General features: G+C 44.6%; 2 protein-coding genes across 4 annotated transcripts; one reads left to right on the top strand and one right to left on the bottom strand.

Annotated features, from left to right (window-relative positions):
• Nucleotides 1-24,460: 24,460 nt before the first annotated feature.
• Cnnm1 (cyclin and CBS domain divalent metal cation transport mediator 1) lies at nt 24,461-83,887 on the top strand. 3 transcript variants are annotated; one of them, XM_057777612.1, is made up of 12 exons: nt 24,461-26,069; nt 49,103-49,246; nt 51,956-52,096; nt 53,364-53,533; nt 55,449-55,548; nt 56,011-56,058; nt 60,074-60,136; nt 67,880-68,043; nt 77,874-78,057; nt 78,208-78,357; nt 80,324-80,419; nt 81,542-83,887. In XM_057777612.1, exons 1-12 carry the CDS (start codon nt 24,497-24,499, stop codon nt 81,619-81,621), a joined length of 2,913 nt encoding a protein of 970 aa, XP_057633595.1. In that variant the 5' UTR covers nt 24,461-24,496; the 3' UTR covers nt 81,622-83,887. The 3 variants fall into 3 exon arrangements, 2 of the variants coding, with proteins under 2 accessions (XP_057633595.1, XP_057633596.1); XR_009057563.1 differs by lacking the exon at nt 81,542-83,887 and having other exon boundaries at nt 78,212-78,357; nt 80,324-80,418; XM_057777613.1 differs by lacking the exon at nt 60,074-60,136.
• Nucleotides 83,888-86,853: 2,966 nt separating this feature from the next.
• Nucleotides 86,854-107,658, bottom strand: Got1 (glutamic-oxaloacetic transaminase 1). Its single transcript, XM_057778896.1, has 9 exons — nt 107,440-107,658; nt 99,704-99,885; nt 93,890-94,013; nt 93,356-93,468; nt 92,963-93,067; nt 91,166-91,316; nt 90,914-91,079; nt 89,673-89,815; nt 86,854-87,656 (listed from the first exon to the last, which is right to left on the bottom strand). Exons 1-9 carry the CDS (start codon nt 107,555-107,557, stop codon nt 87,517-87,519), a joined length of 1,242 nt encoding a protein of 413 aa, XP_057634879.1. The 5' UTR covers nt 107,558-107,658; the 3' UTR covers nt 86,854-87,516.
• Nucleotides 107,659-144,179: the final 36,521 nt, after the last annotated feature.

Here is a 144,179-nt window from a genome sequence, read left to right as displayed (position 1 = left end):
ATCCCAAACAATGTCAAAGGTCTCATCTAACCCAAACATTCTCTAGCCCTGGGCAATACAGTTAAATTTGAAATATCAGACATATGACCAGATGTCCTAAAGTTTTTCTAGCTCCTAGCTCAACAGACCTGGAGATTTCTAATGCCTAATTAGGAAAAGTTGAGACCTCAGGGTGTTGTAGAAATGGTCCAACAGTTATGAGCACATACTGCTCTTGCAGAAGAACCAAGTTTGGTTCCCAGTGCTCACATCAGACAGCTTACAACTGCTTGTAACTCCAGATCAGGTGACATGATGCCCCTTTCTGTCTTCCAATGGCACCAGCAATCAAGTGCACATACCTCAATATGGACACACACAAGTACAAATAATTTAAAAATAAAACAAGACTAGGTGTGTTGGTGCACTTCTAATCCCAGCAGAAGTCGATGTATCTCTCTCAATATGAGTCTGGTCTAAATAGCAACTTCCAGGACAGCCAATATTGCCTAATAGAGAGACCCTATCCCAAAACCCAAAGTAAAATAAAATTAAACAAATCACTTTAAAAAGGAAATTGATCCTGAGAACACTTACTTTTAGCAATCATTCAAAGTGAAGTTTTGGTCTGATTTAAGTAGAAAAGGCTAAAAGTAATTATTAAAAGAGAACAAAAGTAACTAGAGCTAGGTGAACCCTAAGTAAGCCCCCTTTCTTGAGTACTCTGTTCCCAGAAAGAATACTGTGAAGGAAATAATATTAAATAGGGTTAAAGAGTAAGAAAGTTCACAAGGTCAGTGTTAGAATAGAATAATATGAATGTGGGGTCACAGAGGATGGCTCAAAACCCATAAATTTCCCAACCTGATTCACAGCAGCCTGATACCCATTTCTTCCTTCTCTCACTAATGGTTGGAGAAGCACTGGATGTTGTTGCCAGGAAGAGCCACAGAGATCATCTGGGGTTCTGTTCCTTTGTTTCCTTTAAGACCTCGAGATATTTTCCAAAAAAAAAATCACATTCTTAAGGCTGATTTTCAAACTGTCTGTGAGTCTGTAGCCTTTACTATCATGGCTTGCATTCTTACTCTTGTTCTCAGTATGTAATATTTAGTCATAAAAGATAATAGCCTGTAGGGGGTTCCAATCTGTCAAGTATATCATATACTATAGTAAGGCCCACTGAAAAAGACCTACACAGGTGTCTGAGCAGAGAAAGGAAACCTAGATTTTTCCACTCAGCCATTGGCAAATTCCATTCTTCTTCAGTGGGATTTAGTTGAAATTATAAGGAATAACAAAAACCTAGAAGTCAAAAATGCTTTTGAAAAAGTAAAAGGTTTCCAGAGTATATATACCATTGTCGGTTTGAAGAAGTCTAAGAAACAAAAGAGTTTAGCAGGAAAAGGAGTAGAAAGGAGAAAGGGAAAAGAAGAGAGAAAGAAAGAAAAGAAGCAAATAGCCAGCCATATCACACTGGAAATACCTGAAAGTCAGCCAGGGACTGACTAAGCACAGAGGAAGTAGATAGTTTGGAAGTTGGTTGGAAATTTCCATGAGAAGGCATTTTATTTTATTCAGTCATCTAATAAATATGGTCCTTTGTTTTGTTTTTAAAAATTAACTTGTTTTTTTAAAAAAAAAAAACTATCTTTTCTCATTTTACATACCAATCCCAGTTCCCACTCCCTCCCCTCCTCCCGCTCCCTCCAGCTTCCTTCCCCCTCCCCATCCACTCCTCAGAGAGGGTAAGGTTTCCCATGGGAAGTCAACAAAGTCTAGCATACTGCTTTGAGACAGTACCAAAGCCCTCCCCACTATATCTAGGCTGAGCAAGGTATAGCTCCAAAGAAAATGAGTTCCAAAAAACCAGTACAAGCAGTAGAGATAAATCCTGGTCTCACTGCCAGTGGCCCCACAGTCTGCAAAGCCACACAACTGTCACCCACATTCAGAGGGCCTAGTTTGGTTCTATGCTGGTTCCCTTTGGTTTGAGTTTTTGGTTTTTTGAAACAGGGTTTCTCTGTATAACAGCTCTAACTATCCTGGAACTTGCTTTGTAGACTAGTTGGTCTTGAACTCACAGAGATCTGCCTGCCTCTGTGTCCCGAGTGCTGGAACTAAAAAGACTTGCACCATGCCTGGCTGCAATATATGTTTTGACTGCCTACTGTATGTGTTTGTCACTCTACTAAACCTATAAGAAAATACTCAAAACACTAAAATTCAGTCCCAAGTCATTAAAAGCTTATAATCTAGTTGGAGGTGTAAAGGCATGATTAAACAAACATTCAGGGAATGCTTACTACATGCTTGACATGTGAATATTCAGAAACAAATGAGATAGTCCCTGCTTTCATGAAATAAAAATTTTAGACCAAAGTTAACAAAAATAAACATGAGTGCCACAAATAAAAAGTCACATAGTAATTCTAAATTCTCTACTAGCCATTCTTCTCAGTTTGTCATTCAATAGAGTTTGGTCATATTTCCTCTCTTCCAAGTACTCCCAGATCTTCCCCACATCCTAAATCTTCATGTTCTCTACCTATCTATAGAAAGATAGATAGATAGATAGATAGATAGATAGATAGATAGATAGATAGATAGATGATAGGATTGATAGATAAACAGGTAGATAGATAAGACAGATAATAGATATAGAAAAAGACAAAAAGACCAAAAACGTCAAACCATAACAAAAAAAAAAAAAACAGAATTCATTTTGTGTTGATCAATTACTCCTAAGCATGAGGTCTGCCCTGGAGTTTCATTGATATACCCAGAAAACGGATTTTCCCTCTACCAGCAGGTATTGATTACAAATAACATCTTAGTTAGGGGTGAAACTTTGTTCCCATTCCCCTTCTCCATAGCAGCCATGTTAAAAATAATAATTAATTTTAGTAATATGTTTTATTATACATAATATGGCCAAAGTATTATTTCAACATGTAGTTAATCCAAACATAAAACTAATTTATGTTTCTTATTCTTTTTTCTATTTTTTAAACCTAATTGTTACCCTGACTGCCCTGAAGCTCACTCTGTAGACCAGGCTAGACTTGAACTCATAGCGATCTGCATGCCTCTGCCTCCCAAGTGTTGGGATTAAAGGTGTGCATCACCACAGCTTGGCCCATTCTTTTTTCTTATAAATCCGAAATCCAATGTAGTTGCATATCCCAATTCACTCAAGACACATTTTAATTGTTCAAAATTAACTATATTGTTGGAAAGAACAAATTTGAACCCATACCTTTTAAACTTCTATTTTGGGTTTGTTTGTTCTTTAGACAGGGTCTTATAGTAACACAAGCTAGCCTAGAACTCACTCTGTAACCCAGGCTAGCCTCCCACTCAAGGTGATTCTCCTATATCGGTCTCCCAAATGTTTCGATTATGGGTGTGAGCCACCACACTCAGTTCAAACTTCATTGATAAGACTAAATGTTATTACTCATTTCTAAGGTTTCTGATGTATATTTCTTCTGCCCCTGAAAGCCTTTAAACTTTGTTCAAGAAGAAATTCTTCTCTATTGTCACTTATCCTTTCTATGACCCAACCCAAATCTGTAATTTACTGACGAGATAGTCTATGCTTTTCCAAGATGCATGTGACCTTCCTCTCCTATGATATCTGATGCGGCCACCTACTCTCCATCACCATTATTTACATACTCAATATGTATTTACGAATTGTCATTAAATATAAAGGTGAATCAAATAAAAAATAAAATAGTAATATATGAAGGGAGTAGTTAAAAGAAGAGGTTACCTCTGTGGGCAGTCATGATCATATACCAAATGCTCAAAGTTAGAACTGAAAAACACTGTGTAAGTCAGAACTATACAGGGAATTGGGGGAGCCTTTATCGAGACAGTGAGACTTCAACTACAGCTTAAAAGATGAGGATGAACAGTGAAATAAATTTTAAAATGCTTTGTGTTTGTCCTATAAAATCTGGATAAACCATGGTTTAAATTACATTTTAAACATTTTTCTGAAATTGAAGCTGGGGACATGGCTCAGGGAACTTAGTACCCAGTACCACCCAAAACTATTGAGGTTGTGTACCCACTCCTAAAATAAATCTCAGAGAAAGAAATAGAAGGATTTGAACTTTTTATAAAAAGTGACAACTGAGGTCAATTAAAAGTTATGTTCATGCCGGGCGGTGGTGGCGCACGCCTTTAATCCCAGCACTTGGGAGGCAGAGGCAGGCAGATCTCTGGGAGTTCGAGACCAGCCTGGTCTACAAGAGCTAGTTCCAGGACAGGCTCCAAAAAACCACAGAGAAACCCTGTCTCGAAAAAGCAAAAAAAAAAAAAAAAAAAAAAAAAAGTTATGTTCACATGAAAACAACTTTTTTACAGCATCAATTTTAAAATAAAATATAGACAACGAAAAAATGTGACTTTTTAAATATTAAAACAACTTTTAACAGTATATAGCCACAGAAAAATTACTAAAAATCACAAAAACAGAACATTACATTTTAATCAGTAAATAATCCCATATTATAACCAACTAGGAGCAAAGAGAAGAAAATATGTACAAGGTAGGACCAACAGATGAAGGCATAAATGACATTAGGTCCACCAGCCAAAATGCTTTTATAAATTTGTAGGAAAATGCTTGTACTGGTTTGACACTAATTTGTACATAAATACAAAACAGGATCAGGTTTGCTCCTCATCTACACATCCTGGCAAACTACTTAGGACAAAAATATTCCTTCCTTTGGAACAGTTATCTCATGGAAATACAACAGTATTACCTGAGAAGAGAACTATGTTCTAAAAATCATATTAAATACAACTTCACATTAAGCCAGGAATCAAGCTGTGTGCCTATAATACCAGCACTTGGGAAGTGTAGGCTGGAAAATCATTCTCAGGTATATGAAGTCATTGTGAACTATATGCAGCCATCCAGAGCTACAACCGACCAGCCTAAGCTACAGGAGAACTTGTTTTAGCCTATTCCCCCTACAAAACAAAACAAAACAAACAAACAAGACTATACATATATACATTAACTAACAACTTTCAAGACTTTCATTGGGGTAGTAATGAAGTTAGCAGATTACAGCATTAGATTGCCCTAACTGATTCTCAATTTGATGAAGAAAAATTATGTGTGTGTTATATTAAACCAAGACCTTCAAGTATGTTAAGTACATGCTTTGTCATGATATACCCCTAATCCAAAAGTTTTTATTTTTAAATATATATATATGTATATCACATATATCATCGATATTTATTATACCTCACCAACAACACACACAAAAGGAGAGTAACTACTCTAACACATTGTAACTAGGAAAGTAAATTGTAAATCAGCCACATTTAAAAAACAGAGAGGTGCTTTAAACTCTTGTTTAAAACATGTATTTCTATTCCTAGAAGTCTAATTAGGTAATATGTTAGTTTATTTTTCTGTTGCTTATGATAAAATACCCCAATAAAAGAAGCTTAAGGAGGTTCATAGAACATTGGGAAACAGGAAGCCAAAAAGTTTTAAGAGTCAAAGGACAAGGAAATCTGCTGTGAGGTTATATTTCCTAGAAATGACAAGGAAGCTAACCCCACACACAACATCACAATATGGTTGCCTAAACAAGACCAAACAGTGACAGCCCTAACATACATGCTAAAGTGAAAGGAAGAGACACCAAGGGGCACATACTTAGACAAAGAACAGCAACTAATGACTGTTGAGACAAGAGTTAGTATTTCCCAGGATGAGGCCCCTAATTGTTTATATACTATCAGTGGCCAGTCCTGAAAACACTGACTGGAGTCAGCATGTTGTATTTATATATTTAAGTGTGTGTATGTGTGTATGCATGTAAAACAATAATAAAGAAAATGTTCCAGCTCAGGGACCTCTGAAGTACACAGTGTCTTTAGCAATAGGGATTTAGCATCCATCTCTGAAGATAAACCAAAGGCAATAGCAATAGCTTGTAATAGGAGTTTTTTTTTTTTTTTAATAGGAGTTTTGATTGAACAACCCTGACCAACAACTCGAAAGAGGGCTTCTCAAGCTCGGTGTTAGGCTTTGTTGAATGATCTTTGTCTCTTGGAAGGAGCCCAGACAAAAAATTTTCATTTAAACTATAAATTTAAACACCAACTTACATGTATTGTAGGGATTTTTAGGCAGATACTTAAGACTTTTTCAGACATTCTTAATGTTATTTTACCCTTTCTCTTCCCTAATTAGAGCTCCCACCCCCATTTGTCCTTCTCTATCAGATCGCTTAAACACAGATGTTTCCCTTTCTATTGCTCATGTATCCTGAACCCTGGCAACAGTCCCTTTTTGCTTTTCTAGTTTTTGCATTTACTCCAGGATATAGACTCACATCTGAAGATTTGGAGCTAGGAGAGTTAGAAGAGAGAGAAGAGAAGAACATTTGTCTTTCTGAGTCTGATTACCTCATTCACTATGATCTTCCTAGTTCCATTCACTTACTGTAAATTTCATCATTTCACTTTCTTTACAGCTGAATAGTATTCCATAGTGCACATGTACCACATTTTCATTATCTATTCATTGTTTAAAGAACATTGAGGCTACTTTGACTTTGTAGCTATTGTAGAAGGTGTCATGCAAGCTTACCATAGTCCTACCCAGTATGACATCTATGAACTACAGTGATAACCAGAATGGCACTGTAACCCTGATGGTACAGTACTGGCACACACACCTTGGTGATAATCAACAGCTTTCTAATTGGACTTAAAGCCCTAGCAATAAGAGTGAAGTCATTCCTGGTATTAGAAACCTAACCAACTACCCACAACTAAAGAAACCATGAATCTTGGAGGAGAGCCTAAAACCACTACTTTACTAAATCAGCATAATCCCTAACTGCATTCTATATATTTGCCCTTATACCCACAGATGAGTAAGTGTAGTCCTTGCCCCCATCAAGGAAACTTTTTTTCTTTGCAACAGAAAGAGACCATTAGATAAAACCACAACCAATCAAAATGGAGAGTTGTAGAGCCCAGTCCCAACGGATGCATCTACAATACAACCTCCCACACCTAAGGCTCAGGGATCATTAGTGGAAAGAGGGTTAAGATTCAGAGGGTCAGGAAGTTTGCTGTGAGTTATGTCTCAAATCATTGTCAAAAACCATACCAATAAAGTCTGTCTCGCCAACATGACTGCCTAAACATGAGCTGAACAAGGACAACAGACATGATAACATAGAAAGCCCAGGAGCCCTCAATCCTATACAAATAATCACAACAACTAAGGAATGCTAAGCATTGGAGCTAGAGAGATAGCTCAGTGGTTGAGAGCACTAGCTGCTCTTCCAAAGGTCACTCATGGCAGCTCACAACTGTCTGTGACTCCAGTCCCAAGGGATCTGACACCTTCACACAGACATACATGCAGGTAAAACATCAATGCATATAATATTAAAATAATAATTAAATTATTATTTATATAAAATACATAATATAAATATAAAATAATAATTTAATTTTAACATTAAAATAACTTCTATTTTTTAAAAAAAGAAATGCTAAGAGCAGAAAAAATAGTATTCCCTAGAGAAAAGCACACTATTTGGTTACCCAATGCCAAATGGTCTTCTCTGAAAACATAAATAGAAGTAACATTATACAGACTGAACAGGTTGTATTTATGTATTTAGGAATATACATATATCTAGATATATATGTAACAACAATTAATGAAAAAAGAGGCCACGAATGAAAACAAACAAGGAAGGGTATATGCGAAGGTTTTGACAGAGGAAAGGGACAATGATGTAATTATAATTTCAAAAAAGAAAAAAATTAAAGAACGGAAAAGAAGCCAAGAATTTGAAAAGCAGTAAGGGAGAGGACATGGGAGAGGTTAGAGGGAAGAAAGAAAATGGGGAAATTAAGTAATTATATTTTAGTTAAAATTTTTAAATTATTAAGAAAAAAACAACTTAAGAAAGAAAGAGTTTACTTTTTGGGCTCACAGTCCAAGGGTACCATGGGAAATCACTACACTACAGTGGGAAATGCTTTTACTCAAATAGCAGCTATTTTCTATTAGGCAATATTCCTTTGTCAACCCTTTCAATCCTCTCATCACACAAGAACTGTCTTCTGCATTTAAAAATGGAGACATTGGAGCTAAGGAGATCCCTCAATTTGCAAACTACTTGCTACTCAAGTTCCCCAGGACAAACGTAAAAAGTCCTAGCACTGCAGCATGTGTCTGTAACCCATGCAGGCTGAAGAGGGATTAGAGCTAGGCAGCTCCTTAGAGCTCATTGATCAGCTGTAACTCTCGTACCAGGGGATCCGACTGCCCTCTTCTGGACTTTGTGGGTGCTGCATGAACATGGAGCATTTACATACAGTCAAAACACTCACATAGATAGATAGATGATGATGGATGATGATGATGATGAAGATAGATAGATAGATAGATAGATAGATAGATAGATAGATAGATAGATAGATTTTAAAATATATTCCTTTTTTTAAGAAATAAGGGGATGGTAGAGGGGCTGGAGAGATGCTCAACTGGCTCAAAGTTCAGAGTTCAGTTCCCAGTCAGGGCACTCATAATTCCAGCTTCAGGAGATCTGGCTTTATCTTCTTGTATCAGAAGATCAGAATAATGGCACAGTTTATCTATACAATAAATTATTAATATATTAAGTTATGTTTATGGATACTACACTAAAACTAAAAATATCTCTTATAAAAACCTGAACAAAACTTCGTCACCTCAAGGAAGATCTGCTCTCATCTATAAATAGGGTTATAAATTAATCCTATAATTAATGTGAAGATAAATAAGACGGCTGAAGTAAAAAATAATTTGGAAAGCAACTTGATACAATTTCCATTGGTAAAAATAGCATTTATGTTATCATCTTAAAAAACACTGCCTCCAAAAAGAGCCCCCCAACTCTCCAAATCTAGCTTCTTTAACCTTGGCTTAGTCTTTGCAGCCCCTAGACATGACCCACTTCTCCTACTGCAATAGTCTATTTCATTACTTTCTTTTGGAAGAAGAGCTTCAAAATTTTCCTTCAGTGTCTTCCAAAAGACTTTTTCTAAAGGCATAAACCTATAAACACTTGCCTTCCCGTGCAGAATTAAATAATCTGAAGTAGACAAGCATCACTTCCAACTAAAGCTAGATAAATGCCACACAATATTTAAAGCCACCAGAAAACTGCAAACACAATAAGGAATGTAAAGCAAAAAATCCAGAGAACAGAGGTGTTTTTTTTTTTTTTTTTTTTTTTTTTTTTTTTTTGGTTTTTCGAGACAGGGTTTCTCTGTGGCTTTGGAGCCTGTCCTGGAACTAGCTCTGTAGACCAGGCTGGTCTCGAACTCACAGAGATCCGCCTGCCTCTGCCTCCCAAGTGCTGGGATTAAAGGCGTGCGCCACCACCGCCCGGCGAACAGAGGTGTTTTTAAGAGCACTCGCCAGTTCTGAACACAAGCCAGTTGGTGAGAACTGTAATTGGAATGAGAGAAACAAACAGAACTTTTTAGAGTTACCTTGCAGAAATGACAGAATGGAGATATGGAAAACCTCAAAGAGAAATTTTCCCCATGAAGTATTTTCTGAAATCTGAAATAAAAACTTTATTTAAAAAAAAAAGTAGAAGTTTTTAGAACCTATTGATACTTGGTATACAAGCTCCTGGTGGGATCAAGAACCTTGAGTAAGATAAGCGAGATGACACTAACATCTACTACGTTCTACTTCATCACATTTGCCGCCACGGGCACCTGAAGCTAAGAATCCAGACTTGCCAGGAGGAAAATAAAGAAACCAGTAGAGTTGTACCAGCTCAACCCACACCATTTCCTCCTCAAGACATCTGTGGGAAGATGAGCACCGTGCCAAGAGTTTCACATACTCTTGGGTTTTAAACTGGAGAATCTTTTGATCTTAGAAATTCAAAGACATCCAGCACTTGGGAGGCAAAGGCAGGCAGATCTCTGTGAGTTCGAGGCCAACCTGGTCTACAAGAGCTAGTTCCAGAACAGGCTCCAAAGCTACAGAGAAACCTTGTCTCGAAAAGCAAAAAACAAAAAAAGAAATTCAAAGACACACAACAAGACCCCATCTCAATATATTTTTAATTAGCAATATAGTATTAAATATGTTATTTATGCCCAACCTAGCTCACAGATCACCGCAATTCTAATGTTAAGAATTCCTGGTTTAGGACCAGCAAGATGGTAAAGGCATCCTGCCAACAAACTCTGGTGACCCGAGTTACACACACACACACACACACACACACACATACACACACACAGGACCCACATGGTGGAAGGAAAGAACTGGAGCCTTCAAGCTGTTCTCTACTCTCCAGACCACAGTGAGACACCAAGCACCCACAAGTACATAAAATAAAAAAGAAAAGGAGGATTCCCGGAGTGAGAGAGGAGAAGCAGCTGGAGGAAGGCGATTTTGAGGAGACAGAAAGAAGGAACAGAATGGGGAAGGCGAGCAAACACGGAACTAACCTGTCTGGGCTCAGGCACAGGAAAAGGCTAAAAGTGGTGATCAGGTTGTTGCGTGGGGTCCTGCTCCTGCATCTACCCTCAGTTCCGCAAGTCGCCTGGCTGGAGCTACTGAGGGGCGGGAGGGGGTAGTACTCACCTACCCGCTGGGACCTGCTGCTGTCTGTCCGTGACCCCGCAGGGGAGAACGACACCACCACCACCGTCGGTGCCCTGTGCCCGAGGGCTCTCCTCGCTTGGAGATGCAGTTTTCTCACTCTGGGTGCTGGGCCTGGGTGTCCTCCTCAGAGGCCCCAGCATGGCACAGCCGGAGCCGGCACGTGGCAGGGCCTCTCTCCTCAGGGCCTTCGGTCAGGTGACCCCAGTCCAGCTCCAGCTTCGTCAGCTGTCAAGGCCGCCAGCTCCAGTGCCGGAAAGTCAGGGCGAAGGCGGGACGCGTGGTTCCAGAAGCGCACTTCGGAGTGGGCAGCCGACGACGACCTGTGAGGAAACTCCCGGCGTGCTTTGCGGCTCCGGAAGTCGAACGTGGGGGGCGGGCAGGGGGCGCTGTGGGAAGATTCCCCCAGGTGCTGGTTGAGCCAGCCCTGCCTTCTCCGCGACAGTGTCTCTACCCTCTGACCTCATGGCCTCCACAGAGTCAAAGAGGAAGAGACAAGATTCCCCCCACCCCAATTTTGTTCCTGAAGACTCCCTGGAGTAGCAGAAAAGTCGGAAGTTTTAAGTCTCTTTGTTCATGCAACACTCATATGCTTGTCGCCTGGCTCTGCAGATATGATGGTGGGACCCTGAAGGGGCAGAATTCAAAGCCTCGTCAGGAAAGTGGAAAAATAAACTGATATTTATAATTCAGAGCTGCCCCAATGACAATGAGGTTATATCTGTATTAACCCATGTAAATTTAAAATTCTGTATGCTGACATGTATTCAATATACTTAATCTGTGGAATATCAGTTTAGCAACATAGTCCAGCTATGGTGGAGAGTCATGCGGTCACCACTAGCAAGAAATACAACTCAGTAACCCCTGAGGTCCATCTTGCCTCGTAAACCTCAGAGCCTTTGGTGGCCTCCACGGAAAAGAGTTTCAGGAGGGTCAGGATGTGATTTCAATGAGATGTCCCTGACGGTCTCAGTCATTTGAATACTTGGTTCCTAGTCGGTAGCACTTTTTGGGTAGGTTTGAGAGGCATGACCTTACTATTGAAGTATATCACTAGAGGAAGGCTTTGAGGTTTCAAAGCTATGCACCATTCCCAACATCCTCTCTTTGATTTATACTTGCTGTTCAAATGCAAGCCTTCAGCTTCCTGGCCCTACTCACATGCCTTCACCCCATAATTATGGACTCTAAGCCTCTGAAACCATTAAATAATTCTCTATAAGTTGCCTTGGAAATGGTGTTTTATCAAACAATAGAAAAGTAGCCAATGCACAAAGTGAGACAATGAGTTGACTGGTTAAGCAGAAATACAAGGCAGTTGAAGAGAGTCAAGCTGAAGTAGGAGGTGGGAGAGAAAAGCACAGAAAGGCCTCAACTGTAGCTAGATATGTGATTCGGGGGCTTTGAAGCTACCTAACCTGCCACTAATTTTGGATATTATAAAGTATGTGTTGTTAGATTCTTTTTTCATATCAACAAAATTCAGTACTTGATGAAGAAACACTTAAGTTCATTGTGCAGGCTGACAGAGGCAGACAGGAGCACCAGGAGAGACGAAGCTGCTCGGAGAGTTGCTTACAAGCACATAGACTATGAAGAGGTTTATAACATAGTTCATATGGACTTAAGACATAGTTCGCTATCCGTTTTCAGTCTTGTTTATGTTTCTCAGAAATGGAAGTGCTATAATTTTGCAGGTGGTCTGCTTAGTTATGTTAAAATTTCTGTGTGTCTGCCAACCAAAAAATAAATAAATAAATAAATAAATAAATAAATAAATGAAAATCAGAACCTTTCTACATCCCCTAGCCAATTAAAATTCAAAGTGTACTAAACAAACATGATGATTGTGTTCCTCCAATGCCAGCACTTGACAAACTGAGGCAGAGGGATGAGTTCAAGGTCAGCATGGGCAACAGAGAAAGACGCGTCTCAAAAAAATTCAATCTTATGTGTGCCACTTTTCACCACCATAAAGTCAAAACGCTATAAACTGAGCTGACATAAGTTGGAAGTATTTATATAATAATTGATAGATGCCAGGAGATGGAGAATCTGTTGTAGCATCAAGCACAGGATTTCAACATCAACGTGAAGTAAGTCCCTGAAAACATCGTGATGAAGCTACCAGGATGCAATCTGAACATGGAAGGGTGTTGCTCGATAGTAAAAACCCAGAGTCAGATATTGGGGTTCAAGCTGAAGATCAGAAAAACAAAGCAGCCAAACCACTAGAGAGGTCTTACCTCTACCAAGGCCCAGATAAAGGGACAGTCCTGCAATGCTCTCCACCAACCTCAGATTCCCCATTCCACTGAGTTCCTGTCTCTTCCCCTTTATGTTCCTCTCTCCACCCAACCATACGTTCCTGTCTCCACCTCCCTAGTGCTGGGATTAAAGGCATGTGATCCCAAGTGCTGAGATCACCTTTGTATGAGTTCTGCTTCTCTATTTAGAGTCAATCTTGTGTAGCCCAGGGTAGCCTTAAACTCACAGAGATCCTCTGTCTCCCAAATCCTGGAATTTAAGTGTGCCACCATTCCCTGGCCTATATTGCTTAGTGTATGGCTGTTTTGCTCTCTGATCTTCAGACAAACTTTATTTTTAAAAACACAAATAGCATGCCACTAGAAAAGTGCTTTTTGCTTTTATTTTTTGGAAAGCTTGCTTTTTTAACATGAGTTTTATGGGTAAGTACAAGAAACAAATTGCCATGTTTAGAGAGAAACACAAGTCAGCTTACCTGTCACACCTTCAAAACAAATGGAGTACATTTTTAAAAGAAGAATCGTGTAGAATAAAGTTCCTAGAAAAGCTGTCTGTTAATATCCAAGTTTGGGGAGGTGGTTCTTAAGCAGGAGAGTGACCAACAGAGAAAAATGCAATCAGAGACAGCAAGATGTAGCAAAATTTAAAAACAAGAGAACATGTAATTCATAGAAAAAAATCTGGAAAAATGGTTCAAGATGAATGACTCCTGAGGCAAGGCAGTTAAAATTATCGGCAGGAGTTGATGGTGGTTCACACCTTTAATCCCAGCACTTCCTAGGCAGAGGCAGTCAGATCTCTATGAATTCAAAGTCAGCCTGGCCTACAGAGCTAGATCCAGAACAGCCAGGGCTACACAGGGAAATCCTGTCTCGGGAGGGGAAGAGTTGCTCTGGGGCTAGAGCGACGGCTCAGTGGATAAGAGAATTGACTGCTCCAGCAGAAGATCGGGACTCAGATCCCAGCACATACATGGTGGCTCATAACCATCTATAACTCCGGACCCAGGAAATCTGACTTCCATGTGCATGCAGGCAGCACACTCACACACATAAAATAAAAATCTTTTTTAAAAAATAATATTGGCTCTGGATTTAGCTTTTTCTCGGATCAAGTCTCAGCTCTGCCACTTCCTACCAAACAAACAAAGCAAAAGGCTAGAGGACACAATTTGTGAAGGACTTTGGCCTGGTAAGCGGTTTATGTTTCATCCTATGAACAATAGAAACCCAGTGGACAGCCCAAATCAGAACACAGGGTCTGTATTTTATAAATATTACTCTGGAAATTGATGATGATGATGATGATGATGATGATGATGATGATGATGATAATCAGAAAGAAATACAGGGAAATTAAATTTTGAAAAAGCCAAGGCCACTATTAGTGAACTAACAAAATTCCTTATAAATGTTTTTATTCCTGCTAATCCAAAGAAAAAGGTTATTAGTGATAATATTCATCTACACAAATAACAGTAGTTTGTACAAATAATTTTAGTATATCATCAAGTCTTCCTTGCTGAAATCCTTTTAGTTTTGACAGAGTATCTAGAAACTTGTTCTGCACAGCAGCAGACAGCATGCAAACTGAGATTTTATCCCTGCTGGCTCCTTCACCAAAATAAAACTTTCTGGTTTATAACAGGCTGTCCTTGACTCCCATACCCTTGCTTCCACAGATAATAGACACAAAGTCACTTGAATGTTCAATAAAGAAAGACCTTGGAAAGACCAAGGCTGAAATTTAGTGGCAACTCACATTTGTAGCATGCTCAAAATTTGGGTGCAATTTCCAGAATTTTTTTTTAATATCTCAATTTTAGAAACACTGTAGTCTGTTTTTCCTAGTTAAACAAGTCTTTCTCAGTACTCATTCAAAAATAGGTATAAGGTCATATTTTGGCCTCTGATAAATAAGCTCATATAAGGGGCCTGCTACCAAACCCTTTATACCAGTCCACCACCACTTGTTAACAAACCAGGAAACACAACCCTTTGTTTTGTTTTGTTTTGTTTTTTACCTCCCCACAGTTGTAGCACACAAAGCACAACTCATTCCTTCAGAACTTCTACATCCTGATCTGGCCCCCATTGCTCTTTCCCCAGCTATGTTCTCCCTAAATTTTCCCATTTTCACCAGTAGGAGTGACTGATGAATTCTCAAATATGGAGGGGGATTCTTTCCCTGAATTCTTCCCCAGGGAAAAGATAGCATATAGCTTTGGACCCTGGGCAACTCATTCTGTCTAGACTTAATCCTAGCTCTACCTCCTATTTCTATATATTGTGGCTAGTTATGGTGGAGCTAACGATGGTGCTACTGCATAGGATTTCTGTGAGTATAAATGACTTATGAGAAACAATGAATAAAGTCAGGAATATTTATAAGAATAGAATATCAACTAATGCCCCATGCTAAGCCCTGGAATCAGAAATCACTGAGAGAGACAGGAAAGGTCTTTCTGCTTCTGAGTTTTATACTCTACTAGAGAAATGGTAAGAAAGAAATAAAAGTGAAAATTACACATCATGTTGATATTATAAACAGGATTATGGATCAGGAATGGAGACTGGAAATAAGATGTTCACTGCAGGGAGAAAGATGGAAAAGAACCCACAATGCAAGAGCTAGGAAGAAGAACTTGGAGCATTCTAGAAACAGTAAGAAACCAGCTGTGGTTAAAGATTGGAGCACTTGGGGTGGAGTGGTAGAAGCTAAAATTGAGATTAGGGTAAAAAACACATTCAGCAGAACCTTCTGAGTCCCTGGTAGATGGATGAATTTATTCAAGTGCCATAGAAAAGTTTCAAAGTTTTTAAACAGATAAATATTAATGTGATCAAATCTATGTTTTAAGAAACTTTCTAGATGTCTTTTCAATGCGTAACACAAGAGCAACATACCCTATTAACAGAATTTTAGTCACGAAACTCATCTCCGAAGTCCCTCTCCCTTTCAACAACTAGTGATTCTATGCTAAATTTAAAATGAAGAGACTTCGGTTTTTCAGCCATACATGCTAAGCACAGAGGTATATTCCTTTATCCCCCTGCATCATTGGGTTTGAAAGGGTGAGTCAAGTCTAGTAAATACTTTTAATGGTTCTTGTTTCGTGCCTCCAAATTCCCAAATGCTAATCAACACTTTTCTCCTAATGAAGTGTCCAAAACTAAAAGCAGCATCCCAGGCGCTGTCACCACCGTCAGACGGAAAGAGCCCTTACTTCCCTGATTCACGACAAGCAGCCAGCGTCACATTTTTCTCACAATATTATAAAGCAACTGTGTGTCTGATTTGCTGCTCAGCATCACCCTTGGGTCTCTGCAACCATTACTATTTTGCAGGTGTTACCCTCCCTGTAAAAGATTTTGTTTGCAGTTCCCCAAGTACCTGTATTTGACATTTTTCCAAGTTGAGTGTCATTCTCTTTGCCATATTGCTAATGTTTATATTTCTTTGGCTTGTCCTAGGTTCTGCAGCATGGCTTCTTTTAAAGTCATCTGAGAATTTCATTAATTTAGTTGTGAACAGGATGTAGCTAGAGAAGAATTGTTTATTTATTAGTTAGGTACTGTTTCTAGATATGTTGAATAAGAAGAAAGGATGAGAAGAAAAATGGAAGGAGTAAAGAGGGAAGGAAGAAAGAAAAGAAAGAGGGAACACTAAAATTATAGGAACTTTGTAAGTAAAACTATGCAAAACTTTATATGTCACTGAACAAAAATATAGTAGGTAGTTGTAACATAGTATAAAATACTGGGTGTGATAGACAAATGTTGAACAACCAAATATTTAACCACTCTGTAGTTGAATGTCCTCTGCTACAAATGGAAATGGTAATGATATCTACCTCCAAAGATTTTTCTGGAAATTAAATAAGTTACTTTATACCTAATACATAATATTCTGTCAAAGTTGCCTGGAATTACCATACCATATTCCTAACTTTAATTTTTATTTGCATTTATTTATTCATTCATTTATTTATTACCTCCTTCTCTGCTTTTTGTATGTGCCTCGTGTGTGTGTGTGTGTGTGTCTGTGGGGGGTGTCTCTGTGTGTGGTCTGTGTGTGTCTCCCTATGTGTGTTTGTGTGTGTGTGCCTCGTATGTGTGTGTGTCTGTGAATGTGTGTGTGTGTCTCTGTGGGGGGATGTCTCTGTGTGGGGGTCTGTATGTGTCTTCCTGTGTGTGGGGGTCTGTGTGTGTTTCCCTGTGTGTAGGTGGGGGGGGCTCTGTGTGGGTCTGTGAGTATGTGTGTGTATGTGCCTCGTGTGTGTGTGTCTCTTTGGGTGGTGTCTATGTGTGTGGGTCTCCCTGTGTGTGGGTGTGTGCCTCGTGTGTGTGTGTGTCTGTGAGTGTGTGTGTATGTGTGTGTCGTGTGTGTGTGCGCGTGTCTCTGTGGGAGAGATGTCTCTGGGTGTGGGTCTGTGTGTCTGTCTCCCTATGTGTGGGTGTGTGTGGGTGTGTGCCTCATGTGTGTGTCTGTGTGTGTCTCTGTGGGTGGTGTCTATGTGAGGGTCTGTGTAGGTCTCCCTGTGTGTGGGTGTGTATGGGTGTGTGCCTCATGTGTGTGTCCATGAGTGTGTGTGTGTGTGTGTACTCAAGAAACAGCTTGCAGGTGTGTTCAGAGGACAACTGCCAGGAGTCAAACCGCTCCTTCCACCATGCTGATTCCAGAGTTTGAACTTGGGTCTTCATACTTGACACTTGACAGCAGGCAGCCTTGCTGCTGAGTCATCTTGCCAGCTCTGTCTTCATAACTTTTTACATTGTAGGCTCTGCACCAGGGAAATACATATCAAACGTACATTAAGGTTGCATCTCAGCCCTGTCAGAATGGCAGTCATCAAGAAAAGAGGAGACAAATGGTGGTGAGGACACTTGGAGAGAGGAGTAGGGGTGTAGTTGGTTGTTTGACTCTTTTACTCTTTACTCTCTATTCTTTCCTCCCAAATAAATCACACATGGAGTCTTATTCTTACTTAAGAATGCCCAGCCTTAACTTGGCTTATTTTAGCCAGATTTTCTTAAATTATCCCATCTACCTTTTGCCTCTGGGCTTTTACCTTTCTCTATTTCTGTATGTCTTTTCTTTCCTTTTTATTCCATGGCTGGCTGGGTGGCTGGGTGGTTGGCTACCTTTTTTCTCACTCCTTCCTTTTCTCCTTCCTTGATCTTCTCTTTCTTCCCAGATTTCTCATATTCATTCTCTCTGCCTGCCAGTCCCACCTATCCTTTCTCCTACCTCACTATTGGCCGTTCAATTCTTGATTAGACCAATCAGATGTTTTAGACAGGAAAAGTAACACAGCTTCACAGAGTTAAACAAATGCAATATAAAAGAAAATAACACATCTTTGCATCTTTAAACAAATGTTCCACAGCATAAACAAATGTAACACAACTAGTATTCTACAACAAGGGGATATGCATCATTGGTGGGAATGGAAATCTGGATATATACCCAAAGGAATTTAAGTTAGCATATCACAGAAATGCCTGAAAATCCATGGGGTTTTGTGTGTGTCTGTGTGTGTGTCACTGTTCACAATAGCAAAGATATAAAATCAGCCTAGACACCCACTAGTTGGTGAATAAGTAAATAAAATGTGCTGTATGTATGTACATAATGGAGTATTATTGACCCATAAAGAAGAAAATGATCTTGGAATAAAATGCATGTGAAATAAAGTAAACTAGACACAGAAAGAAAAAGATCACATTTGTCTTACATGTAGAATAGAAATTTAAATATACAAGCATATATGACATGAAACAGGAAGAAAAACTATTAGGGGTCAAGAAGAGGAAAATGGAAGAAGTGGCCAGAAAGGTTAATGTGAAGGTTAAATCTGAGCCATACCTGATAATATACATGTATGGAAACATAAAAATAAAATTCATTATCCGTATGCTGATTTTTTAAAAATCAGATGAAGAGAGGGCACCGTGGGCACATACATCTCTTGCAGAGGATCTGAGTCTTATTTCCAGTGCCCATCTCAGGTGGCTCATAACCACCTCTAAGTCCAGTCTCAGGGAATCCAATATTCTTCTGCTTCCACAGACACCTGCACTCAGGTGCGCAGGCTTCCCACACAGAAACACATGCATGACACAATTGAAATCAATTTAAACATAAAGAACAAAAAACTGTAGGCTTTGTGGGTGGAGGAACTGGAAAGGTGGCTCAGCAGGTAGAGGTGGTTGCCACCGAGTCTGACAACTGGAGTTTGATCTAAGGAGCCCTCACACTGCAAGTCGTCCCCTAACGTCCACATGAACACCATGGCATATACATCCACATACATATGAACAGACAAAAGTCTCAATGCAGACTCATTAGCGTTGTGATTCACAGAATCACCCAATCAAATAGTTTTTCCAGTTGCTATGAAGGTCGTAAGGATAAAGTGCTTGGTACAGAGCAACACGTGTTAACGGATTGTCATGCGGAATGTCATTAATCTAATCTCACAGTTGTAAAAGTACTATAAAAAACGAGATGTATAAACTTCTATTTTCTCTACACCTCATTTTGAGACATCATTTTCCAGACGCTTTTCTCTAAAAGGGCTGGAAATTACACAGCCTCCTGTACTTTGAAGGCTCCTTAATTCAGTGAGTAATCAGTTTCCATTTGTGCCCATCTTCCTAGTCGAATCTAAGCTTCAGTGTAGCAAGGGTGTGTTAACATCGAGCCCAGAACCTGACGCTTTGCCAATTAACACGTTTTCGCCTAGATGAACAAGTAAAGGCATAAAACAAAGCATTCTGGTAAGAGTATTCTGAAACAGAACTTTTATGGCTTTGGAAGTTAATGTGATTTCCTTCCTCTCTCGAAGTGGGGGACTATTATCTTCTAAACTAGGAAGAGAGTGAACGTTTGGATTCTGGAAGCTATTTCTGACAGCTCTTCCTTTGGACAATCATGCTAGCTGAACCTGTCCCCAGGAATCCTTGTAGTTACAACAGAGCTCTGGAAACCCAGTATTTTTCCAGGAGCTCGTGTTCAGCAAAAGGAAAAGTACTCAGTCTCTCTAGATTATCTTCACCTGGGGCTCATTAGCCCTTACACTCTGACTCATGGAAGGATGGAAATCTGAAAACTCATTTCACAGATGAGGCCCTGGGCTCAGAAAACTAATTGATTTTCTAAGCCGACCACTTGTTTATAAATCTGGTGCAACTGAGAACATGAAGATTCTTATCCCCTCCCCCTTTATTCTCATTATAAACTTACTTTTACAAGGGGCTAAGATGTATCTGGGTAGAAAACTCACCCGTTGTATGCCTGAGGCATTGGTGGGGTACTTGAGAACGGGGCAGGGGGCGGGTAAGAGAAATATTATTAATTTTGGAAGAATTTTCTGTTACATCAGAGGAAAAGATCTTGATATGTTAAGCAGCAGAAGCAGAGTTGAATTTTGTAAATGACTAGAAAATATAGAAAACACAGGGAGCTCAAGTACGTGTGTTTATCTTATTTATGTATGTAGTAATTTTTTAAAAATATGCCAAAAGATTGCACATTTATCTCTGGTTGTTTTATAGCTTATTTTATTTGTGTTTGTGTTACATTTTTTCTTAGCATGAATGTATGATCCCTTTTTAAATTCTTTACCTAATATTCTGGGAAGAATTTATTTTTTTACTGCTTCATTCTGCAAGGTGGAAGAAGCATCATTATAGAGTTCCAAAAATGTCCTACTAGCCACTTAATCTTCCCTGCAAAATGGATGTAATTATTTCTACTTCATAGGACTCTCGTGTTTCACATCCACAGCTTGATAACGGGTGTTAGGTGAGACTCTCGTGATGATCAAGTTCTTGGCCTAATAGAGGTGCAAGGGCCCTTATGATAAACTAGTGTCTTTGTGTTAGAAGTTTTGATTAAGAAGGAAAGAAATTTGCCAGGAGATTTGCATAAGAGATTATAGTAAGGTTGTGTAACTCTGGGACCACATAGAAAGCTTGGGAAGTAGAAATCCCTCCCCCCAAAAAAACCAAGATGAAAATAGAAGAGTTTATAAATTTAAAGAACTGGGAAAATATTTTGTCTTCTATTTCTTTTCATATTATTTTATTTTTAATTTCATATATGTGGACCGTATTTACATTTCCCCCTCCCTTCTTCCACCAACCCCTCCTGTGGCCATCCCCACGGCCAGGTTGCTCCCTCTCAAGTTCATGGCCTCATTTTCTTTAGTTATTATTATTACATATACAAACAAATAAATACATAAATACAACTTGCTGCATTTGTTTAAAGTTACTCATGTGTTTATGTGTTTACAATAGACAGGGACTGGCTGACCCACCGACTCAATCCTGGAGAACATTGATTCATTTTTACTGACCCACCAACTCAATCCTGGAGAACATTGATTCATTTTTACTCTTCATCTAAGGGTAGAGCCTTGGGAGATTTCCCCCATATACATTCACATGTCAGTTGATGCTGTCATTTTCCAGGTTTTGTTTGGACGGCCATATCGCCAAGATGTAATGGGAACAGCCTCCCTGTCGTATATAGAATACACTAACTTGCAGCAGGCTCCTGGTTCTTTGGCTGTTAGGATCTTTCCTTCCCCTCTTCTATGATCTTCCCTGAACCTTAGACTGGTGTATGGGTTTTGCTGTAAATGGGCACTCCATGCATCTTGACCGTTTTTTTTTTTAACTCCTTTTTAAACTACAAAAAAGTATTACTATTCCTCATAACAAAATTTGTTATTATGTGTTGGGGAGCTTAGGCTGTACCAAGTACATTATCCCTGTAGTCTTCATCATAGTTGAAAATGATTCTCCAGTGGAATTATTTTAAACAGTCCCATGATTAAGGGGTAGCAGAGCCCAATTCGAAGAGGGAAGTGAGGAGCTGGAGAGATGGCTCAGCAGTTAAGAGCACTCATTACTCTTGCAGAGGACCAGAGTGCAGCTCCCAACACCCACAAGGAGCAGCTCACGACTGTCTGTAACACCAGCTCCAGAACATCTAACACCATTGTCTGGCCTCCATCTACACCATTGTCTGGCCTCCATCTACCCCACATGCATATACACAGACAAATACACAAATAGGGTCGTACAGAATCTAAAAACACACGTCATCTAAAGAAAAAGTCAAACTCCTGGGAGATGGGGAGAGTGGTGTTGATCAGTAGCTACTGAGGAGGCTGGCCTAGAAAGGAAGACACTGTTTGTTCAGTGGCTACAAAGCGACAGCTAGATGGGAAGAGCTAGCCTGGTGCCCGGCTGTACAGCTAGCCCGGTGCTTCACTGTCCAGCTAGCCCGGTGCCCCACTGTCCAGCTAGTCTGGTACTTGGCTGTCCAGCTAACTCATTACAGTTAACATTCTGACCACCTCAGAATCGCTAAGAGGAGGTTCTACTAAGATATTGGAGGTGGCAGATGTCAGTGACCTTAATGGGATCATTCCATATCCATACGTGTGCCAAGTATACCCTCTAAATAATTATGATTTGTCAACTGGAAATAAAAGCAGAGCTGTAGCAGACTGGCTGCTTAGCACTCAAGAGCCCCCTAGTTTAATCCTCAGCATCAAAACAAATAACGTAAAAATGAAACCTTAAAAATGTAACTTCAGGAGATAGAAAGATAATTTTGTTAGAAAGGTACTTGTCACACAACATGAGGGATTGAATAAAATCTCCAGAACACAGATTAAAAAAACAAACAAACAAACAAAACAAAGCCTGGTGATATTTGCTTGGTCTCCCAGTGCTGGGGAAATGGAGACATGCTGGAACCCTGCCTCAAAAACAAACCAAAAACCAAAGCAAGGTGAATAGTGCATGCAAACCCACACATGTACACATGTGTACACACATACACACACAAAATGTGACTTCAGAAGAAATGATTATTTGACTAAATGTTGCACAGACCTATGGTACAGTCACTTAAGGAATGAAAAATGCTAACAAATGCCTATGGTTCTTTATTAGAATTGCCAAAAAGGGAACTAAATCAAGTGTTCTTTAAGCAGATGGACAAACTGTGACTTACCCACATAATGGATTCTACTCATCTACAAGTGGATGGGCTATTGATACGTGAAACTTGGATGGAATTTAAGTATGCAGCATAAGCAGTGGCTGCTCCCAAACAGTGCATACTTGCTATTCATATGACATTCTGGAAAAGGAAGCTACAGAGGAAAAGGAAGACGGTGGAACCACCCACTCCCAGTGCAGGTGGAGGTGGGGCCCAGGGTCTACAACTTACTAGGCAAACTAGCTACATCGCCAGTTTAAAGGTGGAACTAATGTTTACAGTGGTTGGATCATAAATATGCATCCATCGGAGCATATATACAGCATTGCATAGTGTAGCGGTGCACACGTATAATCCTGGAATCCAGAGTTCAAGGTTATTTTCGGCAGTTCAATGTGTTCGGTCTGTGCTACATGAGACCCAGTCTCAAAATGCAATGAAACTTATATAGCAATATAACAAGAAAGTGGATTTTGATGCATACATTTAAGAAGTGAGGCATAAAAATAAAGCAATACTAGCTAGCAGATGGTGGATACAAATGCCATGAGCGATTCAGTGGAAAAATCTCCCAGATCTTGTTGGGGAAAGAGGAAGATGTAAATGATATGAGTTTAACACCAATGTCAGCTTCCTGCTTTTCATGTAAACCGTGGAAGGAACTGAGTGAAAAGTAAAGATACTTCTGTGTATTATTTTTTGTAACTTCTTGTTAACCTATACATTAAGAAACTAATCCTGTTGTTACATTTTTTGGGCATCATTCCCCGTTGAAACCTGATACTGGCATACACGAACATGTACATAAAACTTATTCATGAATATCTTTTTAACTAAAGGCTGGTATATTACACCCTTGTTCTGAACCTTACATATACACTGGATCCCGCACAGCCTTTTTCCTGGATGTATAGTACTCTGTTTAATAATCGTACCATAATGCTTTCCAATTCACTGATGAACATTGGCATCTTAACAAGGAGTTGAACTTAAATTTAATTTGGAAATTTTTACAATATGAAAGACCAAAATTTTTCACAGATTCAGGACCAGAATATCTTTTAATTAGAAGAAAGAAGACAAGTGGCAGAGGAGAAACGCTGGGAATTTTTCTGGGTCGAATGGATAGCAGAAGGCCTGCCGTTCAGATTTGCTGCCGGGTAGAAGTTCGCATAAGGGCAGTGAGCAGAATGCAGGGAGGTTGAAGGGGAGAAACTACTGAAGTAGGAGGCCTTGCTGCAAACCAGCCTTCCCAGGGCCACAGCACAGATACACTTAAGTGCGTCCAGGCTAGGCACTGTGTCAGTGCGTGCCCATCTCCAGCCTCCCGCAGGGGACCCCTCCCAGGCGGATTCCGATCACCCCCTTCTCTCCCCCTCAAACGCACACTCCCCACCCCCGCCTCCAGCCCACGCGCTCAAGGGGAGCACACGTGGTGACCTGCCTGGGGCCGGATTCCCGGCTCCAGCTCCTCCTCCTCCCTCCAGCTCGCACTCGGCTTGCTGCAGTATCACGTGCAATCGCGCCGGGTGCAGGATGGCGGCGGCGGCCGCGGCGGCAGCAGCGCTGGGTGTCAGGCTCCGGGACTGCTGCAGCCGGGGCGCCGTGCTCCTGCTCTTCTTCTCCCTGTCACCTCGGCCCCCAACCGCTGCTGCCTGGCTGCTGGGTCTGCGGCCCGAAGACACAGCTGGAGGCCGTGTATCCCTGGAGGGGGGCACCCTGCGCGCGGCCGAAGGCACCAGCTTCCTCCTGCGGGTCTACTTCCAGCCTGGGCCGGCGGTCCCCTCCGCGCCTGTGCCTGCACCCTCCCTGGCCCCGGGGGAGAACGGCACAGGCGATTGGGCCCCGCGGCTCGTGTTCATCGAGGAACCCCCCGGTGCGAGCGGCGTGGCGCCCAGCGCGGTCCCCACGCGTCCCCCGGGACCACAGCGCTGCCGCGAGCAGAGCGACTGGGCGTCGGATGTGGAGGTCCTGGGGCCCTTGCGCCCCGGGGGCGTGGCGGGCTCGGCCCTGGTCCAGGTGCGGGTGCGGGAGCTGCGTAAGGGCGAGGCGGAGCGCGGTGGCGCGGGCGGCGGCGGGAAGCTCTTTTCGCTGTGCGCCTGGGACGGGCGCGCTTGGCACCACCACGGCGCCGCCGGCGGCTTCCTGCTGCGCGTCCGCCCGCGGCTCTACGGCCCGGGTGGGGACCTGCTGCCGCCCGCGTGGCTGCGAGCGCTCGGGGCGCTCCTGCTGCTGGCCCTGTCCGCCCTGTTCAGCGGCCTGCGCCTGAGCCTGCTCTCGCTGGACCCGGTGGAGTTACGGGTGCTGCGGAACAGTGGCTCGGCCGCCGAGCAGGAGCAGGCGCGCCGCGTGCAGGCCGTGCGCGGCAGGGGGACCCATCTGCTCTGCACCCTGCTCCTGGGCCAAGCCGGTGCCAATGCCGCGCTGGCCGGCTGGCTGTATGCCTCGCTGCCGCCGGGCGTCGGGGGTACCGGGGAGGACTATGGCGAGGCGGGGGTTCACTTCCCGTGGCTGCCAGCGCTCGTGTGCACCGGCGCGGTGTTCCTGGGAGCCGAGATCTGTCCCTACTCGGTGTGTTCACGGCATGGGTTGGCCATCGCCTCGCACAGTGTGTGCCTGACCCGGCTCCTCATGGCTGCTGCTTTTCCGGTGTGCTACCCGCTGGGCCGCCTCTTGGACTGGGCGCTACGCCAGGAGATCAGCACCTTCTACACTAGGGAGAAACTGCTGGAGACTCTGCGGGCCGCTGACCCTTACAGCGACCTGGTGAAGGAAGAGCTCAACATTATCCAGGGCGCCCTGGAGCTGCGCACTAAGGTGGTAGAGGAAGTGCTGACCCCCCTTGGGGACTGCTTCATGCTGCGCTCCGACGCTGTGCTTGACTTCGCCACAGTATCCGAGATCCTCCGCAGTGGCTACACTCGCATCCCTGTGTATGAGGGCGACCAGAGGCACAATATTGTGGACATTCTGTTCGTTAAAGACTTGGCCTTTGTGGACCCGGACGACTGTACCCCGCTGCTCACAGTCACCCGCTTCTACAACCGGCCCCTACACTGCGTCTTCAATGATACCCGGCTGGACACGGTGCTGGAGGAGTTTAAGAAGGGTGAGCAGTGGTCTTTATCCTTCCCCAGCTCCTATCCCCTTTCAAAGATATTGCCTTTCATAACCATGAGAGACTTCAGGTACCCAAAGCAAAGCCTCTGATCTATGGAGCCAGAAACTCCAGGAAGGCCTGCTATTGGCTCCCTAGATATCACATGCTTCTCGACCTTCCTTGCAGCTGGCTGAGCCCCAGGCCTCTTCCACTCTTCTTGGCTCACCAACTAAACCATATTCCTCATCCATTGTCTCCCAACTATAATTCTTTCTGCGGTCTACTAAGCACCAGGTACTGTGAGATTGAGCCCAGGTGAGCCGTGGGAGTTTATTGCAACCTCCCCACCCACTACAGGGTTCCCTCTATAGAATCCCATAGCCTTTGCCTCAGACTCCTAAAACTGGAAGTTCCCAGTTTCCAAAGAGAATGAACTCCATTGCTGGACAGCTCCAGCTCTGACAGTGTCTGCCATACAGGGAGCAGAAGCGCTGGTCTCTTTCAAAAGCCTCCCAGTTCTGCCCTTTGAGTAAGGGAGAATAAACACCAGGCTCCTTAGACGTTCTTCTCCCTCTTTAACTCACTAGCAGCCTGACACACAGAATGACCAGGTTAGGGACTGAGAGTTAGTTAGGTCTTGGCACTTCCAGGAGCTCTACCTCTTCATAGTAGCGGGGTAGGTAAGGACTTAAGGAAGTATTTATTCGGAGGGAAGACCCGAGAAAATTTTCACCCAAATTAATGGGTTTCTTTCAACACCATCAGTATCTTCCCCATACCTCCTAACCTCAAACTGTGGTGTTATAGCAAGCTATATGACCGTTGACTTCATGTGTGGGTTTGTCTTTGGAGATTGCCTTCTGGGCCTGAGTACAAATTCACTCAAGAAAAATCAACCTGGATACTTTAGAGTTAGCCCTCTTGGCCTTGTGTTTGCCCTTCCCCTTGTTTACCAGATCTGACCCAGAACTACCCCTAGTTTTTGTTTGTAATCAAGTCTACTTTGAGGGGTCACCATTGAGAATATTCAAAACACAGTCTCATGTTTCCCTGTCTCCCTCACCATTGGCTGAGCCCCAGGCCTTTTCCACTCCGCTCAGTTCACTGGTTGCCATATTCTGATTCATTGTCTCCTAATTGTGGTTTTTCCCTGAGGCTTACCAAGGCTTAAATTTCTGCTGAGAGCAACTCCAGTTCGTTTGAGAAAGTGTCTCATTGTCATTTAGTGCCAGAAGTATTTTTATTATTTTTTTCCGATTATTTTATATAATGCATTATGATCATCATTCTTCCTCGTGACTCCCTCTGGATCCACCCCACCTACCTACTCTCCCAGCATCTTGTTCTCCTTTTCCCCATATCCACAAGACTATGGTCAACCTACACCCTGAAAGAACACTGCTACTTTCTGCCCCCAAAACATCAACTGCCTGTAGCTCCTCAGGTAAAGGTGGGGACTTTGATGAGCCCCTCCCCATCTAAGCTTAAGTATTGATTGGCTTGATCTTATGCAGATCTTACGCAGGCAACCACAGCTGCTAGGAGCTCATGAGTGCAGAGGTCCTGTCGTGTCCAGAAGACAGTTTGGCTCTGGTCCTCCCAAACTCCTAGGTTTTACAGTGTGTCTGCCCCCTCTTCTGTGATGGTCCTTGCACTTTAGGGCAGGTAATACAGATGTCCCATTTATGGCTGAGCACTCCACTAATATTTACTCTCTGTGCTTTGACCAGTTGTAAGTTTCTGTATTAACCACCATCTATAGTACAAAGAGACTTCTCTGATAAGGTCTGAGAACTACGCTAATCTATGGGTAGAGATACAAATTTAGAGGGAAATTTGATACTAAGTCTATTTAGCAGAAGAATTGAATTCATGGTAGGTTTTCTCTCCCCCACTGGGGCCTGCAAGCTCTCCAACCATGGGTTCTTGAACAGATTTACAGTACCAGGCATGTTTCCTCCTGTGAAACAGGCCTTAAATCCAATCATAAAGCAATGGTTACCCCCATTAACATCCATGCCACTATTGCGGCCATGGGTCTATCTTGACACATGAATCATTATTTTGGTTCAGAGGGCTCATAGCTGGGTAAGACTGTTGATGACTTCCCCCCAGCGATCTGCATAGCACCTTCCTCCAGTACTCTGAAAAAAACATACCCGCTTGATTCCTCTGTAACTTGTGAGCAAAGTATATGGTGTTTTCAACAATAGGGTCATACCATCAAATTCTAATACACTACAATAGCCTGTAGTGTTTGGGGGAGGGGGTCTCCAGGACAGCTCTAAATGAAGTTTCAAGGGGTGGTATCCCACTGGATGTACTGAAATTTTTGGTTCAGAAAACATTTTTACTGAGACTGTGATTTCTTTCATTCATCCACTCAGTATCTATTGATACACAGTTTTGGGTAACAGTGGAGGCTAACAGTCGATGAAGTATCTAAGGTTAATAACAGCTGTCTTTAGGAGCAAACTTTGTGTTCCAGGAAGAGTTGTTCAGAACAGCTGATATTGATTTAGAATGAGTCCATATGCAGAATTTCCAAGTCCAGTCTGAAACAAGCTTGCTCATATTCTATTAACAGTCTATTATTAGATCGTTAAAGTAGGCCATGACAGTAAGCACTAGGCCAACAAAGGCATTTCTCTATCTTCTCAGAGCCCTGTTACTTCCGTGGAATGCCATCCTTGAACCCAAAGCATGGGGCTCGCGTGGGAGCTTATTGGCAATGCAAAATTTCATGCCCTACTATAAATTTCCTGGATGAAAATCTGCATTTTTAATAAGTCCTTGTGTGACTTGAGTTTATATTAAAGTTGGAAAGGAATTAAACATCCTCAGAGAACCCTTAGTAACAGCTTGGTAGACCTGCTTTGGGTAGGAGACGAGGAATCGTTAACAAGGAGGTTATATCAGGCTCTAAGCCACAGAACAGTGGCCAACTTACGACTTACGCTTGCACCACATGTTAGGAGAAGCAAGCCAAGTTAAACTGCTTTTCTCTAAATTTAAAAATAACTTTTTTTAAAGCTAGTCTTTAATAGCTCTTCCATTTCCCTCACTTCCTCGAATCTCAAGTAACTTAACTATCTAAACAAATCCCTTAGGAGGTGAAAGAGGAAAACGATTATATTAATAAAAGCAACAGTTGCCATTGATTGAGTGACAATTCTGCCAGGCACCACGCCAAGTCATTTTTATATTCAGAACAGCCCTCCTGGGTAGGTCTTTAACTCCATTTTGTAGATGAAACAACTAAAGCTAAGATCGATAGCATGACTTACTCAACTGCTCGTAGGCGATCACTGAACTGTTATTGAACTAGGGCTGTAGATGCCCAACACCTGTTTGTCGGCCACCCTGACTCTGGCTACTCTAATCTTGTCCCCAGAAAACCTGGAATTTCTGCTGTCAAGCATAGTGGTGAAACTGGACTTTTTTCCTGACTTGCTACCCATAGCTTTAGTCTCTTTGGGTTGAGAATGTAGCTTTAATAATTGTAATAACCGCTACCGTGAATATTCCACTTTAGGGTTCTGTCTACCTTATCTGATTCTACAGTTACAAAGACTGACCCTAAGACCCAGATAGTTATTCTTAGATTACCACTGAGCCTATGTAACCCAAATTCAAATACGGATCATATGACCCAAAGCTCTTAGTCTATGTAGGATGCTACCCCTGTACTTATCAGTTGTAAGTCTTTAGGGGTGGAGAAAGGGAAAATGGTCTTTCCAGTTGGCATGCTTGCTTCACAAAAAGGGAATGGTATTTCTTCCCACATGACTAAGTTCCTTGATAGCAGAGAATGAATCTTATCCCTTGTCTCAGAACAAGCACAGGGACTACCGTGTAATCATAAGTAAACATTGACTGAGTAAGTAGTCATAGGCAAATTTCATATTTCTGTGTTTGAGTGAAGGTGAATGAATACAAAATAATCGGGGCTGTCTACTGACCACTGCAAATGTCTCTTCCTTTTCCTACAGTACAGACAGCACGGTCCCTCCAGTGTGCTAATTTAGAAATCACTCATATAACTCATATAACTTGTCATATTAAACTTCATCTTGGTGTGTTCCTTGGGAGCTGCCATACCCAAATACTGCAGCCTGGAGTGATCGCAGCAACAGATATCCCTCTTCCCACTCTACTAGATGGTACAAGTCCCAGTTCAAGGTTCTGGCTAGCACAGTTCCTGACACATGCTCTCTTCCTGGCTTGCATCTGCCTCTTTCTGTGTCTCTGCGTGGTCTGTCCTTAGTGGATTTGGAGAGAGAGCAAAAGAACTCTGGTCTCTCCTTAGGAAAACACCGATTATTAGTATTGCATCCAGACTCTTGGACCTACATAATTTATCCCACTATTTCTTCGTGTAGATTAGTCATTGATTTTATTCAACAAGTAATTACTTTGTGCTGAGGGTATAGACATGGTAGAGAACACTACCAATGTAACTGTTTGTCTGCATGGAGGCTTCAACTCTATTGGAAGAAGAGATAGACATTAAACAAGCGAGGCTGAGATTCATAGCGAAAGTGTGGTGCTGGTCCTGGCTCGGTACTATTAAGACCATTGCATTGTGATACTTATTCGGCACCTATCACAAGTGCTAAGTGTTAGCTGTGGTTAGCTATTGCTCCTTTGTGAAAATGTGTCCTAAGAAGATACGCTTCTTTATCTCATTGTTTCCTTACAGCCTGTCCTCTCTAGTGTCACCAAAACCATCTCTAGGTTTTCATCCTCTGTTTCAAGCCCTTCAGCAGCTTCCATCATCCAGAGGGTAAAGTCTAAGCAGAGATGGAGTTGTCGGTACCCTGGTGACCTGCTGTCTAACCACCTTTACGGTCCCAGCACTCCCCACTCTCTGCCGCAGCTTTAGGTGCCCACGGCCTTGAATTCCATAACAGTACAGTGCTGTGTCTTATCTGTCCCCTTTTCATACTGCATGAGAATATGATGGGCTAGATACGCATGTCCTCAGGTTAGGGGCCGCCCTTTCTGGAGCATCTCTTATAAACCTCAGTTGTATCCAATTTTGTTGTTCTATATGCCTGTATAAGTGCTTGTGTGTATGTGTGTGTGCAAGAGAAGAAATCGGGGTATCATTCCTTAAGAACACTGTCTACCTTATTTTGAGGACAGTATCTCTCATTTGCCTGGAGCTTGCCCGTCAAAGTAGCTAGCTAACCCCTGAGCCCTGGGGATTCCTCTGCCTCTGCCTCTGCCTCCACTTCAGCCTTCCAGCACTGGGATTACAGTGTGGGTCACCATACCTAGCTGTCTTATGTGGGTCTAGCTATTTAAGTAGGTCCTTGGGGTAACTGAGGTTATCATGTTTACAAGGCAAGCATTTAACAACTGAGCTACCTCCCCAGCTCACTCTATGTCTTGTTAAAGGAGCCATATGGACTCAGAGTCTTCCTCTGTCAGCCTTCTGCATGCTGGGATTACAGGCATTTACCACCACGTCTGGCTTAGTACATTATAAAGGACTTTTGAAAGGCCAACTAGATGACCGAGGAGCTAAGCTATAATATATAATGTAATAGATGAGTTCTGCAGCGCTCTAGTAAATGAATCTTTAATTGTCTTTAACCTAATAGCTTTGGCCTATAGAGCAGGACATATTAAACTTTAAATAGTAGAGGAAAAATACAGCCTATATTGTTTTTCTGTCTCTTTAGAAACAACTGTTACAATTCTTTTTAGTATTCAGCGTATTCTTAGACAAGACACAGTGATATACACCTGTAGTCACTCGGAAGTAGAGGCAGAAGGATCTCAAGTTCTAGGCCAGTCTAGACTACATAGACCAAAATCTACAAAATCTACCCCCGGAAGCCTAATGCCAAGAATAATATTCCATTCTCTTTGCAAGCTTAGCAGACTAACTCATCTAACTCATCTTCCACCATGACTTCCCATGACATTCGAAGCCATGAGTCATAGCTCAATATATAAATATATGTGTAAGACAAACCTATATGAAAACCATGGAGGTAAAATACTATAACAGACATGTAAAGATGCAATTGGAACATGGAAGACTGATTAATTGATTAAATAGCATATTTTGCTTTCATAAAAATAATACCGAAGTTTATAGATTTCTACACTCTATATAGGAAAAAAAAATAGACATAAAAAATAGAAGTCTTAAAACATGTAAAAAGAATCCCATTATCAGGAGATAAAACTTTTTAAAGTTTTACTTTTATTTTCTGCCTATGTGTGTTTCCCTGCTTGTCTGTGTGTGCACCGTGTGAGTGCACATGAGGTCAAAGGGAGCATCAGATACCCTGGAACTGGAAATACAGGCAGTTGTTAGCAACCTAATATGGGTGCTGGGAGTGGAACCCAGATCCTCCACAAGAACACATGCCCTTAAATGCTGAACAATTTCTTTAGCCTCTCATGAAATAATTCTTACTATTATATTAAATATATACTGCACATAATCACTTAATTTTTTCCGTCTCCTCCCAGCCTCCCATTTCCCTCCCCAGTCACTTAAATTTTTAAAAAGAAAATAAACGGAAAAAGCAGGAGCCTACTCTGATCTAACGTTCCAGTATAATTCCTAGATTCATTCATTGTCTTATATATTATTTTCGCTACAGTTTTCTCAAGATTAAGGACTATAATTCGGGAAGCCTGGTTTAAAATATGGACACTTTGAGGTTTATTATACTTAACATAAAGTTTACTCTATAGTAGACTAGTTAAAGTGAAAACTAACCCTGTGTAGACACAGAAAAGTAATGAAATTGTATTCTGAATTCCAAGTCCGTGGGCTTTATACTGTTGATGGTTAACTCTGTTAAATGATATATGGTCAAATAATAGCATGCTCTTTGCCACTCAACCCACCCATGCTGGTTCCTCCGCCTGAAGACTAGCATGGCTATAAAATGACCTATTGCTATCTTATACACAGTCTTTGCTCGTCCATTGATTCATTCAAACAATGTTTTGAACTCTGAAGACGGGCACTTTATTATGTTCTGGGAATATGGTAATGACAGTCCACGATTCCTGGGTCTTCTTTCATGGGATCTTTATCCCAAGTATTCCCACCCACCAAGGAAATGTCCCTGCCCCGCTTGTAGATTCTAATATTTTCACTGATGAATAATTGAAAAGTCAGTATTTTACCTCATACCCCAAATTCTGATGGAATATGTCAGCAGGAAGAATTATCATTCCATGGGTTAATTCCATAGAAGTCTGTCAAAAACGTTAATGCTTCAGTTAGTATCGCTGAGTTACAATATTGAAGTGCACTGGTAAAATTAAATGTAGGATGTTATTAAATATGTTATCATTGCTAAATAATTTGTGGGATGTAGAATGAGCTGTGAACCCCCAGAGCAAACAGTAGACAAAGTAGAGTCTGTCATGCACAGGGAGAAAGTAAAGGGAACCAAGAAAAATGAAAAGAACTATGTAGGATGACAAAATTGTAGGTTTACTTTTCTATCTTAATATTTTCCAGTGTGGCAACATAATGGTTTTCTGCAATATTCTCCCTGCCCATGCTATCCCCCAAACCAGTCTGGCAAAAAAAAAAAAAATAGATAACAACATAATCAGAGCCCAAAGAAACATTAAAGAACCTGAGTGGAATCCTAATTCCCAGTCTTTCTTTTTTAGAGTTCGCCTTCCTTTCCCGGCCATGCTAGCTTTTGTTGTCAGGCTGCCTTTTTATCTAATCTAAATCCCACAGGCTGCAGCTAAATTCGATTTCTTCTTTTAATCATCTCTCCTGGGTTCTCTCTTATTCGAAAGATACTGTGTATTATTGTAGCTCAGCTCAGTTCCATGTTTAACCCCCCCCAAGATGTATGTGGCCATGCTTCTAACTTCTTTCCAACCTCCGGGTTTCTTAGAAGAGGGTCTGCGCACTCTCTTGGTTTCTCCCAAACTGATCTGCCCCTAGGCATCCCCTTAGGCACTAGGAATCTTCAGTCCTCTCATTTTCTGCTTCATGTTTCTTATTAGACTGAGATTCCTTCCCATTCTTTCCTGCCTACCTTCCGTGTATTGGTGGAACTTTGTTCTGTATGGGGATATAACCAGGTAAGCATCATTGTGGGCTCTTGGGCTTGCAGTTAAACAGAGAGAAGAACGCTAGCTGACAAATTATTACAAAATGGGTTGTAATTGAAACAAAAAGTATGTGGCAGGCAACCTCAGCTGTTTACTCCCCAAGTATCTGAACTGAACCGTAGAGGATGGGAAGTAGTTTCTCCAAGCAAGAGGTCCCCAGAAGATGGAAGCAAATGTGCAAGGCTCTGAAGGGAGAAGGGAGTAGCAGCATCCAAGGTTCCCTCTGGGTTGTGCTCCACTTCAGGAAACCATCCTTCCCTCTGCCTGCCTGTGGCTGTCGACACCAGGCAGCCCAGTTCAGTACTGTTCCTGACAGCACTGGGGCAATGGCAGATGTAAATGTGGGAACACAAAGGAAGAAAGAAAGGGTCTCGGTACAAGGGGTCTTGGTTAAGAGGTAGCCTGGTTACAGACAAGGGCATCTGAGAAGAGAAAGGAGCAATGAGTCCTCGGGTGATCTGAGAAAATTTCTCAGAAGGAAGTACAATTTTAACTTGGCTTTGAAAGAACTGTGATCAGCGATTATGAAAGAAAAAGGCATTCCAGCTGAGGCAGGAATCTGAGCTAGGAAAAGACAGGCAGAACAGAGCCGACAATACATCTTAATGCTGCTAAAGCAATTCTCACACGCCTGAATCTCTACCAAAATCAGAAACTAGGAAGAATGAAGCATTTGCCATGTATAATTTTTACTCCTCACGAATGCTAAAACAGCATGTTTCTTCCTTTCGACTGTGGTAGTTCCAAAATCACTTGTACCCACTCTTGCCTTAACTAAGGATCCTAAATATAACTCCATCTTTTTCTTGATGACGCAGGCCATGAGAATACAGTTATTTAATGCTGCGTTATAACCAGCTCTCTGTCTGCTCCTTAGAGTTTTCTCTGGCCTCTGTTGTCAGCTGTTCATTCTCCTTGAGTCCATCTCAGGCAAATCCTGCCTCACCAAGCTCCTGCCAGGACCACTCTTGTTCTGTCCGTCATCAACCCACAGTTTTTCTGTTCAGCTGAAAACCCAACTAAACATGTGGGTTATCAAATATCTGCCTCAGATGCAACATTTTTGATGAATGCTGGTTAAACAAGTGATAGATTAGACTTGGACTGCGCACCTCAGATTCAGATTGATGGAGAGACCTGGGACACTTCCTTCTGGAGCCAGATTCCAAGCTGTGCAGCATCAGACCTCCGGATAATGAGCCCTTACTCTGCTATTTTTGTAGTGTTGCTTAGCAAGCCAAATTGCCAACTGGCTTTGATTCTAGTGACTAACAACTGTTTTTTTCATGCCCTGGTGATGTGGGTTACCATGGTACTCTGGATGACACAGTTGGCTTTTTCATAATTGCCTTTTAGTAGCTCAAGAGATTTGTGTATGTGTGTGTGATAGAGGTGTTGATTATTCTTATTTCTCTAGAACAAGACGATGACTTCAAAATGTGACTGCAATTCCTTGTTATTTTTAACCAGAAAAAAAAAATGAGTTTTATTTCTTTAAGTCAGTGTGACTGGTGTAGGATTAGTGGGGAAATTTTTTTTGTCTTCTCTTTAAGATTTGTTAGAAGATGAATGTCTGTATAGAAATGATAAGAACCACGTAGCCTGTGGCCTAGTAGCTCTTCCTCATCCCATTCCTGTGGGGTGCTCCAACATTAAGATAAAAACATTAGGAGTTCAGAGCTCTTGGTTAATACAGAGGCTGTAATTGTTGGCACAATGAAACTTCTGGGGTCAGTAAGATGTCTCGGCATGTAAAAGTGCTTGTCTCCAGACATAATGACCTGAGTTCCATCCCGAGGATCCACATGATGGAGGCTGAAAGCCAACTCCTGCAGGTTGTCCTTTGACTTCTGCACCAGAACGTGCACCTGCACGTTCATGTCCCTCTCTTCCCCGTCAATCCATAAAACATTCTTAAATATGTTCTCATCAAACAGAGGCACCCTGTAAACGTCAAACTGTTCTTGGAGCCTGAGATTATTTAGACTTAATATAAAATTTTAGAAAAGGCCTTTGGTCCCAACTTTTAATTTTTACACTTTATTTATTTAATTATTTATTTTGAGACTGGGTTGACCTTGAATTCCAAATCTTCCTGCCTCAGCCTCCTAAGTGCTAGATTTACAGGCATTCACCACCTTAATTTTAAGAAAGCAAAAACTGAAGCTTTGAAAGAAAACTAATAAAAATAGCAATGATAATCCCTCATGGTTACAGAGCTTTTACATTTGTAAAAATCCTTTCAAAACAGGAACTCAGTTTTACGCACTATGACCATGATGTCAGCATTTGTTTTAAATCTCCATTGTGTGGAGGAGACGCACAGTCTGTGGCAATCTAGTGTCTAGGGTTAGGATTAGGCCTAGGTTTAGTTTGGGCCAGTTTTTCTCATACTTAGTTGTGTGTTAAGAACCACTTGGGATCTGAGAGAAATGCAGAGTCTACCTCTGAGGACTAGGGTGGGGCAGGTCTCCAGGTGCTGTACGCCTTTGAGCCAAGGACTGCACTTTGACTAGCAAGTGTCAAGAACAGTGTGTAAGAATCTTCTTCAGAGTTCGTTCTTTTAGATTGTCTGGACCCTCCCCTCACCCTGCGATCCTGATCCTGAGCCTCAGAAGTGGGGGTCCTGGAACAAGTACCCAGGTAGTGGTCACGTGGTTGCTAAGGAACACTCGCGGTGGTAGCTTGTCACAGAGTGCCGAGTGCCGTCTGGCAAACGCTTTGGGGATGCCATAAAGAGCTTAACAGAAGCCTCCGCGTTTTACAAGGTGAAGGTCATGAGTGCCGCAGAAACCATAAAATTACTTCTGCTTCCCTATTCATGCTCTCCGTTACCAAGCAATATGTCCTCCTCCCAGCTTCTGTTTTCACCTTACCAAAGTGCTGTGGCTATTTTTGAAACAATGAGGAATCAGATCAATTATTGGCTGTTTTCTCCTGGCAGAGGAAGTATGCTAACAGGGTCCAGGAAAGTTCTCTGAGAGCCAAGCCTAAAGCACCTTTGGCAGAACAGATAACCCTACCCCGCAAATCAGGGGCTCTATCTCAGAACCCGGAATAGGTACAAACCCCACCCAAACATCTGTTTTCTCTTGAGAGTTCCTTTATTAAGCAGGGAAGAAAAGTTAAAGTGGCTGTCTGACTGGGGCAGCAAAACAATAGCCAATGACCTTGCAGGTGTCCTTTTGAAGAGAAAAGGGGGAGGTCGTTGTTAGAATGGGATAGGAGGCGGTGCTATATTTTGATTCAAAGCATATTAATTAGGTGAACCAAAGGGGGCTTTTACCTTGATAGCAGGATTTTGGTAGTCAGCCTAGGAGTCATCCTGGGGAGTCAGTCAGGAGGAGGAAGTGACCAAATAAGGGAAAAGACCTTGGTGGCTCACCACAGGAAGGTAGCCTAACAGTTTTTAGCAAGACAAAGGAACTGGGAGCAGGGCAAGGCCTGCCAGAGCCCCCTGCTCCAGTGGGCTAGTGTTTTTTCAGTTCAAGCCCTTGAAGACTAGGGCTTTTTGTTTGTACTTTTTCCAGTACAAACACGTAATGTAAAGTTTCTTTACCCAACAATAGGTGTCTGTAAAGCAAGCCTTCCAGCCTCAGCAGTGTTGAATTTTGGGCAGGCTAAGGCTTTGCTGGCCTTGAGGAAGCTATCTTGTGCATAATAGGATATTTAGCCTCTTCCTTGGTTTCTACTCACTGAATTATAACCTCAGGTTGTAACAGACAACTTGTCTCTAGGCATTGCCAAATGCTATCTGGGGAGTAGGGTGTTGGGGAGTAGGGTGTGCGCAAAATTGCCCCCAGTTGATAACCAGTCTGTAAATGTACTGTCTGAATATGTAGTTGACTGTCAAAGGGATCTGCCTTGTACTTTGGATGTTGATGCCAGGTGATTGTAGAAACTTATACAAAGAATTACCAATACCCAGCATTAGGAGCACAACTGGAGTTTCTGGAGGGGAAAAAAAAAAAAAAAAAACCTAGTTGACTTATAGTAGTGGAAAATTGAATTAACCTCAGACATATCAAGAGCCTAAGAGGGTGATACCTCAAGCCTGCCTCAGAAGTGACTGGTATAAAAGTCACAAAAGATGTCTTCCTATGTTCAGCATTAACATCACCAACTGCTTTCTGCTTTGTGTCAACAAAAATATTGTAGCTACCCCATGTCACATGAGAGAATGCATTACGTAACTTCTGGCTACAACATTCTTGGTTTCAGAAAGTTCTTCTCTTTCCTGTGAAGACTCAGTATCTGAAAGCAGATGCTGAAAGGGACTAGGCTTTGGTAGACAGCTCAGTAGTTACCTCCCTGCTTCATAGGTGTCAGGGAGCTATCGTGACACAAATCTTTCCCCTAAACTGCTGTGTTAGCCTGTATTAAAATAAGCTATAAAGCTTATTGAACTATAGATCACTGTGATGAATGAACCCTGGGGATTCTGATTTAGGGAGTCTGGGGCAATACCTGATAACTTGTGTTTCCAGCTAGTTCAGAGACACTGTTGCTGCTGGTCCAGAAACCAAACTTGGAACATGGTTTCTATAAACAAAAATAGTGGTTTTCAACTTGGGGAAAGCAGGGATCACCTGGGGATCATTTTGAGCACTGATGTGGTCTTTGCATGTGAACAGCACTGGAGCTAGGATATCTGGGTGTGGGATCTCGTGTGTAGAATATGTTCAAAGTTTGGAGTAATTTTCACGCAGAGCCAATCGTGAAAGCCTCTGAATTAGGTGAAAGGGTTCAAAGTATTGGGAGTGAAGGGGTCTTACCTGTGGTACTGTTTAATAGAGAAGAAGATCACGATAAATCCCACTTAATCCTAGAGAAGTGTGGTTTAAAATCCTTCGGCTTCATTAAGGTTTACCTCTCTAGCTTCAACACCACCATTCTGGTGCTGTGTTACAAGTAAGGGTCAAGCTATGGATGCATATTCTCTACTTTTTGTCTCATTAGGATGTCGGTAGCATTGAATCCAGAGACTTTAAATGAGAGAAAGGAAGGAGAATTCACAGCAACAAACCTATAGATGGATAAAGGATCCCAAAGTTTCTAGTAGTCAAGAAAAGAGAGGTGCTGGTTAACCAAGCCATTAGGGCAGGAGTAGGCTTCTGTAGTGTCTAGACACAGGTTTAAACCTGATCTCACAGAGTGTGTGCTTACCATTTTCTAAGTAGGATACTAGTGAGCCCAAGGTAAAATGTAATGTTTTGCAATTCAGGACAGATATAGACTTTGTTTTAAGGAAATCCACTGGCGAAGCAGACAGATTACTGTGAGTTCAAGGCCAGTCTGGTCTACAGGGTGAGTGCCAGACCAGCCAAGGCTACACGGTGAGATCCTGTCTCACAAAAATAAATAAAATAAAAAGAGGAAGAAGGAGGGAGACAGAGAGAGAGAGAGAGAGAGAGAGAGAGAGAGAGAGAGAGAGAGAGAGAGAGAGAGAAGAGAGAGAGGGAGGGAGGGAGGGAGGGAGGGAGGGAGGGAGGGAGGGAGGGAGGGAGGAGGGAGAGACAGAGAGAGAGAGAGAGAGAGAGAGAGAGAGAGAGAGAGAGAGAGAGAGAGAGAGAGAGATGGAGAGGAGTAGAAGAGAATATTGAAAGGGCTGGGAAGATGGCTCAATTGGTAAAGTTCTTGCTACTCAAGCATGAGGACCTGAATTTAAATCTCCATGACCCTTATGAAAAGCAGTGTGTAGCTGTGGCAGAGAGAAGAGGATTCCTGAGGTTGGCTAGCTAGTCTGGTAAATTCCAGGTTCAGTGAGAGACCTTGTCTCAGAAGAACAAAGTGGACAAGAATAGCAGAAGACACACATTGTGACCTCTGGCCTCCACGTACGTGCATTTACACATACACAGGCACTGTGCACATGGGAAGGGGAGGAAGAACGTGGATTAAAGTAGAACCCACTTTACCTTTCAACTCAGCCTAGAGGTTTTCTATCAATGTCACAGTTGTATGTTCAAGGGACTTGTCAAAAAAAAAATGCCTCAAATGTAGTAACTAGCATTGGAGCTTTCTGACTGAAGGATTACTCTTGCCTCTGGTGTATCATAATGAGATACAGTATGCCCATGAGCTTACTGACTTAAAGATGGCTACATTGTCTATTCTTAGAAACAGGAGGGGTTGTTATGCTTTGAACATGGATGCCCAAGGATGTGCAGAGCAGATCCTTCAGCTGAGTATCCTCCTCCACAGCTGCAGCTGCGCATGGCTTTGCTTTTCTGCACATGGTGCCTTGTTAGTGGTCATGCTTCTAAAAGAACACTGCCTGCCCTAGGAATATGGCCACCACGTGAGAGGGAGACTATATAGTGAAAGTTGAAAGGGGCGCTAACTTGTTAAAGATTATACATAGGATGCACGTGTCTTAGTGGGCTTGAAAGAAAACTGGGGCCTATAAAATCACTTCTCACTCACTCCTTAGGAAATTCATGAAGTTCTCAAGAACATCTCGCCCATCCCAAGGCTCTTCTGGAAAGCCTCTTGAGAAACTGGAAAGTTCTATATAATTGTAATCATCATTGACCTAAAGTGTCTGACAGATATGTGTAGACAGAAATTTCTGTTCTGCCCAGTCCTGCAGCCATTCAATTCCAAATAAACACACAGAGGCTTATATTAAATATAAATTGTTTGACCTATTGTTCAGGCTTATTGCTAAGAAGCTCTTATGACTTAAATTTACTCATAATGCTTATCTATGTTTAGCTCCATGGCTTGGTTCTTTTTCTCAGTAAGGCATTCTTAGATTGCTTCCTCTGCATCTGGCTGGTGACTGACACTGTGCCTTTCCTCATCCCAGAATTCTCCTGGTTCCACCTATACTTCCTGCCTAGCCATTGGCCAGTCTGCATTTTATTAAACCAATACATGTTGACAGAGGTTTTCTGTCCTGTCCGGTTCCCATAATCATTAAGTCCCAAGGAAATCACACAGAGGTATACATTAGGTTATAAATTTATTGGCCCATTAGCTCAGGCTTCTTATTAACCTTACAACTTATATTAGCCCATTATTCTTATCTGTGTTAGCCACATGGCCCAGTACCTTTTTCAGTGAGACAGTCACATCTTGCTTCTCCTGGGACTGGGGTCACATTGCCAAGTAAGCTTTCTTCTTCCCAGAATTCTCTTGTTCTCATTAGCCCGCCTCTACTTCCTGTCTGGTTGTCCTGCCTATACTTCCTGCCTGGCTATTGGCCAACCAGCATTTATTTAAAATATAATTGACAGAATATAAAACATTGTTCTACACCAAATACGAGTGACAAATCTTTACAGTGTACAAGAGCATTCTCCCATTTTCCTACAAAGTTAGGGACAAGCTGAAAGGAATGGGCTTGTAGTGGTATGAAGACATTTGAGAGTTCCTGCTAGTCAGGAGAAGAGGACATAGTCTGAGTTCATGGAATCTCATAGGGAAGTAGGCAAGTGTAAGCCACTCTTCCAAACACAGCATTGAACCACTGAAGAAAAAAATAGCCAACATTTGCTGAGAAAAAAAAAAATGGACACACTAGGCTATTAGAGCTCTGTCACTCTAAGTTTTCCCCAGTCTGTGAGTTTTAAGCACTCTTTAGTCATCTCTGAGAACTGATGAGATCTCTGATAGCAGAAACGACCCTCCAAAGCCCAGCTCTTCAAATTCTCTCTGCCATCTATGAGCAAGCCCATGTCCCTGTTCATCACTTTCCCCATATAAATGGTATCTCCTCATGCCTCTAGTCTCCTATGGCCTTATTTATGTCCACTTTTGGTCACCACATCCTAGAGCACTAAATGATAAAATGCTGTCAACAACACTCACTGGCACAATTCCCCAGTCCAAACCCCATTGCTCTTTTGTTTCGATACATTTCCCTTCTGAAGCTGCTTCTGCCTCCCACCTTCATGTGATTGTGGCTTTGAGCCTTGCTAACTTCCTGTTCTTTTAACCATGAGTTATTGGAACTTTTTATTCTACTAGCTTTTTTCAAAAGAAATTTTCATAGAGATATAATTCACATATCATAAAATTCACTCCTTTAAGTGTATAATTTACATTTTTAGTATACCCACTAAATTATGGGGACATCGCTTCCATCTAACTCCAGAATTTCCTTATCCCAGAAAGAAATCTTTTTTTTTTTTTTTTTTTTTTGTTTTTCGAGACAGGGTTTCTCTGTGGTTTTGGAGCCTGTCCTGTCCTGGAACTAGCTCTTGTAGACCAGGCTGGTCTCGACCAGAAAGAAATCTTGAACTCAGAAGCAATTCCATTTTCTTCTTTCCATCATTTCTGGCTGTCACTAATCTAGTTTCTTCCTCTGTAGGTTTGCCTATTTTGGAAATTTCACGTGAATGAAGTCATATAGCAAGCAGCCATTTGTGCCTGGCTTCTTAGACTTACCATGTTCTCAAGGCTCATCTGTTTTATAGCATTACTTGATTTTTTTTGTGGCCAAATAATATTCCATCGTATAGATTTACCACATTTTATTTGTTTAGAAATGTGCGCTGTTGATACTTTTGGTCCATCATTAATAATGTTGGCCTACATTTTCATTTGTGTAGGAGTAGAATTGCGGGACCCTGTGGTAATTTATGTTTAGTATTTCAAAGAACTTCCAGAGCAGTACAGCAGTGAAAGAGGATTCCTGATTTCCATATCCTCTCCACCCCTTGTGGTTTGTTTTTTTCTTATAGCCATCCTCGTAGGTCCATAATGATATTTCATTCCATTTGATTTGAATTTCCTTAATGATTATGATTATGTGTTCAGCATTTTTTACGTGCTTATTGATCAGTTATATATATTCCTTGGAGAAGCACCTATTCAAACCATTTTTAATTTTTAGTTGTAATTTTTAACTTAGTTGTCTTTTCGTGAGATGGAATATTTCTTCATATATTCTAGAGATAGGTCATTGTACAATGATGTATATCCAATGTTTGGCACCTGGAGTGTATATGATAAATGGTGGTTTCTGTAGTAACCTGTAACTGGAGGTTTCTCTCCTGCTTGCCAGTTCCTGAATAACCACTCTGAGGCTTAATAGTAATGACAAACTGTACTATTAATTCAAGCTTATTATTAGCTAGCTTGTAAAACTTAAATTAACCCATTTCTACTGTTATATATTTTACCACAAGGCTTGTGTCTTGTTGCCTCATATCTTGCTTCCCCAGTGGCTGCTGGAGTTTCCCTGACTCTGCCTTCTTTCTCCCTGTCTCTTTGCTTGGATTTCCCACCTGGTTCTATTCTACATGGCTATTGGCCAAATCAGCTTCTTTATTAACCAATTGGTAATAAAACATATTCACAGCATACAGAAGGGCATCCTACATCAGTAATAATTATAATAATAACCATTGTCCTAACTGTAAATGAGAAATATTCATAGGGTATCATGGCAGGAATGAAGGGGGTATTCCGTGTCTACAGACTGACTTTTTATAAGACCACCTACAACACTCCTTCCTGGACCTAGGAAAAAAAGGGGGATGCAGGGATAGGGCTCCGTAAGGTCAACTTTTATAAGAGAAGTGTCTTTATCTTAAGTGTGTTTACCATTGACACAACTGGTTGTCTCCCTATTGCATTAGTTCAAAACAGGGTTTTTATGATTATCAACCTGTCTCCTACCCCAGCCTGTTCCTAAAAAAGACTGCTTCCTTCATTTGTTTGTTGATTTCTATGACTGTGAGGGGAAATTATTACCATTTTATTAGTGCAATTAATTGTTCAAAATGATGAGCTTCATTGTAACCTTTTTTATATACACATTACATACACAATCATATCCACAACTCCAAAGAGTATCTCAGAGAATGGTTGTAAAATGTTTCTAAATAGTTCACTTAGGTACTGTGTCTCAGTATCTTGAAAAACTTATAAGTAAAGTTTAAAATTCCTTCATGATCCTCAGATTGACCTTATAAGATATAGGAGCTTTTAAAAAAAAAAATGTATCTCGTTTGGGGTGGTTATGCCTATCTTCCTGGGTATGAATACTATGGCATGCGTGCAGAGGTCAGAGGACAACTTTGGGGGTCTATAGTGTAGAAGTTATTTTTAAAACCATAAACTCTTTTCATTTATTTATTTCCAGCATATGAACCAACCACATCAACTGTGGAAAGTATGGCTGTATTGTTTGCATTCTGAGCTCCACGGCACAAAAGACATCCAATTATAGAAAGCAGTTTTTAAGAAGCCGGTTTTCCCAGATTTTCCATGATGCTAGTCATTTTGTTTTGTCATCTGCTAGCACATGTTCGTAGAAAAGTGAGAACAGGTGCCATAAGTTTAAGAAAAATGTGTTGGAAGGTTTTTTATCTTTAAATTGCACACATTCTAACAATTAGCATAATCTAATTTAAGCTACAAAACACTCAGTCCAGTTGGGGAGGATACAGCTGTTTCCTAGGGTAATTTTCTGGAGCACTGAGGCAGGCTTGAAATCCTAATTTAAACCTACAGCCTACTATCAGAAATTAAAGGCTCTTGGTAACATCTGTCATACCAGCTTTGTGTTTTTATTTGAGCTCCAGCCTAGTTCAATTCCTCAAATATCTATTTATAGGTGAAAGAATCTGTTTAAAGATGTGACCCTTTGTCCTGAAGGAGCTCACCCTCTGAGAGAGTTACATTCATGCAGGACAACACAAGCCACTAGCTACAAGAAGCAGGGAGCTGCAGTGGTGCCAACGGCTTCAGAGCCCAAGGCAGCAGGAGATGGGTTCTGATTCAGAATGGGGTCAGTCTGGGATGACTTCTCCTGAAGCTGTAACCTGAAGGGCCAGCAGAGATGGGGTAGGGAAAGGTCACACTGTGAGCTCTTAGGCAGGGTGCAGGGCAGAAACTTAGGAAGTGGGATTTGTCTGGAAGGCCCAGAGGGCAGGCTGCTGACGGTGGTGTGTAGCACAGCAGATCAAATACTGGGAAGAGTCTCAATGTACAGGCTTAGGGAGAAGGCAGGGAAATTTTAGAGACCATTCATGGTTGGTAAAAAATACTGTCTTTCAAATTTCATTTCCACTTCAAATCCCAAGGAGTGTCTGTGTCTTTAAATTTTGATAGCGGTGTTGTTAAACCCAATTGCCAATTGATGAAATGTGGAATTACCCAGGAGATGGGCCTCTAGGGTTACCTATGAGGGTTTATCTTGATTGGGTTGGTGGGAGTGGGCAGAATCACCTATGGGTGGCACCATTCCCCAGGCTGGGATCCTGAACTGTGTAGAATGGAAAGTGAGCTAAATGCAGAAGGCGTCTTTCTTTGCTTCTTGACCAAGGATGCACTGGTCCCCCAGGTCCCACTGCTGTTACTTCCCCACCTTGATGAGCTGGAACTCAAACAGTGAGGGGAAATAAACCCCTTTTCCCTTGAGTTGTTTTTGCAAGTGTTTTCTCACCGCAGCAGGAAAATTAAATAGTTAATTATGCTTCTGGAGAACTGACTGCCTCGTTTTATTCTTAAATAATACTTTTAGCAATAAGCAAGCAAAAGCTGCTGGGGGTCTTTTCCAAGGCCAACTCATCTGAGCCAGTCCCTCAGATTTTCTCCTTAGAAATGTCTTGTAGCTAAGAAAAAGGAACCACGCAGGTTTGCATTTTAGAAACAGGAATTGGGTCTGCACTATAAAAGGAGACACACTTGACATGAAGGAGGGCTGTTAGAAATACTTCAGCCAGGCCTAACAGCAAAGGCCCATAATAATCACAGTTTGTCAGAAGGCAGGAACATCACAAGTTCAAGACTAGCCTGCATAACTTGGTGAGACCTTGTCTCAAAATAATTTTTTTTAAATATGGAGTTTGGACCTCCAAAAGATAGCTGAGCCCCTTGTTCACTGCAGCACCATTTAAGTAACCAAGATTGGAAATGATAGAGAATAAGTCAGTAGATAAAGACTCTCTCTCTCTCTCTCTCTCTCTCTCTCTCTCTCTCTCTCTCTCTCTCTATCACTCACTCACACACACACACACACACACACACACATGTTTACAGTCAAAATAGGCCTCTGAATTGTGTATGAAGATGTCTAGGAAAAATATTTTGCACTGCGCTTATGTACAGTCTTTTTAACATGAGCTAAACTTCTAAGTCAACCCCTGCAAAACTTAGAAAGCAGTTACAACACACCCTCCGTTGTTCTCATCCCTAACAAACAAGTCAGAAAAGTTGCAAAATGATAGTCGCTGTGTTTTCAATTCATTTGAGAACTGAAGACACAAGAAAGGGAAAGAGAAATTACTGGGAGGGAGAAGGGGAGCAGAGAAAGAGGGGGAGTAAGGAGATTACATATGAACTGGGCATGTATAAATCGATTTTCCTGTCAGCATGCCCTCAGTACTCAATAACACTGTGTTTTCTTTGTATAAGGTATTATAAATAATAAAAGGGAATATATATCTAACCTCAAAATAATGGGGTTTGGGGATGTAGCTCATCAATAGAGTGCTCGCCTAGCACATGTGAACCCCTAGATCCAATTCTATCAGGAGAAAAGGGGGAAAGGGACGGCCTTAGGTTAGGACTGAAGCTGCTCCTGGGCTGCAGTTTAGCTCTGCCATTTTAGACTGTGCAACCTGAGGCCTATCACTAACCCGACTCGTGCCTCACTTCAGTGCACAGTGAGTGTAACGCTGCTCCTCACCTCGGGGCTCTTTGAGGATTAAATAACTTGGCGGGTGTCGAGTGTTGGGGATAATGTCTGGCATGTAGTAAGAGCTCGATAAATGTTAGCAGCTGCTAAGTCGTTAGGCAATAAAAACAAAATCCCTGCAATCTTAGAATGTTCGTCTCTGTGACAAGTTCCTAGTATTTAACTTAAACAACGAAGGATCTGTTTGGTTCATAGTTTCGTCCTGTCCCCGTGGGGAGGCATGGTTACAGGAGAAAGAGCAGCTCCCATCATGGCGGCCAGGAAGCAGAGAGAGAATGTTGTGGATGCAGGCTTTCTTCTTCTTCCCTGCTATCCCATCTGGGATATCTGAGACATGTTGGTGGTGCCACAGGCATTCAGAGTGGATCTTCCTCCTTCTGTTAATCCTTCCTGCAAATGCCTTCATAGATTTTCCCAGAAGTGTGCTTAATAACTTCCCAGATGTTTCTCAATCCAGCCAAGTTGATAATCAAGATGACAGTCTCACCTGCCTCTACCGCTTTACAGTTTACAAAGCCTTTAGACATAGCCACCAGCTGCATGGCCACTTCATGGGCGCTCGTTATTCTAGTTATATGATTGCTAACGAGACACCCCTGAAAACAGGTAAAAAACAATCTCCATTTTATTATGCTAATGGCATCTATGAACCAGGCCCTAAGAAAGGTATAACAGGGATGACTTTGCTCTGCTGTGCCCAGGCCGCTGCTAGAGAAGACAAGAAAGGCTGGATCAACTGTGTGTGTAGCACCCACTTTCAAGGTGGCTTCTCACACCACGGCAGCCTCAGGATAGTCAGACCTTCTCACAAGGTCTCTACAGCAGAAGTTGTTGCCTTTTATCACCCAGCCTCGGGACACCGTTAAGTGTTATTGGTTCAAGTAGTCACAACCCATCCCAGGTTCAGGTCCCATGCTCTTACATGGAGGTAGTTGCAGAAATTTGGCAGCCTTGTTTTGGAATCACCACACTTTGCTAGTCCCTGATTCCACGTGAGAGATGGCAACTCAGTGGAAGTTAAATAATTTGCCCCAAAGCAGCAACTAGTGTGACTTAAGCAGGGAATTCTTCCCCCACATTGCTCTTTCAGTTAGGTTATTCAGTCTCCTCCAGCTTTATGCTTATTAATGTGTGAAAGTTCAAAGAAAAAAATGTAACCGGGTGTGGATATGTTCAATGGCTTTCCTAAAAAAAGAAGCAGATATAGACAGTTTTCAGGAGAAAGGAGAGGTGGGTGGAGGAACGAGAGAGAGGGGGACCAGCAGATGCAGTGGTGAGGTAGATAGAGTTGCTTCTAATGGCTCAGAATACGGTACGGTATCCACACTTGGCAACGATGAACGATGTGTTTCAAAACAGCTAGTGTACATGGACCCGAAGCAAAGACACAATGAGGCTCAAGGTGGTAAACACGTGAATTACCTTGATCTGACCATTATACATTATGTAAATGTCCCCAAATGTCACACTGTACTATATAAGTGTGTCCAATCTATGTACCAATTAAAATTATAAAATATATTCAAGTGCTACATGGTGATGTAATGGCCAGCAATAAAATGTGTAGAATGGTCCTCTTAAAATTGTCATCTAGGGATGTCATAACCATCTTAGTTTGCATAAGTACATCTTAGGATTTCTATTGCTATGATGAAACGCCATGACCCAAAGCAAGTTAAGGAGGAAAGGGTTTGTTTGGCTTACGTATCACATTCCATTGTGAGAAGGCAGGCAGGAGCTCAGGGCAGGAACCTGGAGTCAGGAACTGATGCAGAGGCAATGGAGGGGTGCTGCTTGCTGGCTTGCACAACCTGCTTTGTTATAGAACCCAGGACCACCAGCCCAGAGGTGGCACCAATCACAATGGGCTGGTCCCTCCTCCGTCAATCGCTAATAAAGAAAACGCCCTACAGGCTTGCCTACAAAGACCCTACAGCCTGGTCTTTCAGAGGCTTTTTCTCAGTTAAGGTTCCCTTTTCTCTGATGGCTCTAGTTTGTGTCAAGTTGACAGTAAACTAGCTAGCGCAAGCGTACTCTGCAGTAGTCACACGATGAAACTGACTAATAGTTCAGGTCTGAGAACCCGTCCCTATCACTGAGCAATACACAACTCTATTTCTTCTAAGTATCAGGCGTGCACACAAATTTCCTATTTTCAGGTGATTCTGGGGTAAGTTCAGTTCTGGTATTGGTCGGATAATATCTTTGTATTGTTTTTCTCACAAACGGAATTCTCTGAAAATGCTTAACTACGATTTCATTGGTTCTCCAGGAAAGTCTCACCTGGCCATTGTCCAGAGAGTGAACAATGAAGGCGAAGGGGACCCTTTCTATGAGGTGATGGGCATTGTCACCCTGGAGGACATCATAGAAGAGATCATCAAGTCAGAGATCCTGGATGAAACTGACCTCTATAGTAAGTGCCCTTGGGGGTCAGCTAACTACCTCTACAGTAAGTGTGTGCCCTTGGGGAATCCCCAGGAGTGCATCAGAGGGTGTCAAGGCAAGTATGTGCACCGGTGTGCATCATCTACCTCTACCCAGCCCTAGCACGGCAAGATACCCTGGTTCAGATCATCCTGAGTCATTGAGAACATGCTGGCACAAGGTTATCAGAAGGAAACTTTCCTGAACACAGTCAGAACTGGGAAAAGATAGCCTAGCCTTCAAATGGGAGGAAAAAAAGACTAAGGGAAATACATTGTGCCCAAGAGGAGGCCCATGGGTTCTCATGTTGGTTCTTTGTCTACATAGAGCCCAGCTCCCCTTGGAATTCCACTCACACCCAACCCACCAATGAGCAATGAACACCGTCATGGCATTGCCCTTTGCCCAAGTCAAAAACTTAAATGGTCCTTGCTGGATACTGTTCTTGTCCCTCATGCCTTTAAGCAGCCCCATTGAGTTCCCCACTCTCCTTCCTGCCCCCTGGATCGTGTCCCTGTGTGACTCCTATTCCTGTTTCTATTTCGGGATCTTCCTCTCCCTACACCCCTCAGAAACAGTATGGACTACTCAGTAGTGACGGGCAGTTTTAGACTCAGGAGCCTTATCAAAACTTTGTTTTCCAACAGTACAAGGCCTTGCTTTGTCTATGGAACTGGGGTGTTATCTAAACCCAGGGGAGTCTCTGGCCAGGAAATGTTTCCTCCTCAGAGTTTCGTCTCCTAAGGTAGCCATCCCCTGCCCTTCCCAGGGGTAACTCATTTGAGGTCAGCAGCCTCAGTTGGCCAGAGCAGTCTTCCAGAAACTGGTTCCTCACAGCGAAAAGCTTTGCTACCATATGGCAGTGGTACCTTTGGGCCAAGAAAAGATCAAATCTAGAACATGGGCCAGCCCTTAACAAGAATAAGCTGAGTGTCACAGCCCCTCCCCTCAGGGACCTGTACTGAGCTTTTCCAAACAAGGCGGAGCTCAGAAAGGATCTCTCCAGTTCCAGGCTCCCTTCTTTTTCTCTGCCCATCGCTCTTGCTCTAGAATTCCCAGGGATCTCTGAATGTAAAATGATAAGGACCTTTGCACTAAAGTATTAGTAGTTGGTGACAGGCTAAATGAGTAGTCTCTTCCTGGGGTATGGATTTAAATGACCCGAATGCTTCAAATACCCACTGTTAAAATCAAGGTAATGGAGAGATCATAGGGCTATCTCTACTAGGAAAGGTTAATGACATGCTGACAGACACATAAGCAAATGTGTCGTATCAATCAGAGGGCCGCTCGCGGATGAGAGCACAGAAAATGGGTCCTTAATCTCTGCTTGATGCTCATTTTCTGGATGAGGCTCTTTTTAGAAGAAAGGGCCAGGGGATCCCATTCCCTGTAAAGAAACTCATAACTTGATTTGTCAAGAGCCATGAAAAGGCAGAGGAGCCCAGAACACTGCTGTTTCTTCTAACATGACTGAGACTTCTTACCCAATCTGAACACCTGGGTTGGAATCTCTCCACCTTCTCCAAAAGAGCAAAAATAGTGTTGAGGCAGAACCAGGTGCCTGCCAAGGCGCAGAGTCAAAGACAGGCCCACGAGAGCTGTGTAGATGGAAGAAAATCCAAAGGCCCGAATGAAGCCAGCTCCAAGCAAAGAGAGCAAGAGCAGGAGACAAAGAAGCTAGATTCTGGGGTCCTGGTTTCCTGCCGTGAGGACGCAGTCTGTTGGTCCCTAGTGTATCTGGTCTACTTGCATCACAAGGCCCTGCAGCCCTATTGTTTTCCAGGCTGAGAACAGAGACACATCACTTTCCTCCTCCCCTCAGCACAGATGAGGTGGGTTAGCATTTTTGATTTTTTTTTTTAACACTCAGGGAAAGCAAAAAAGAAATGGTCAAAGTAAACGCTTCCTCCACTTATAAAAATTCAATGTATATGTGTACACATATGCATGTGCATTTGTACATAAATGCGTGTCTCTACATGTGTATCCTATGCAGGCTTTTCCTTCTGAAAAGCAATAAACATTGAGGTTCCAGGCTCTGCAGAGTTCTCACCTGAATAACCGGCTTTTAGAAAGTAGATATTCATTCTTACCCCTTCCTCTTCTTTTCCCTTGTATTTCCTATGATTCTTTCTCCAGAGGAAAAGCAGAATTATGAGTGGTAGCAGTGACATTCCTTAGGAACCTCTCACAGCATGACTTAAGCCCACAGGAAAGAGACTGTGTGAGCCCAGCTCTGAAGGATGGAAGATGACAGAGGGAGAAACCCCAAACCCCTTAATGCCAAGAATACTAGCAGATCATGTTTGCATGACTTTGTATGAACGCTGCCATGTATAGTTGCCTCTCGAGGTCTTGCAATAACTACATGGGTAGAAAAGCTACTAAATACCATAGCTCTCTTGTATAGATTGAAACAATCACAAATGCTGATGCATAGAGAGTCTGCACAGCCATCAGGTAAGGGAACCAGCCTAGATAGGAACGCCCAGGCAGCTCTTCCCCTGTTCATCGACCACCTAAGCACAAACAATGCCAAACCATCTGCTGCCTGCCGCCTCCTCCTGGGAGAGAGTCGATTGTACCTCCCTCCTACAGTTGGCACTGCAGGATGTATGGGGTCCCACAGAATCTGTGTAAACCTCCACAGGCCAATAATGATTCTGAGTGTCATCTTTCCCCTGTGCCCCTATAGCTGACAATCGGAAAAAGCAGAGGGTCCCACACCGGGAGCGGAGGCGGCATGACTTCTCTCTGTTCAAGCTCTCGGACTCAGAGATCAGAGTGAAGATCTCGCCACAGCTATTGCTCGCCACACACCGCTTCATGGCCACAGGTAGACCTGCCCCGCCCACTCCCTACCCTAGCACTTCTAGTAGAACCTGGGGTAACATCAGGTACCACATATTTTAATAGCCTCCATCCCCTCTCCTGTGTGCCCCTGGCACTGAGAACCACAAGGCTGCCTCCTGTGGTGTGACCTGGTAAGACCCAGGCTCCCATGCTGTGTTGGTGAGAGGAAGTGAGTGTTCTCCTTTCCACCAGAAAAGGGCTAAGGAAAGCACCGTGGAACTTCATTTCCTCTGCTTACTGGAGCCTGAGGCTAACCTGCTGGGATCTGGGTGCCCCAGGGCATTTGTCCCAGAAGGAAGAGCATTATCCTAGCAAGCAACAAGCCTTTCCATCCCCTCCGGGCGTCAGATAGGCCTGTGAACTAGGAGTTCACAAACTTGAGAACTGGGGTTGGAAATCCTGGTACCTTTGGAAAGAAGCAGGGGAAGGGTCGGACTCCTTTTTGTGCAGCATTTGCCTTTGAACTCTCTGATTTCATTCGGCCCTAATTAATATGCTGACCTAGAATGATCAATCCATCACTACGTCCCATTTTTAGCTAATATAATATCTATTTATTGAGGGTATAACGAGTGCTAGCTAGTTCCAGGTGCTAAAAAGTGGGCAAATATAAGATAGAGCCTCCCTACAGTAGAGCTTTCAACTTGGAATCTTGTTTTGAATATAAATTTCTTTACATCATAGAACAATTTCCCAAAGCAAAGAAAACTTTGTCTGCCTAGTATTATACTGCAAATATCAATATATCAATATATAACATCTATTAATGGTTAAGTATGATAAATGGTATTTTACATTATTGACAGCTTATTATTTAGATAATTACCTGTCTCCATTGATTTGGGATTTAATTCATCCAGCAGGTGAATGTAAAGCAAATAAACCAGACTCAGTTTTCTGTGTGTCATCTACTGTAAAATTAAAGACCTTGTTGTGTCCGTGACTTAGTTGCCCAGCTCCAACTCTAAATAAAGACAAGGAGAAAATTCATAGCAAAACTGACATTTCCTAACGGGTGACCTGTTTTTCCTGAGATGCTAGTGAGGCTGCAGTCATCCCCAGAAGGCTCCAAGGTGCACACTGGGGACTAAAATTCCTCAATCCAAGGAATTTACAGAACCCTGACCTCCTTAGGGTGCTTGTTCTAGATGAACCTCCAGTTGCTGCACTTGCCTCCTTCCAGCATTTGCTGCTGGAATGGGGAGGTGTAGAAGTGCTGACATCCACCACCAACCCCTGCTGCCTTCTAGAAGTGGAGCCCTTTAAGTCTCTCTACCTTTCGGAGAAGATCCTGCTCCGGCTACTGAAGCATCCCAATGTGATCCAGGAGCTGAAGTTTGACGAGAGAAATAAGAAAGCCCCAGAACATTACCTCTACCAGCGCAGCCGCCCCGTGGACTATTTTGTGTTGCTTTTACAGGTGGGTGCAAGGTCAGGGAACTTCCAAAGATCTGCAGGGTAAAGGGGAATGACCGTGGCTGTCCCCTCTCAATGCAAGATGCCTAGGGAGTGGTACCAGTGAGGTAGGTATCCTGCATTACGCACAGGAAGGCCACGGGCATGAAAGAATGGTATCTTGGGAGCCATAGTTTCTTTGGTGGTCTTTCATCTGAGCACTCAGGCATGTTTGTGAGTCAGTGAGGGGTGTGTATATTCAGTACGGCTTTCTGCTTCTGAACAGAAAGAGTCCTGTGGAATCCTGATATTTCCAGGGATCTGCTTGGGTATTCCCTGCTGCCTCCTGGGATGCAGATGATTCTAGTTAAAACCTCTCTTCGGTCGGCCTGAATCTGAGCTTCTCTGGTGTCCACGCTGGTCCTCGCTCTGCCTCCTGGAGCACGTGGAGCATGTGGTTCATCCACTGTGTTTCACTCTTTGTGGTTCCCTGAAACATCTTTCTCTGAAGAGGGTCAGGAAGGGAGGCAATGACTGCATGAAAGAAATCACACTTTCCCAGGACATTCATAAAGCTACTCGCTACCCTGGATATCTGATCAGGCCTATCTTAAGTAGGTATCAAAGCTGGGCATGGTTTCACAGGCCTGTAATTCCAGCACTCAAGAAGCAGAGGCAGGAGGATAGCTCTGAGTTTTAAGAAATTTTGATCTACATATTGGGTTTGGGTTATGCAGAACCACTTGGGAAGAGCACAGCTGTCTTGGTCCCCACCGTAAGCCCTGTCACTGGCTCCATGTCTCTTCCCAGTAGTGATGGTTTTAAGATCTCAGTGAAGATCTCATTAGTTAGAAATAGCCTCTGTTTGTTACAGTCCACTTCAGTCTGTCCTTCCAGAATTGCGATTTGTGTTATATATATATATCATTCCAAATAACCTCAGTAAGGTGATTGTCCTTCCCCAAAATGTGGGGCCACTTTCTTCACTGTGAGAAATGGAGATGGACCCTGTTCGTGTGTGTGTTGTTGTTGTTTATATAACAATATATGTTATTATAACGCAAGGGCACATGCAAGCCTTCTTCTTTTGTTGTTTTTTTTTGTTTTGTTTTTTTCGAGACAGGGTTTCTCTGTGTTTTTGGAGCCTGTCCTGGAACTAGCTCTTGTAGACCAGGCTGGTCTCGAACTCACAGAGATCCGCCTGCCTCTGCCTCCCGAGTGCTGGGATTAAAGGCGTGCGCCACCACCGCCCGGCCGCAAGCCTTCTTCTTATGTTTAACAAAAATTTTCAAATAGAAAGCTGAAGGGAACAAAACGTGGAAGAAAGGTAGGCAGGCTCAGGAATTAGAAAGATTTGCCTTTAAAATGTCATCCTTTCCAATTGCTAACAAACCTTGGCCAAGGCAATTAACCTCTCTGAGCCTGAATCAATGCATCTGTCCAAGAGACATAAAAACATTACGTATTCTGTGAAGCTGAGGGGCTGACAGAAAGTGTCCACACGGTACACACAACAGTATCAAATGCGTGGATGTGGCTATACACTCTCCTACTGATTGTCACTGTCACCAATGATGAGTTCAATGAGATCAGATTCTGTCTCATCCAGGCTTGGAAATGGTCTCATCGGGACCAAGTCAGTGAAGCTGTTCACAGGGCTCCGGCTTAGCTGGTGCTTTAGACCTGTGTTCTGGAAACACCGTGTGTCCGGAAAGTGTGGTTGTTCGTACCCAGGTGCTTGCTACCCTAGGATTGACAGCAGTGAGTTCGCTGCAGAGGGCTTCTCAGGTGGGAGGTCCTGTCCTGTAAACCAGGGTGGGATGAATACTGCCCTGTGAGAATGGGGGTCCTCTTGTCACACACAGAAAAGCACATGGGGTGTGCGTGGAAATGAACCCTGGAAGTGCCCCTCACAGCCTCCGCACACTTTCTTTCTCCAGGGTAAAGTGGAAGTGGAGGTTGGCAAGGAAGGCCTTCGCTTTGAGAATGGAGCCTTTACCTACTACGGTGTTCCTGCCATCATGACCTCGGCTTGCTCAGGTATTCCAGTCCCCAAGCCTGAGTTTAATCAGGGTTTATCAGAGTTTATTACTGCTTCAGTGAGGATCACCAAGAAAAATCTAGGCTCAAGCCGTTTGCTCTTCTGACTCCTGTTAAAGACCCTCCAGATAAGCTGTTTAACTTCCTCGGATCTGGCTTCCTTCATGCCAGATGAACATAAAAATAACTTTCTAGTCAGGTTTTGTTTAGTTTTTTAAATAAGAGGAAGAAAATTGAGTTGGGAGAGGAAAAAGCAATTACATAGCAATGTTGGGGTGGAGAATGTATTCTTCAGTATGGAAAGACAGTGGTTTCACTTTTTACCCCTCTCCCCTACCCCCGTTTGATTGCCTGATTTCCGCAGGGTTAATTGGTGCTGGGGTGGAGTGGAAGTGGAGATTCCCATAAGAAGTTATGTTTTCTGAATTACTTCTGAACCCCACTGCGTCCTTCTGTCCTTAGATAATGACGTGCGGAAGGTTGGAAGTCTGGCCGGATCCTCTGTCTTTCGTATGTATCCTTCAAACCCCTTCCTGGTCTTCCCCATCATGGTCCTGCCTCAGCCCACTTTGGGACCCTGAGCCAAGCTATTTGAACTTGGGCAGGGCTAACACAAATGCTGGCAGCCTCTTTGCAGTACTCTGCCAGGAACAGGGCCTCCCACCAGGTACCCACAGAGCATGGAGGCTTAAGTGGTGTGTGGCTGGAATGTGAGCTGTGGCTTCTCTGTTCACACCCAAGTGATAAATGGAAGTAGAGGAGGGGAGGTGTGTGCTGTGGCTGCCAGCACCATGAGTTGCCACCTGCTAAGAAATGCAAGCAGCTGATCTATGTGCTCTGGCGATGGCCCAGTCTTCCCTTCCCTGCAGTGATCATTCATCCCTGGCCTTTACCTGGAGCGCTGGGATTTTGTCTGTAATGTTTGTCCTCAGGCAACGTGACTGTGGCATTCCGTGTTGTAAACCAAGGCTGGTGCAATCTGCTACTTAGCTACTGCTCTTTCCTTGCTTGCAACCTCTCCGGTTGGGGAAGAGGTGGCTGCCAGCTGGCCCTGCATGCTGCCCGGGGGTGGGGGCTGGCACAGGGCTGACGGCTGGCTTGATCTGCCCTTCTGTGCTGTACCTTCTTGCTGTTTTCTGTGCAGAGTTGATGTGTTTGCGGGTAGAAGGCATGGCTTCTATTGTGATGTAAATGTGATCCAGCAAGAATTTTCTCTAGATTTCCTTTAAATTCATTGGTTAAATTTTGCACTATGGTGGCCACTTTAATACAAATGGGATATTTCCTTTTATCATAAAAGAGATTTCCAATAGTGTCATATATTGAAATTTATCAGAGGACTTTGGAGCTTGATATCCCAAGAACAGAGCAAGGTAGATGTCACTTCAGAATGAAAAACAGGGCTAGGCATATAGAGCAGTGGTCAAGTAGTTGTCTAGCATGGGCAATGCCCTGAGTTCAAATCCCAGCACCACAAAAACAGGTAAATAAAAAAGTTTATTAATTAAGTTTTTAATAAGAAGAGGTAGAGAAGTAATTTGTTCCATATCACCCAGCCAGCTGATGACTTACCTAGACAGGACCACTCCTGTGTCCTGACTAGTTCTCACAGCACAATGGATAGAGTTTAGATCCATGTTTCGGAATGCAATTGTTCTATGGAAATGATAGAATAGCTTACCGTGTCATTTTAATTCCTAGCCCACCAGATGGCTGAAATGAAGTCTTAAGTATTTGTTCTCCCCAGGGACATAGAACTTGTATAAGGATATCTGTTTAAAAAAAAGAAAGGAAGGAAGGGAGGGAGGAAGGGAGGGAGGGAGGGAGGGAGGAAGGAAAGACAGAAGGAAAAACTGATGTAGTATGGTATTTATGTCAGCCAATGACTGTCAAGCAAGGTTGATAAAAGAGATACCAGGGCTCAGTATAGAGAGGTGAACAGATGAGAGACAGCTCCCAGGACCAGGGAAGGAGGTACCCATGTGACACAGTAGAGGCTGCTCTAGCACCCTAAGATGCCACCTGGAAATGCTGACTCTGTTCCAGTTCTTCAAAAAGAGCCCTGAGAAAATCAAGAGAGAGCTTCATGAGTCTCCCAACCCCTCTCCCTTCCCTACTTCATATGACTTTTCTTTCAAAGAAGGCCAGCAGGACAGCTCAGCAGCGAGGGACACCTGCCACTGAGTCTGGTGGCTGAGTTTGATCCCCGAGCCCTCATTGAAAAAGGAGATCCCTGACTTTTGCCCACATGTTGTGGCACACCACCCACCCACATACACACAAATAAATGCCAACAAATGTAAAAACAGTTTTGCGTAAGAAGGTGTTATCTGGCCTCCTCGGGGTCTAGTTCTATCAAGAATCCTTCACTTTATCAGTGAAAAAAGAGTAAGCTTGCAATAGTTGCCTTTTTATGCATATTTTATTTTATTTTTTATTCTTATTATCATTTTTGGTTTTTCAAGACAGAGTTTCTCTGTGTAACAGCCCTAGCTGTCCTGGAAGTCACTTTGTAGACCAGGCTGGCTTCGAACTCACAGAGATCCACCTGCCTCTGCCTCCTGAGTGCTGGGATTAAAGGCGTGTACCACCACCACTCGGCTATTTTATTAATTTTTTTCAAGTCAAGGTACAAAATAATGGGCTTTATCACGGCATCTTCATATACATTAGTCATTATATTTTGCATTCAATTTAACTAATTAAAGGGAAGCATTAAATTCTTTTTCCTTTCCCATGCTTCTGAGTCTTATACATATTTATTCAGGAAAGATAAATATCATTGACCAGTAGGGGGAAAGAGCTGCTGTCCATCCTCCATCGAGTTCTTCCTCCTGAGTGAAGTGTGGACTAACTGCAAAGTTCACCCATGCCCCATGGTTGTTCCCTAAATTGGTGCTGAAGTCAAGGCTCAGGGGCACCCAGCTCCACTTTTTACTGACCAAGAACATCAGGGAGGAAACTCCTGCAGGACTTTGACCCTACAAGACCCTTACTTAGCCTTATTCAGTCATTGAGGTGGAAGTGAGCTGATGTGTTTGTAGGGACACCTGTGACCTGTGCCTCGGAGTTTAACTTGAAGTTACAAAGAATTCTCCCAAGTGTTTCTGACTGGAGCACAGGGACCCCAATCCACACTCCGCCCACCACCACCCCTCTTTTATGTAGCCTGACTAGCCTAGAACTTGCTATGGAGATCAAAACTCACAAAGATCTGTGTGCCTCTGTCTCCCGAATGCTGGAATTAAAGGCATGCCACAGCGCCAGGCTCACACTCGATTCCTTGCCTTGATAGTGATTGCCAGGAACCCCAGAAACCCATGGCGAGGGAGCCTGGTTTTCTAGAAGAGCCTCACAAGAGCTCAGGTAGAACAGGAGCACACAGAGGTAGACAGTGGGGAGAACGAGCCTGCTTAGCAGAGTGGACATTAATTTAGAAAGAACTGGAGAATGGGACTCTCTCATCCCAGTGTGTCTCAGAACAGAGGCCTGTCCAAACACTCGTTAACATCCTATGACAGAACAAATGGTTATCAGATAGGTTAAACAACAAGCAAACAAAAATCCCCTCCTTTTGGCCTGCATGGATAGATAATTTCAGATCAAATCTGTGTACAGAAGAGAAAGCTGCAAACACCGCCTGTTTCAGTGTGCCTGGAGATCAGTTTCACCTGGGTCCTGGGAAGGGATTCTGAGAACGGCCAGCTAAGAGAGACAGACATCCTATGTAGAGCAGTGCATCAGGATTAATATGAGGGAAGAACTGGAGTCCTGTACAATCTGCTCCACCGAGGCCCGAATGATGGCTGCCACCATTTCTTACTCTGGGGAAAGAAAAAAGGGAGGAGAAAAGAGAAGAAGAGAAAGAGAGGTGCTTCGGAATGCTTGTGATTTCTAGGAAGTAACTGTGATCTGATTGATAAAGTTGACTCACAGTTGAACTACTAGAATCCTGCTCTGCCTTTGCCTGCAGCCCCTAGCCATGCCCGGGTCCTCACCAGCACTGGGCCATATAATACAGCGTCACCTGGTAGCCCAGGCGGGATCTAGCCTCCTAGCGGATGCCCTCCCAGTAGCATGCACCTGGCTTCCTGACCTCTGAATGTCTGCCCAAGGGCTCTCCTGTATGAGCAGGCTACATGAGACAGCTGGGAGAGCGGAGGGCAGGGGACAGTGCTGGGCTCTGGCAGATTTGCTGGAGGTGGGCACTCAGAGAAAAAGCTACTTAAGTGTTCCCTCCAAGGGCACCGGCTGTGCCAGTCACTGGCATCTGTGAGTCCCACTGAGATTATTGCATCCTTTCAGGGGACCTTCGGTTCATTTTATTTTGTCTCTCTGGAGGGTGACTTCGTAAACACACAATTCCTGTGCTTTCTGAAGCAAGGTTTACTTTTTGCCAAGAAATGTGATATTGTGAAGAACCAGGGACAGACTGTCTCACCCATTTTGCTCTTTGTCTCTCTTCTTTTGTGTTTATCCCCTTTGCTACTCACATGTCCTTGCCCCCCTCCCTCCGACTCTTTAGTGCCCGTCTCTGTGTCTCGTACCTTCGCCTTCAGCAGAGGGGACTCTCTGGCAGGCTCCCCAGGTAAACATGCATGAGAATCTCGGGTCTCTGTAGATCCAGTGGGGTTAGCAGGAGGCATCTGATGTCCCTCACTGTCCTGCATGAGACCTGGCCCCTGCCCACGGGCACTCCAATGACTAAGGCATAGGCATCACACAGATAACACTCATTTGCATAGCAGGCTGGTCCAGCAACGTCAGTTAGGAATTTTCCTGCCAGGATATATTTGTGTATGTGCCCGGAATAATGGCTGCGGTATGGACTAGTGCGAGTTCTTCCATATAATTTGACTCTGCAGAATAGAGGGATAAAAAGTACAGAAGGAGAAAAGTAGGAGGAAATAATGGAACGCTGTCCTACATCCCTACCACCTCTTTTTCTACCATGTAGTTAGCTAAGCTGCTAACCCATCCCCCTCTTCCTAGCAATCTACTGAGGGATAGGTGCATTTCCTGTGGTTCTGCTCATGCAAAGGCTACTGTATGTAAAAAATACCCACATAGCTTTTTGTTATATTTAACTCCTCGTGTTAATGAAATACAGTTTGATGACTTTCTTTTTAATCAAGTGAAGCCTAATAGAGTGCTCAGTAACCCAGTGACTGAGTTGGGTACAGTAAACCTAAATGATTAAATAACTGTATTTATATTGTTTGTATCTCTAGAGGTTGGTCTCTTAGTACCATGGAGTAAGAACCAGAGCAGGAATGTATTAGTTACAATTTCCTGCGGCTAAAAAGTCCAGTTTCCTGTGGTTTCTTCTTCTGTGGCTCCTTATCCACACCCACCATATCCTCCATGATCCAAAACCCAGTTATGTCTGGTCAGTTGACCTTCTGCATTAGAAAGACCGTACCCTGAGACCTCAGACTCCATATTTACAACTTCAAACATAGTTATTTTAACTTCTCTCCCAAATCGCATTTTCCCATCCAAAACCATCTGGTTCCCATGTTTATCTGTTCAAGACAAGTTAACCACCTTCTCAAATTTCACCAGAGTTTTCCCTCTCTGTGGATGGTAATTTTCCACTAAGAAATAAAGTTCCTCTTTTGTGAGAGTCCATGCCTTCCCAACAGTTACAGGCTAGAACAGTCGATGTGAGATGCCAATCTGGTATCCACACCAGCTACGTGGTCTAACCCCACATGCCAGCAAAATTAGAAATGACCACATCATGGACCTTCAAATCTTGGAGAATGCCAAGAGTGCATTGTAAATGTGCTACAGAAACGGTGTGGTGGTGGTGGGGGCGGTGGTGCATATTTTTACAAGATTTTAAGTCAGAAGAATCAAGGCAGGCATATATTTTTCTTTTTAATCAACCCTCAACTAGACAGACAAACCAGTAAGTTGTAATTTCCCAGCGTAAAGGATAGTGGGTAGTTCACCAATATTTGTTATGAAAAACTTCGTGTAACCCAAAGTCAGAAAATAAACAGTCTTGATCTCTGTGTAGCCCTTCTCCCATCAGAGGCAGAACTTCTCCTGCACATCTGGCTGATGTGTGCCCCAGAGAGTTCTTTCAACCTTCTCCCCATTCTCCATGACTATGGATGTTCAGTCAAACAGGAAACCACCAGTAAATGAGTTGAGAACGAGGCTATCCTTTTCCCAGTCTTGGTTCAGCTCTGCAGGGAGGACCAGTCACAGATGCAGCACGAGAGAGCAAGCAGCCACCATCTTCGCATTTGCACCTTCCTCCACTCTTGCTGCTGGTCTCTGTCCTTGGACATTAGTCTCCACGCTAACTGCGTGGCATTCTCAGTGCCCTACACAACATGACCTCTGCCACTCTTGTTTCTGACCCATTTTAGCCAAGAAGTCTAGGAGTTTTGTGGCAAGCCTAGGAGTTTTCTCTCAAGAAGTCTTGGGTTCCTTCTGGTCCCAGTCTTGATTTCCGCTCAAGAAATAGAAACTTGTGTACATATTAAGTAAGCCTTAACCTGTCTTTCATAGGGAAAAAGATCAGCCCTAGAAATTAACAAGTTTAAAAAGAAATCAGAGTACTGGAAAGGGAGGTCAAAAGTTAAGAGCACTTGCTGCTCTTGCAGAGGACCTAGATTGAATTTCCAGTACCCACATGGCAGTTCACAACCCTCTGTAACTCCAGGTGCTGGGGATCCAGTGCCCTCTTCTGGTCTCCATTGGTACCAGACATTCTTTGTGGTGCATATATGTGTGTGTGTGTGTATGTGTGTGTGTGTGTGTGTGTGTGTGTGCGCGGGCAAAACACTTGTACACGTAAAAAGTAAATTTTAAAAGTTAAGAAATTTCTAAAAAGAAATCATCATTTTATCTTACTCCCCACAGCCACTTTGGGAGGTGGGTAGAAATTATTATAGGGAAACAGACTCACGGAAATTAAGCCATTTGGTCAGTCTTATATGTGTAATAAGTAGGTAGAGGAACAAGGCATCCAGGTCCCTGGATCCTGCTTTCTCTTGCCTGGGACAGATACTGCATCTCCACATGTGGGCATTTTGCGCCCCTAGAGGACTTCAGTGTGCTTGCATTAGCCATGTTAATGAATATGGTGCTCGCACTGGACTGAGTCCAAGAGTCCTTGTACCAAATATTTAAAAAATATTGAGCATGTGATTGCAAATCATTCTCCATAGGGCATTTCTTTGAGTTTGGAGTAAGGAGAGCTTAGTGGTCCATGGATCACCTCCAGAATACACTGCAATTAGCTAACTTCGCAGGTGCTTTTGTTTTAAAATGGAGCTTCTCATTGGCCCCACTGCAGTTATCTCTCCCTCCCACCAAATTCATTCCTTCATTCTTCTCCTGATGGAGATAATATTGGCTTTCCCGTGGCAATTCTCCCAAGTCCACAAGAACACAGAGAAAGGGGAGAAGTCACAGCTGAGGCTTCAATTGTCTGTCCGTAATGTTCTTTGAGATCAAAGATGATGGCGTCTTCTCCCAGAATATACAAGGAGTCCCTAAAAATAATCTTTCGGCTTTGTACAATGTGGCAAGTGGAGCTATTCCTTGGGGTTGGCGCTTGTGTAGTGAACATTTGGGAACCATTAAAGCTCCTTGAAACGTGAGCGAGTTCATCTGGGATCGTAACTGGGGCTGACTTGCAGAGTTCGCATGGGGCTTGACGGAGGGCTGGCTCTTGGCATTTGGTTGTCTGATGTTAGAAAACTACCAAAGGATGATGAATTTTAATAATCTTAGTTTGTGCTCTTATAAGCCTATGTAATTAAACCCCACCCCACCCCCCCATCCAATTTGGGAAACACAGATGGCCTGTGGTAGTAACCGTGACCAAAGGAAGCTGTTCCCCCTCAACCTTCTAGGATGATCCAAAAGATGTCGACAGGGAGGCCCAGAGCCCATCTACTCTCCAAATCTTCATGCTCCCAAGGGGAGTCAAGCATCATACTTGTGAGTTTTGAATTTTGCTCCCTGAATAGAGTTGTGAAGGCTCCCCAAGTAAAAGTAGGTACGCGTGAAGCACCAGTTCCAGAACCAGGTGGCAGTCTTCAAGCCCAAATATTAGTGCAGAATGAAGGGGTTCTGTCCAGCAGCAGTTACTCTGGAAAACCCTCTTCTCCACCTCCCATCCTCCCCCAGTTTTATAGCAATATCTTCTCCATCCAGCCTTGGGCACTCTAAACTGCTAGCTAGGACAGACAGCTCTTGCAGGATGGCCACACACTGGTTGCAGGACGGAGGTCTGCCACAATCTTCCAGAGCAGTTAGGGATGCGGAGTAGAAAACAGTGCCCCTTCCACCCAGTCGCCCCGGAGCCAGCTGTGGTATAATACCACAAGCAGGCCAAAGGCAAGCTGGCCACTTGGCTGCCTCCTGGTGGTGCCCTGTGCTCGGCAGTATTCTGTGCCACCGTTTGATCTGCCGCTTTCCGACCCCCTCGCACTGCACTCGGGATTTCCCACATTGTTTCGTCCCCCAAGCTGTGCCTCTGTGCTCTTAGGAAATGCCAAGGGGAATTAGACAACTTGAACTCGTTTGCCATGCTGCTGGGACACTCGTCTGTTACTGATTTCTTCTCTTTCTTTATTAAAAGCATTTCCATTTCCATTCCCCTTGCTCTGAAGCCTCAGAGTGTATGTGTGCAATTACCAAAATGCCGAGTCATCAGCATCCTACCTATTGAGGAATGTCAGGCTCGGGGACACTGAAGTATCCATCTTACACAACGTTCAGATGAACTGGGACTTTCTTTATCACAAAATGAGGGTTCTTTTTTTTTCCCCTTAAAAATTCCTTTTACGAGACAGTTGTTATCTTTTGTTGTTTGAAAATCTTTGGGATTTCATAAACAAACATCCAATGGTGCATTTACTTTTAAAAAATTAAAAATATGTTCCTCCTTCAACACAACAACAAAGTATGTAACTGTGCTTGGCCTGTAAGTCCCTGAGAGAAAGTAGGGTGAATCCTGATCCTGGATGCTCATGTATGGTGAGAGCCTTCTGGGGAACCAGGATGTGGCGGTTGCCTCTGTTGCCAACAAGGAATGCAGGTGATTCAGGCAGACGCTTCTGCAGATGGGAAAAGTTCAATAGATAAGATAGGTTTGTTTCCCTGTCATCCTTTTCAAATATATATAGAAACATGGCCTGAGATAAGGATTCGGGGCAGAAACTTTGGGCTGTGAGGCCCCTGTCTGGCCAGGAAAAACAGAAAATGCAGTAATACTGCCTCAGGGTAGCTGAAGCCACAGGTAGGATTCACATCTTCTCCCCCGACTTGTGTCTAAGCTGAGTGGAAGCCAAGACCCACTGAGTCAGGGTTCAACTTTCCAGATCCTGATCGTATGCCAAAGAAGCTACCCTCTTGCAAGACTACCTGTTACCCCCACAACTGCCCCAGAGGACGGAGCTCTGACTGTCAGCTGCCGCTCTGAATAGCTACGGATAGACTTAGCCCAGCCAGAACTCATCACTTTGTTTTTAAGGGACCAAGACCACAGTCAATGGAGTGTCACTGTATCCTCTGTCACTGTCTTGCCGGCCCTAGTAGCTCTGGAGGGTCTGGTCCTCCCACACCTGTGAATAGGCAGCTTCCAGGGGACTGACTCCAAGACCGCCTGTAAACATACAGGTAGAGTCCTGGTGTCCTTGGCCTCTCCCCTAAGCTGCTGGCCAAGGCCTGGGGCTTCTTGGATTTAACTCCATCTGGGTGTGTTTCTGGTACCCTACTACCGACCGTAGCTTCTTAGAGGAGTTTTCCAGATGACTATAATTTACAGAGAAAAGGCTTGGGGACCCCAAGACCATTTGAGCTCTAAAACCTCTTTTTATACAGAATTTAGATTCTAAATTAAAATTGTTTTGAGGACTGCGAGGTCATATTTCTCCACTCTGCATTTATATTGAGTACCTGTCCTGGTCAGGCTCTGTTGGGTATACTGATGACCAGGAAAGGCAAGGTCTCTACTCTCGCTTACTGTAGAGTTAGGCAGATCTAAAGAATGTGTAATCTTTGTGAAAAGTGCTTTTTGAAGGACAGGAGAGGGACAGTCACAGTGAACACGGAGGAGCTTCTCGGGGTGCCCAGATGAGGTCTTCAGAGAAGTGAGCCTCTTCAGTGACAGCTAGGGATTGAGAAGGAAGCAACCTCGGCAGGCAGGGCTGGGAACCAAGGAACTGGTGTCTTCTCATGAGAGACACTTATGTGATTGAGGACACCAAGGAGGCCAGAGGCCAAGAGAGGAGAAGGTGGCCCAAGAGGAAATCAGTCAGGAAAGTGGGGATCAGCAAACAGTCTTTTATTCAGATAGAATCAGAAATGGATTATGGAAATGGATCTCAGTGGTCTCCTTTTATCCAGACTTCCCTTTTTTATGATTTCAGCCACTGATGATAATCAAGATCCATAAATTATTAAATTGAAATATTTAGGAAATAGGGAATTCATAATGTATAAATAACTTATTTTTGTGTGTATTATTATTCTGTTTTATTAGCTAATATATAGTGGTAGATGATCTCTTATTTATAAGTTAAAGTTTATCATATGTATGTAGAGAAACACATCATATAAATTGGGTTCATACAATTAGAGTTTCAAACATCTATAGGAGTCTTGGAATGCACCCCATAGATGGAAAACGGTTGTTTGAGGTTAGAAGTGAGGAGACCAGATTGTGACCCAAGCAATGGTGCTGGTAACTGTCCCTGACTAGAGAGAGAGAGAGAGCAGAGGACTGTTTGGGTTAGAGGCCAATGGCAGGTCTCAATGTGGTCCTTAGTGAGCAGGGGAGTCAAGGCTGATTCCCAAGTTTCTTGGGGGAATCAAATGGCAAATCACAAGTAAATGGCATTTGCAGAGATAATTGAGATAAAAGTGGGATCCTCAGTTCTATAGTCATACAAAAGCAGGGATTATTGTGGTTCTAGAGAGAAAGTATCCAATCTATGTTTATTTTAATAGGTTTGCTGTGTGGTTTGCCAAGCTGCATGACTTGGCAAACAGACTAATCGTTTAGCTCTGTGACTCATTCCAGTAGGTGCTGATCAGACATCCTGACTGACAGGAGCATCATCTCGGGGGGGCAGAATTAAATCACTAAGTTTCGCTCTGAGAAAAAAAATATTTGAAATTTTGAGTCTTTACTTGAGCTCTCTGAAGTACATCTGAGTTCTGAGAAGTCTACAGCCTCTTTGGGCTCTGGGAAGGGGTGCAGAGTGGCATCACTAGGGAAAAAGAGGGATGAGAAGGGCTTTGTGTTCTCTCAGTAGGGTTGTCCCATGGCTGAGACAATGCTTACGGTCACCTTCAGCTCCTCATCCCTATTGGTCCTAGGAGAGATAGCTCACTGTCCAAATGGCATAGTCTTTACTGAACTCAAAGAAGCTATGGAGACATTTGTGCCTTTGGCAGAAAGTCTGTGGATTATTCCAGGCTCCATTTATGCCAGAATGAGCCTTTCCATGACCCACAAGGATCACTGTGGCTCTCCTCAGTGCTGCGTCTCTGTATGAGGCAAGACCTTCATAGAGTAGAAGGGAGTTAGGTCCTGCTACACATCTCAAACATGCAGAGTCCTAGAGCCGCACAACTAGCCATCCCTGAAAGATACTGAATCCAGAAGTCCTAAGACCAGAGCCTGGCTCACCCCACACAGCCCTGTTCCTGCTACAAAACTCAAGCAGTTGAACCTTGCCTTACAGGTTGTTATAAACAGCTGTGAGGGACAAGGACAAAACAATGTAACTGCGTGTTAACATGCTATACAACTTGTAAGAATTTACCCTTATGGCTTGTGGACCTCTCTTTATACTCTTAGTCCAGGGCCTGCCACTGTTGAGGCAGACCCGAGTTAGCGCCCCTAAAATATGGCCATGGTGGCGACAGGTGATTCTGATGAGAAACAGAAGACTCTGGTCTTTCTAAAGAGTTTGTTATTGCACTGTGTACAGTGCCTAGCCCCAGAAGAGGGGTCTCTACTGTGCACTATGTACATAGCACTATCCTTGTGTATTTGGGGGGTCTTCCTGCACCTAACTTGAAGTTGAGCCAAGACAGCGTCCCACCTCCACCCACCATCTAGGGAAAGCAAGCACTTTGGCTTCCTCCCTGGGTAAGGTTGTGCCTCCCAGGAGCCAATACCAACAAGCTGCTCCTTTCCTGGGCTCTAGTGGGGTGTGGGTCCCTGTCCTCGCAATGCCACCACTGCCTGGTAGTGCCGTGGGACCTCTGTAAACAGCACCTCTTTCTCTCTTCCTCCTTCCTCTCATCCTTCCTCTTCTCTTCTCTCGCCCCCCCCCCCCACCATCTGCAGTAAACCGGTCCCCTTCTCGCTGCAGCGGCTTGAATCGCTCCGAGTCTCCGAACCGAGAGCGCAGTGACTTTGGCGGGAGCAACACACAGCTGTATAGCAGCAGCAACAACCTCTACACACCTGACTACTCGGTGCACATCCTCAGCGATGTGCAGTTTGTGAAGGTAACTCCTCCAGGGGGGCAGCTGGCTGGGGGAGTGGGACAGACCTTTAGACGCATCCCATTCTCCTGCCCCGGGTCAGGCTGCGTGGCACTTCCTCCCTGACTGTACAAAGCCCTGCTTTTAGTAAGCTTGATCGTTACTGTTCGTTGTTGTTGTTGATCATTTCACACAGTTAAGACTCCTGATCCTTTATTTCATGTGGAGACACTAAGGCACAAATTGCCTGAGATACATTTCTAGGCAGAACTGTCTCTATTGGACCCCTGCCATTAGCACCAGAGAGATTCTATTCATTTCTTTCAAGGTCAGTCGGCAAGGGATAAATAAGTCAAGAGTACAGAAAAACCGTGATAATCTTCTACGACAGAATATTGACTTATAGACTTATATGATAATATTTATAAGCCATAATATGAAAATGGGTCACTGAAGAACCAGGCACTTAAGGAAAAAGCCTGGTGTCTCTTCAGATCCATCCTTAGGGTTGTAGTACCCAGGAGTCATTTAAATTTCTTCCCTTTCTCTTGCTCTACTGAGTTTTTCTTTTCTTTTTCTTTCTTTTATTTTCTTCTCTCTTCTCTTCTAACATCCAGCAAACCATTATCAACATGGTGCTGACACCTTAGCTGGAGCCCCACTTATCCCAGTCCAATGAAACACCCAGCGAGTGCACTTGGTAACTGCCAGCCACTGAAACCCCACAGTGGGAGAAGGTCACGTCCTCCTGCCCAAAGCACTGATCACTTCTGGGGTGTGCTGGCTGGTGTTACGTGCCAGGACTCAGCAGACACGTTAGTGATAGCCAATAGAAGTAGCTGTGAAAAGAAGAAACCACTGAGCATTACCAGCAGAGGGGCAGGACTTGCCAGGTGGGCCATGTGGTGGTTGGAATAGGAAGGGCCCCATAGACTCGTGTGTTTGAATGCTTGGCACATAGGGAGTGGCTCTATGAAGAGGTGTGGCCTTGTTGGAGGAAGTGTGTCTCTGTGGGGATGGCTTTGAGGTCTCAGATGCTCAAGCTGGACCTATGTGGCATTCACTTCTGCTGCCTGTGGATCAAGTGTAGACCTCGCAGCTCCTTCTCCAGCAGCCTGTCTAACTGCATGCCGCCATGCTTCTTCCCTCCATGGCGATAATGGACTAAACCCCGGAAACTGTAGCAGCCCCAATTAAAACCTTTCCTTTATAAAAGTTGCTACGGCCGTAGTGTCTTTCACAGCCATAGAAACCCTAGCTAAGACAGGGCAGGGTAAGGAAGGCTGGGTGCAGAGCGCTCTGCGGGGGTCTTCACTGACTCCTTTGCCTGACTCACCCATTCAGCCTCACCACCATCCCCTCAGGTAGGTTCTACTGCCATTCCCATTGTACACACGACTTTGAGGCTTGAAGGCAAGACCGTCTGGCTAAAAACCAATAGAGTCACACTTCAGAGCTGACACTTCTGTCTGCTCCTGGAGTCCAAGCCCTGGAGTCACTGGGCTTCAGGGAGAATTGTGAAAAGTTCACCCAGGCAGAAGCAGTCACGGCCCAGCTGAGCGCCACCCGCAGGTGTGACTGGACAACTGCCAGGCCTGAGAGCAGAGAGGCTCACCTCACTTCCTGTGGCGTCCAGCCTGAGAGATCTCTCAGTACTAATGCAGACCTTCCTCGGAGGTGGAGGAGGGTGGCAAGGGGGGGCCAATGTGCTAGCTCCGCTCTTGGAGTATCGCCTCAGAATTTCAGGATGCCGTTTGTTGCTTGTGCTTAGCATTGATGAGCTACTGCGACAGCTATCTTTCTAGAGTTTACGTGTCCAAAGCAGGGGTGAAGGAGACAGGTTAGCGTGTCATAAACCAGGTAAGCTCAAGTAGTGATGGCAGAGCCATGGCATAAAGAGAGACAAGAGGGGACAAGTCGGCTGCTTCTGAAGTGGCCCTCAGAGTGGGCTGAGGGAAGGACGTTTGCTGAGGACTGACGAAGGAAGGAGAGAGAATGCTCAGAATAGAAACCACACTGCTGGGGGCGGTCAGGGATCTGGGCACTGGCCTGTGAAGAGCAGAGGCAGACGCTGGTGTGAGATGGGAATGGAGCATCAGAAGCAGAACCCCTGGGCCTTCTGGGGCAGCATATGGAATTTGGATTCTATTTTTAGCACATTGCCCCAGCAATTGTGAAAAAAAAATTATTAAGTAGGATTAACAGTTTTCTAAAGCCACGGGTTTAAAGAGCGTTTAATTGGTCGCCCTTCTCAGTTTTAAAACGTTTGGATGGGGAAAAGGAAAGGAGAGTCCTTCTCCCCCCCCCCCCCGCCCAACTTGGGTTTTCCTGTTCAACTCAGGAAGTCAATCCAGGCGACTGTCACAAATCACCATAGTATGTACAGCTTACATACTTTAGGCTAGCAAGTCCAAGGTCTGGGCCCTGTAGAGCCAGTATGTGCGGAGGGCCCACTTCCTCACAGCCTTTGTGTCCTTTGTGTCCTTGGGTGTTAGAGACCAGAGAAAGGAGGCAAGCCCTTTAGAAGAGAAGTCACAGCACCCACCACCCTTAAGACCCAATGCCCTTCCGAAACCCTCCCACTGAATGCCTTCTCCGGGGGATTAGGTTTTAGCGTATAGCTTTTGGGCATCATATACAGCACCATTTATGGCCGAAGCTCAAAAAGTCAGTGTACAGTTTGGTTTGCTGCTTTGGAGTGAAAAGTGAGTAAGATTATTTATCCATCGGGTTTAAATAAGGAGCTATGGGGAGCTAAGCGTTCGTCTTTGTCCTGACGACATCACTTAGAGCAATCAGACAGACATGGATGCGGCAGCTCCTCAGAGGAACGTACTGAGAAGAGGCCCTCGGATGGAGGAAATCTGTGAAGGTTTTCCTAAAACTTGTCCCCATTCCTAGACCTAAGAAAACGGGACTTTCCACAAATAACAAGGAAAGCTTTTCCAACCTGAGAAGAGGGAGTGGAACCCCAAAGCCAAGGCCAATTCTCAGGAGAACTGAGAATTATATGTTCTTTTTGTTACATTAGAGGATTGTGCTTGGGTTCAAGCTGCCAGGAAATACCAAACAGAGTTCTTTTTTTTTTTTACCTAAACATTTTAAAATTGAGGATGTCTAATTGAAGCATTAGTCAAACTCTTTCCAAACCCATGGCTTCAGTAAACATTTAGCTCTACCGAGGGGCACTTTTCAAATTCAAGACAATTGTGTTACGGTTTAGTTTTCTCGTTTGCTGTATGATGTAAGATTGTTCTTAAAAATGTAAGCAAAAAAATAGCTCCTCTCGATTCAGAAGATGCTCAGAGCCTTGCTGAGGCAACTTTCCCCACCTTCCTCTCCCAGCTTCCATTTCTTTAACCAGGAGAGTCTCTGTGCTTTCTTACTTTATTTTGTAGTACTAAAGATTAACATGAGCCTCAGACATCCCAGGGAAGTTCTCTGAGCCATATCGTCCCTGTGGAACGAAAGGGAACACCATATGGGGAAGTGCTCTGAGCCATATCGTCCCTGAGGACCTAAAGGGAACACCATACGGGAAAGTGCTTTCACGGGGCCCAAACCCCTCAGTCTTTGTCCAATAAACTCAAAGTTCAAGAAAAATATGATTTCAAGTTTAAAATGAGATAGAAAGGCACATCTTATGGTTTTCTTGGAAAGATTTTTAAACAAAGCCATGACTCATGGACATTAATACATTATGAAGCCACCAATCCTTGTGAATTTTGTCTTGTTTTTTTGGTTGGTGACTTTGTTTTGTTTTGGGTTTTTATGTTTTGTTTATTGTGTGTGTGCGCGCGTGTGTGTGTGTGGATGAGAAAGTGTGTGTGTGAGAGAGAGAGTGAGTGTGTGTGTGTCTGTCTGTCTTTCTGTCTGTCTGTCCTGTAGGCATCATTGTTAAGCTATGTTTGACAGGTCCCTTACAGTGTGGATTGACTTTGATCACCATCACCATCTAGTGGTAAAATCCCTAAATTGCAGGATCGTGTTTTGAAGGCTAATAAATCACAAGTTCAAAAAATGATGAGACAGCCGGGCGGTGGTGGCGCACGCCTTTAATCCCAGCACTTGGGAGGCAGAGGCAGGCGGATCTCTGTGAGTTCGAGACCAGCCTGGTCTACAGAGCTAGTTCCAGGACAGTCTCCAAAGCCACAGAGAAACCCTGTCTCGAAAAACCAAAAAAAAAAAAAAAAAAAAAAAAATGACGAGACATCCAGAGCCTAAAGGTTCTCTTCTGGGTGCCTTGACTGCCAAGTCAAGATTCCCAAAAGGGAAACCTTACCTTTTGTTAGTCTCAAGATAATAATTTAGGAGCTTCTTAAATTATTGACTGGCCAAAGTATGAAAGGCCAATCTAAACTCAAGTTACTGTTAAGATTACATGGCTACATTGCAGCAGGGAATGAGAGACAAGAAGAAACATTGTCTTCTGAAAATTAGCTTAACTTCACCATCTAATTAGTGTGAATTTCTTGAGTATAAACAATGTTCTTTGGCTACTGTGCAGTGTGCTAAATATATTTGAATATAAGATACATATATGGGGGCTGAAGAGATGGCACAGTGGTTAAGAGCACTGACTGCTCTCCCAGAGGACCTAGGTTCAATTCCCAGCACCCACATGACAGCTCACAACCATCTGTAACTCCAGTTCCAGGGGACCCGACACCATGTTCTGGCCTCCATGGACCCCAGACATATACATGCTGCACAAACATACATACAGGCAAAACACCCGAACACATAAAAATTTTTAAACTAAAAAAAAAATTTCAAAATATAAGCATGTAAATTGTTTTATATAAAACAACCTTGCAAGAGATAAGAGGAGAAAAAATAAGTTACATAGCAATGATCAGTGCAGGCACTAAACTATGTGGCAATAACAATGACCCGTGCAGGTACTAAACTACGTGACTTTTTTTTAAGCACTATATTATCTGGACAATGTCTGGACCTTTAAAAACTGGGATGGAACCAGAGCCGGCTTAAGGCAGTGTCATGAGGGGCACGCCCACAAAGGCTATGGGAGGCTGAAGTGAAGCAGGCTGGGAAAGGATCTGGCTGCCCTAGTTTTGGGCTGGTAGCACTGAAAACTGTTGACCATCAAGGCCACATTGATAGAATTAGTTCACCTGTTTCTCTCTTGTTTGTTTTTCAGAGACAGGGTGTCACATGTAGCTCTGGTTGGCCTGTTTCTCATTTAACTCCTAAACAATATTTCTATTTAACATTAACATGCTAAATTGAGAAGTCGCCAGGGCCAGGAGTGTAACTCAGCTGCGCCCTGTTTGCCTGGCACGTCCCAGGCCCTGGCCCCACCCCCTAGCACTAATAACAAAACTTGCCCAAAGTGAAAGAATGAGAAGTGGTATTTGAGTCCATTCTTCAAAACAGAGCTTATGTCGACAGTTTGTCTTTTCTAATTTATTTAGATTTATTCATTTTATTCTACGTGTATGAGTATTTTGTTCACATGTATGTCTGTGTATGCCTGAGACTCGAACCCAGGTCCTCTGCAAGAACAAGTGCTCCTAACTGCTAAGCCTTCTCTATAGTCCCTATGGAGACAGGTTTTTGTTTTGTTTTTTAAGTGATGCATTAGCACAGGGGTAGTTTAAAGTTTAATTCTTTTCTTAAAACAGTGTGAAAGCAAGGCTGTAAGAACAAAGAGGTAACCAGTCAATGGCATTGTCCCTTTTAACAGCCACCCACTGGCATGCAGACCTTCCCCCAAACTCTACCCTTTACCCAGCACCCAGGGCCAAGCACTCCCTCCAACACACACACCACCGTGCTTCTCCTAATGTTCAGTCCTGGCTGCGGCTGTCTGAATCTTCTTCCCAGCAGACTTCTTAGTCAGGGTTCTGTTGCTGTGATGAAACACCAAGACCAAAGCAACCTAGGGAGGAGAGCGTTCATTTGGCTCACACTTCCACATCACTGTCCATCATCGGAGGAAGTCGTCAGGACAGGACCTCAGACAGGGCAGGGACCTGGAGGCAGGAGCTGACACAGAGGCCCTGGAGGGGTGCAGCTTACTGCCTTGTTTCCCATGGCTTGGTCAACCTGCTTTCTTATAGAACCCTGAACCACCAGAAGCCCAGAGGTGGCCCCGGCCCACAATTGGCCGGGCCCTCCACCATCAATCACTAACTAAGGAAATGCCCTACAGGCTTGCCTACAGCACAACCCTAGGGAGGCATTTTCTCAAGGTAGGCTCCCTCCTCTGCAATAACTCTAGCTTGTGTTAAGTTGACAAACACTAGCCGGGACAACAGGACCAACAAGTGGGGGGTTAACTTGTTGACTGCTTCCATGACAGGGAACTCCGCATCTCACAGGAGGGCTCCCTCCCTCAGAGTTGTTATCGAGTGGTCATTAGTTCCTATGTCACTCTTTCCTCCACAGTGGTGTCTGAAGCGTAGCTCCGCGCAGGGACAACAGGCAGAAGCCTCCCACTTATGAAAAAGTGTTAAAGGAAGGGCTGGAGAGATGGCTCAGTGGTTAAGAGCATTGCCTGCTCTTCCAAAGGTTCTGAGTTCAATTCCCAGCAACCACATGGTGGCTCACAACCATCTGTAATGAGGTCTGGTGCCTTCTTCTGGCCTGCAGACATACATGCAGACAGAATATTCTATACATAAGAAAGAAAGAAAGAAAGAAAGAAAGAAAGAAAGAAAGAAAGAAAGAAAGAAAGAAAGAAAGAAAGAAAGAAAGAAAGAAAGAGTGTTAAGGGAAGATGGAGCATTTTACAACAGTTTCACTTCCAAAAGGCATCTAGCTTGGGGACACAACCATCCGCCTGGCAGATGGGAGTCCTGAGCCAGCAGATCCAGTCCAAAGTCAAACCCAACATTATCTCCTTTCTCCTGCTTTTCTCCGCTCACTGTAGCTTTTCCCATCCATCTTCCTTATCCTTCCACGGCCTCTCCCTGGCATCTGCCTCCGGCTGCTGTCCTCTTTGGCTGTGTCTTCTTACTGAAGGCTTTACCAAGCTTCTTCTAGACTTGTCTCACTAGCACCACCAGTCACACAGACTCTGGGGACAGAGGGCCACTGCCCCTCCTCCTCCCCCACACCGTGGCATGCTGTGGAGAGTTTAGAAGGAGAGAGCTGATGAATATGACACCTGTCTTTGAAATGTGTGCCTCGTACAAAGTCGGATTGAGAGATGTATGTGGGCGTGTGATAAATAGTCACATGAAATGGTTGCATAATGCATGAGCCCATATTGTCTCCCTTCTCCAGGCATGTTCTACAAACTCAGAAGGGCTAGTGATCTGGCTAGTGTTACCCAGCTCAAAAGTGGCAAAACCAAGGCTTGAGTCATGGGTGCTGAGCAGTAGGCCATGAGTTTCCTGTTATACTTTCTGGGTAAAGGATGACTTTGCCTTATTTGATTAAACTAGAAGACAAGTCTAAATTAATATTTTGAGGAACACAGCGGGGGGCTGGAACGATGGCTCAACAGTTGAGAGTGCTTGCTGCTCTTCCAGTGAACCTGGTTTCCAGCACCTTTGTGGAGCAGCTCACAACAGCCTGTAAGTGCAGCTCCAGCAGATTCATACCCTCGTCAGACCTCTGAAGGTGCGCATGCGCGCGCACACACACACACACACACACACACACACGCCCCACATAAACTAAAATTTAATTAAGAATAAATAAGATAAAAGTAATTCTTTAAAGAACAATATAGTGATATTTCATTTGTATTTTAATAAATAAAGTTCAACCTGAAGGTCAGAAAAGCAAAAGAGCCAGCCACTGGCCCTTACCTCTACCTCAGTCCAAAATGGTGATCCTGCCTCTAGGAATCTCAGAATGAGACTGTCTGACAGCTGTCTCCTCCTCCCATCTTATCTTCCTCTCTAGGGCTGGGATTAAAGGTGTGCACCACTACTGCCCAGCTTTTATGGCGAGCTAGTGTGACTACAGGGATTAAAGGTGTGTGTCTCCACTGCCTGGTCTGAAAGGCTGATCAGTACGACTGTTTTACTCTCTGATCTTCAGGCAAGCTTTATTTATTAAAATACAAATAAAATATCACTACAGAACACAGCTACTGGAGGGTCAACTGCTCTCTTGGGTTTATCAAGTGTCCTGTAGGAAATTGTATGTTGTATTTGGGGTCTTTTGTTGCTGTTGTTGTTGTTGTTTTTCTACTCTTTGGGAGCCTACCACCCAGCTCTCAAATAAATGCATGGAGACTTATTCTTTTTTTTTTTTATTTTTATTTTTGTCTTTTGGTTCCTGTCCTGGAACTAGCTCTTCTAGACCAGGCTGGCCTCGAACTCACAGAGATCCGCCTGCCTCTGCCTCCCGAGTGCTGGGATTAAAGGCGTGCACCACCACCGCCCGGCTTGGAGACTTATTCTTACGTATGAATGCCTGGCCTAGCTTGGCTTGTTTATAGCCAGTTTTTTAAATTATCCCGTTTCTCTTTAACTACATTTTGCCTCTGGGCTTTTACCTTTCTTTATTCTATTATATCTTTCCTTCCTTCTTACTCCATGACTGGCTGGGTGGCTGGCCCCTGGCATCCTCCTCTCCTCCTTTCCCTACATTTCTCCTCCCATTTATTCTCTCTGCCCACCAGCCCCACCACTTTCTCCCCCCTGCCTAGTTCAGCTCTTTATTAGACCAATCAGGTGTTTTAGGCAGGCAAATTAACACAGCTTTCCAGAGTTAAACAAATGCAACATAAAAGAATGCAACACATCTTTGCATCATTAAACAAATATTCCACATCATAAACAAATGTAACACATCTTAAATATTCCACAACAGAACATAACTTCAGATAGCTGAGTGAGGGACAGCAGAGGCTGGGCCATGAGGTATTCTCAGCAAGAGCATTGACTCTGTTGAAGCTTTGGGCAGACAGTGAGTGGATGGACCCCCACATTTCCACGTTATAAAGCACAAGGCGTAGTTTTCGCATGGAAACTATCAAAGCCAGCTGTGAGCACAATGCCGCTGTGTCCTTTAAACTGCTTTGACTGAGACCTAGTTAATGTGAGGCACAGGTAAGTTTGTTCCCTGCAAAGCACAGTATCACTAGCCTTACGTGGAACTTGCTAGAAATGCAAATCCTGTTTTGGATGCTGAGCTAGTAAATTAGAAACATTCTGAATTGGGTCCAGAAACCTGGATGTAACAAACCCTCTGGGTCTGATACTGAAGTGTGAGAATCACAGTTATCTGGCCCACATCCCCTGGTTTGGGTATGGTTTGAGTGTGTCCTCAAAGGTTAACAAAGTCCCCAGTGTAACAGTATTATTAGGTGGATCTTCCAGAGGTTGAACCTAGAGGAATGTGAGAGTTACGGGGTCCATCTCCTCGAAGGGGATTAGTATCATTCTCCTGGGACTGTATTGGCTTTTGTGGAACTGGGTTGTTGTCAAACAAGGTTGGCCTGAGTGTTTAGCCCCTTGCTACAGTCAACCGTTTCCCTCTCTGCTTCTCCAGCGTGTGATACAGCCAAGGAGGCTCTCACCAAGCACCAGCTCCATGCTGGTTGTACTTTGCAATCACCGAGATCTTGAGCCAAACAAACCTCTTTTCTATATAAAGTACAAGGCTCAGATACTTCGCTGCAGCAACACAGAAGAGGTCCAGGCTGGTTCTTCCCAGTACACTGCAAAGTCTAGAGCCAGAAAAATGTAATACTGGATGTTGGTGGTCAGCAAGTAAAGGACCCTTCTTTGTCCTGAGGGGCTAATGCACTTGGGTGGAACTCCGCTTCATGGCCTCAGGCCTCAGGCCAGGCCTTCCAAAGCATCCCAGAGGAGCTGTTTGTGATGCAGTGTCTTCATCGCTCTCCTGAGCCCCTGTCCACTTCCTTCCAGATCACACGACAGCAGTACCAGAATGCACTCACAGCCTGCCACATGGACAGCTCACCCCAGTCCCCAGACATGGAGGCTTTCACTGATGGGGACTCCACCAAGGCTCCTACGACCCGGGGCACGCCCCAGACTCCAAAGGATGACCCAGTCCTCGCTCTCCTGAGCAACAGGACCAGCTTGCCGTGTGAGTCAGTCTGGCAGATGGGCTAGGCTGCTGTGCCGTATGAGCAACCCTCCCTACCACCTCCATTTCTGCTCCGCAGCCATCTTGGGCCTCACGGAGCCCCAGGTCTCCTCCAAGGCACAGTGGTGACGTACTCACTGTCCTCCCTAGGCAGCCGCTCAGATGGTCTGAGAAGCCCCGGGGAGGTCGTGTACCTGAGGATGGAGGAGATGGCCTTCCCCCAGGAAGAAATGGCCGACTTTGAGGAGAACAAGACACAACAGCTCTCACTGTCCCCTGCAGCTGTTCCCACAACAGCAGGTCAGAACTGGGGCCGGAGGAGCAAGGGAGATCACCGCTCTGGGATACAAGTTTGGTTCAGAACCAGCTGGCTTGGGGGCCCTGGACTCCTAGCTCCTATATCAGAGAGGAGGGGCACGGGAGTGGGGTGCCTTCCATGTATCGGGCCCATCTAATTCACCTTTCCAGGAAAACTTGAGCATTGGTAGGAACTGTTTTCTACTTGGATTTATACCCTAGCCTCTCAATTCACATTTTTGGGTTTTTTGTCTATTTGTTTTTTGTTTTTTAAACACAAGATCTCATATAACCCTAGCTGGCTTCGAACCTATTTTGTAGCAGAACCTTGAGCTTCTGAGCCCCCCCCCCCCGGCCTCCACCTCCCAAGTGTTGAGATTACAAGCGTGCACCACCCATACTGGGTTTTTAGGGACTGTGCAATCCTTATCTTCATAGGTAAGCTTCCCTGAGTAAGTTAATAAATGATAGGCCAGGCAGTGGTGGCACATGCCTTTAGCTCAGCACTCAGGAGGCAGAATAAGTTCAAGGCCAGCCTGATCTACAAGAGCTAGTTCCAGGACAGGCTTCATAGCTACAGAGAAACCCTGCCTCGAAAAACCAAAACTAACTAAATAAATATAACCATAGTTTTATTTGTCATAAGGCAGTTTCAAGTATAAGTGAGATGACGTATAGGTAGAGCACACCAGTGCCTGGTATCACACTCTATAAATATTAGAACTACTCTATAGATAAGTACAGCGTGCTGTACTCTGGCATCAAAGTGCAGCTTTGTGCCAGGCGGTGGTGGCACATGCCTTTAATCCCAGCACTCGGGAGGCAGAGGCAGCTGGATCTCTGAGTTCGAGGCCAGCCTGGGCTCAAACTCCAACGTGTGTTCCAGGACAGCCAGAGCTACACAGAAACCCTGTCAAAAAGAAAAAAAGAATTGAAAGAAAGAAAGGAAGGAAGGGAAAAAGAAAACTCTGACATCATCAGCCTTCACCCTCATTGGTAGGGCTCTTCCCTTCCCCTGGGCTACAGAGCAGGCCAAAGTCTCTGGAACTTTCCCTGTGTTCTCAGGTCCCTTCATTTGAGACACAGCACACTTCTGCCTTGATAGTGCAGCAGCTCAAAGCTCCCTGTGTCCCAGCAGCAAAGGTGAACAGCCCCCAGTGCTGCCTGCACTGTTTACCCACCCACCAGCTGCTGCTCAGACCTGCCCCGTTCCACACCAAAGCGAAGGTCTGGAAAGGCTCCTGAGCCTGTAAGATCAGTGAGACACCCGCGACAAACCCAGAAAGAGGGCACATACAGTCGCCACTCCGCTAGAGCATGTCGCTAAGAGAGGGAGCAAAGGAGTAGGCATGGAGATGGGTGGACTTTGGAGACCGTCTAGCCCACCTCTTAGTGGGACACGTGAGGACCCATGAGGTTGACAGGGGGGAAACAGCTCGACCCCACCTGGTGACAATGTTGGAAGTGGACTCCATGTCAGGAGTGCAGGTTAGCTTCCTGCACACTGCCCTGCCTCCCAGCTTGGACCCTTCCTGTGCTCTGAGACTCTAGGGAGCCAGGGGTGTGTGCTCAGTTGTCACTGAGCCCTTGGTGTTACAGGTAAAAGAAAGTGACATCTGGTGGCCCCAGGTGTCCTTTTCGTCTGGTACAGAGCACAGTCTGTTCTCCCACTCTCTCGCCAGATGGCATTTGAGGAGGAAACCATTTCTGACTCTGAGTAAACTGGTGGATAACAGCTCCTGTTGTCTCTCTGTCCCTTTTGCTAACTAATAGACAGCACCCTTCAGGGCAGGTGCGCACGCACGCACGCACGTACGCACGCACGCACGCACTGTTCAGCGCTGTCACTCCCTGAGAGGAGGTCTTACCCTTCCATCCCGTCACTCGCAGACAGGCGTCACTCCGAATCTCCCTGCCTGGTCCTGCCATTAAGGTTGGAGACCTGAGTTTGCTCTCCTTTCTGCTGCAGAGACCGAATGCTGTAACATCCACCTGGAGCCAGAGGCCAGCCCCAGCAGCAGCGACTGTGAGGAAACCATGGGCAAGAAGCTGCTAAGAACCTTGAGTGAGTACCTCTCTCCCTACTGAAGCTCCTTGCTGGGCAGTGGGAATACATGCTAGGGTCTTTCTCCCAGAGGGAGGCTTGCAAACCTTAGTGACAAGTGACACACGACTCTAGAAAACCACAACGGGGCCTGAGCCAGTGCCACACCTGTGATACTGTTCGACTCTGTCCCTTTCCATTGGTGATCTGGTGACAGGAGTCCACAGACATGCCCTGAGGTCAAAATATGACCCCCTCCTTCCTTCTCCTGTTTTTTATAGGTAGAGACCTTTAGATCATCAGGCCAATTTATCTTGATTAAACAATCATGATAAAGACCTTAGAACCCGCTAAACCCATAATATTCACTATATAGACCTTTGAAGAAAAACTCTGTGACCAGGAGACTCCATAGAAAGGAAAGCAAGGGAGATGCCAAGGCTGAGGACCTGGGTGTGATTCCCAGGACCCACATGGAAATGGGGAGAACTTACTCACAAATAGTCACCTGAGCTCCACATGCACACCATGGCACCCGCACAACCATACACACACACACACACACACACACACAAATGCACACACATACACATGTGGAAATGCCCCTACACACAGTAAATGTTCCTTAAAAGAGAGAAAAGACAGGGGCCAGTGGCAGAGAGAGCAGGATGAAAATGCTCTGTCCTGGAAACTGCGGAGCTGCAAACAAGGGTCTCTTCCGTCTTTGAGAACATCTATACAGCCACAGGGCAGGAGACCCTGGTTCTGAACCAGACCCCTCGGGAATGGCTCCCAGCTCTACCCACCAACTCCAGCCCAAGGGACATCAGAGACTGGGAGACTAGCACTCTTTGGGGGTTTCGGGCAGTCACTTGAGCTGGATGGAGCCTTCCAGAGAAGGGAGAGAAGGCATTTCAGGACCTACCTCGTCCCTTGCATGAACTCTGCCATAGGCTACTGCCTGGGACCTTGGTTTTTCAGGAGGCTCCTCTGATGGGAAAGTGCTTCAGATGCTAATGTCAGCACCACGCTGCAATGCAGGTTCCATGGCACGAGTTCCAAAGCAGGGCTTTGTCCCCACGTCCTCAGCCTGCTGAGACTGTCCTCCCTAGCTGCAGATTGAGCTGACAACCCGTTTTTCAGGTGGTCGGAAAAGGAAGAGGTCAGCAGATGGAGAGAAAGCCTCTGAGGAAAACTCCAATTTAACACCTCTGATCACCTGATGAGGGGAAGACCTCACTGGCCGTGTGTGAAAATCCAAGGCTTTGGGGAAGACCCACCCTCCCATCACCCGCTTCCCCCGAGGCCTCCCACGGTGACAGAACATCCTGCCCTCCACCTCACACCCCTCTCGGTCAGTCTGACAAGTTTTCCCAGTTGTCTCCAATTTGACACAGAAGGAGATGCCTGTGATGGAAGAGGCTAGAAGTGGTCTTGTCCATAGCACAGTCCAGGACCGGCAGGGAGATGACCCCAAGCTGGCAATGCCTCTCTGAGGCTCCCAGGATATTCTTTGTTCTTTGGTGTCCCTGGACCATAGGAGACCCATGTCCTGGAATTGACCATTCTTTCTTCCAGAACAAAATAACCCTTTCTGCCATAGTTCATGCTTAGGATTAACTCTGGAGGTGATGCGGGGAGAGAGGTATATTCGAGCGGAGCAGGTGTGAAGGTCAGTTCCAGGGATGGACAAGGATTCTTCTACCAGAACTTCAGAGTATGGGACTCACTGCCAGTGACTGGATTCTCTCTGAAGCCTGGGGAAGGGCAACAAAGGCTTGAGCCACCACATCTCCCCAGGACATGTCAGCTTGGGCTTCCAATAACTAATCTCTCAATAAGCCAGCTTCAGAAAAGAAGAATCAGGGAGCACAGAGACCAAGTTGTGAGCCAGACATGGAACTTCAGGTTTTAAGTGAAAATCAAAGCAGGAAAAAAAACTTACATGAAAAAAAAAAAAAAAAAAAAAAAAAAAAAAAAAAAAAAAAAAAAAAAAAAAAAACTTGTAAGTTGTTACAGTGACTTTAGCCATGATAAACCAAAGAGTGCCCAGGTCAGCCAGGAAGGATGCCCCGTGCTGTCACGGGACTTCAGTGTGCTTGACACAAGAATGTTGAATGCTCACTTTTATTTTTCACATACTTCCCACTTACTATATCCCTTGCTGGTCAGCTAAGTATCCCGAAAACCTACCTGATCCCAGGGTTCTAGTCCTGGGTGTTGAGGCAGATGCAATTCCAGTCATAACCACAAGATGGCAGAATGACCACGCGTATCTACTGAGACTGTAGGTATAGGGAAACAGCCAGTCTGAGGAAAAATGTAAATCGAGTTTGAATTTGAATTTGAGTTTCTGATTTATTTCTCACCCTTTGCACACCTCCAGTCAGTACCCAGAGATGCAGTTCTGCCTGCTGCGTCTCCACACCTTTCCCAAGCCACCTTTTCCTCCCCTCCATTTGGTCACAGGCAGATGGACAGTTGCTAATTCCTCTATGTTATTTGTGTCTCAAAGGAAAATGCTCGCCCACAGGAACTTTATTTAACTCAGGGTTGTTAACCTGGGGCCACTACCCCAGGGGAGTCTGTAGTTTGACTTTAGAGGGCCTATGACGCCCTTGAAACCGTCAGAACTTAGTGTGTTTGTGTGTTCCAGAGACTTGAAGCTTTCCTACCAGTCTCAAAGTTCCCAGACCCACAAAGGCTTTTAGTAGTTTTAAACAGGGGAACTTTCAGCCCAGTGTTTCTGCAATGCAGAGTGAATATTGGACACTTTGAGAATGGTGTTTAATTATAAGTGGTCAGGCATTCTTGTCAATGGGGGAAGGTTGGTACTCACCAAGACAGGGTCCTCAGAAATCCTTGGCACACCTCACAGTATGGTACAGCCTACATCCCAAATAAAACACTTGCCCACTGTCTACCAAACCACAGCTGATATTGCCAAGAGGGCCACAGCCCCTGGGAGGGAAGATTGGAGCCAGCGATGTCTCTTCTGTGTGTGTCACTGACTTCACACGCCACTCGCTTAGCCTGGCTGGCCTGAAGCTCAGCCATGCATGTGTTCTAGCTAACTCCACAGCCACCACCCCTGCCTGCTCCTCCCTGGTCAGTAACTCCACAGCCACCACCCCTACCTGCTCCTCCCTGGTCAGAACAGATCATGCCGGCACTAAGTGCTGGGGGTCTCGGACCTAGGCCAATAAGTGAAGAGTTTTGAACAAGAATTTGCAAGGGAGCCTGCTGGACAAAAGCCGCTCCCTCTCTATCCATTAGGCCCTGACGCCCGGCCACTGCTATTGCAATACCCCTCCCCCCACTGCAGAACCTCTAAGGAGCTGTCACCACCCCTTTCCCTATCTCCCACACCCCCAGATTTTCTTCAGGTTAAGATAAATTTTAAAAAAAAAAGATTTTAAAATAAAGTATTTATGAAGGCTCAATAAATTGTAAATAATTTTTAAATAAAATGAAAATGTGTTTCCTGGACTATGGCCGCTTTAATTGCCCACGGAATTTCCGAGTTCTGCCGTGGTTTCCACATCTCACCTGTGGCCCCGCTGCCTGGACGAGTGCTCCTCTCGAGACAGGTGTGGAGCTGGGGGCTGGGGTAAGGTTACAGGAACATCCGGGTACTTGGCTTTGGGACACCAGAAGGGGCAGATTCTACAGGAATTGAATGGCAAAAGTGGGAAGTTAAACATGAGCCTGGCTGCAAACGGAGACGAAGGGTATTAAGAGGATAAAGAGAAGGGCCACCGTCTGCTGAACCAGTGTGACCATGAGAAAAGCTCAGGATCTTGGGGGCCAGACCCAGACATGCCCCTGAGACTCAGCTGCTCACACTAGCAGGCTTCTGCAGACCCTCTGGAAAGAAGTCGGGATGGCATGCTTCCAGCGCTTCCTAAACAAAGGTAAGAGCAGGGCCAGAGGATATAGGTGTGCTGTAAGCCAGCTCTGTGGAACAGCCAGGCAAGGTGTGTAACAGCACGGCTATTGGGTTATGCCAGAACAATTTAAGATTCTTCTCAGAGACTCGGTAGAGGCGATTCATTCCCTGATACGGTAACAATTGTTTTGCTCTGGGCTATACTACCAAATGTTGTAATAAGGATGTGTTAGCTCATTTCCCAAAACTGCCCCGCAAAGGTGCTGATGCGGCCTGAGAAGTCGGATGACTTGCTTAAGGTTGCCGGGCCAGGAACTGGCAAGTCTGAGTGTCCTGTGAATACAGAATCCTTGATGCCAATCCCACCTCTGAAGTAAGTCTACCATGCACCCATGTCCGAGGTCCTACAGCTTTTCCCAAACATCCACAGAGCCCAGGCACAGTACAGGACACACTAACCAAAAGACAGATAAACACACAATTAAGATCAAATCCTCACTTGACTTTTTTTTTTTTTTTTTTAATTCTAAAGGCATCTTTAGCACACTGGTACAGGCACTGAAGCTGTTCCCTTACATTTAGAACTTCCCCTAGAGGAAAATTATAACACAAATTCTAATTGTTCTTAATAATAAAAACTCGGAGTCAGCTATCAGGGGTGAAAGTGGATGGATCAGAGAACAGCCAGTCACTATAATTCTTACCTCTTCCACTGCTCAGACCAAAGGGGCAGTCCTGTTCCTGTGAACCCTTAGACTGTATCGTCACTATGAATCCTCAGACTGCATCTGAGCTCCTGTCTCCTCCCACCTTTCCTCTCTCCACCCAACCATATCACTCCTGCCTCCACCTCCCTAGTGCTGGGATTAAAGGCGTTTAACTCCCAAGTCCTGGATTACCTTTGTGTGAGCTCTTTCTCTTTTAGACAGAACCAGTCTCAAGTAGCCCAAGGTAGCCTTAAACTCAGAGATCCTTCTGCCTCTGTCGCCCGAGTGCTGGGATTAAAGGAGTGTGCCACCACTGCCTGTCATCTATGGCTAACTAGTGGTTTAGCTCAGCACTCTTCAGGCAAACTTTGTTAAATTACAAAGTATCACTACAAAAAAAATTACCTTTCCCTTTAAAAAAAAATTAAATACATCCTAGTAAGAGTTAACTGAGTAAAACTACATTTTGGGTTTTGTTTTTTTAGTTTTTTGTTTGTTTGTTTGTTTTTCGAGACAGGGTTTCTCTGTGGTTTTGGAGCCTGTCCTGGAACTAGCTCTTGTAGACCAGGCTGGTCTCGAACTCACAGAGATCCGCCTGCCTCTGCCTCCCAAGTGCTGGGATTAAAGGTGTGTGCCACCACCGCCCGGCTTAGAACTACATTTTGGATCAAGTGATTAAGATTATATATTTAAAGTTGGTGTATATGCCAGTACCGCTGGAAGCCAGAAGACGGTGTGAGATGCCCTTGAACTTGATTCGCAAGCAGCCGTGAGACACCACGTGAGTGCTAGGAACTAAACCCTGGTCCTCTCCGAGAGCCACAAGCTATCTTAACCGGCTCAGTCATCTCTTCGGACATGAAGACACTTTTGCTCTCAACAACCACTGACAATGAAGGTGCTGTCGTCTGATGACTTAAGCCACACCTAGGGAGAACGACGGGAAACTCTTTCTGGGGTGGCAACTCGTGGCAACATTTTGAAGTTGGAAGAGCAAGCATTAAGAGGTGCAGATGGAAACAAAGAAACGGCAAGCTAACATCTAGCCTGTACTTCGTCCACATACCCCAGCCAGGCACAGGTATTGGGTGAGTGCAGCCAGAGGGAACCGTGAGTGATGCTGAAGGAGGCGGAGGGGCTGCACAGGAAAGCCAGACCAGAAATAACCGTGGTTGTTTTCAAGAGCTGGGAGGCCATCCGTGCCAGTACCAATAGACTGCCTGAAAGGAATGGGGGAACAAAGGAGACCAAATTCTGGCTCAAGGTAAAAGATCTTTTTTTAACTCAAAGCCCTACCAACAGAAGGAGTGCCTGGCTAAGCTGGGAAGGAATTCTTGACCACACCCAGCTGAAAGGGGTGAGTCAGGACTACATAAAACAGACCAGTTCCCTGGGGGAGCAGGGCTGGACCGGGCGACTTCCAGGAGGCAATCACCTTCAAAACTATAGGATTTTATACCTCCCAGGAGCCCCAGGAAATACTGAAAAGCTACTTTGAAATATTTTTAAACTCCCAAGTGGTAACTCTGTTGCTTAAAGTAAGACACAATTTTCCACACCCACCATTTGCGGAGCTTCTGAGCTCTCTGGAAACTGTGGCATGTTCACGCAGCTGTAATTTTTCCAATATGCCAGGAGGCGCTCACTCCAGCTGTTATGGGAAGGCCTGGTATTCTAGGATTACTCTAAATGACATCATCCTCATTGCTTAAGAAAATGGCTGGCCTCTGGATGATAAACCCATAAAAGCAACACGGACTCACAGCCATGGTCCCACTAGAACTTTCTGTTTCAGGAATACATTCTGTTTTGTTCATTCTAAATTACGGGCCACAACTCATTAACGGGACAAAACTCCATTCCATGTGTCTTGACAAGTGTTTTTATTTTTTTAAATGAAACAGAACACAACAGAATAGACTAAGAAAATATCACAAGGTGCTACATATCACAAGAGCAATACCATTTAGTGGGACTTTTATTTCAATTAAATATGTATATCCATCTGTGTGTCATGGTGTAAATATTTGCCATAATGCCTAAAATAAAATAAAATAAAATAATGTCTCAGACTAGGGACACAACCATGCAGAAAGATCAGGGAGACAAGAGACTCTGGGTGAAGATGACAGGTTTTAATGCCCCAGCCGACACCCACAGTCACACCCGGCTCCTCAGACAGTGTGATCTTTGGGACTGGACTTTGTACAGAGTCAAGCAACACGCAGAAGCCCACGGTTCCATGCGTAGCACTCCTGCAGAATGCTAGAGGAAGGCAAGGGAACTACATCTCATAGCAAAGTACTTTTTATTCTTAAATAACTTTGATTTGCTCTGGTTTCTAAAAGGCTCTAATCGCCTGGGCCTCCAGTTCATTTCAAGAAATGTCTTCTTCACGTGGGGCCAGCAGCGGCTGCCTCACCTCGGCCATCTCTAATCCAGGATATGGACAACTAGGTTTGCACAGGCAGGGAAGACGTGACACAGAACCGCTTTGGTGGTGTGGACTACGTGGTGTTTCTTCACTGGATTTTGGTAACGGCTTCATGGATGGAGGTAGCGACGTAATCTAGGTTTTTGGTGGTTAAACCGCACATGTTGATTCGACCGCTCGGCAGCAGATAGATGTGCTTCTCGTTGACCAGATATTCAACCTGCTTGGCTGTAAAGAAGACAGAAGAGCAGAGTGGTAAGTTAAGTTGTGGATATCCAGAGACCACAGCACAGTGGCACTCTACCCCCTTTAACAGAGACAAGCTAAACAAAAGGAGCTACTTTGTCCAATCAGCAAATAGAAAACTACTTATTAGATCCTGAAAGACTTGTCTGTACTTAGTGTCCAGTTTTCAGGATGCTCACAATATGACTATAACAGAAGGGTAGCTGTGAATCTGGGACTACCTTCCAACCAGACCCTGCACATTAGACAGCCTTCCCATTGAGAATAACCACCAGACATAAGTCCGCCCATTGAGAATAACTGCCAGACGTAAGTCTGTCCATTGAGAATAACCACCAGACATAAGTTCATCCACTGAGAATAACCACCAGAGATAAGTCTGCCCATCGAGAATACCCACCAGACTTAAGTCTACCCGTTAAGAATAACCATCAGACGTAAGACAGTATATTGATAGGAACTGGTTACACGACCAGCTTTGTGTCTTCCCCAGACCATTAACAACCCCCATCCAGCATTTCACATGTGACAGGAGCCCACCAGGACGTATTGATAAATGACATGTGAATGAACCAAGAGGCTGAGAAACTACCCAGACCCCATGACCAAGGACCATCAGATCCCCATTCAAACCTCAGCCTCCCTGGAGCAATAATCTTTTTTGTACATTGAAGATATGCCTTTGCCAGGGTACCTTCTGATTGGTTTAAAATAAGGGGAAGAAAAATCCAGAACTGTTGCTCAAAATACGGCAAGTGGTGTCAAACGCTAAGAACAGCCAGGTTCAGTCTTTTCCTGCCGCGTTTCCTGCTCTGATTAGCAGTAGACTAAAGCAAAAGGGGGGGGTTAATCCCTTCTTGTAAGCTTTTAGATGGCACCCAATGCTCATTTGCATATCACTATTTTTACGCATGCACACAATAACTTCTCAACCAATGAATTCTCTACCCCACACGAGGACACCTACACCTAAGTGAGCCATCCGCTGCTTTCTGGGGCAGCCTCATTTCGACACAAAGTCGTTCAAGAGGGTCTATACCATCTTGATCACGTCTTTCCCTTTATCTCCTTTGGGTTTTTTTTTTTCTCGGCCCATTTCAAAGTAGCATTCCGACAGCCCAGCATTACACTTGGCTGAAGCTTCTAGTTTCCCACCTACAACGGAACCCAACATATCCATCCCTCACTAGAGTTACCAAGAGGACAGGTCAGCGGCCACTCTGCATCAGGCTAACAGCAAGTACCCAGCAAGTGCTCAGAAAGTAATTACTTATTAAATAAATGGTTCCTCTATAAGGGACCAATACCGACAGCTGACCAAAATCATGCCCAATAAATTTCCTATCAGATTTTAATCCCAACTACCTCTCCAATTTTTAAATTTATAACAAGGAGAGATAACTTTCCAGCATCTTTTTGAGAGTACTACCTGGAGACTGCCAAAGACCTGTTAAGAATTTTGGTCCCAAGCCAGACAGTGGTGGCACACACCTTTAACCCCAGCACTCAGGAAGCAGAGGCAGGTGGATCTCTGTGAGTTTGTGGCCAGTCTAGACTACAGAACTAGTTCCAGGACAGCCAAGGCTATTACACAGAGAAACCCTGTCTCGAAAAAGCAAAAACAAACAAAAGGAAGAATTTTGGTACCTAAGGACTCAAATGTAGTATTTATGATCAAGGTAAATGATTAAAGCAAAGCCAAAGGCACCTAGTGATTTATGAGAAACTGGTTATAGAGTAAAGATCCAAGTTACAAATCCTGTTATTTCCCAGTGAGCTCTAAGCCACTTTCCAACCCATAAAAATGAAAATACCAAAACCATGGGTCAGGAGGGCAGACCACAACAATGCTCCTGAGATTCCAATAGCTCAGGAGATACGACTAAGAAAACCTAACTTGTTCTGATCCAAAATAACATCTGACCCATTGACAATAGCAGGCCCAGAACTACCGCGTCCACACACATACGTGTGCTCAAGAGGCTGGAGGCCACTTACGGTTCAATCCGGTAAAGCTGAACATTCCAATCTGCTCAGTGATGTGAGACCAGGTCCCGGGAGTCTTGAGGGCCTCTAATCGTGCCCTGAGTTCGGATCTCATGGTCAGAATGCGGTCAGCCATTGTCTTCACGTTACCTGTCCTGAGACATGGACACTGGTATCAACACCCGTTCACACAGATAAAGACGGTTCACAGAAATATCTAAGTTTAAAAACTGTAATTTAGTTGGGCGGTGGGTGGCGCACGCCTTTAATCCCAGCACTCAGGAGGCAGAGGCAGGCGGATCTCTGTGAGTTCGAACCTGGCCTGGTCTACTGTTCCAGGTCAGCTAAAGCCACACAGCAAGACCCTGAACCCAAAACAAACAAACAGAAAGCAAAACATTTTGCAATTTAAATTGAACACTTAACATGAGATCATGACCTGTCTACTATGGTACCTGTCTGTGTTCCTAGACAGATGGACTAACAGCCAGAGACACAGGCACAAGGAAGGGTCAGTAAGAACTGCACTTCCTGATAGAGTCCAGTGCTGCTCTGTGGTACTACGGCTGTCATGCATTAAAATCCCAGTCACGCTTCACCGGGGTGCTGATACCAATAGGACCATGTACTCCATTAGGCCTAATGGATCTACCAGACATTACAGGAAAGCCACGGTCTTCTCAGATAAGATAAAATACAGGTCTTCACCCTTCTCTGCAGTTTCACTTCCTGTGGTCTCAGCTATCTTTGGTTAACCACAGTCAGAAAACATTAAGTGGAAAATTCTAGAAGATTTCATAAGATTGAAGTAGCAATTGTTAAAGTATAATGTTACAATGACACCACTCCTTTATTAGTTATTATTACTAGCCTCTTCTACCATGTCTAGTCTAGGAGCTAAATTTCATCATCCTGTAAATTCACGGCAAAAAGAGGGAGAGCCCGAGAATGGCCACACTGCCTTGAAGTCAGACAATCTATTCTTGCAGGAACTCCTGCGTTTCAGCTTTACAGAGGGGACTGGACAGCGAATGAACGAGGAACCAACATCCATCACGGGGCTATCGCACATCTCAGGTGCTGTGCTACCACACACAACACGGGTACCAGTCCCACTTTATAGAAATACCTGAATTTCAGAGAGGTTAAGGGTGTTCTGCCTCTCCCACGATAAAAGGATAAAACCTAGGCAAATGCAGCTCACAATGCAGCTCTGCACCCCACCCTCACATGTCAGGGTCCAAGCCCCTTACCACTCCTTAAAGAGCTCAGGGTCAGAGAGGGTGAAGGCCACGATTCGTGCTCCCTGAGCAGGGGGATTGGACCAAGTGATTCGCACAATCTTCTCCATCTGGGAAAGAACCCGCAGGATGCCGTCGGATTCTTTTCCAACCACGGTCAGATTCCCCACTCTCTCATCTAAGGAGAGATAAGACCCAGGCTTAGCTGCTGATGCAGTACTGAGAGGGCAGGGAGGCGGGGCAGTGACTCTGGAAGGCACTCACTGTAGAGCCCGAAGTTCTTGGAGAAGGACTGGGCACAGAAGAGCTCGAAGCCTTCAGACACAAAATAGCGGATAGCCCAGGCATCTTTCTCTAGGTCTCCAGATGCAAAGCCCTGATAGGCTGAGTCAAAGAAGGGGAACAGAAAACGGCGCTGCGAGGAAGGAAAGCAAGTCAGAGCAGGATGTCCTCTGGAAGTAGCCTCAGACTTGGGCCCTTCCATCCCCACTTGGTGCCTGGGAAGAAGCTCTACCCTGAACTGTCCTGTATGCGCTCACTTAGCCACTGCCACTTCGCATCTGTTCCACTGCACAGCAAGCAGCAAATGACCACTTGTCAACCTCCCTTCTTCACAGCGTGCTGCGTGAAGCTCGGGGACACTGTCCCGTGGCAATGGATCCTTCTGCAGGAATTCCTGGCATGATAACTGAGGTACCAGCTGCCCAAGACGAAACAGGCCATCTATTCTAATTGCTCTCGCCTCTTCAGAGTCCCCCATGCTGAACTTGCGGCTTTGGCACTGACTGGACAAACCTCTTCTCTCCCCTGAACTGTCCAAACCAGAAGCCTGAGTGGACCTTTCAAATCCTGCAGCTCATCCTGCACACCTTAGCCCCTGATCCCTGCCAGCCTAGTCTCCTGAGAAGCTGCTCGCACCTCCCTTTCCCCACCGCCTCCTACTTCATCTGGTTGCTAGGAACGCCCTCTCAGGCACTGGCAGCATCAACTTCTCTCCCAGCTGTCTTGCAGAGAGCCTCGCTCCACATGTGTCCGATGTCACATGGCTCCCGACACTGTCTCAGCTAACTTCCCTCTGACCTATTCCACACCGTGTCGTCAGGGTGAACTTAAGACTCAGCCCTATTTACTCTCTAGACACATCGCCTGCCCTCCCTTGATCCCCCAGAACTCTAGGCAGTAATGCAAATGTCCTTCACTTCCTTACACAGACACACTGTCTGCCGGGGTGGGGCTGTGGCCATGTTCCCCCCTGCCCTTGCCAGCTTTCCAGCAGTCCCCTCCAGACAATGTCTTCTCATCAATTCCCTTCCAGGACTCAGTGTGGAGACCACTTCTTCCAGGAAGACTAGCCTATCACCAGCCACAAAATCCGAGCTGTGCACCGCGCAGAACTCAGCCACACAGCGTCTCACGGTATCAGAACTGCTTTAATACTAAACTGGTCTTCCCAATCCGGCTATGCGCTCTTCAGAGCAGGGGCTGTGCCTGCTCTGTTCTCTACCAGACCCTGGGATGCTCAATACCTAAGAGTTACCTCGTAAGCATCCCATAAACACGTTGGTGAAGAATATACATTTTGAGCTAGAAATTCTCGTCTAGAAAGCATCCTAAAGAGATCAAGTTTCACTCTGTGAATAAATCAGTTCAAGAGATCTGAAATAAACCTGAACATTCCTCAACTGACTTGCTCAATCCCCAAGACAGCATATTCATGAAAGGATCGTATGGCTATGAAAACTGACGCTGTCAAACATTAAATGGTGTCATATAAAGAGATAAAAGGGGGAAATGCTGCAAAAATAATATTAACAAAATGATTCCACCTTTATAAAACATATATGTTTTAAAACCTACACAAACCCCAATATTCCACCCACTAACACGCTACTAGTGTCTGGTGGGGTAAGAGGATTTACAGTTAATGTCTATTTTCTTCTTTAGACTTCTCTCCACTTTCCAGATCCTCCAATAAGCAGGCTGTGTTTTAAATAATTATTAACAACTAACTAAAATTAAGCAATACGCCCTATGTTTCAGATGCTCTGGAAGAGCAGGTACCTTCATGATGGCAGCAATCTGCTTCCACTGCTCTGGAGTCGGGTCGGTCCCGGTTGGGTTGTGTGCACAGGCATGGAGGACGAAGACAGAGAACTCAGGAGCATCCTGAGGAGAAGGAAGGTCCATCAGCTCTGACACAGCAGGCAGTTCAGGAGATGGTCAGCAGTACACGGGACCCAATAAAAGGGCAAACAACAACCACAGTCTGAGCTTTTCACATCTCGCTCTTACGTAAGCGGGCGCTCTCTTACACGCTACTTCAAATGCACTATCTGATTTAGCACTATCTGATTTGGAGAAAAAGTCTCAGACTCTCACTTATCAACTGATCCAAAAGTCTTCCAGCTGCTCCCGACCCTGCAGAAGTCTCCACTGCTCTTTTCTACCACCCACCTCCAGATCACTCAGGAAGCCCTGGAGGTCGAGGCCTCTCTTCTCCGCGTCCCAGTAGCGATAGGAGCGGATGTCCTTAAAACCGGCAGCAGAAAACACGGCATTATGGTTCTCTGAAAAGTAATGGGACAAATGTTAGGAGCTTTTACGAACACAAAGTGGTGGCGTAATCAGAAGGAACACAGGCGAGCCTCAGGCCCTCAGGACTGGCGTGCACTGGGCGTTGTGAGCTAGAGTACCTACTTAGCTACTGAGCTAGAGTACCAGGAACAAGTTAAACCAGTTACAAGAACTCCAGACTTGCAGCCTATGGTGCTGCCTCCTGCATTCACCTTTATACTGGAAGCCCTGAGCATGGGCTAAAATGCAAGACTGGAGAATCTGGGAAAAGGTGTCCCCGGCTGAAATCTGAGCAGCAGCTGTCTCGGGATGCTGCCTTCTAGATACAGATTACCCCTTCCAAACCGTCACTGAGGGTCCTCAGGCTAGCTCTACCAGCTGCTCTGCTCTCTCTCCCAAGGCTAACAGGCTCACCCCAGGTTGGCGAAGATACATAGATGGGCGTGTCCTTGTTGTCTATGCCGTTGTACCATCGCCCTAAGAAATCAGCTCCAATTCGAAGTGCACCTGTTCCTCCCAAAGACTGGACACCTCCGACCTAAGAGAGAAGATTGGGGGTCACAGACTGACGATGGTGACATCACTTAGTACTCACAAGAGTAAGACAATAATGATGACCTACTTTGTGCCCGTTCTTTACAAATCCCCTAATGTAGGAGTTCATCAGAGCTTCCAACAATTAACCAAGATCCTATTAGCCGCTCATGTTTACCAATGGGGAAACAGAGATGGGAAGGTTAGAGATAAAGCCCCTGCTCTGTCACCAGCCAGAGAGCAGGGTGGCCAGGTTCAAGCTCACAGTTCCAAGAGGAACTTCCATTCTGAGGACAGGTAGAAGGACCTAGGTCATGGCAGTGTGTGCCTTGGAAGGGAACCCATCTGTTCATGATACCTATCCCAAGAGCACTCCTTTTAGGAGGAGTCCTGGAAATACACTTGAGCTGGCCCGTGACACAGTTTATTAGCCCCTGGAAATGTGTTCTCCCTAACAAAGATAACAGGCAGATTCTTCTCTCCTTCAGTTTCCTCTCAGCTCTGAGTCCTATTATGGGCAATACTAGAAACCCCGTTTTACCACTACCAAAAGTATTTCCACACAGGGTCTTATTTGGTCCTCACACACCCCTCAAAGTAAATTCTATGTCCCCAGTTGACGAATGAGGAAACAGATTGAGAGAAATAAATGGTTTGCAAAAGGACAGAGAGCAGGTTAGAGTCACGGGTGGGCACGAAATGAGGTCTTCCCGCCCTGGATCTGGTCACTCTGTCTTCTGTATGTCACTCCATGTACCTCTTTGATTTGACCTTCAAATTCTAGTGAGGCTTCAGCATAACTCCTTCAGCATAGAAATGACATAAATTAGATGTTTCCTAATATGTCTACAAGAGTAAGGAGAACAAAAGGAGCACGTGGAAAAAAATCTAGAGAGAAAAGGAAGTGTCTGGGGATGTAGTTTAGTGGTAGGCATTTGCCTAGCATGTGGACGGCTCCAGGTTCAAACCCCAGCAACATGTAACTTAAAAAGAGAGTGAGCCGGCAGTGGTGGCATATAATCCCAATATCTGGGAGGCAAAGGCAGGCAGATTTCTGAGTTTGAGCCAGCCTGATCCACGGAGTGAGTTCCAGGACAGTCAGGGCTACACAGAGAAACCTTATCTTGGGGGCGGGGGTGGGGGGAAGCACAGAGCTGGGCACTAAGCTAACACTAATACTAAAAGATAGCAAAGGAAAACAGTAGGGGGAGGGAATCCTGATGCTAGCTCAGCCCTCCCTCCTGTTCCAGAAGCAAACACAGAACTGAAAATGCTCCTTAAAAACATGAGCCCACTTCACTAACACAAGCTACCTGGCACTCCTAACGTATATGACACATGAAATATCAAACATTCAAATCATCATGTCCTGAAGATTTAAAGACTAGACGGCTTCAGTGCAACGTAAGTTACTCTAAACACCAGTAATCAACAGAAACCGCTTTTTATGAATAAATAAAGTTAGCAATTTGGTCTTTGTAGAAACTAAATTTTAACTGAGAAAGTCCTATATATTTGGTAAGAAGGAAACTAGATAATATCTAAGGAAATAAGTTCAGACAATTCTTGGAGTCAGTCACCTTGGTTCAAGTTGCTACGCAGAGAGCAGAAGTAGCCAGAACAAAGGAGCTGAAAGGTTAAAGGCGGACAAGACAGGCTCCGCATCTCCTGGCTATGTGGACACTGCTCTACAGGAGATGAAAGGGACATTTTGTTGGAGTCCTAAAGTCTGAAAATGGAAAAATAGTAAGGAACAGTGAAAGTCCCAGAACTTGAACTAATGTTCAACCTTGAAAGGGCGCTGTATAGGGGGACAACATTACTGCTCGACTCTGTTGTCCTTCATGGCTTCTCTCCACTACTCCTCTTCCTATCCTGTCCACGCCAGTTAAAACTGAATCCAGCCTCCCTCCCTCGCCACGGCTAGCATGCCTCCCTCTCCTCTCTCTCTACGGCTCTGTCAACTTTAACACAGTAAGCTGAAGCAAAGGTTGTCTGGATGGTCACCTGGATACTAGTAGCATCTAGCCAAGTGTCCAGCCCTTCTGACAAGCAAGTGAATGACTAACTCGAACATCCGAGACTCTCAGAAGTCCCACGAGCTAAAATACGAAATGTGTGCAGAGTAAATAAGCCATGGTCCCTGCCAGGATCACACGCTGTCTGAGAAAAGGCTTATAAAATTAGACATCTCAGGGTGCTGGAGAAACAGCTCAGCAGTCGCTGTTCTTTGCAAGAGAACCCGGTTTCAGTTTCCTGAACCCACAAAGTGACTCACGGCCATCTGAAATCAGTTCCAGAGGAACCGAAACACTCCTCTGACCTTCATGGGCACCAGGCACACGCGTGGCTCACATATTCATGCAGGCAGAACACTCACACACACAAAATAAAATAAGGACATTTTCTAATTAGACATAGTTAAAACACAGTGAGTTCTGCTATTCCCACAGTCAACAGTCACACCATAATTCAAGAGAACTAAAGAACTGGCCACACCTAAGAAAGTGGATGATTCAGCACAGAGGTGACCCTTGGTCAGGTCTTAAAGGTCTTATAGGCAGGGATGAGAGAGCTGGGGAGGCAAAGGAAGGGCATTCCACACAGTGGGAAAGGCCAGGCAAGGGTTCTGAGTCCTGAAGGGCCTGTGGGGTTGAGGAACAGCAATGCTCTTAGGATGGCAGGATCCGGCTGGAGCAAATTCTCAGGGCAGCAGTGGAGGTGCACCATGGGGAGGGCAGAAGCAGGTGGCACAATCAGCTCTTTTGATAGGGAAGCTCTCCAGCTGTTGTGTGGAAATCGTACTGGGAGGAAAAGGAGACTCGAGGCCAGAAAGTCAATGAGGCTGTTGTAAGACCACATGAGCTGATGGCGGGCCGAACTAAGTCATGGAGAGAACTTCCAGGAGAGGGGGAGAGAGAGAGAGAGAGAGAAAGAGAGAGAGCGAGCAGCTGGTACCTAGGGCAAGGCATGCTGGGAAGTATCCCAGATAGTAACTTTATGTATTTGAGGCCAATAAGACTGATGATTAGGTTCTGAAATCAAAAGACAATGTAGATGAACTAGACCAAGGCTCTGTTCCCAGGTCAAGGCCATGAGTTTGGAGTCTTAAGAGCTCAAAACCCAGATCCATGAACAGAGGAACACTGCCAACAAAGTAACCACGTGAGAATGCAGTCTTCTTAGAGGAAGCAGCTCCCCAGCATAGCCTCTCATCTGCCAACAACTGCCCCAACTAATTAATCTATGGCCTATGCAGAGCCAGACCCCCCACCCCCAGCTGCTCACTTTCAAACTACATTAAGATCGTCTACAACTGGTCAAACTGCAGAGAGTAATTGTCAGTAGAGTGTTCAGCCACAAATAGGACATCTGTAACACACACAACACACACACACACACATATACATACACACACGCCAGGCTCAGGGACTGCTGAAGAGGGGGTGAGAAAAGAGTCAGAGGCTGGAGAGGACTGGAGCAACACAGTACGTTCTGGACCCTGCCTCGTGGGCCCACAGCGGCTGTGGCCGCCTGTATAAGAAGACCACGCCAGTCAACACTCTAGCACGGAGTGTGAAGGAGTCTATGAGCCCCCACCCCAATTGGGGAGCTATTGAGAGCTGATGGCTTCTGGAGGAAGAAAAGGTCAGTTTTTCTTAAGGCTATGGCCACTGGTAGGTAGCCTGGTTGGCCCCATGCGTACACGGGCAGTACAAACTGGACTAGGGGTATTATTTTTTAAAAAAGCAAAAAGCACAAAGTCAGAGTCGGGGAGGGGTGGATCTCAAAGAAATGGAGCTGAGTACACTCAAAATACAATGCATGAAATTCTTAGACGATTAATACAACTATTATATGTTCTTAAAAAGACTCTTCACTTTCTGGGGAAACACTGGATTTTCAGGGCAGCTTTTAAAGCCACCCCTCCCCATGAACACTTATATCTCACACCTTCAGTTCCCTGAGGCAGGTCAAAGCCTTCCACAGAAACCTAGTCCAAACTTCGATTACTTGTCTAATCAGTGCCTGGGTTCCAAGACCTTCGCCAGAGCCTGCCTCCTGCAAGAGGCGAGCAGGAAGGCGCGTGTGCTATGTGTACAACCTTAACTTCACCTTGACATTTGGCTTATCAGGGCACCTGGAGAGGAACGTGCTTCCATAAACAACAGGTGAGGACACCTCGCGTGACTCCACAAATGTGGCCTTTTCAAGGTGTGACCCGTGGCCTGCATTACAACGTGGCCTGGAAGGTATCAAGGGCAGCTGGTTCCAATTGCACAACACCTGACCGGACTATGGCTCGTCCCTTTCCACCCACCCAGCCAGGTTTACGCCTTCAAACAACACTTTCGTTAGGTAAGCCCTGCACAAACTTGGGTCTTTAGGCAAGTGTCTTTACAACCTAGACTGGCTTCTGACTACCTCTGTCCCTGGGCCACTCCCCACACGCCTGTCCCAAGAGCAGTACTGCTGATTGCTTATCTTCTCTACTTCTCGGTTTTCAAACCTGCAGGTACTTTGGAGTCGATGGGGGCACGTTTTAAAAATAATCCCATTGCAGGTTGTGGGGAGAAAAGAGGGCCGTGCCCCTCCAGGATTCTGATCAAAATGGCTTGGCATGGGGTTCACAGGGTACAGTTTACAAACTCACAGGTAATACTACTATATGGCAACAGATGAGTCGGAGCCCTGGCTGGGTACACACATCCTTCAAACACAGCTCAAGTTCCACCTGCAGCCTCAAGGGTCTCTCTCTCCCTCATCTCCCTCAAATCTTTTCATTACCACTTCTTACCACACACTGCCTATCACACAGCGTCCACTCACAACACACACCATCCTTCACATGTTTCCACACATCTGTAGTTGTAGCACACAGTGAAAGGAGAGCCACTGAGGGAAAGGCTAGAAGAATCACCAAACATACAGCAGGGCAGGAATTCTGGGTCTTGAGTGTTGAGGGACCACCGACACCTTCTGAGATTCTGGTTAAAATTAAGGAAACTTTTCCCCCAGAAATAAACAAAATCCTGCATATACTTTCAGAAAGCCCCTATGCGAGAATTCCTAGTGGGATTATGAGCTACAGATTATCTTCTCTCTAAATTGAAGATACAGAAACCAAGTAGGTAAATCACTTGCCTATAGCCAAAAGCAGTGGCAGAGATGTGTCTATATGGCCCCAGACTCTTGGGATTCCATCAGTAACTACTGCCTGATGATGTACTGGGCAAAACTCATCAAGTGAAGCTGAGCTCTGGACGTAGCCACACTGCCTGCTCACGGCCATTAAAAATGCATTTGCTGGGCTGGAGAGATGGCGCAGTCCTCAAGAACACTGGATACTCTTACAGGGGACCTGGATTCGATTCCCAGCACCCCCATGGCAGCTCACAACCATCTGCAACTCCAGTCCCAGGGGAATCCAATGCCCTCTTCTGGCCTCCTTGGGCATCAGGCACTCACAGGAAGCACAGCTGTGCATGCAAGCAAAATACCGCCCCCCCCCCCACAAAATCAGTAAATAAATAAAATTTAAAAGAGGTCAGCTTGCCTTCAAAGAAACAAATAACAAAAATTTATTTTCTGACAATTCTCAAGACATAAATTTCAATACCTTCAAAGATACTGACTTTTCTATTTTTCTTATTTTTTAAACATTCACAGAAACTATTCATACCCCAAACTCACCCGATTCTCCTTGAGAGCAGGGCTGTTGTCCCCAAGTACGAGGCGAGAAGCACAGGTTCGGAACTCTGCCAGGCCCAGGATAGGCAGGTACTCGTGGTTGAGGCTGCTGTCATTAGCGATCTTCTGTTCCACCTTCCTCACTACTGGCAAAACCCAGGGCTGAGAATCATCCGTGCGGTATGCTGAGTACAAAAAAAGAGATATACATGAATCTCAGGTATCGTCGAAGCCGGAGTATAGAACTGCGAACAGAGAAAATTCTACTGCTTTCTGCAAAGAGAAAATTCCACCAGCTTCTGGTCAAAGCAGAATAGAGACAGAAATACAAAGTGCATTCACATGCTGGACCAAGTACTGGGTTAGTGGTGGGCACACAGGACAGCCCTGCTTTTACCCCGGGCGGATCACGCAGTTTTTAATGTGATCTCCAGAATCAGGATGCTGAGATAAAAACTGGAACATCACAGATACCGGTCAAGAGAGAGGGAGATGACTATGAACCTCAGCCGTCTCTGAATGCTGCAGATACCAAGAGAGCAATCAGTCTCTATAACCACGCCTCCAAGTGAGTTCCACAAAAGCCTAGGTCAGGTCCAAACTGCAGTCCACAGCCTCATGTGTCCCAGCATAGCTATGAACGTGACCAAACAGGTCTGGAGACAATGACAATGTCATACTAGGACACATCTGGCTTGGAACTACTTCACAAAATCTCTGCACCTCCAAACACAAACACGGAGAACGGAGAACATCGAAGGATGTTTGCCTCCTCCAGTCGTCCCAAAGGTGCAGAAAGAAGCATATCACACAGGAAGCCGATGTCCTGTGCCTGGTGTCCAGCAGCGGTTACGCAATGACCAAGGACCCACTAAAGCACATCTTTGTCCTCTCTGTGTATTTTGAAATCCGCCAGAGTTTACCATTGTCACTGTTCATACACACCAGCTACCTCACGTCGCCCGTACTGATCTAACTTTCTCTATTTCACAGCATTTAACGAGCCTACATAGTAAACCTCTAAGCGTCTCTTCCACATTTCAGAGTACTTAGCATGTCCTTGGGCCTACTTCTGATTACACACACACACACACACACACACACACCTCTAAAGTTCTGCTGGGCTGCAGCTTCAGCAGGCCGGCTGCTTTGGCCTTGACCCTGTCTCTCTGACCTGATTGCCAACAGGGGTCACTTCCCTCTGTACTCCACTGTGTAAGCCAGTCAACAACCCTACGCCTGCACTGAAACCAGATTCTAACAGTGATTCGGACTACATTTTATCTTGTTAATTTCTGTCCAACTGGCATCCCTGTCTTTGAAGAAACTCATATTTTAGGGTGTCTTACTTACTGAACAGCACACGTTAACTGTAAGTTCAGGTAAGCCAAGGGTAAATGAACGCCACAATCGCAGCATTCCGGACAGGAGCGTACAACCTTCTCATCTTCACTGCCAGTATGCATACTCGTTCATAAAATATGGATCTTACCATCACAGGGGTTTTCAACATGCGCCTTTTTTCCTCTTGAACCTATTTTATGAGTATCTCTTCTCATCAGTAAGTATTCTGATGGGTAAAAATCAGGTTCTTCCTGATTAGGTAAACTTCTTATATTTGTTGAAGGGAGTTAGTTTGATTAGCTGAATGCTATCAGTCATACTCTTGAGACTGACTGGCTAACCCAGAGGCTGTAGGCGGGGGCGTGGCTATCGCAGTTTGACGGTCGTCACATTTTCATGATGCACTGACACACTTCTCAGATTCACAGATGTCACATATTTGGAAAATACAGTTAGCCGACCAAATAGAAAATAGACATACTGCTTGGAATGGGATTATAGTTTATAAAGTACTTTGTTTGTTGAACACATTTTGGCTTAGTAGTTTTACATTTAGAAGTATTTTCTATAAATATGCTCATGCTAGTGATATAAAAATATTCAACACAACGTTTCTAATAGCAGATAATTAAAATCATGGTTAATAATTAATAATTCATACATAGAGTATTTCCTCACCCCATGGTAATGTTGTAAATGGCTCAAACACAAGAAAAATTTCCAGTTGCATTTATGGTAAAAGAGACGCAAATGAAAACCACCTTGAGACACAAAGTGCACATTCATGCTGGGAATACTCGGGAGGCTGTGGGGAAGCGGACGCTCTGCACACGGCTGGTTCAAATGTAAACTGGTGACCTTCGTGAAGAGCTGTGGAGAGCAGCTTGGAAGCATCTGTCCAGACACACACACATCAGCACCTTCCATTCCAGCCTGCATCTTACAGATGTTCTGTCAGCATGTGAGATGACCTATGTACTAGGTGGTCCACTGAAGTATTGCTTTAATATCCTACGATCGTAAACAACTTGGGTGTCCAACATGAGACTGGCAAAATAAAATCTGGTTTATTCATCAGTTAGGCAGCTGTAGAAAAGAGCAAAGCTGCCTTCTGTGTACAAATACGAAGGGGAGATCAAGCGAGAAAAGCAAGGGACAGACCAGTGTACAGAGCGGTGTATATTACCAAATACAAGAAGTTATATTTGCTGTTATGTCATGGGAAACTTCTGGAGCTATACGGAGAGGGGGGGATTTGGGAACTAGGCAGATGAAAAGGGTGGACTGGAGACATAAAGATACATCACTTGCCAGAATAGTTACGGATGACAACAGCTGCTCACTGTTGGCTTGTTGGTTAAAGGAAAAAGACCAAAATACCTACTTCTGAGAAAGAGGTATTCCTGGCCCAGAGCACCAAGTCAGGCGCCAAGGCTACACCACCCAGTACTCCTGGAAGTCTCTGGGGAATGGATTTTAGAGAGGATGCCATTACTGTAAATGTCAATACTACCGAACCTTCATCCTTTGAAAAGGAATTCAATGTTGGGAAAGGAGGAGGTTACATCAGTCCTGGTAAGAAGAGTTGAACAAACTGGATGGCATGTTTGGAGACAATTGTAAAGAGGTGGTTCTTGGGGCAGCCCTACCGCTCAAGACCACTTCAAGGGTCACAGAATGGATGCATGCCTGGACCACACAGAAAGGATAATCCAGACCCACCAAATGTGAGCCTTTTTAGAAAAGCCAGGGCCATTAACTTCAGATCTATGACTGGGTATTACATACAAGATAACATAGATATGCTGTATGTTAATATTTATAATGTCATTCCTAAATTATTGTAAAGTAAGTAGAAAAAAGCCATTGTACTGCTGTTCTTACCATTGCTATATACACTAAAAACTTAAAACAAAACAAAACAAAAAACACCTGCAATGCTGGAGAAGGGGGTTGGGAAGAGGCACTGTTAGCTGTACTAGAGAAAAGGCGGATTGCCTAATTCAGCGGCTTCCTTCTCGTTGCCCAATTTCTCCCAGGTTCAGTCCTACCCTAGCGTGTTGCGTATCTTAGTGAAGCAGGATTGTAAATTGCTCCTGAATGACTGGAGCAAAGAAAGCCAGCGTTGTGGATAGCCACCATGCGTCTCTCCTGGGGAGTTCTTATTGCCGTCCTGTTTCGTTCCTGCTGCTCATCCTCCCATCCCTCATCTCGTCATTCCATGGGCGCTCACTGCCTTGACCAGGCACCGGCTAGAAAAAGCTACAGCGAGATATCCTTTCTTCTAGGAAACACAGCACTCTGGGCTTAAATTCTCCATGCTGGGTCAGGGAAGACCCTACGGAGGATGACGTTTGAGAGGTAAATCAAGAAGGGTTTAAAAGGCAGATGAGGGAAGAGGTTACATCCTAGTTGGACGAACAACTGTGCCAGGTCCTCAGGAACGGGACGGCATGAGACATTTGAGGTTCTGTATTTTCCTGCATTGGGAGCAGACTCTATGAGGGACCAGCAGGGAAGGAGGAACCGCAGGGAGCTCATGGTCTGGGGACTTTCTGTCAAGGATCTTCTGGGACATCCAAAAGCAGTCACATCAGGAGCTGTACAGTTTAACAGAATCGCCTGGAGGAGACAACGGAAAACAGACTCCAGAGGACCAAGAGGCGCGGCTAAGTCGGAAGGCTCCAGAAATGATCCAGAAGAGAGATAATGAAGATGTGAACTAAGGCAGTGACGATGGGGGATAAAGAAAGGGATGATACACAGATGGACTTGTGAGGACATAAAACTGGAACCCAGAGAACAAACATATACAGGTGGGGCTGGGAAAGTGTTGCTGGTGATCCCAATACCCATCTAGTCTGGATTAAAAGTGGGTGGGTGGGGGGGCTGATGAAGATACAGGACTTATGATGAAGAAGAGGAAGGGTACTAGGCGAGGAGACACACGGTGGAAAGATCTCATAATTATAGACACTAGTGGGAACTGAAACCATGGTAATAACAAGGATTTACTAAATACTCTGCATATTTCTTGACTCTCATTTAATTATTTTAACAAACCACAAAATAGATGGGTATTAGGAATCAGGAAACTGAGGCCAGAAATTATTTGCCAAAGATAAGAAGAGTTAGGCTGGAACTTCTGAGTTCTCGCTTCCTTTCTTTTTGATTTTAACAGGTGATGCCTAAGGAAATCGCAAAGTGCTCGGCCCAGAGCCTCTATCAGGAGCCTCCTTATCAACATGCTGCTGAGATCTACCCGGTGAGCCTGGCCTTTCTTCCTGAGTGAGCTTCCGAGGCAGTCTCACAGGTGAAGAGCAGGCCCAGCTCTTGCTTTGCAGAAAGGAAGAACAGGGTTAAATGGTCCAACTATCACCCTCATCACCTCCCCCTACTGGCGCCACCTCCCTCACCCAGCCACACCCAAGAGCCCCTGCACCTATGCCTCTGAGACCCTTCTCCACCCCGTGCTCTGAGAAACACCTGACACATCCATCAAGCCAACAACTGATATCTGAAGAGGGGAGGAGCCCCACTGAAAACAACTACTAAACTAACTAGACCAAAAGAAGGGTAAGTTCAAATTAAAAAAAAAAAAGGAACTGGAGGCTGGAGAGATGGCTCAGTCTACTCTGTGCCTATCACACATGCATGAGACAGGACCTCAGATCCCAGGCACCCACATAAAGAACTGAGCATCATGGTGTGTAACCTAAAGCTTGGAACAGAGGAGACAAACAAATCCCTGAGCTCACTGGCCCGCTAGCCATGCCATCAGTGAGTGAGCATCGGGTTCAGGGAGAAACACTGCCCCAAAAGAAAAGGTAAAAAGCAATTGTGCAAGACACACAGTGTCAAGAGCTGGCCTTTACATGAATATATACACTCACGGTACTGGGAGCAGGGGAGGATTTTGCCATCAGGATAGACTTGTATCTGTCTATCCTTAAAGGCACTGCAGTCAGAGGCTTTGAGAAACACTAAGCCCAAAGCTCCATAAGCATTGTGCTTAACAGCGAAAAAAGAAGACCCACTGCTCTGTTTAATGACAAGAAAACTATTGAAATTAGCTCGGCAGGCAGAAAAATCTCTGGGGCAACTGTCTGTGAGTGGGAACCAGCTTAACGAGATTACAGTAGCAGCTTATTCTAAAACTGTCCAGCATCGCTGGAATGGGAGAGGAGGAGCTCCCATTACCTTTGACCTTGGGAGTAAGCATCATCTCACAGTCAGCAATTAATTAATCTCCTTGACCAAGAGTGTGCTGGCGTATATGTATACATAAAACAGGACATGCACATGCAGGAGACTGTTTATTCTACTCTGCTCAGAGTACACGCCAATCTGCCACCTAGCACCCACACAGAACAGGTCACAGTAATGACCAAATGACTTTCATCTACATGTCACATGTCACACGTAATTGTTCTCTTACTCCACGGTTAATTGATAGGGTCAATACAATTACCCCACACCGCAGATTTACCCTCTTAAAAGAGTGTGCTGGGCAATCTTGGAGTAGACTTTTGATAGATTCTAATTGTCATTCATTCCTAATACCCCATTCTACCTCGGCTTCAAAGGCATTAAATAACCCTCATTAGACCACAGTTGGCACCGGGTACCCAGGGCTCCTGCCTCTTCTCCCTGCAGGTTACTGGCTACCCCCAGGCCAGCTGAAAGTATGCAAAGCCGAGAAGAGGCCAGAGACCCTGGGGCCTAGGACATGGCTAGAATCCCAGCTCTTCCACCTAGGGGTCAAACTATACTTTCCCCTGGGCTTCAGCCTCCTTCCTTGCAAACAGGACAGTCACAAAACAGCTCCCAGAAGTGCTATGGACAGAAAGTACACTGACATGAACAACTCATTCACTCCTGTTCTTAGGTTCCTGGAAAAAGTGGCAAAAGGCATCACTGCTGAGATGGGAATCTTGCTAACGGCTGATTCGGGTTGTCTGGCCTGGATGCTATAGCAGGGAGGTTTTTGTGTGCATGTGTATTTTATTCCTGAACCAACATCATAAATTATTTTGTTTTTCAGTTCTTAGGCTGATAATTTTCATTCAACTTTCTTTTTTAAGAGACCCACTCAAAGAAACGCCGAACAGCAACAGAAATAGCTGGTTATATAACTCCTGCTTATACGCCAGCCCTCATTCAAAGCCTGCGATTGTGTTTAGTCTCCACAAAAACCCTGGAAGATGGGCCAAGGCCCTCGACCTCATCAGTTCTTCTATATAAATCAGGCTGTAAATAAACACTCGGAGGTTCTGCACTGGGTTTAAATAAAGAGCTTATACAGTGAGTATTCTGATTTCTAGTCAAGACCGTCAGCATTTCTCCTGTCCTGCTGGCTGCTAAAAACATCATATTTCCCTCCACTGGAGGAACAACTAACACTGACTTTTTAATGCTTTATTTTGAGAAGTTTCAAACATACATAAAAGATGAGAAAATGATATATGTCATTTATGTCCATGCGCCATCGCCCACCGTCAATACAACAGCCCTGAGGATTTTCTCTCACCCCCTCCTGTTCCTTGATGGTGTGTGTGTGTGTGTGTGTGTGTGTGTGTGTGTGTGTGTGTGTGTGAAGGGTTGTGCATATAAGAATCTTGATTCTGAATCCCCTTCACATCACCCTCGGCAACAAAACAATTGTTTCTTCTTCCAAACCTTCTAGCATCTTCAGGCTGTCACCCACCACCGTGCTCACTTTTCTGCCGTTGGTTGGCTGGCCTCTGTATATGGACCAACGCAAACCAGGCTCCATAGAGCCTCCCGCATCAAAGTGGCAGTTACAACAAAGTCGCTGGAGGCTCCAGTTAAAAGGAGTTTCAGGCACTCTCCAACACAAACGTCCTTAGCAGAAGGCTAAACTGGTTCAAGGAAATGAAGCCCCAGATGTGTGAGCCCTGAGCTGAACTGCACCTCATCTGAGAATAAACCAAACCGAGATCTTCCCTCACGTGGTGTGACAGGCTTCCTAACTGGTACCGGCTGCTCACCCAGCCCAGACCACAGTTCCACAAGGTTAACAGCTCTTTCATTCCCGTTTCCCGGCTGACCATGACCCCAAGGCTACCAGGCTTCTCCTTCCTTACAATCCCTGGCCATCTCACTGCTTTGCAACATGAACTATAAAGAACACAGGATGGAGAAACAGAAAACCGCGTTTGTGTTCCAGATGCTACACCTGTTCTGCGTGACCTTGAACACACTGCCTTTTTCCTAGGACTCCGTGTCACGATCTGCAAAATGGGTAGGTTGGTGGACGGCCTCGTGGCCCCAGCCGTCTCACCCGGGCCCCTCTCAGGGAACACCAAACTAAGCCTCGGCTCCTCCCACGGTGCCCCCCATGCTGCTCGCATTCCAGGGCACTGCATCCTTACCTCCCACGCCGAGGTTAACCTTGCGGGGATCTGGATCCTCCCGGAAGTCCGCAGTGAGCTTAAAGACCAGAACTGGAGGGGCCTGTGGAACCTGGGCAAAGACTGATGGAGGCGCCATCCTGAAGGAATTTGCCGAGATCTCGAGCGCGAGCCCAGAGCTGCTGGGTGCGCTGCGCGGCGCGGTGTCCCGAGGAGACTCTCACCTTCACCGGCGGGCGGGGACAGCCCACGGCTTCCAATAGCCGAGTCGCGTCCGGAACGTGGCAACGCGGTCAGCCAATCATAACCTCCCGACAAAGATGGGTTAGGCGGGACAAGTCTCTATTACCCAATTCAAGAAGAGAATCTTATCGGAGGCTCGTGTGATGCAACCAGTGCGATTTACACCGGTGGAGGTGTGGGCGGGGACAAGGATGATTGGCATAGCCTGCTCCAATCGCTGAGGCTTTTATTCCTTAGGGTGATGAGGATGTTGCGGATGGCTGGTGTCCCCAGAGGACATACTCCTTGACCTTATGGGGCCTGGAGACCTGGGGAGGTGGCCGCCCGTGGGAATTGCAGAGGACAAATGTTCCTGTACCCGCTGAGCAGGTGGTTGTCCCCGCCAGGCCCTGGCAGTGCGCACGTTCCCGAGCTGTCCAGGCCGGACTGACAGCTAAGTCCCCGGCATTTGTGCGCAGAACTCGAGTGGTCCACCTGGACACGCTGTACCCGAGCGCGGGTGACCTTGACCATCTCCACGCAGTGTTTTCCCGGAAAGAAACCTGGGAGCGCTGTCTACCCTGATCGCTGGCAGGGGAGACCCTGCAGAGAGTCTAGATGAGCGCGTTCTAGTTTGAGCAATTTTACTCCCCGGTTACTTGGGGGGGGGGGCCGCTAGCCCTCAAGGACCATCAGGCAGCTGACCATCAGGCTGCTGACGAGGCCTCCCTTGTAGCGTTCCTCCCACGTGTGCTGTCATCGACTGGCTGATACCCAAACTGCTGCTTCTTTTTGTCAGGCCGCTCCTTCCCCCGAGACTATTTCTGTCCAGATCCTTTCTCCGCCTGTTGACCTTGAAGATTCACAACTGTCAGCCCTCCGTAAAACCTCTCCTTATCCCTCCGTCTGGTTAGAAATCTCTTTCGTATGCGTCGGGGGTTTGGTGGTCTACATTACGATTTTAGAAAATGTACTGTTGAGTAGAACCTCGCTCTGGAGCCAGGGAAGTTAGGTTCGGAGGCTGGCTGCCACTTACTAACTTGGGCAGGCCTGTTCCTGCTCTGTAGAGTGGAGATAATAGTGTTTTCCTCGGGGTTGTCGTGGGGATTATGTGTTAATACATATAAAGCGTTTAGTTGCATACAGTAAGTGCTCTCTAAATACTAGCTTTGTTACTGCACCTCATCCGCACCCCCCTGGCAATGATACGCCGCTTTGCCTGGGACCTGGCAAACCTCCCTCCGTTTCTCATACTAAATATCCAACAAATGCTGGAAGGAGCCAGTTCCTTGTTATTTCGTGAGAAAACAGTATCATGGCTCCTTAGGAGAACATGTTGAATCTTCACACGAACATAAGCCTTGGAACTCAGCAGCACCTGCTATCTTTTTTTTTTTTTTTGTCTTTTGCTTTTTAAAAACATCGCCCCCCCCCTTTTTTAAGGTGACTTCCCACAGCGTTTCCCTGTTTCCCTCTGACCGTCACAAGCTAACACGAAAGGTCCAACAGCCTTCTGGTGCTTTTAGGGCTTCCAAAGATCAGTCTGAGTGCAGCCGTGGAAAGGGGTGTTCTGCAACCTGGCCGTCCTAGTGTGATCTCCACAGCAGGAGCCAACAGTGTCATGGTCACTCTCTGCGTCATTCCCGGGGAGAAAAGCAACCTTAGGTTACCCAAACACTGTCAGTATGGCTAAGATCAAGTAAATACTTGTGTGTGTGTGTGTGTGTGTGTGTTCTGTTAGGCACAAAGCAGCATATATGTGCACAGGTGTGCACAGGTGTGGGGCCAGAGGTGAACGTCCGCTGTCTTCCTCTGTTGTTCTCCATCCTATTATCTGAGACAGGGTCTCTCACTAAACTCAGAACTCAGAAATTCTGCTAGATTGTATGGGCAATGAGCTCAGAGACTTGCCTGTCTCCACTCCCCAGCATGGGAGTTATAAGCATGGTATCACACTTGGCTTGTTCATGGGGGCTGGGGATCCAAACTCAGGTCCTCCTTGCACAGCAAGCACGTTTACCAACGGAGTCATCTCCCCAGAGATGACGGCCTAAACGGCTCCACAGTCAAACCTGTCATGGCGTACTGGACAGTTTTATGTCAGCTTAAGACAAGCTAAAGTCATCTGAGGGGAGAGAACCTCAGTTAAGAAAAAGCCTCCTTAAGAGCAGGCTGTAGGCAAGCCTGAAGGGTATTTTCTTAATCAGTGATTGATGAGGGAGGGCCTAGCCCGTGTGGGTGGGGCCACCCCTAGGCTGGTGGTCCTGGATACTGGGTAAGCTGAGCAAGCCAGTAAGCAGCTCCCTTCCATGGCCTCTGCATCAACTCCTGCCTCCAGGTTCCTCCCTGTCTGAGTTCCTGTCGTGACTTCCTTCAATGATGGACAATATAGAAGTATAAGCCAAGTAAACCCTCTCCTTCCTTATTTGATTTTGGTAATGGTGTTTCATCATAGCAATAGTAGCCCTAACTAAGATAGATAGTGTTTTTATTTCCTGTCCCATTACACCTGAACCAGGGGATTGGAAAGATGAGGAAGGAAGCCTGTGTTACATAGGATTCAAATGTTCTTTTTTTTTTTTTTTATTTAATCCCTCAGTCATGTGAGCCTTAGAGATTGTGTTCAATCTTCTCTTCTGTCTTGAGTCTTGTAAGCTACCTCCTAAATAAAATACCAAACTTGAAATAAACAAAATGCCTTCCCGGTCATTGCTAATTTTAACACTTTGACTTAGAATTGACTCAACACTGCCTCCTTGCTGAAGAAATAATTCAAGCAAAAGGCTTATGAAGAGAAGAGCCAGGCATTCAAGTAAGACAGCCAGCAGAGTGGCAGGGAAAGGGGAGCTGAGGTCAGAAGAGAGAGGCTGGGAGTTCCAGTGCCTCCTGGCCAAGTTTCTAAAACTGTTCAAGGGAGTCCTTCTGGCTCCCACCCTGACCCCAATCTCTTTTCTTAAAGAAAAAAATACTGTAAAAGAGGAAATGGGAAGCCACACAGAAGCAGCTGTGTCGAGAAAGAATTCCTTTAGAATATATTCTTCTGGAAGTCTGAAGCCTCTAGGGCCAACAATACTGTCCCAGAACACAGCGGCAGAACATCAGCGGCAACTGCCCGGACCTCTAAACTAATCCCTGCTCGTTTTCCTCAGTCTTCACCCGGAGCACCCAAGGTGTCTAAACTTAGGAAGATGCCGGGGGAGAGAGGGTTAGCGCCCTTTGCACTGGAGCACAAAATGCTTTGGGGTGGTTATATTTGGGAGTATGTACGCTGTCGCGAAGGGGAGGATATCATTTACATGTTGAGTTTGTGCTGAACACATTTTCTTTCAAAACCAAAGATGTTAGAGAAGACACTTTGAAGAGTCACTGTGTGGCCAAATGGTGGGTTCAGTAAACAACAAGCCTGCTAAGGGGTTGTGTCCTGGGATAGCAACTCTCTTGCTAAAGATAAAGAAAGCAGCCAGTTTTTAGCTTCTCCCAGACTAACTAGGTCATGTGCCTGGGAGATCCTTGGGAAAGCTTAATTCTGTGCTTATCCCCAGAGTCTCTTCCTTCTTCCAGCATAACCCCACCCCATCCCCAGCCACCTCAGGGTTTGTGCCAAGCCAGGATACGCCTTACTGTGTCTTATCCCCCAGAAGGACATGTCCAATGAGGCCTGGAACAGACGGGATCTATACTTAGTTCCTGAACTGGATACTCACGTGTGCAGGTTTTATTTAAGGCTCCAAAGACCTTTGTGTTCTGAAGATACCAACAGGCCTGAGTGCCGGGAGTGCTATCATTACTGCCGACTCTAATTAACTCCCACGGAGCCATTTAGAAATTGTTGCGCTGTATAATTTTTTGTACTTAAGTATCATAGTACAATGGTTAAAAGCCTGACCTCTGGAAGTGGATTTCCTCTGAGTGGCTCATGTTCCTCACCTGCAATATGAAGATAATAATAGTTCTGCCACAGAGTGAGGGTGGGGGTGCTGGGAAAATTAACTTATTTAATGCAACTGAAAAGTTTGGCATGAAAACGATTTGAACTGTATTTCCCAGGAACTCAGCAGATGTTAGCAGGGCTTGCCTAGGGTTAAAAGATTCATCGTCATTGCTAATATCACAGACCCGTTGCTTTGAGAGTTATTTAGGCTTTTTATTGAATGATGAGCAGCTCAGGTGAAAATTATAGCTAAGCTTGGACTCAGAATGAGATCCCAGCTTTGCCTCTTACTAGTTGAGACAGTGAGTGACTTAATATTGTCTGAGTGTTACTATTCTTGTCTGTTACATTGTAGCAGATAGAAATGCGGGAGGCATAGTGGTAGAGTTATTATTATTGTCATAGAGATCACACTTTCCTCCCTAGGCGGCTGGAAGGTACTGGTTGAGCTCTCTTTGAAGTCTGCCTGATCTGGCTTGATCTGGCTTCTTGCAGGTATGTACTCTGAGGTATTTTTTTAAATGGAAAAGAGGCCATGGGTGGTGATTCGTGCTTATTAACCCAGCACTTACAAGGCTGACGGAGAGTTTGAGGTGAGCCTTAGCTACTTACTGAGTCTAAGAAGTTTTTGTAAAGATCTGTGATTGCTAACAAAATTAAAAAGAAACAATATAATATATTCAAAATTAATTAAAACATAAGTATATTAATAATAGTCTTTTATATCTTTCTCTGCAAGAGAAAAAAATTTTAGAAACCATCCCATAATTCTCTCAACATCTGGGGAAACCTTCATTTCCACTTAAGACAGAGATTCTCAACTTTCTAAATACTACAACCTTTTAATACCTTTAATATTGTTGGAGGTTACCTCATGTTGTGGTGACCCTCAACCATAAAATTATTTTCGTTGCTACTTCATAACTGTAGTTTTGCTACTGTTATGGATTGTAATATAAACACCTGATGTGCAGCTTCAAAGGGGTCTTGCCCCACATGTTGAGAACCACTGACTTAAAACAACAACAAAAGTCACAAAGTATATCGCCTTAGCAAAAAAAAGAGAAAGAAAAGGAAAGTAAGAAAGAAAGAAAGAAAGAAAGAAAGAAAGAAAGAAAGAAAAGAAAAAGAAAATCACTTCAAAATGAGAGAAGAATGGGAAGGCCATAGGCCTTAAAATCAGAATACTCACCTCACAGTATCCTGTTTCTACCTAGATGTGTCTGTAGACACAGTGACGTATGGCTAATGTAGTGCCTGCTCTTTTGAAGATTTCTTTTTATTTACAGTGTTTTCGTGAATGTATGCTATGCGCGTGCATATGCTCAAAGAGGCCAGAAGAGGGCATCAGACACCTTGGAGTTGGAGTTACAGGCAGGCCTGGTTGGAGTCTTTGGAGCGAGTTACAGGCCAGGCTGGAATAGAGTTCTCCTGAAGATCAGGAAAGGGCCTGACAGCTGAGCGCTCTCCAGCCCCGGTCCCTTACATTTTGTCTCTGACTTGTGACGCCCTTTCCCCCTCCATTTCTTTGGTCATGACCTCAAATTCTGTGTTTTGGTGCAAGGTGGATGCGAATGAAAAGATTAACAAAGAGCACATTCAATGTCTTTGCGAGAAACACGGTGTCTCTTAACTCCTAAAGTTTTAAGACAGGGCTGTTGTAGATGGCCTTGCTCAAAGCCTGCAGAGACGTATTTCTAACATTTCAACAGTAGAGGGCAGCACTGTCCTTTTTTGGAAAATATTGAGGGGGCAACCACCAGTTGCGATTTTTGATTTTAATTTTACTTTATCCGTCATGTTCTTTTAAATTTTATTTTCCTTATTGAGTATATGACTTTATAGAAATAATTTAGTATCTTCTATTGCTTATTACGGGAAGACCGAGTGATTGGTGAAAAACAGGCAGTTTCAGGTGGCTTGCCCGGGTTCTGTCTGACAAAGGTAAACGGGTGGCTTGACCTTAGGTAACCAGATAGCGGTATGTATGAACAAAGTAAATGCTTCTGAACTTTCTAGATAGAAGTCCTTCTGAAGCAGGATGTGGTTTTGTTTTTAAGTGGGTGTAAATCATATGGTCATAACCCTGATGATGGCTTCAACATTCTTCCTCACTGATTTCATTCTGCTGTGTCAGTACCCATTTCTGGCACACGTCGCACAGATCAGGGCAATCGCTGGCGGAACACAGGTATTGTGACTTTAAGGAGAGATGCTCCTCAGGTGGGGGAGGAACCATGCTGAAGCTGCAGTTGACTGAACGTGTGCAGGAACAGCCCCTGAGTTAGTCTTGTATGCTAGCCCCATTCTATTACACTATGACTTGAATTTCTCTCACCAATAAAAGGGAAAAAAAATCTGTGACTTCTGTACTAAATGTAGTCTCAATCTTGTTGTCTAGAACGCATGGGGAGGGAATAATCCTAATTTTAGCAAATACATAACCAAAGTATTCTTAGCATATTTGGGTTCTGCCCTGACCCTGGAAAGATTTTTGGCAGCAAGTCTTCAATTCCAACTTAAACAAACCTTCCGAGGAGTTAGTGGCAGCAGACACTAAGTCTGGGCCTGATTCTGCCTGGTGGACTGAGTGAATTATAACCTCCGAGCCTCTGTTTCCTCTGCTCTCAAGTAGAGATGCCTCTAGATTTATTAGGAGGGCCAACTTAGAAAATGCACACGAAGCCAGGCGATGGTGGCACATGCCTTTAATATCAACACTTGAGAGGCAGAGGCAGGAGCATTTCTGTGAGTTTGAGGCCAGCCTGGTCTACAAAGTGACTTCCACAACAGCCAGGGTTACACAACACAGTGAAACCCTGTCTCAAAAAAAAAAAAATTAAAGAAAGAGGGAGGGAGAAAGGGGGAGAGAGAGAGAGAATATGAAAATGCTTTCAAAGGATTGGAGAGATGACTCAGTGGTTATGCACTGACTATTCTTCCTGACAACCCTGGTTCAGTTCCCAGCACCATGTGGCAGGGAACAACCGTCTGTAATCCAGTCCCAGGGGATCCAATGCTTTCTTCTGGACTCTGTGGGCACTAGGCACACAGAAATGCATTCAGACAAAACACATAAAAAGAAATTAATGAATAATTTTTAATTTGATTTAAAAGCCATTTAGGGTATCTAACAAGGATTTCTATCATTGTAGCACAAATAACTGCTCTAAAGGCACGAGACTTTATGTCTTTTCTCGTCTGGTGTCTTTGCATTGCCCGGGGTTGTTAGCTAATTGTCATGCGTACTTAACTACCTCCCTTACACAATTGCTAGTTTCTTGAGACTCAAAGCCATCAGACCTAACTCTGCACTTTCCATGACAGAAAAGTATTTGGTCCATAATTAGAGCATAAATATTTGTTGATTGATTAAAGACAAGCGGCAATACAAAATTAAAATTAGCTCGTTTACTGTGGTTAAAAAAAAAAAAGGCATGTAGCATACTATTTATTATCTTGACCATTTTAAGACACTAGGCAGTGTATTAGTTCACATCCGCTGTGTGCCGGGTCTCTGGACCGTCTCTTACAGAAAGAGCTCTTCATAACCCTCCCACATTCCTCGTTCCTAGTCCCAAGAACCTTCTTCATTGATCAAGCACAACATGAAAAGAATATAGGAGTTTCGCAGGGAGGTGGGGGAGGTGTGGATGTGATCACCCAAAGACTTCCATTCTGCTTCTCGTCCTTTTGGTTCTCCTTCCCTCATGGAAAGGCTGTGCTAGTCTCTCGGAGCTGTGGATTAACCACAGGCCTGGGTAGAGGAGCCAAAGAAGGTGCCGCTAAAAAGCACTTTCATGAACTGTTTCTGTTTAGTGCATAGCTGAACACTTGGGAAAATGGGCAGGGTTTCACTCTCATCATTATTTGATTTTCAGGATAACTGAATACTGTTGCTTACTGAAAACAATATTTCCCCTTTTTTCACGTGCATGAGTGTTTTGCCTGTATGTATGTATGCGCACCATCTGTGTGCAGTGCCCTTGGAAACAAGGACAGGGTGTTGGATCCCCTGGAACTGGAGTTACAGACAGTTGTAAATCATGATGTGGGTGCTGAGAACCAAGCCCAGGTCCTCTGCAAGAGGAATAAGTACTAATACACTACTGAGCAATCGCTCCAGATCCCCCCCCTCCAAAACAGACAATATAAAAACAGACAACAAACATCCCCAAATCATCCTCATTGTTAAATTGGAGTCATATCAATTTATCAGTGTTTACCCACCAAGCTGCTAAAAACATAAACTATTGATTAGCATTGGGGAGAAACAGCATTGCCATCGCTGTTGGAGTAGTGCTACTTCAAAGACTCTAAGAAAGCATCTCTCGGCAAATCAGTCAGGTTAAAGTGTGCGTGCCATTTCTCCTCTAAGAGTCGACCCCAGGGAAATGTAACAAGTCTGCAAAGACAGGTGGGCACCCAGACATTGTGCAGTGCAAAGCTTCTTTAACAGACAACATAATAAATAATGGCATTGTTTTTATAAACTCTCAAATCATACGTTTGTTGAAAACTAACAGATTTGAAAAGGATTTTAAAAGGATACAAATTAATAAAGAGCCTAGCAATGAAAATTGGGTAGAAAAGAGGAAAAAGTGGAATGGTCCTGTCAAACATATAATACTTTCGAACCCAGAAAGTATCTCTCAGTAAGTGAAAAGCTGTGTTGTGGTTTGAGGCTGGTTTGGAAATGTAGAAATATTAAAAAGCCTTGCTGGCTGGTCCTGATGGTACATGCCTTATCCCAGCACTCTCGGGAGGCAAAGGCAGTGGATATCTGTGAGTTCAAGGCCAGCCTGGTCTACTTAGTGAGCTACAGAGTGAGACCCTGTTCAAAACCAAACAGCAAAGCCCTTGATAACAAAGTGATGATTTTTAAAAATATGAATCCTAGGAAAGGAAATGGCTCAGCAAGTAAAGACCTCACCAAGCCTGACCACCTAAGGCCAAGCCCCAAGATCCACATGGGTGGAAGGAGAACACGGATTCCCATAAGCTGTCCTCTGACTCCACATCCATGTTGTGGCATGGGGATGCAGGAGTGTGAGTGCATGTACACACAAATTAATAAAGAAAAACAAATATATCCTAAGATACTCCATCCTACCATTTAGATGGCTTCTGATATCTAGTAGCTAGTCAAGAAACATAAAAATAAATGAGTATTGTTGTACTCTCAGAGTTTTACAAGAATTGGTGCCAATTCTCCTAGTGACTAGTGGCTACCAAACACAAGTAAGTATTCAGTAGATAGCAGCAGTTCAGTATTTTCCTGGATCTATTGGTGCTTCTAACTGCCTCACCCATTGTAGGGCTTTATTTATTTAACAACAGTTATACAGTGCTTACTGTCTTCCAGGTACTGGCTAAGTGCTTTACAAACACTAACTCATTCTAACTGTATAACAACTGAAGTAGGTGGTCTTATCCCATCTAACAGATGAGGTAATTAGGGCAAAAAGCAGTCAAGCGATTCATCCAAGTTGGCACAGCTAGCCAAAATACTAAGGATAAGAACACAGGCTGTCTGGTTCCAGAGTCCCCATTCCACTTTGCCAGGCTGCTTCCCACGTGAGAGAATTTATAGAAGGCATGCATTACGGGATTCTAAAACCATACTGTGCTTTTGTCAGAGGATCGTGGAATATTTTATGTTGTCATACCTGGAAATCACTCCCATAACCTCCCTTTGAGAGAGAGAGAATTTTAAACCTGTGTTGTAGTGGATGATGGACCCCATTTGTGGGTTTGAGCAAGGATGGCTACCGCTGCTTTGTTACTCTCTTGAAACAGGCTCTCACTGTGGAGCCTCGGCTGACCTCCAGCTCAGGTTCCTCCTGCCTCAGTCTCTCAAATGCTAAGATTACAAGCAAACACTACCACACCCAGATATTGTATTTACAAAGAAGAAGGTCCTGTTCCCATACAAGACCATTGTGTTTGCTTTCTGATGTTACATTAATTTCAGTGACAACAAACAGTTTCAGTTTCTGTACGGAAAAAAAAAAAAAACCTGCTCTAAAAATGGAAGAAGCATGAGAATTATGTGAGTGTCCAAACTATGTAGAAGTGAGGGGTGTGTGTACTCTGTGTTCTGTCTGTGTACTGTATGTGTGTGTATTGTTTGCATTGTATATGTGTGTACTGTATGTATAGTGTGTGTGTTGTACATGTGTGTACTGTATATATGTGTTGTATATGTGTATACTGTATGTGTGTGGTATGTGCTGTATATGTATGTACTGTATGTGTGTGTAGTGTGTGTGTATGTGTGAGTGAGTGAGTGAGTTAATTTCCATGTAACTAAGACACAGGAGATATCACTTCATATATTATAATTTGTATTAGCAAAATGCAAATGTAACATGAGGGCCTGCTTGTCGGGGTTTCTGTCCTCCCACTAGGTCCCACAGCCGGCAGGCCCCAAAGAAAATCACACAGAGATCTCCATAAGTTATAAAACTGATTGGCCCATTAGCTCAGGCTACCTATTAGTTCTTGTACCTTATATTAACCCATTATTATCTGTGTTAGCCACGTGGCTTGGTACCTTTCTCAGCCGGGTAGATTACATCTTGCTTCTGGATGGTCTGGGCAGGAATGGGCTTTCTCCTTCCTAGCATTCTCCTGTTCCCATCTCCCTGCCTCTACTTCCTGTCTGGTTGACCCACCTATACTTCCTACCTGGCCAATCAGCGTTTATTTAAAACATGATTGACAGAATACAGACAATTCTCCCGCACCATGCAAATATTTTTTCTGGTTAAGGAATATAAAGAAATAATGTACACCTTTCAAAGTTATAGAGGGAAATAGGTGTAGTGGTAACGTCTGTGATCCTAGGTTTCAGGAGATGGAGGCAGGAGAATCAGGAATTTAAAAGCACCCTTAGCTACAAAATGGTTCTAGACCATTCCAGGCCATGGAAAACCCTCTCTCAAAGATGATAGATAGAAGCCGGGCGGTGATGGCGCACGCCTTTAATCCCAGCACTCGAGAGGCAGAGGCAGGTGGATCTCTGTGAGTTCGAGACCAGCCTGGTCTAGAAGAGCTAGTTCCAGGACAGGCTCCAAAACCACAGAGAAACCCTGTCTTGAAAAACCAAAAAAAAAAAAAGATGATAGATAGATAGATAGATAGATAGATAGATAGATAGATAGATAGACATTAGATATGTGGATAGGTGGGTGGATAGATGGGTGGACATACAGACAGACAGACCAACCAGAAAAGGAAGAAGAGGAGGAGGAGGAAGGGGAGAGTGAAGGGAAAAGGAGAGCGAGAGAAGGAGGCTGGGTTAGTAACAGTGTTTGCTGCTTAAGCCTCAAAAACTGAATCCAAATCCCCAACACATACGGAAAGAGCTGGGTGCTGTGGTGCGCATTTGTAACCTAAGCGCTGGTGGGAGGGAGGCAGGTGGGTCCCTGAAGCTCAATGACCAGCCAGCCCAGATGAACTGGTGAGCTCGAGGTTCACGAAGAACCCTGTCAAAAACCAAGGTGAGGAGCGAACGAGGAAGGCACCAAACATCAATATGTTAGCCTCCACACATGAGTGTGCCCTCGTAAACACACAAAAAGAAAAGAGGAGGGAAAATATTTGTGTTGGTTACTTAAAGTCTTCATAGGATCCTAAAGGTAGTTCAAAGGAGAATTGATGACTGGCACTGCCCAGAGAGGTGAGATGGGCAAGAGAGCCAAGTGAGGCTGCAGAATCTTCTCTGGAAGATCATTGCAACCCAAAGAGTAGATGGTGGCAGGGACAAGTCAAGGTCACAGCTGGGATCTCTGGTTTCCCAGGAGAGGGTCTGGCTGTGACTGGGCCAAGGAAGACTGGGGATGGGTGCCAAAGGGTCCATAAGCTTCTAGCGGGACCCCAGAAAAGAAGGTTATAATCAGAGACAGAACCCCAGAAAAAGAAGGTTATAATCAGAGTCAGAATAGTCAAGAAAGCCCCAGCATCATAGATGGATGGTATACGCATGGTATGACAGTCATAGATTGGAATGTTCTAGAAGATCTCCTGGGATATGCCTTTGTTTGGAGGATGGGATGTTGTGAATTAGCTCGATATGGGAAATAACCAGGCCAGCTTAAGGATAACAATTATATTTTTAATTGTTATAATGGGAAAAGTCATGCCACAAGAATGGGAAGCCCGACTTCCTCTGTCCGGCGGGGATCACCCAGCGAGTGCGCACACCTGGTCCCTTGTCCATTTTTCTTTCTGGGCTCCAGGTAGCCACGCCTTAACTGGGTGTGATTACACAGAAAGCTTCCCCTTAGAAAGCCATATTGCACTGATGTTAAATGAGACAGAATTAGGTGAACCCCAGGAAATACCCCCCCAGATATATAATATTCAAGCAGAACATGCACAGTCATATAGAAATATGTTGAACATAATCTCATTTCTAGAAAAAAGTGTGTACATACACAAGTAAGCGAAGGTTTAAACAGAACACTGAGGATGATCAGTGAATTGTCAACAGCGTTTGTCACTGGGAATATGGGAGGGTAAGGGACATTTTGCTGTGTAAACTTTTAAATATTTTACAAGAACATCTTCACAAACTGCTAGTGTACACCCATCCCAGAGCTGCTGGATCTCATACCATCCGTAGTCCTGGATAAAAAAATTATTTAAAGTAATTACTATTTTAGTGCTATAATATTAAATGCAGAATTGTGTAGTGACTGGTATAGTGGGCTGATAAAAATAAAACAAATCTATGTTATCATTTCAAAGTAGACCTGCCAGGGCATCTCCAACTTGCATCATTAAATCTGCAGCCAGCATCTTGACCAGGGGACAGCTGGAAGTGACTCACTCTCTGGCTCCTCAGCTCTCCTCCCACACAAGGCTTGCATAGAGTCTGACCCTCTCTGCTTCTTCGGAGAACTCACCTGTTCAAGCAGCTCAACTCTAAGATTTCTATAACACACCTGGTAGATTCTCAGGGGACAGAAGGCCAGCTGCCCGCCTGAGTAGGTCTCCCCCATTGGGTAGGTGGGGATAGTGGATGGGTTTAGCAGAGCTGCAGTGGGAGGACCTTAGTAAAAACAGCAAACCCTGGAAGTGCACAATGGGGGACTACTTAGGAGTCAGCGCCTCTCCGCCCCAGGCCACCTCCTCAGCTCTGAGAAAAGTCACTCCAACAGCAGTGACTCAAGTTAGAGCTGAGACAGGACAACAGAGAGAGGGGCTTCCAGCCCTGAGAGGGGCCCAGCGGGCAGCTCATTAGAACCTGTCCTCACCCTCGCCAGTTCCCCCTTTGTTTCAGGTTACAGAGCCTGACAGAGTTTGACAGGAAAACTGAGGTAGTGACATCCCCTGAGGGAGGAGAGTTCGGCTCATCTATCTTTGACAGTTAAGAGTAGATGTCACCTATAAAACACTTCTCTCACCTGAAACAAGCACCCCAGGACATCCCTGTAACCTTCAAAGGACCCATTAGGAAGGTACCAGACCAAAACTCATCTACCACAATTCAGATTTCTTAAGGAATAAATTCATTTTTAAGCAGACAGTTCCTGAAAACAGAGCACTCATTTTCGTTTTCCTCAGAACGGTGCTGATGCTGGCAGTGTCAAAGAACACAAAGAAGCAAGGCTTAGATTCCATAACTCTTTTCTCCATCAGCCCCTCTAGCTGGCCTTTGATGGTTGCTGGTCATTTAAGTGCTGAGAAATCAGCCCAAAGTTTCATGATGGGGAATCTGGGCCTTCATTTTTCTCACAATACACAGGAGTATAAAGAAACAAAAACACCCTGCACACTGCCACAGAAGCAGAACTAGCCAGCATCATCGCCAAGTCTTCTCTAGCTGTCTCTTCTTCTGATTCTAACATGCCTCAGAAATAATGAAAAAGTCCATTTAAAATGCAGAGCCGTTCAGAAGGCAAGGGTGTAAGGCCCAGGATGCATTGCAACATTAGCTAATTCTGTTTATTTGTTTTTGTTTTTAAAACAGGGTCTTATTGTAGCCCAGGCTGACCTCAAACTCCCTGAGCAAGTTTTTGAATCTTGATTCTCCTGCCTCCACCTTCCGAGTGCTGGTATTATCAACCTGCAAACATCACCACACCTGGTTTATGTAGTACTGAGGATCAAACACAGGGCTTTGTGTGGGCTGGGCAAGCATGCCACCAACTGAGATATATATATCTGATATATATGTAATATATATTATTATATATACATATATATTCCTAACTGGTTCTGGAAACAGGTAATCCTAGTCCCTTCCAGGAGTACTTTTAACACCTTCTGGTGTAGTAGGAGGCTGCTTGTTCATTTCCCAGCCGCCCAGACTCCCAGACTCCTGAAACAACCACATAGAAACTGTATTAATTAAATCATTATTTGGCCTATTAACTCACTTTTTATTGGCTAGCTTTTACATCTTAATTTAACCATTTCCATTATTTTATATTTTACCATGAGGCTCATGGCCTACCCAGCAAGGTTCTTCTGTGTCTGTCTCCGGTGGTGGCTCCATGACTTCTCTCTGACTCCACCTTCTTTTTCCCAGCATTCAGTTTAGTTTTCCCCACCTACCTCTATACTGCTCTGCATAGGCCCAAGACAGTTTCTTTATTAACCAATGGTATTCAGAGCATATAGAGGGGAATCCCACATCACTCTGGGACCTGAGTGGTACCTTTGGCAAGGCTCTTAACAGCACTTGCAGCCACAATTGGTAAAAGTCCCTCTTCCTCTTGCCTGCTAAGCCTGGAGTTGTCCTCTTTTAAGAAGAGGCCAGTTAATCACGCTGAAGGTGACAGCAGTCCTGAAGATTGTAGCAGCCGCAGACATGTCTCCCGGAAACTGCTGAGCCACCTCTGAGCATTCCCTCTTGGGGGCAACTTCCATGAACTCCCTGTTGAGTCCAGTACAGCTACGTGGTTTTATCATGGTGGCTGCTGATTTTAACCAACTTTTTAAAAGTAGCACCCAGATTGTCAAACCTCAGTATGCATCAAAATTACAGAAGTGTGGTTAAATGGCACAGATCCAGGCCCCAGCCCAGAGCCGCCTTGGGACAGGGGCTGCTTAATAGATAGTTTACCAAGCGAAGGAATATTTCCTTACACTGTGTGAATATGTGTCACTGTGAACAGGTCAATAAAGAAGCGGACTGGTCAGTAGCTGGACAGGTAGAGGTTAGGTGGGTCTTGCAGAAAAAGAGAGCGAGAAAGAAGAGGAGGAGTCTTGCAGAATTGGGGGACAGGTTGCAGAGAGAAGCAATATGACCTGCCATGGTGAAAGAAGGTACAGCCATATGGCAGAAGGTAGATAAGAAATGTGGCTTAATTTAAAATGTAAGAGTTAGCTAGTAACCAGCCTGAGCTATCAGTCGGACATTTACAATTAATAGTAAGTCTCTGAATGGTTATTCTAAGCCAGCAGGGAGGAAGAACTGCCACCTAAAACAAAAGCAAAAGACAGTACTGTCTTTTTTTTTTTTTTTTTTTTTTTTTTTTGGATTTTTCGAGACAGGGTTTCTCCATAGCTTTTTTTGGTTCCTGTCCTGGAACTAGCTCTTCTAGACCAGGCTGGCCTCGAACTCACAGAGATCCGCCTGCCTCTGCCTCCCAAGTGCTGGGATAAAAGGCGTGCGCCACCACCACCCGGCGACAGTACTGTCTTAACTGAGTATTTCACATACGCAGAAAACCAGTCTCCATTCTCTCCCCTCCGCTTCATATGCTCCTGCCACAACTGTCTTCTGTGTGTGCATGGGTGAAGACCGTGGACTGGAGCATGGCTAACCTTTTGGGAGGCCACACCCCTGAAGAAAACTTAATGCTTTTTTTTTTTTTCTTTTTTAGATAGGATATCTTAGTTAGGGTTTTTATTGCTGTGAAGAGACACCATGGCCACAGCAACTCTGATCAAAGAAAACGTTTCATGGAATGGCTTATAGTTCAGAGGTTCAGTCCATTATCATGATGCTGGCACACGGTGGTGTGCAGGCAGGCATGGTGCTGGAGAGGTGGCTGAGAGTGCGATGTCTCGCACAGGCCACAGGAAGTGGTATGTCTCATTGGGCGTGGTTTGAGCATATGTGAGACCTCAAAGCCCACCTCCACAGTAACAGACTTCCTTCAGCAAGACCCATCTACTCCAAGAAGGCCACACCTCTTAATAGTGCCACTCCCTTTGGAGGCTATTCTTTCAAACCACCACATAGAGTCTTACCTATGTAGCCCTGGCTAACCCTGGTGGAACTTGATATGTAGACCAGCCTGCCCTCAAACTCATGAAGACCTACTTCCCAAGTGCTGGGATTAAAGGCGTACGCCACCACACCCAGCTTAACAATACTATTTTCAAAGTCTGCCCACTGCATTGCAAATACAGAACTCTGAGACATTATTAACACAAAATACAATTGCTTATTTGTGTAATTTGCCCAATAATTCTCCATCAAAGCATTCAAATACTTTCCTAGAGGTAAACACTACCACTACCACTACCAGAACCTTTTTTTTTTTTTTTTGGTTTTTCGATGCAGGGTTTCTCTGTAGCTTTGGTGTCTGTCCCGGAACTAGCTCTTGTAGACCAGGCTGGCCTCGAACTCCCAGAGACCCGCCTTCCTCTGCCTCCCAAGTGCTGGGATTAAAGGTGTGAGCTAGTTCCAGGACAGGAACCAAAAGCTACGGAAAAACCCTGTCTCGAAAATTCAAAAAAAAAAAAATATCGTGATAATAGTAATGGATATTTATTAGGCTATCCAATTACAAGGTTAATACATTGTAATTAAAATTGAATTGTATCACTTTCCCCATTCCCTTTCATCTCTCCAATCCCGCCCATGCTCACCGCAACTGTCAAATCCCACAACTGTCAAATCAACATCCTCTTTTTCCTTGGTTATTATTGTCACATACGTTTTGTATATATGTATGTCTGTGTATGCTCAAATGCATAAAACAATCTTCTGAGCCTGTTTTTGTTGTTTATTTGGGTCTGTGTGTGTATGGTTTCCTTTGTTAGCCCAATGCTGGTATAAGCATTTTCTACAGGTTAGCAGATGCAGAAGCCAAAGTGCAGAGAACCAAACCTGCCAAGGTCTACACAATTGCTGAACAGTGGCATTAGGACCCAAACCCAGAGCCTAGGCATCTCTTAGCCATTGCTACCTTGCTTAAATTAGTACATCCAGTATCTGTTCTGAGACACTGGGCCTGCATTAGAGATTGTGTTCTAAATATATGTGACAAACAGTAGCATTGCCTCTACCTTTGGGCCCCATAGTGCAGTGAGCAATCCTCCTAAATTATAAGCATATTGTTAGCTACAGAGGACACAGCCTAGACAAGAAGAACCAAGGGAGGCATCTCAGCGAAACTGAGGTCTAATCTGAGAGCTGGAGGTAGGTGTGGGTTAGCTAAGAGAACTGGTTAAAAAGAGTGGTGTTTACAAGGCATGAATTAAGAGAAGAGAGGAGAGAGAGAACATAAAACAAGTGAGAAAAAACAAACAGAAAACCCTCACAATTTTATGGTATGACTAAAACAGAAAGGGAAAGGGATGAATGATGACCTTGGAATGACACCGAGTTCCGATTTTGAAAGACCCTATAAAGTATAAAAATTGCACAGGCAATCGATCTACTAAAGTAGTGGGCAAAGCATGTGTCGGCCTGATCTGAAGACAAGATGCATGTGTCAAGGGAAGGAATGGTGTCTGACCCTGGGGAGATCACAAATCCAGAGAGAAGAGATGGGAGTCAGAGACAGCGGCCAAGAGAGATGGAAAGAGAAAGAGAAGCCCTCAAAGGAAAACCAGACAAGACCATAGGAAACAAGGCAGGTGACATAAAGTTCCCCAAGATCACGCAGGTAGTAAGTGACAACCACAGAGTTTAGAATTCAAACTGTCTCTAATCTTGAACTCAGCATCCCAAATATAACTTTCCTTAGTATCTAAAATTAAAGAAGATATAAAATATCTGTATTATTTCAGGAGTTGATTTACACAACAAAATGTCTGTTGTGTAATTCTCAAGAGCATCCCTGAGTTTTGCTGAAGAAGCAAACTCCTGTCTTCTGGTCGCCTGGCCTCATCCTGGGAGGCAGCCATGGCTTCTGTGGAGCTGGGCTTCATGCTTTCCCTGAGCGTGTCCCCTAGGGGATACAGCCCATTAACAGATCCCTAGGATGTTTCCTCAGAAGTCCTCCATATGGCACCCAAGCATCTACACACATCCAGGAGTCACTCTGGATAGCCACGATTCTCCAAGGAGCAAACTGTATGTTAGTGGTCATCTTGTTTCCTATGCCAACACATATGTCTCCTTCAAAAGGCAGATTAATGAGTGCTTCTGTTGCTTATTGTTTTATTAAAATGAACTATTTCTATTCTTAAACATGTAAGTGTATGTGGCTAGATAGATGAGACTGATAGATGATAGATAGATAGATAGATAGATAGATAGATAGATAGATAGATAGATAGATAGATAGATGATAGATAGATGTGAGATCCAGAACATTCCAGAAGTGTATACAATTTTTAAAAGTGTTTAACTTCTCATTCTACCTGCCTTCCCACCCCAGTCATTACTATGCCTTCATTCATTTTATTAGCCCTTCATCTTTAACTCACTTGGGAGTGGGGTGCTGGAGTTTGAACCCAAGGCTTTGCACATCCCATGAAGCACTGACCACTGGATTACACTGCAGCCTGGAACTTGCTCCTTGAGCTGTGTGATGGCTCATCTTCTCATGCCAAGGGGGACAGCTTCCTCAGCTTTCCCCTTCCTGCCAACCAGTCTGTGGGGCAGAAAAGCCCTTGTTTTAACGATCTTGTTGAGTCTGGGTGAGTTGTTCCTGGGAGTCTTTGAACGCCTTTTGTTCTACAGAGAGTGAGGAGCCCAAAGGAATGTTGTTTAGCTAAATTTTAGACTTCAAATTTGCCAGGTTTGTCCTTCCCTTTCTATCCTTCCTCTTTGAGCTCGTTGGGTGTTTCCCTCCCTGACTCTCCTTCTAATCTTGCTGCTACTCAGAGTAAGGGATGTTTGTTGTTTTAATGGACTCCTTACAGAGTCTAGGACTCTGGAGGATGTAGGTTCAACAAACAAACTATTGTCCTAATGTTACATTCTTACTCTAGAGGATTTAGGAGGCGCTGGAGAAGATCTCCTGTTATCTAGAAATCAGCTTAAAAACTTTAAGTCATGTTTGAGTTGTGCTTTTCCATCCCCTCTAAAGAGCATTCTGCCTAGAGATTGGCTGACCATATTCAAACTGAAGCTATCCTGTAGCTCCAAGGGCTGATGCTCTACACAAATCTATTAAGGAGGCAAGAGTAGCATTAGGGAAGCAATTAGAAAACGCTTGGTTGGCTGCCCTGCTAGGAGCTACAAGCCCCTGGGCAATAGAGAGGGAAGCCCAGACTCACAGTAGCTTGACCTCCAGCTCAGAAGTGGAGCCTGAGCTAGGGTTGATCATGATCTGAAAAGCTTAGGCATAAGGTAGGAAGCTCTTCAGGTCCCTGGCAACCAGGAGAGGATCATATCTTATTATCTGGCATTTTAAGTTTCTGTTTAGGGCCTGCCTAATGTAAATTTGATGAGTGCAGAGACCCTGTTGCATTTGTTCACTAATGAATGTCTAGGTCCTGGAGTAATGCCTCATTAATAGTTCATACCCAATGGATGGATGATGGGTGTGTAGGTAGGCAGGTAGTTGGGTGGACAGACAGACGGACGGACGGACGGATGGAGAGTAGATAAATGAATAAACAAACAGCCATGTTAAAGTGCGTAGCAGTGGATCGGCTTGTGTCCCTCCTGTTGGAGAGATATCTCCAACAGACCGCTTGAGGCACAGCCAAGTGAACAAAGAAGATTAAACACTTAAAAGAAGTAGAAAGAAGCAGGTAAAAGGGATAAGAGAGCTGCCTGTTGCAAAGCTGATCTGTATAAATTGCACCAGGGAATTAGTCTGAAATCAGCCAAAACACAAATAAGACAAAATTATTCTGCAAAGTCTTCAGAACTACGTGCCTAGTCATCAGGCAATGATGACAGAGGAAGAAAAGAGAAAAGAAAGAAGGAAGGAAAGGAAGGAAGGAAGTATGAAGGGAAGGGGGAAGGAAGGAAAGAGACATAATTAGATTTGTTCTGCCCCACTCTAATTCCCCTTATTGACAGTACTACCATGGCAGTGTCTCTTTTATTGACAGCTACTATAATTGTATTATTTAAGCTCATAGAGCCATTGCTATGTCATTAACAGCCAGTCCTAACTTTTCTCTTTTCCATAAACTCATAGGTTTTCCATTCTATACCTGTGTAATTGATTATTGAGGCAAACCGCAGAGTTTCCGTTCATTCCCAGTGTGTCCCCTGATTGATTTGAGAGCATCTTTTGGTTTACACAGTCACTTTAAGCCTTGACCCTATCGTCAGTCACAGTAATGACTCCTTTTCGATTGGTGTGGTCCATACAGACAGACAACCTGCAAATGCCCCAAAGATTTGAATGCTAAAGAAAACCAGCAAGTTCCAGAACCAGCAAGTTCGCCAAGTGACACGGCATCACTTGTGAAAAAGAGAATGTTTGGAATGAGGCTTGGATACATGGGGCAAAAATCTGAAGGTCTAGTTGGGAATGGAAGAAAATTCTAGGTTGAAGGAAGCCAAAGTTGGAACTTTCTGTATAAGTAACCTGTAAAATTTTATCAAGGAAGCCATATTTCAGAAATAAAAAAGTCGGGGGGTGGGGGGGTTGTGTGGCCAAATTTGAAGCAAGTAAGGAGGGGGAAAGGCATATTGTTCTGTTTTGTAGCAAAAATGAGGTCAGAAAAGACGGCCTGGAAACTTCGATTAGAACATAGGGTTCCCCTGAGGGGCATATATTAAGTTCTCTAGCTAGAATTCTGAATAGGCTCCGCCCTTCCCGGAACACTCCGGTTGATGCTCCTCCATCAGGTACCCCCAGCTCCTTCCTTTGAATCCTGCCTACTTTCTGCCTTTCCTTCAGCTCTGTCTAAAAAAAAAAAACAATTACAACGTGCTTACATCTCCAATGATTGATACATTTTCCATCTGCTCCAAATGTGCGCAGGCTTGGACCAGACCGCACCGTTCCGGCCCCTCCCGCCTCTCCCCTCTCCTGTGAACCGTCTTTCTACACAGCATAGGCACACAGATGTTTTTGCCCCGCTGCTCCAGTGCAAGGGTGATCTCCCCAGTGCCTCTGTGTGTGTGAGCTCCAGGCACTGTCTCTCTGGGGAGACAGAGAAGTAAATGTTTTCATTCCAAGCCCTCAGGGTCAGGTCTTGTTTGTCTAAACTGTGTTTGTTGTCGTAATTATCAGATTAGCTGATCTCTGGCAGCAAGTTGGGGGGCAGAGGAGGGAGGATATTAACCCCCGAGTAGGATGGCGGCTCTGCTTTGTCTTAGCAATACCTCTGAGAGGAGCTGTCGTCTCCTCCGACCTGAAAAATTTGCCTGGAATTCGTTCTGCCAACTGGGCCGGCACTTCTCATAGGCTGTTCTGAGTAAATTCATGCTTCTGCTGGGATCCAGCAGGCATTCAGCCTGAGATGGGGTGGGGGTGGGGGGGTGAAAGGTCATCTCTCTGAGATCTGCCGAGGGAGGTAAGAAGGAGACTCCAAGGAAGATATAGCTAAGTGATTTCGTGAAGGTGTGGGTCTCTCAGACCCAATGAGGAACCCGGAAGTTGAGCGGGAGGGCTTGAGTTTGTTCACCCGCCCTGCGGACCACTCCTCCCACTGACACACACGGAGTACACAGCAAGACTGACTACTGGTCCCAATTAGTGGCTGGGGGTTTTCTGTTGTTTCTGAGAATGTTAAAGTACATTTTCACTACTATCATTTTAACAAAGCCAAGAGTCGCTCCTTGTATAGGAAGACATTCATGAATCTTGTTCCTCAAGCCCAGATGGCTGGTTGTCTCAGTTTCAAAGTGTTTCCACTCTCTTTCCTCCTACCTACCACACCTCTGAATGTCTGTCTAGTCTCCAAAGGTAAAAATAGATAGCTTCTATCCCTCATTCCCGATCACAAAAGTACCAATGTCTTTGCATCCTAATGGCCCGATGTAAGTGAGTAAGTCTCGTCTCCCCAGGTGTATTAGGAAATCCAAAAGGGTGAGCTCCACATGCCGGTACTTGGCAGGGGACCCCAAGTGAGCAAGTAGGTTTGCATCATGAGTACTTCTTGGTGATGGCGCCTTCTCACTTCTGTTCCTTTCTGATTTTGTTGTTATTATTAGCGGTGGTTGTAGTGCTGATGGCGGTAGTAGTGTTTTATTGGGGAAGGGCATGCTTGGACAGTGTCTTACTATGTAGCCCAGGCTGGCCTCCTCCAGCTCTCAATATTCCTGCCTCATCCTCCCGATTGCTGATATCACAAGTATGCATCGCCACACCAATTTCTTTCTGGTATTGTGCTTGGTTCTCTCTTTTTTGTTGTTAAGATTTATTTACCTATTTTATGTGCATTGGTAACTACTGCATGTAGTTCTGTGTGAGGCTGTCCGGGCCCCTGAAACTTGGAGCTGCAGATAGTTGTGAGCTGCCCTGTGGGTATTGGGAATTGAACCCTGGTCCTCTGAAAGAGCAGTCAGAGATTTTAACCACTGAGCCATCGCTCCAGCCCCTTGTGTTTGGTTTTTACTATGTACACACGCACATGCACATGCGCACACACATGAAAACTACTATTTACTAATTTACTGACCATCTACAGCATTATGAAAACTGTCCACATGTAATATCTTACTAGAAGCCCACCATGGTTTGCAAGGTAACTGCTGTCCCATGTATGGAAGCCGAGACTCAGAGTGAAGTGCCATAAACAAGTTCCCACAACTGTTCGTGGTAGAGTGAAGACTGAGCCCTGCTGTGTCTGTATATGATTTTAGAACCCACACAGTCCTATCCTTCTAGTTACTAACATGAAGAAACATCTGGACAGCTAGAGAAAATGTGCTTTTGCCCAAAGCTAAATTCAATCAATCTCTGTGTATTTTCCCCTAACAAATGCAGCTATAATAATTTCTTCATAAAATTTGAAAGTGCTCAAATGCAATAAACAAATTCCAAATAATATTTTATACAACAAAATAGTTTTTGCTATGTTGTTAGTGTTAGTTTTAAATAAATGTGACTCATTTGTCCATGTCTATACTGTTTAGAAATCTGTCGCCACTGGAAGCAAATATGATTTTTCAAATGTTCTATGTAGTTCCCACTGATTCCCAAAAGCCCTGTTGAGAAGCTACCATGACTTAGACTAACCATCCGTTCTGAGATCTCATTCTCCATTTGTGCTGCCAGAATAGAGGCTCTCTCTCAAGAAGAAATGTTCAGAATCAGAGCTGGGCAGGGAGTTTCCGTATGGCGCTCCTGAACTGTCTAGGGAGCAGAATTCAAGAGGGCGGGTGTCCGTGAACAACAACAAGTCATGGGGCTGGTCTGCTGTATCCTGGAAAATGTCCCTTCATCCTCCAGCCAGCCAAAGAGTCATCTACAGGCCTTCCCTGGGTCTCCTGTCCCTGGGACTTCTCCCCCACTGCTTCTCACAAGCCACAGCGGAGCAAACCCAGGAGTTCTCAAACACGTCTTCTGTCAGTTATTCTGACAAGAGTGTCTGTGGCAGGGAAGTCTAAATGCCCATCCTACTTACAACCCAGAACTCTGTCTTCTTTCAAAGAACACTCATTTGGAAAGACTTTTTTTTTTTTAGCATGAGAGTTTATAGGGCACATGTTTGTGGTCCTCAATCCAGGACTGCAGAGATGGCTCAGTGGGTAAGAGTGCTTACTATATAAGAATGAGAACCTGGGTTTGAATCCCCAGCACTCACATAAAAAGCAGGCATGACCCCAGCTCTAGAGAGGAGGTGGAGACAGGTGGAGTTCTGGGGCTTACTGGTTATCCTACCCCAAAAAATAGGGGAAAAAAAAGAAAACCAAAAACTGGCAAGTTACAGGTTCAGAGCCTGTCCCAAGGGAATAAGACAGAGCGGCAGAAGAGGGCTTCCAGCATCTTTCTCCAACCTCTGCGCTTGTGCATGGGCACACACACACATGCTCAGATACGCACACACGCTTACACCACACACACACACAAATGCATACATGTGCACACACATATGCTCAGATACACACACAGGCACACACTCTTATTCCACACAAGCGCACGCACACACACACACACACACGCGTGTGCACGCACATCACTTTAAAAAAGAAAAGAAGGAATCTAGCACTTGGATAACTTAAAAGCCTTCTCTTAAGACCCGGAAAGAAAGGAGATAAGCTGTGGCTCCTGCAACGCAGAATAACTATTACCCAGTGAAGGAGAGTTTCCTAAACAAGTCACTGCCATGACCAAATGCAGGAACGCTTCATTTGAAAACTGAGTTTGCTATTTGGTCATGGAATGGACTTGACTCTCTTTCCAAGCAGCTAGTTTCCCCTCCCTGGATTTTGGGATTCAGGCATCAAAATGGCTAGGTGAGCTATGTGACGTGAAAGAATTTTGCTCCACAAGTCTCTGATGACAAAGGAAATAGTACTACCACGATGACCAAGTGTTCCCAGTGCCTGTGAGCAATAGAGTACCATAGAGTGGGCTGTGGCCACAGCATGCAGGCCTGTAAGAGTACCATAGAGCGGGCTGTGGCCAGAGCGTGCAGGCCTGTAAGAGTACCATAGAGCGGGCTGTGGCCAGAGCGTGCAGGCCTGTAAGAGTACCATAGAGTGGGCTGTGGCCAGAGCGTGCAGGCCTGTAAGAGTACCATAGAGCGGGCTGTGGCCAGAGCGTGCAGGCCTGTAAGAACACCATATCCACCTGCCATGCCAGTGAGGGCGTTTCAGCCCGGACTTTGCTATGCGAAACTGTGTTTTCTAAGCCTCCAGTGGGAAGGTGATTCACAGAGTATATTACCAGGCAAATGTCTTGATCCCTTCTCTTTGACTCTGAGGCTCAGAACTGGAAAGATTAAGGGAATTGCAGAGTCACACAAATAAGGGAAAGACCAAAATACAAAAGATTCTTGGCTTTCTACCTTTGAACAGAAGGGCAAAATGCAGAAAAAGGAGAAACAATGAAACTAAGGAAACAAAGGGGATTTTAAGAATTAAAAAATAGGGCTAGAGAGATGGTTCCATGGTTAAGAGCACTGACTGCTCTTCCAGAGGACCCAGGTTCAATTCCCAGCACCTACACGGCAGCTCACAACTATCTGTAATTCCAGTTCCAAGAGACCCGACACCCATGGCAAAATACCAATACATGTAAAATCAAAGTAAATTTTTTAAAAGTAGGAAATTTTATTTAAAGGTTATACTATACAAAAAAAGAACACATATAAAAAGAAGAAAATATATATACTCTGAGTACAATAAAGATGTAAAAAGACAACATTCACTAGAGCAATGGGTTACAAAGAAAGAAAGACGGTAATAACCATCAAGCCAAGACTAATCTGGGAGGAAATGGTTGTTTTAATTAACTAGTCATAAGATGAAAAGATCCACAAGAGGTGACAGCTGCCTCTTTGTGGTGGGGGGGACTGCTTCAGCTAGAGACATCAGTTTCGGGGAAGAGATTCTCATCTCTTCACTAGGAACCTTGACCATCCAGATTAAAGAACAACTTTAAAGACGTGGTGGCCGTGCCTAGAATCCCAGCATTTGGGTGGTGAGAGGCAGGGAGGAGACACGGGCATCGAAGTCATCCTCGGCTGCATGGATGTGAGGGCTAGCCTGGAGAACACAACACTAACTGACCAGAAGCAGAGCCGCTGTTGAGCTACAGTGGAGTTTTTACCCCTGCCCCTTGCCGCACTGACTCCCTCCTTCCCACCCTCATTTCCCTCCACACCCTGCTGACACTACTGTTCTTGCTCTTACTGTCTGTGTGGTGTGGGTGATGAACTTTTAAGGCCCTCCTGAGTCTACAGTTCTTCGTTTATTTAATTCTCTTCCTTGCTTCCTCTGCTGTCTCCCTTACTGCCTGAGATCTGGAGTTCAGGCCACAGTGACATACGGATGGCTCATGTGACCGGTTGATGGCTGAGCTGTCTCTTTGCTAATGGAAAAGTTAGTTCCAGGTCCACAAAGAGGTTGTTCGACCTCAGGTACCAGTCACCACTACAGGCAGAGGTTCTATTTCCAAATAGCTAAGCTATTTGGAAAACTCTTTTAACAACAAGGAATGGTGGCAAATCGAGTAATTTAATGAGTCCTTAAAGTTAAAGAAGTAGAAGCTGGCCTTGAACTCACAAAGCAAGCGGGGCAGCTCTAAATCCACTTCACCTGGGCTCAGCACTGCCTAGGTTTACCCTGAAACATTTGAAGTTACCGTTAGAACATCCCAGTGAGATGGGTGCTGTCCCTGTCATCCTTGTTTACTGATGAGGCACTGAAAGTCACCTTGCCAAAATCGTTCATCTTGTGACAGCCTGGAATTCAAAGATCTAGAAAGCACTTTCACGGGAAAAGTGTGTTTCCCTGTAACAACCGGAACCCATTCAATGACTTGAGGTTGACTCAAAGGGGTGTGAGGTCCCCAGATCCATCTCGTCCCTACTCTAATTTTGAGGATCCATTGCGGGAGCTGCTCCTCTGTGCCCTTTCTCACCGTGTCATCTGAGCCAACCTGCTTTAACCTGTCTGTTGTCTTACCTGTCTTGACCTGCAGATGCCCACAGCCAGGGATTGTCCTGGAATCCTCCCTTTTCTCCGCCATCTCTCACTCACGTGTATACAGCCCTGACTGCTTCAGGCCTTGCCAGCAATGGCGGTGTCAACCCCCTGCAACTAACAGCGCATGCTCCTGATCTTGTCATTTCTACCTGTGTTTCTTGTCCCCTCTTAATCCAAGGGAATGGCCCAGGCGAGGCATGAAAACCTCCCAGATAACAATCCCTGGAATCTCTCTCCCAACAACGCTAGGCAGGGCATCTTCTGAACGCCTTTCTGCCGACAGCAACAATCCAATGTGAACCTTCCCTTGGTCTCTCTACCAGGACTTTAGAAGTTCTTAGCTCTGAGAGATTGTGAAGGATTTCTGGGTAATAAAGTTTTGAAGATAAAAGTGGATTTTAAAATGTTTTAACATACTATTATAATTATTAAAAAATATTACATCATCATTTTTACTTTAACAACACTTTTTACTCCAGTTTGAGGACTAAAATTGCCTGAAAAGAATGAACTAATATCAAAAATTATGACTTTTTTTTTCTTTTTTTTTTTTGGTTTTTCGAGACAGGGTTTCTCTGTGGTTTTGGAGCCTGTCCTGGAACTAGCTCTTCTAGACCAGGCTGGTCTCGAACTCACAGAGATCCGCCTGCCTCTGCCTCCCAAGTGCTGGGATTAAAGGCGTGCGTCGCCACCGCCCGGCAAATTATGACTTTTTAAAGAACAATTTTTCCATTATTTTGGAAAGGCCCTCCCTGCCTTGCCCTCTTCCCTTTGGTGTACAAAGGGGTAGGATCTGCATTAACTGGAGCAGATACCCTATGAATACTCAGTAAATACTAGGCAAATGGCTAATGAATTAATCTAATAGCCTCTGGTATTGTTCTTCTGCTGTCTTCCAGCACAAATCACTTCCTTTCCTCTTACATTAGCATTCATGCATTCAACTCAAAGAATTGTTTGCTTATGGCTATAAGGGCTTCACAAATGCACAGTCTGCTAAGTGCAAGACGACAGGAAAACACTTGCTCTGGCAAGCGCTGCAGCGATACAGAGGACCTTGACAGACACAGGTTCAAAGCCCTCCTCGGGGGTAAAATGGAGGCACTGCCACAATGCTCTGAGCACTTTAATGGCAATGAACACCACAGGGCAGTTGTTCTCAAACTTAGCAACACTGTAACCCTTGAAGACAACTCCCAGTGTTATGGTGTCCCCACCATAAAATTATCTCATTGATACTTTACAACTACAATTTTTCTGCTGTTATGAACTATAATGTAAATATATGATATGCAACCCCAAACGGGTTTCAACCCACAGGTTGAGAACCACTGCCTTAGGGCCTCGTGGGCCACTGTGTCCTCTGACCTCAGCCTCTCCTGCCCATCCTGAGATCTCACAGCCAGCCGTGGGCAATTCTGGAATTTGAACACATTCTCAAGTCTAAGGATGCTTTGTTTGTAGGGCAACTGTGAGGGTTAAACTCCAGTCAAGCCCCTCTCTCAGATCAACACGTGTTTCCCTCTGCAAACAGGAGGAAGGGACACTAGGCTCCAGGGTGGAAACTGGCTGTTGCTACCTTACTCCTGGAGAAGTTGCAAAAGTTACCTCCAGCCAGGTCAGTGATGTGCCCAGTCCCTCAGACCTGCTAGGAGCCAGGGAAGAATGACAGAATAAGAATTGTGCATCCTTCTGCTCATGCACGGATTTGAGGGCACAGGGAGGACTACATCAGCAATAATAAAGAGAGCCCTACCTCTGCAGGGCATCTTCTCAGGGGCTTTGCTTTGTTTTGTTTTCTGGTAGAAGTTTAGTTTGGCTCTATCTTGCTTTTGCAATAAACATTTATTTTTGGAAAACACCATCCTTACTTCTGCTGAACAAAGGAAAGGGTTTGGGCCTAAGAGGAGGACCAATGTGTCCTCAGGGTTAGGTGTGGTGATGTCAGCTAGAGAACAGGACGGTGATGCAGAGGAACTAGCTTGGTGCAGAGAGGGGAAGAGAAGACAAGGATGAAGCAGGACACTGGTGACTCATCCCTTACCATCCAAGTCCTCCACCCACCACAGCTCTTCCCAGGAGGCCTTGCTTGGCTCCCACCAAAAGTAGTTCAGACTCCAAGAGGTCAGAGATGAAGTCATTCTATGTCTTGGAACAGGCTGGGTGCAGGCAGGGCCGTGTTGGGAGTGATTTGAGCCTAGGGTACCTCCAAGATCAGAAACATTTACTTAACTTCTCTGAGTCCCCATGTGTGATGGTGAAGCTAAGCAGTTCTCAGGGGAAATGGTGGTCATGAATGAGGTTCTGTTCATAAAGGGACTGGACACCTGGGGACGGATCTGACACTCAGATCGCCGCAGTCCCAACTAAGTGTTAGAATCTGAATAGTTGAATCTTACCCGAAGCTGGCTGGACTGCTCTGATCTTCCACAGAAAATATCTCAATGATGGGGAAAAACCAAAACACTAAAATTAGTCTGTTTGGGAGAGCAAATAGAGTTGCAAAAAGAATTTCCCTCAGCTGAGCAGGTACAAATGGAAAGGAGTGTTTTAGATAATAGTACACAGTAAATTGAGAAGAAAACATAGAAAGTCTACATATGATGTCTAAACTTAATCTTTAAAGAAAAAATAGACTTGGTGCCTGGGGTGGAAAAAGCCATTTTGTTTGCTGACTGAGAAAAGGAACAGGAAGCCAGACATAGTGACTTTGATCCCAGCACTCTGGAGGCAGAAGCAGACTCTGTGAGTCTGAGCCCAGCCTGGTCTACAGAGTGAGTACCAGGACAGTCAGAGCTATTACACAGAGAAACACTGCCTCAAAAATATCGAAAGAAAGAAAGAAAGAAAGAAAGAAAGAAAGAAAGAAAGAAAGAAAGAAAGAAAGAAAGAAGAAAGGAAAGAAAGAAAGAAAGAAAGAAAGAAAGAAAGAAAGAAAGAAAGAAAGAAAGAAAGAAAGAGAACAGGAAAGCGCTTCTAAGAATACGATGGCAGAAGGGTTAAAAAGGAACCACATACATTTTGGTGGTGTGCAGCAATGCAGCCAAAGAACCATGGAAACGAGATGACTGACAGCTCTCACAGGCCGGGAAGGCCGGTCTCTGCTTCTCCGGGATTTCTGCTGAGTTGCAATGTGAGGAGCAGAGTCAGAGGGCAGAGATGTGTCACGGGTGCACAGCTGCCTCACAGAGCTCGCTCAGAAGCCCCAGCCATTAACTGCAATCTACTGCTAGCTACCTCTGGGACAGGTGGCCCTCAGAGGTGCAGGAGAATCGGGGTGGTTTATCGGAAAGCCCGGTGGTCAGCTCTCACGGTGGAAGTGGGACTGTGCTTCTCTAGGTTGCCAGTTTCTATGGCTTTGAACTCCCACTGAAGTTACCAACTTGGAAAATGGAGCTGGGAGGCCTCCAGTGGCTCCTGTCCATCACTCCTCAAGTAAAGGGCTTGGCTGTGTATTGTAGGCCTAAGGCGGGAACAGCACAACTCACCATCCTGTCCTGACAGGCTTGCTTGGACATGTTGTGACCTTTCTGGAAAGTACAGGTATGTGGAGTCCAGGGCGCTGGGGACCTTGAGCCCTGTGGCCCAGGCCTTATCCAGCCTTCCCTTGGAAGATGCAGCCACTAGGCCGAGAGAGAAGCCAGAGGTAGCCTCCTCTTCTGTGTCCTCAGCCTAGGAGAAGAAGTAAAAAGTCTCAAAATAAAACAGCTAGGGGGCTTCAGGGACCACTAGACACCCTTTCTGGCCTCATATAAGTAAAATTCCATCAAGCTTGATTTTACATACTTGGGTTAGGTTCTAAGAGGTGCCGTGCTACAAGGCTAGGTCACATGGGCACCGCTGATGCCTGCTTCCCCCCTCCCCCAATCAGTCCTAAGGCCTCAGCCTTGGAAGCACCACCAGGAACAGTCATTTGACTATGAAAAGCGGAGACTCCATGAGACAGTCCAGGAAGGCCTCTTCCAGGATGGCCTCCTTGATGCTGAGCTGAGCCTGCAGTAATTGCCCCAGAGACCAGTGAACAGCTCCATTCACTTCTTCCCCCTCTAAGGAAGCTGTGTCCCCACCACGGGCCTCCACTCCAATTCCTGGGATGCCAGCCAACACTTACTAAATGCCTATTTGTGTCTTTACCTCAAGTTTTAAAAAAAGAAAGCAAGAAACCACACATGACTCCTAGCTCTTGTGTGGTCAAATACACATAACATCAAAATGACCATATTGCCCACTTTTGGGGACACAACGCAACAGCATTAAACCCACTCGTGTTGTTGTGCAACTCTCGCCACCACCCAGCTGCAGGACTCTTCTCTTGTGAAACTGAAACTGGATCTAGCAAAGCTCGCTCCCCGTTCTCTTGGCCCTCCAGCCCTCCCAACCTCCAGGCTGCTTTCTCCTCTGTAACCTACTTAATAAATCACCAAGAACATCACCTAAGTGGAACCACACAGTATTCGCCTTTTGGTAATGGCATTTCTCTTAGAATAAGAACTCCCAACTTTAAAATTAGATCTATTCCAATGTCATTTGCATATGCCCCAGTGAATGTCTAAAGTACCCAGTTTCACTACAGAAGACAAAAGCGGTGACTTTTCCCAGAGCTGAGAGGGGGCGTCAGTGCACAGGGGATGTGGTTCCAACAGCCGCAGATGCAACTGTATCAGAACTGGGCACTTCTGCCCTGTCTTCAGATCCTCTGTGTTGCCACAACATGAGCCCAGAGAGCAGCTGACCTTCAGATTGACAGCATTTCCATTTATGCCTTCTCTGACGCCTGCCCCATCATTACCCCTTCCCAGAAGGCTCACGGTAGCTTTCATACATGGGCAGACATGCAGTTAGGCAACTCATATTTACTGTGAACTTGCTGTATTCTAGACATAGCCAACAGTTAGAGCGAACAGTTTTAAGGAGAAAATTGTAGTGAACAGCAAAGTTGTCTCCCATAACCTCTATTCTTCTTTCCCAGATTATTAAGCACTTACATAATTGGGATGGTTGGTCCTTGAGTGCTCGAGATTTAAGTTAAATTGGTGCAGCCCGTCATCCTAACCTCTGTGACTGATTCGGTAATGAATTCATGACATAATGCCAACAAGTGAGATGGGTGCATTTGTTGAACCAGGAAGCAAGACATCTGGAACATCCTAAATGTTAAGCAGTCTTATTGATGTTTTCCTGAACCAGTGTAATTTCTAGCTGATTTCTAAATACCTGTCCTTTTTCCCACAGATAAATGTAGCAGCCACCCTTCACAAAACAGCTTCTCTTTACAGCAGAAAGAGGTTACGCAGCAATCCACAACAGTCAAAACACAGAGAGTAAGTGACTTTGGGTAACTGGACCCAACTGGTACAACTACAACACAACCCAGATGGCTGAATCTCCACAAACATTGAGGAATAGGAGGTGGCGAGGTGATGTGGTATGTCCTTCTGAATATGTGTTTCTTTTATTGATTAATGAATAAGGCTGCTTTGGCCAATGACTCAAGCATACTTCTAGCTAGCTCTTACAGCTTAAATTAACCCATTTCTAGAGATCTGTGTATCGCCATGAGACTGTAGCCTACTGGTAAGGTTCCAGCATGTCCTTCTCCTTTGGCAGCTACATGGCATCTGGTTGATTCTGCCTACTCTCTCTATATATATATATCTCTGTTCAGATTTCCTGCCTGACTTTACTCTGCTAAGCCATTGGCCAAAACAACTTTATTCATTAACCTATAAAAGCAGCACATATACAGAAGGACAACCTGCATCATCTCCCTTTTTCTGTCTAATTAAAAAGGAAGGTTTTAACTTTAACATAGTAAAATTACATATAACAAAACAGTTATCAAGCAAGAATTACAGTTACAATATATAGTCTATTTGTAGCTGGAAAGTTTCATATCTAATTTATCTTTTATCATAACTAAGGAAAACTGTAATTATAATTATATGTCTTCAAATCCATCAAAGATCAGAGAAAGATATAATATTGCCTAAGTAAACAGGAAGTGCATTGTAAGCAACCTCCAAAACTCTAGAATTGACAGAGACATCTCACTGCCTGGACAGTCACCCAAAGTTCTTTTGTAACGTTGGGGCACCCATCTTCAGCCTACAGGCCCATAATATCTGGCAGACTTTTCAGGGAAGCAGGAAATGTGAAGATCTATTCTGCCTTGTACTGACAAAGTTCATCAATTTCTTCAGTGTCCTGCAGAATGTCTGGCAGTACTTTCATAAAGCATGAACCCCAAAAGACCATCTCACCTTCTTTTGGCAAATTCAGCAGTCATTTTTTCTCTGGGTCCTGCATGCCCGGTTTACACCGCACGCCATCAAGCAGTCCAGGCAAGAGTAGTTTCTTGCCCAAATGGCCAGCCTTGTCACTCTGAAGGCAATCTTTATTTTTTCTTCAGTGCCCCTTAACCTCTCCAAAGTAATTGGTGCTGCCAGAAGCAGACTTGTCTCACTGTTGAGAAAAGTCTAAGCTCTTCAAACATTTTAAATGCCATATTCTGTATGTCTTTGAAAAGTTTGAAGGATATCTAACTGAAATATATTTCTGTATATTTAAAAACCTAAGTAACATGACTACAAGCTTGACTATTATAGATGATTATCTATTAATCAGTAATTTTTAGTTATACATTACAGTTTAAACGAGCTGTATAGTCATAATACCTTAAACAGGAGTAGAAATAAACATGTAACAAAATTAACCTTAAACTTGTATTAATAAACCAAAGTCCATACCAATGTAAAGTATTCATTTCTATATCATAGATGATATGGGATGTCCTTCTGTATATGTGTTGCTTTTATTCACTAATGAATAAAGCTCTTTTGACCAAGGCTTTGCAGAGTAAAGTCAGGTAGGAAATCTGACAGAGACATATATAGAGAGAGTAGGTGGAGTCTGGGAGACACCATATAGCTGCTGAAGGAGAAGGACATGCTGGAAACTTACTGGTAGGCCACAGTCTCATGGTGATACACAGATTGATAGAAATGGATTAATTTAAGATGTAAGAAATAGTTAATAAGAAGCCTGAGCTAATCGGTCAAACAGTGTTGTAATTATATAGTTTCTGTGTGAGTATTTGGGTCTGGGCAGCCAGGAAATGATTTTAAAACACAGAAAATCTGAGTGCCTGCTGTGAGCTACCACCTTCTAGACATGACAGCCATACCGCACCCATGACATCACAACAACGCTGTTGCCTAAGCAAGGTCTACATAATGACCACACCAGTTGATATGCCAAAGTGGATAGGGAAACTTCACAAGGCCCAACCCCTAGATGAAGAACCACAGGCAGCTGAGGGGAGGGGAAAATTGATCCTCCCCAAGGATGAGCCCCCTGATGGGTTATCTAATCCCCAGTGTTCAGTCCTAAACACTTGTACACATGAGCAACACTAACTGAATACAATAGTGTGTCTGTGTGTGTAACAATAATATTAAAAAGACCACTAATTCCAGATAGTTGTGGGGGATGTGTGAGGGGTTGGAGATGAGAGGAAGGGGCAGAAAGAATATAAATACAGTGTACTCATGTATGAAGCTTTCAAAAAGTCAAAACAAATTAATTAAAATAATAACAGAAAGGTCAGTCCTCAATTGAAACCCATGCTAGAAAAGTCTGAGTCTTTGATGGCCTGGCACAGGCTGTTCTTGATGCTGTTCCAGAGCAGCTATTCCTGAGGCCCACCCTCGTTTGCCAACAGCTATCTGTGTCGACAGAATCCCTTTGTTGCTTAAGCCCCATTGAACTGGTTCTGCTGCTACTCTTGAATTTTCCTGACTGTCTGCTATGCATTAGATTGTATCTCCCCATTCCCAGTGCAAAGTTTTACACTGAAGCCCTACTGTCCGGTGTAATGGTAGCTGGAGGCTGGGCCTTTGGGAAATGCTTAGGTTTGGGTGAGGTCATGAGGGTGGGACTCTCACGAAAGGATTGGTATCCCTGTAGGAAGATACAGTAGAAGCCCCGTCTCTTTCTTTCTTTTTTTTTTTTTTGATTTTCAAGACAGGGTTTTTCCGTAGTTTTTTGGTTTCAGTCCTGGAACTAGCTCTTGTAGACCAGGCTGGCCTCGAACTCACAGAGATCCACCTGCCTCTGCCTCCTGAGTGCTGGGATTAAAGGCGTGCGCCACCAGCGCCCAGCTAAACCCCATCTTTCTTACATGGACACAGCAAGAACGTAGCAGCCTGTACTCCAGGAGGAGAACTCTCACCACAGCCTGACCATGCTGACCCCTTGAGTGATCACAGCTTCTATCCTCTGAAACTAAAAAATTAAACCATTTTCATTGTATAAGTCTATGTCATTTTGTTACAGCAGCCTGAGCTAACCAATACACCTAATACACCTACATGGGTATCTTGGAACACATTTGAGCAGAGAAGTTCAAATCCAGGTCCATCTTTACCCAACAAGAGTGAGTAAGCCCAGGGCGTGACTCCATCTCTCCCCAGAGCTCTCTACATCACCGTGGGGGTACTGGCTCCTCCCCTTGCTGCAGGCCTGACTGCAGCCTCATACTTCTGAAACTATCTCCCAGCTGCCTTTGGGTGCTGGGGCACTTGTGGCACTACCACCCAAATAAAGAACAAAAATGAGAGAACAGGAGGAAGAGGAGGGGAAGGAAAAAAGAAATGGGGGAAACCTGGTAAAGAAATGGCACCCCCTTCCCACATGTGCAGAAATAGCACCACAACAAAGCACAAGGCCAGAGTGTGGCCAGAAGGCCAACGCCACTGCTATCCATGCCTTTGAAGTCTTACAAGGTCTTGTAAAAAGTCATGAAAATTATGCCTTCTGCTTCTTAATGTATCATTGTTTTTGTAAATTAAAAAAAGGCTTCTTTAAAATCTCAAGTAGGGCCATTTTATCCTAAATATTTGAAATAATTTCCTGGCGTCACATGTCTGATTGATGATGCTTACATTCGAACACAAGAAGCACACATAGATCAGAAAGAGCCCTGGGCTGGGAGTTTTCAACCGAGTCTCATCTTCATATTCTATTGCTTCCTAGACACACAACCTTCTGTTTCTTTTCTGGGACAGATCTCATGATGTAACACAGACTGGCCTTGATCTCCTATCCTCTTGCCTCGGCACCCTGAATGACAGGATGACAGATTCACGCCACCTCCTGCTCACTTGCCTTCTTTATTTAACTTCTCACTGGTCTTGGGTACAAGATAATGTCTCTACTGCCTTTTTCACTGAGCCGTTAAGCTCCGAGGAACTTATCTGAGACCAAGACCCCCCCCCAACCCTGTGGCCATGTAGGGGTGACATCCATATTATCCCAAGGTAACTTTGGATGTGTCCCCAGCCCAGACTTATTCTTGCTCTGTGCTTTGTAACCACTCTGATCCCTTCTGTCTGATCCTTGTACCTGTGCTTAAGAAAGGGTCATAGGAGGCAAAAATAAATATAAATAAATAATCAAGATTTGTATTGACTATTAACTGTCATGTCATTGAGGATGGGAGAGAAATCATATTTTAAAGACTTATTTTTCTTGTCTTTAAAAATTACATGTATGTACATGTGTCTGTGTATGTGCATGTATGTACAAGTGCTTGTGAGGGCCAGAAGTGTCAGAGTCCCTTGAATCTGGAGTTACAGGTGGTTGTGAGCCACTGACATGGGTTCTGGGTTCTGGATATCCAGTTCAGATCTGTGCCCTTAACCACTGAGCCATCTCTCCAGCCTCGAGAGCTTAGACTTTTACTCCCACATATTTCTACATCTTAGTTCTTTGAATGTCTACATCTGTCGTCTTCATTAATGGACTTTAAGTTTCTCTGCTCAGGGGACTCTGAGTCTGTCCCTCACGCTTGACTAATGAACATATCACCTATAAAACAGGGCCAAGCAGGAAAGGGAAGTTGAT

Source organism: Chionomys nivalis, chromosome 8 (assembly GCF_950005125.1).
Source record: "Chionomys nivalis chromosome 8, mChiNiv1.1, whole genome shotgun sequence".
NCBI classification, from domain to species: domain Eukaryota; kingdom Metazoa; phylum Chordata; class Mammalia; order Rodentia; family Cricetidae; genus Chionomys; species Chionomys nivalis.
Note: the sequence above shows the minus strand (reverse complement) of the source record. Positions and strands in the feature narration are given on the sequence as shown.

Coding starts and splice junctions, on each gene's coding strand:
- Cnnm1 (XM_057777612.1), top strand. CDS start 24,497: ATGGCGGCGGCGGCCGCGGCGGCAGCAGCGCTGGGTGTCAGGCTCCGG. Junction 49,247..51,955: donor GGATGAAACTGACCTCTATA/GTAAGTGCCCTT, acceptor GTGCCCCTATAG/CTGACAATCGGAAAAAGCAG. Junction 80,420..81,541: donor GAAGCTGCTAAGAACCTTGA/GTGAGTACCTCT, acceptor CCCGTTTTTCAG/GTGGTCGGAAAAGGAAGAGG.
- Got1 (XM_057778896.1), bottom strand. CDS start 107,557: ATGGCGCCTCCATCAGTCTTTGCCCAGGTTCCACAGGCCCCTCCAGTT. Junction 91,317..92,962: donor AGATTGCTGCCATCATGAAG/GTACCTGCTCTT, acceptor CCTTCCTCGCAG/CGCCGTTTTCTGTTCCCCTT. Junction 87,657..89,672: donor CAGCTTTACCGGATTGAACC/GTAAGTGGCCTC, acceptor TCTTCTTTACAG/CCAAGCAGGTTGAATATCTG.